The sequence below is a fragment of the Fringilla coelebs genome (assembly GCF_963513975.1).
Source record: "Fringilla coelebs genome assembly, chromosome: 20".
Classification (NCBI taxonomy): domain Eukaryota; kingdom Metazoa; phylum Chordata; class Aves; order Passeriformes; family Fringillidae; genus Fringilla; species Fringilla coelebs.
In genome coordinates this window covers 2616464-2727313 of record NC_140046.1, presented here as the reverse complement: position 1 = coordinate 2727313, position 110850 = coordinate 2616464, and the positions used below count along the sequence as shown (strand labels likewise).

Below are 110850 nucleotides of genomic sequence, written 5' to 3'. Positions count from 1 at the left end.
AGGAATCCGTGTTCATAGTCCGCTTGTTAATTAGTATTCTATCTTCTACCAGTTAATGATTTGCTTCTGATGCTAATTAGTGCCGGGCTGAGTCTTTCTCTTTGGGGTCAGTGGGTTTCTTGGGTCGGTGGTCACCAGAATTACCAGAATTATTACCTTTTACCCACTTGGAGTTGGGTTTATCAGTTTCTTTTTCTTCCACATCTTGGCAGTTCTGCCAGATGTCCCCTAAATTCTGCATTCTTTGTGCCCACTACCAAGGGTGTATCCTTTTCTTTCTCCATAGCTTTGTTAAGCTGCCCCTAGGATCACTGAAGTATGTCCAAGCCTAAACTTTTAAAATTCTAACAAGTAATTTGTTTTTTCTAACGCATCACTTAGAGCTTGTCGGCTGCTCTCTGTTTCAGAGATTGAATCTCATTTATTAGGCTTGAAAGTATAAAAAGATCAAACATAAACAACTTTTTTTTCTCTCAAGGAATAAGTTTTGGTGCAGCAGGTTTGTTTATCAATATTTTACTATTTTCTATATGTGTACAATTGTGTTTTGTCCAGTATTGTGAAACAGCTTAATATAACACAGTATGACATTTAGCTGACCTATGGAAAGAGAGTATTACTTTAATGCAACACAATATGACACTCAGCTGACCTATGGAAAGAGAGAATTACTCTGATTTATAACAGAATTCGCGATGGTTTCTTGTCCCTTAGATTTCAGAACGTGTTTTTCCTAATCAGGGTCGTTCCCTCAGGACATTTACGTGTGGACTCAAGGCTCAAGTTTTATCACGAAATAAATCCGAGCAGCCTGGTCAGGCGGGAGTTCTCCCCGCTCGTTGATTTCGAGGTCCTTCCAACCCTCCGCACTTTGTAATTTGCCGATTTTTGTCACTTTTTCGGGCAATCCCGCGACCCTGAGGCGCCCTGAGGGCCTGAGGGGAGAGCCCGGGGGGCGTGGCCTAAGGAAGAGGCGGGAAGCGGTGTGTGGGCGTGGCTTAACGAGGAAGCGGGGAGTTGTGGGGGCGTGGCGCGCATGCGCGAGGCGCGCGCCGCCGGCGGGGCGCGGGGGGCGCGCGCGGGGTTCCCGCCGGGTGCGCGCGTGGGCGGGGCCTCAGGTGAGGCAGGTGAGGCCCAGGTGAGGCCCGGGAGCCGCCATGGACGGCCCCGCCCTGCCCATCCGCCGCTCCCGCCGAGAGCTGGTGGAGGCCGTGCGGGAGCGGCCCTTCCTCATCGTCACCGGCGAGACGGGCAGCGGCAAAAGCACGCAGCTGCCCAAGTACCTCTACGAGGCAGGTAACGGAACCCCCCCCACACCCCGCCCCGCTCCGCGGGCTGCGGTAAACTCATCTGGTTGTCCCCCTGTCCCCTCGCGGGTGACGCAGCTTCGGGCTGGGATGTGGTGAGAGGAGGTAGCTTGGTTAAAGCTTTTAAATAAAATAAAACCCAAACTTTGGCCATGTGTACGTTATGTAGGTACGTGTTATAAAGTGACCTGGAGCAGCACAACCCCGTGTCCCACAATCACTGGGGGTGTTCAGGCTGGAGAAGGCTCCAGGAGTGGTCTCAGAGCCCCCTCCCAGTACCTGAAGGAGTCTGGAGTGACAGGGAATGGCTTCCCATTGCCAGAGAGCAGGGTCAGGTGGGATACTGGGGAGGAATTGCTCCCTGCGAGGATGGGAGGGCCTGGCACAGTATGCCCCATCCCTGAGAGCATCCAAGGCTGGAGACTTGCAGCAATCTGGGATAGTGGAAGGTGTCCCAAAACGGGGTGGACTGAGATGATCTTTAATGTCCCTTCTGTGAAAAATGTGTATTTTATGATTGGCTTTTTGCAAATATTAAAATAAATATTATATGTGTTGTGTTAGTAAGTAATGCTGTATTAATTCTCTTAAGTAGTATGCTAAGTATAGTTTTAGGTTATAACAAAACATTAAAATAGAAATTATGTAAGATACTTTTTTAAAGAAAGGACTCACAGCAAGATAGCAGCCACAGGACACCTGAATCTTTCAGAGAAAGAGAATTTATTGCCCCATCATCAGGAGAATCAAACTTCTTCCTGCCTTGCTCAGGCTTGAAGATGCCGTCAGGTTTCAGAGGAAGAAGCTGACACTGCTCAGACAGAATCCTGTGTTTGAATGGAATTTATGCATCATGGATGAGGTGTATGAATATGAAACAGGCTGTTGTGTTTAAGGGTTAATCCTCTGTTAACATGGGTCCTTTTTTGGGTTTATGCTGCCCAGAAAGAGGTTCCTGGACTGTCTGTAACTCTTCGTTTCTATTGTCTCATATTGTCCTAATCCAAATTGTCCAAATCATTAATACTCTAATTATATTACTATTTTTATAACCATTTTATTACCATTAAACTTTGAAAAATTTTAAAACCCAAGCGATTGGCGCTTTCCACCCTTCCAACTCGAGCCCTTCTGTGTCCCCCCAGGCCTGGCCAAGCACGGTGCCATCGGTGTCACCCAGCCCCGGCGTGTGGCCACCCTGTCGGTGGCACAGAGGGTGGCCGAGGAGATGGGCTGTGCCCTGGGGACTCTCGTGGGCTACCAGGTCCGCTTCGACGACTGCACCTGCGAGGTGGGAGCCTGGGGGCTGCCCTGGGGGTGTGCCAGGGTCACCCAGGGGGCTGGGGGCTGTCCCAGAGCTTTGGGAAGGGGCTGTCCCACCTGTCTGTGTCCCCTGGCTCATTTGAGGGAGGTTTTTGGCACTTTGCTGGTGAAACGTTGCCAAGCACCCCTGTGCTGCTGTGCATGAGCACAAAAAATGAGAATTATTTTGGCTGTAAAGTCCTGCATCAATGCATGGGTCAGGCCCTTAGGGATCTTTTAAGGAAAATCCTTGTGGTGCCCTGGGGGCTGTCCCACCTGTCTGTGTCCCCTGGCTCATTTGAGGGAGGTTTTTGGCACTTTGCAGGTGAAACATTGCCAAGCACCCCTGTGCTGCTGTGCATGAGCACAATGAGAATTATTTTGGCTGTAAAGTCCTGCATCAATGCATGGGTCAGGCCCTTAAATGTCTTTTAAGGAAAATCCTTGTGGTGCCCTGGGGGTGTTCCAGGGTCACCCAGGGGGCTGGGGGCTGTCCCACCTGTTTGTATCCTCTTGTGGGAATACATAAAATCAGAAAGCTGCAAAAGGCAGGCCTCAGAGACAGCATGACTATGATTAGAGCTAAGCCATGAGATAAGTCAGCAGAAAAATTATGTAAAATGTAGAAAAGCAAAGACAAACAGAACAATGGTCTGTGTATTAACACTTGTCTAGAATAATTCCCTAAGCTGCAGAAAAGTTTATCTAGCGAGATATTAGGAAGTTTTAAGCTTAATAATGGAGCTCTGTGAATTGTGTTTGAAGGCTCACAAGCAGGGATTGTATTTGAAATAAGCAAGCATTGACTCATTTGAGGGAGGTTTTTGGGCACCTTGCAGCTGAGATGTTGCCAAGCACCCCTGTGCTGCTGTGCATGAGCACAATGAGAATTGTTTTAGCTGTAAAATGCATGGGCCAGGCCCTTAGGGATCTTTTAAGGAAAATCCTTGTGGTGTCCTGGACAAATGTGTAGAAGTGTTTGCTTTGAAATGAAGAGCCAGGCTGGCAGGTGACTGTGTGGTTGATCCTTGCAGGACACTGCCATCAGGTACATGACTGATGGGTGCCTGCTGAGGCACATCCTGGCTGACCCCCTCCTCAGCAAGTACAGTGTCATCATTCTGGATGAAGCCCACGAGCGGAGCCTCAGCACTGTGAGTGTCACCTCAGAGCTGCTTTTTGGGTCACTGTTTCTCCTTTTCTGTGCTCTGTTTATCCCTTCCTTTCGCTTCAGCGTGATCCCCAGGGGTTTTGATTGACTTTCCATGGATGTGCTTTGTCCTTTTGCTGCTTTGTTCAATCCATGCAGCACAAATTGAAAATAAGATGTAACCTCTAATAGTGTTGAAGTTTTTGTAGCTGTCGCATTTAAATGCAATTAAAACTTTGCTGGCTGTTGAATAATCTCCCAAAATTTCCAGGAGTTTGAAGCCAGAGCACAGACTTTCTAGAATACTAATTTAAAAAATAGACCAACACAAAATACACAAATAAAAGCCAAAACACCTCTCTTGCCCTAAGGCCCAATGTTTTTTAGGGCGTGTATGTGACTGTTCAAAGAGATTATGGCTGTTGGATCCATGGAAACATCTAGACCTGAGTCTCAAAAACTTTCAGAGGTCACCCTGCCCCTTCTGTGGCCAGCAAAGGGACATTCAGGTCACTGAGACCTCAGGAGATTGTGCTGTGTGTCAGACAACCTCCTGCTCCAGCAAACAATCTCCTTGTCCAGCTGGAAAAAGGGAAAATGATCTCCTGAATCCCAGTTGGCCCTCAGGCTTCTGAGGGAATTGCAAATAACTGAGCTGAAGTGGTGGAAGGAGCAGATTTGTAATTCAGAGCAGCACAGAGTAAAATAAACTTGCTGAGGTCGTAGCAATAAATCAAACCAAGGAAGGGTGCGCACACAGTGAGGGGACACAGGCTGGAAAATGGGATGAAAAATGGGTCTGAGGTAGCTTCTCACAAATGACTTGACCAAGAGAGTATGAAAATGAAAAACAAAGAGGTTTTGAGTTACACTGGTGCTTTGAGGAGAGCTGGTAGAAAATTCATGAAACTCTAGAAACCAAAATGTCCAGGGCAAATGTGTGTTTTCTTCAGAGTGCTTAGGACTGTAATATGTGATTTTTACTGTATCAATGGGATAAAATCATCAGAATTCAAAATTTGTCAGGCTCTTCTAACAAAACCAGGGTATTAACATCAGCTGTTTCTGTTTTTCTGCTAGGATATTTTATTTGGTTTGCTGAAGAAGCTGTTCCTGCAGGAGAAGCCAGCAGGCAGGAGGACAGACATGAAGGTGGTGGTGATGTCAGCCACCCTGGAGGTGGAAAAGCTTTCAGAGTTCTTTGGGCACTGCTCAGTGCTGAACATTCCAGGGAGAAGTTACCCTGTCAAGGAGATATTCTGCAACCTGCTGAGCCCCAGGGATGTGGGCAGCTCTGCCTATGTCACAGAGGTTTGTTTTCTCTCTGGTTTTGGGGTGATTTTCACCTGGGGGAGACCACAGGAATGAGCTGCTGTGTTGTGTTCTCAGCATCTCTGCAGGAAATAGGGGAGGATTGCTTGGGATGGTGAGTCCTAGCAAGAATTAAATGGGATTTCAACTGATTTTGGCCTGTTTGTTGTTTGTTCCAGGCTGTGAAGGTCGCCCTGGATGTTCACTTAAATGAACCAGAAGGTGACATCCTGGTTTTCCTCACAGGTGAGAATTTTCCTGAATACTCCAGGTAAATCATGGCACTGCCAGCAATGCAGGAAAGCTTCCAGAGCCTGTCTGGTTTCTCCCAGAGCAATGGGAAGGGAAAGGTGCAGGTTGAGTCACAAAGTGCTGTGCAATGGTGGTTTTCAGAATGTTTTAGGAATAGCCAGATTGACTCTGTGTTGTCTGCATGGTTTAGTTTGTTGTTAATTCAGGGAGGAAGAATTATTTTAACTGTATAATCCTACATCAATGCATGGGCCAGGCCCATATCTAATATTAATATCTAATAAAAAGGTATCTAATCTTTTAAAGGAAATCCTTGGTGGGAGGCCCTGTGGAAAGGCTGGGTGTCACCTCCCAAACCTTCTCTCATAAATTCCTCGTTTTAATGATGTTGGCTTATTGCATATTGACAAAACAACCTTTTTTTGAAGGTATTGCAAACCAGGAAGGCTGAGTTGTAGCTAATGAGGTGACTGAAATGCTCTTGTGTGTCTTTTAGGGCAGAATGAGATAGAAAGAGCTTGTGATTTGCTTTTCAAGAGAGCAGAGTCCATCGATTACCGGTACGAGGTGCACGACCGCGCTGTGGAGGGGCTCCTCATCCTGCCCCTCTATGGCTCCATGTCCACAGGTCAGAGCCAAAATCTCACTTCAGCACAGCAGTCTGAGCTGCAGGGCTTGTTATAAACATCATCCTCATCAGCTTGTCTGTTTGGGTTGGGAAAAGGGTGTTAATGAACCCCTTTGGGGTGGGGTTTTATTATGGTGATCATAAACCGAATCAAACTTGAGCCTTCTCTGCTTGCACTGGAGCCTCCAGTCAAAATCCAAATCCAGGTCTGGGTATGACTTCAGGATCCTCAGTTAGGAAGGGGATATTGAGAAACTGAAAGTCCAGATGACTTCACATTCTACTTTACTTTATTCATTTTTTATTTTGCTTTATTTTGTGTTGCTTTGTTTTATATTTCTTTATTTTATTTTATTTTTGTCATTTTATTTTACCTCATTTTCTGTCATTTTAGATCAACAGAAAAGGATATTTTTGCCAGCTCCCAGAGGCATCAGAAAATGTGTGGTCTCCACGAACATTGCTGCAACATCTCTGACCATTGAAGGAGTCAGGTATTGATTTCTGTCCCTCATAAAAAGCTGTAACAGAGGGAATAATTCAGAAAAAACACATTTTTTTCCACTACTATTGCCTTTTTTTTCAAGTGTGTAGTAAGAAAACCATTGATATTATTATAGTCTTAGAGGTCACCAATATTTTTGAATCTATTTTGAAATCAAATCTTCTAAATAATCAGGATCTAGGTAGAATAAATGTGGTTTTTCAATTAAATCCATGTGTCAGTTCCCTGCTGAGCCTTCTGTTTTTTACCTCTCTGGATTGTTTTTCTCAGATATGTGGTGGACAGTGGCTTTGTGAAGCAGTTGAACCATAATCCCAGAGTTGGTTTGGACATCCTGGAGGTGGTTCCCATCTCAAAGTAAGCTAAAAATGTCACTTGCTGTTTCTGGGAGCTGCTCTGGCAATAATGCTCTCTGTTGGTTGTTCTTTTAAAAAAATAAATAAGAAGATAGGCAGCAACTTCAAAGCCCCATGATTTAAAGCCACTTAAAGTTTTAAAAACCGCTTTAAGATTTAAAAACCATTGTAAGGTTTAAAATCACTTAAGGGCATAAAAACCACTTTATGGTTTGAAACCACTTTAAGACTTAAAAACATTTTAAGGTTTAAAAACCATTTTAATGTTTAAAAACAACTTTAATTGGTTTTAATTAACCAATTTAAAACCAAGTAAAAAGCAGTTCAGGATATACAGCTTCCTAAAAGTCACAGATATTCAGGAGGAATTGGCATCGTTTGAGATCTGAGCAGTGCTGGCCAAATATGACAGTGTCCAAAAATTGCACCGAAATTCTTCTTTATTTCTTGCACAGCTGGATTTTTCAGCTGGATTTTTCAGTGCAGGAATTCCTCTTCCACCTGTAAAGAGAGACATTTTGTGATTGTTTGGGTGGTACCAGAAGGGATGAGAGGTTTGAATGTTGGTTTTTTTGGGGGCAGGAGTGAAGCCAAGCAGCGAGCCGGGCGCGCCGGCCGGACGTTGTTAGGGAAAAGCTTTGGATTGTACAGCAGGGAGTTCTGGGAGCAGTGCATGCCCCAGCACACCTAACCAATTTAAAACCAAGTGAAAAGTGGTTCAGGATATACAACTTGCTAAAAGTCACAGATATTCAGGAGGAATTGGCATTGACTGAGGTCTGAGCAGTGCTGGCCAAACATGACAGTGTCCAAAAATTGCACAGAAATTCTTCTTTATTTCTTGCCCAGCTGGATTTTTCAGTGCAGGAATTCCTCTTCCACCTGTAAAGAGAGACATTTTGTGATTGTTTGGGTGGTACCAGAAGGGATGAAGGGTTTGAATGTTGTTTTTTTGGGGGGCAGGAGTGAAGCCAAGCAGCGAGCCGGGCGCGCCGGCCGGACGTGTGCAGGGAAGAGTTTTGGACTGTACAGCAGGGAGTTCTGGGAGCAGTGCATGCCCCAGCACACCGTGCCAGAGATCAGGAGGACCAGCCTGACATCTGTGATCCTCACCTTGAAATGCCTTTCCGTGCATGATGTCATCAGGTGAGCTCCCTGCAGGGGGATTATCCTGGGCTGGAGGGACAGGGGCAGGATTAGGGCCCCAGCCAAGTGGGACACTTCAATCAGCTTTGCTGCTGCTCTCCTCTGCCATTCCAGCCTGGATCCCAAGCTCCAGGTTCAGGCTCTGCCAAAACTCCCATCTCTCCCAAATTAAATGTGTTTGTTTGTAGCATTCCTTTAAATACATAAAATCCTGTTTTTTATATCTTTAAATACTTACAATCCTTAAAATCCCATTTTTTTATATATTTAAATGCTTAACATCCTTAAAATAATTATTTAAAGTCTTTTAAATACTTAAAATCCTTAAGATACTGTTTTTTACACATTTAAATACTTAAAATACTGGTTTTTGCACCTTTGAATACTTAAAATCCTTAAAATACTGGGGTTTAGACCTTTAAATACTTAACATCCTTAAGATACTGGTTTTTAGTGTTCTTTTAAAGTCTTAAAGTCCTTAAGATTCTGCTTTTTATACCTTTAAATACTTAAAATTCTTAAAATACTGGTTTTTTCACCTTTGAATACTTAAAATCCTTAAAATACTGGTTTTTACACATTTAAATACTTTAAATCCTTAAAACACTGCATTTTATACCCAAAAAGTGTAATCTCTCTGGAATTTTTTAGTTCTAAGACCATACAAGAGTAGAAAATGCAGTTTAGTGGGTGCCATGCTGGGATTTGTCATCAGAAATTCCTCAGCTGGAGGTTGTACAGGAACACACAGAAGATGATTATTATGATTATCTAACCTTGGTTAGAAGACTTGCATTGGGGAGGTTTAAAAATGATTTTCATAAATATTTTTAAATTTCAAATAAAATAAATTTAAAATTTAAGAAATAATAAATAAATTAAAATAAAATTTTAAATATTGAAATATTTTAAAATTATTGTTATAAATATGAAAATAACAAATCTACTTCATTTTTAACCCTAGGTTTCCCTATTTGGATCCCCCTGAGGAAAGACACATTCTGGAAGCTCTGAAGGAACTTTACCAGTGCAGTGCTATTGACAGGTAAAAACCAAAGGCTTTCACTGCAAGAATTTCAAATCTAAGGCTTAAATTGGTGTTTTGTGTGGAATAAAGGACACTCCTCAGCAGCAGAATGTGTTTCCTTATTTAACCTCTAGGAAGTTTACTGGGGTTTAATAGACTGTCTACCAAACCAGGGATGGAGCAGAGTTTGGGTTTGGGAGATAAAAATCAGGTTGTCCTGGAGCTCCTCAGTGACCTCAGCTCTGATCCCAGGCTGTTGTGGCTCAGGAGCTCAGGCTCTGCCTGGGAGGTCCATCCAAGAGCTCAAGGCAGGAAGCGAGATCTTATCCTAAACTTCCAGGAATTCTTCTTGTAAATAATGAAAAAAAGCCCAGCCAAAGCTGCCATGGAGCAGACACAAGCAAATTGGAGAATTGGGGATTATTTTATAGCTGAGGACACTTCTCCATGTCCCCAGCACCTGTATGGGCACTCACAGTCCAGAGGGAAGTGCTTCTTACACAATTCACATTTACACAGCATTGCATTGGATCTGTAGATATAAAACAGAGATCATAGAAAGAGATATAGAAAGTATATTTAAATATATATAATATATAAAATAGATATTTTCCCCTGTAAATATATATAAATATATACATAATAATGCATAAATATATATGTCCTGTACATATAATAAGATATATAGTAAGATGCATAATAAAATATAGAAAATATATTAAAATATATATAATATATAAATATATATAACTTTTCCATGTAAATATATAAAATATCTAATATTATATATATATTTCCAGTAAATCTATATAAATATTATATAGATAATATATATAATATCTATATATTATTTTTAATATATACTATTATATATATACAATTTTAATTTTTATATATATGATTTTTATCTATATATATTATTTTAAGATAGGATTTTATATATATGATTTATATATGATATATCGGATATATATAATATATATATCTATATATCTATATCTATATCTATATATTTAAATTTTTTTTTTTCTCCTATCAGGAGAGGCCATGTGACAAGACTGGGAGAATTCCTGGTGCAGTTTCCCCTCCCTCCCAACCTGTCCTGTGCTGTGATAAAAGCTGCTTCCCTGGGCTGTGAGGATCTGCTGCTCCCCATTGCAGCCATGCTATCTGTGGAAAACGTCTTCATCCGACCAGGTGGGAGCTCCTTTCCTCTGCTTCCTGCCTCCCTCTCCCAAGGGGAATGGGTTATGCTGGAGGAGAAAAATCCTTTGGGAGTTTAAAACCTGAGAGAGCACTTTGGAAATGTTGCTTTTGCCCCATTTGATGAAGGTGAATTCCCACTAAACTCACAGATCCACTGGTTTTATCTTTATTTTAAGATCTCCATGACTGTGGCAAGAGGAAAAGCTGAGCTCAGTAGATTAGAGGGTGCTGTGGTGGGGTGGGTTCAACTGTCTTGTTTTTCCTCTCTTGATCCCTGTGAGCTGTTTGTTTATTCCTTTATCTTTCCATGTCAGCCTCTGGATGGATCGTGAGTGAGAAATACTTGCTTAGAGACTGGAATTCTTCATCCCTGGTGCTGACTAATGAGATTAATCATAGATGTAATAGCATCTATGTGCTCTTGTTCAGCAGTAGTGGAAGGAGGAACAACTGTAAATGCTGCTGTAGAAGGAGAGACAAACTAAAAATAAGGAATAGAGAGCCAAAGCTGCCAAAAACAAACAGAAAATTAGGTAGTGATAAATAAAAATGACTTTAAGTGAGATATAACTTATTCCTCAGGTGATCCTCAGAAGCAAAAGGAGGCTGAGCTTCAACACCAGGAACTTGCCTCTCAAGTGGGAGGATGCAATGACTTTGCAACCCTCTTAAATATTTTTGAACAGTGCAAAGCAAGGTATGAAATTCTCCCTTACACTAAGTGGTTTGGCATTGCTCATAACTCCCAGTTTTAGATGTGCTGCAGTTACACATCTTTGTGCTCGTTCCTAATTTCAGATTTATTCCTTGTGATCTGTAATTTCCATCCAGACACTTTTTATTTAACCCCACAAAATATCTGCCTGTGTAGGTTGCTGCCTTTGTTTGACCATAACAATAAAATAGAGGCAAGTTTCTTTGCAAGCAGCTGACAAAGGGCTTCTTTATAATTCAAATATTCCTGTTCTCAGCAAGTCTCCTTCAGCCTGGTGCCAGAAATACTGGATCCATTGGAGGGCTGTGAAATCTGCTTTTAGTGTGGAAAGGCAGCTGCGGGAAATAACCACTAAACTGAAACAGGTAAAAAAAAATAAAATCTGGGCATGTTTGAGCTGTATAAACTTATATTTAAGAGATGTAGTGGGTGCTGACCCTTTGCCAGGTGGCTGCTGCCTTCTTCCAGTAGAAAATAAACCACTTAAATATTATTTTATCTTGCTTGTGTGACTCAGGTACAATGTTGGTAATGGGCAAGGAGAGTTTTTCTCCTTTCCCCATGGTTTCTGTCCAGGGTTTAAAATCCATGGGATGGAGGGGGTTAAACTGCTTTTTCATGAAGGAAGATCCTAATTCATGTTGCTTTTTGTTTTCCCAGCTGCCAGACTTCCCTAAAGAGACATTTGAAGGCTCCAGAACTGAAATACTGAGAAGATGCCTGTGTGCAGGATACTTCGTTAACGTTGCTAGAAGGTAAGGAATGAAATTTGGAGAACTGAATGGAAAAGAAATTATGCAAATTACTTTAAAGTGTGGTTTTATGTTGGTAAAAGCAGCAAAGTAGAAACTGCAGGTGAAGGAGATGTTTCTGCAAGGGGCTGGAACTTCTGCTTTTGACTGTCTTCACCATTCCAAGGAGAACTTCCCAGGAATGTCATTTTTCTGTCTGAAATGAACTTTCCAGCTGAGAGTGGTTCCACATATTCAGCTGAAGGGCTTGGAAGTCTCCAGTTATCACAGCTTTCAAAGGCTTCACTGCCAAACCCTGTTGTTATTGTGGTGTTACACCTGCAGGGCTGCTGTGGTAAATGAGATCTATTGTATTTCAATCTTTAAATGGTTTTTTTACAGTTTAGCTCTGAAGCACCTTCCTCTAGGTAGATATTTGAGAACTTTTTTCTGTGCTGCTGCTGACTTGTTTAGTTCAGTGTTGCTGTATAATCACAGTAATGTGTGTTTTGTTTTGTTGTTGTTTTTTATTTCTTTTTTTCAGATCTGCAGCCAGGACATTCTGCACCATGGATGGGCACGGCAGCATAGTCTACATCCACCCTTCATCCACAGTGAGTTCCCAAAGCCTGCTGATAAACCAGAAAAGCATCTCCAGAAGGAATAAGGGGCAGGTCCTTAAACTCTCCCTGGTGCTTGCTTTGGGCTCTGCTGCAGTGTTCATTTAAGAGCCTCAGTTCCTCAGGCTTGGTCAGGGTTTGGGTTATGAGGTGGGAATGACACAGGCTGGACTTCCCCTCTGGCTCTTTGATCAATTCTGAAACCTGGAAACCTAAAACCTGATAACACCCCCTCACATCTCAACCACTGACATTCTGCTGCAGGTGAGGCTCTGAAAACCAAACCAGCTGTGAGCCAACCTTTGAATTTTTCAGCTCTACAACCAGGAGACCCTGCTGGAGTGGATCATCTTCCACGACGTGGCCGTCACCTCCAAGATCTACGTGCGCACCGTGTGCCCCGTGCGCTACGAGTGGCTCAGGGACCTGCTGCCCAGGCTGCACCAGGTGGATGCCTATGAGCTGAGCAGTGTGGCCAGGGAAGAGGTGACTGAGGAGGAAATAACCAAGTGGAAGCAGAGGGAGGAGCTGAAAAGGCAGTTTGGTAAGCACAGTGCTCATCCCTCTGTGTGTGTGTGGTTTTTTGTCGCCGCGTTTCTCTTCACAGAGAAAAGCAAGGCACGATTCTTCCCGAGAATATTCCTGGGTTTCACATTCTCTGAACCTCAGAGAAAGAAAATTCTTATCTCATTTACTGCTCCTGTGTTGTTCACAAGTGGAAGGCATTGTGGAAGGCTGTTTACCTGAAGAGAATTGATAATGATTCTGGTGTGAGTGTTTTGATTCACTGACCAGTTGAATCCAGGTGTGTGTGTCGGAACTGTGGGCTGACAGTCATGAGATTCTCTGCAGGGGTGTGCAGTAGAGTTTAGATGTAGAATCTTGGCAGATTCTACATTAGAATCTGGGCAGATTCAGTTTAGATGTAATGTAATATAGTATAGAATAATATAGTATAATCAAGTAATTAATTAGCCTTCTGATAAGATGGAGTCCTCCTCATCATTTCTCCCAGACATGGGGCAAAAATATCACTGAAGTTTTTGTCATTGCTTTGGACCCCTGTGTGTTTATTAGGGCATATTCTGGGCTAGAAAGTGGTAATTTGTTTGGTGTAGTTGTGGTTGGTTTATTCTCCTCACAGCTCTGCAATCCTTATTTTCTATCCCAGCAGTTGAGTTGTGGTGTTTGCTTGCTGCTTCTTGCCACGCTCCCCCCTTTTGGTTTCTTTGAGCAGAGTTGAATAAAAGCATTTTGAGGCTGATTGTTTAAGTTTGTGAAGGGTATTTAGCCACTGATGCCCAAATAATGATGCCTTGGGAGAGGTTCTGAGAGCTGTGGGGCAGAGGGAAGGGAAAAAAAATATCAAAAACTTCACCCAGCAATAGACAGAGAAGAAAAAGTCTCCCATTTTGTCGAGTGTCTCATTCTGACAATGAATTTAATGCCAGTGTGTAAGTAGTGTTAATTAAACCTGGTGCCTGCTAACTGATCTGGCTGCTTGACATTCCTGGGATTCTCCTGTCAGCAGGTTCCTAAAGCAGCCAAGTATTCAAAGGGCCCCTTTACTCCTGAGCTGACCCTTCCAAAACATCCATTTATTGTACAGTAAATACAGATTCTCTTCCATTTCCTCAACAAAGGAAAAAATGCAGACTTGTGCCCAGGCCAGCATCTCTTGCTGCCCTGCATTATTGTATAAACTCACCATTTTAAACATCAATTTCATTTGGTTATAAATAATGCAGAAGAGCCTCATCAGTTTATCTGAAGGAAATATGACTTCATCAGGCAATTCCCAATTAACTGGAGTTTAATTTTGACCTTACAGATGTTGTATTTCTGGCACCTTCATGAAAATAGGTGAGTGAATAGCTGACAAGACATAATAATTAGAAATATTTTAACAATGGATGCTGATTAAAGCTCCTTCTCTTACCAGGCTGCAGTAGGTGCCTCACTCACAGATCTCAGAGCCTTTGATTTTTTTGTTTTCATTGTTTTCTTTTAGACTGAAAATATTTTCTGCTTCTCTTCCCTTCTGTGAGAAGCAGTGCCAAGGTCTCAGTGCTGTGGAGGAATGTGCATTTCTGATGGTGGCTGATCTGCAATATTGACTTTTTTCACTCCCTTATCTGCATGTTTTCCTCTCCCTCCCTCCTGCCTCCGGAAATTTTTTAAAGATAGTTTATCCCAATGTTTTTTCCTGTCCTGTCCTACCCAAACCTGAGTTTGGGATGTGCAGTTCAGAGAAGAAATGGGTGTGCAGAACACAGGCTGCATATTCTCTGCTATAATAAAAAGCAAGATTTAGGGATGAGATGAGCCCAGCTGCAAATATTGACATGGGAGTTAAGGTGTGATTTTATTTTGAATTTTTTTCTCTCCCTCCTGTGGTGCAGTCTGTCCCCTCTGGAAGTCATTCAAATGGCTGCATGGGAGGAAAAAAAAAAGAGATTTTGTTGGGGTTTTTTTTTGTATTTAACAAATAGGAGAACTTGTAATGCTGGGGGGTGTTACATTCATATTTTCTGAAAAATCCCTTCGCCCAGGATTTTTCTCCTGGGGAACTGAGAAGCCTCAGAGAAAAAGGAAAACAATAATTTCCTGATTTGCTTCTCCTGTGCTCTGCTCCTTTGGGATGTGTTTGGGGATTGTTCCATTGGGTTTGATGTGAGTTGTTTTCACTCTTTGGCCAATCAGGGCCAAGCTGTGTTGGGACTCTGGAAAGAGTTTTCATTATTATCTTTTTAGCCTGCTGTAAGTATCCTTTCTGTATTCTTTAGGATAGCTTAGTATAGTTTTCTTTAATATAATATAGTATCATAAAATAATAAATCAGCCTTCTGAGCACATGGAGCCAGGTTCATCATTCCTTCCTTCACCTGGGGGAACACAAAGACAATGGAGGGGGGTGGGTTTGACACAGAGAGATTATTTTTATTTCTTTCTCTCCTCTCCCCCCAGAAGGAGGCACAGAGAGCTCTGCAGGGAAGATGGAGAGGAGGAATGATGAGCAATCCATCCAGGACGCCCGAGCTCGGTACCTGCAGAGGAAGCAGCAGAGAGCTCAGGCTCTGAGTGGCTCTGAGAAGGAAATGGGGTAACCCTGCTGGGGGAGGCAGCTTGTGCAGAATGCCCAAGGACTGACAGGAGAGCTGGGAAACTTGTGCTCAGTGCCAAAGAGGACAAACACAATTCCCTCTGCTGCATCCTGCAGGGAAAACTTCCCAAGCTTTGTGTTGCTGCAGGTCAGTGGCAACGATTTCATGGCCTCAGCTGTGGCTGAAGCCCTGATACCAAGTGTGGTGCCAATTCTCTGGCATTTATTGGACTTAAAGAGCTCTCAGTGCTCTTATAAATGAAATTTTTCTTCAAGGCCGGTTGGCGTTTATTTTTGTAAGGAGTGGAACTGTAATTTTTTTAGCCATTTTATTCTGTCTGATGGTCATACAGAATTCATGCTCAGGAAAGGCTTTTGTAGTGGTGGGAGCAGCAGGATGAAATCCAAATGGACATTTCCCACCTGCATTCCTTGCTGTGCTGTACCAGGTACACACAGGGAAATAAAAGTGTTTTTTCTTGAGCATCTGAAAGAGCAAGGAGCTGGGGTGCTTTGTCATCATGAAGTTTGTTTCCTTCTCAATAAAGAAATCCTGTTTTATCACCATAATAATCCTGAAACGCTCCAGGGCTCGAGTTTGTGTAAGAATTTCCAAATAATTGGAAGAACTTGCTGTGATTTTTCCTGCCTCAGCTGTGTGCTCTGTGCCACCCTGGGCACTGGTTCAAGTGCTGTATTGTGTTTTATTCCTTTAGCCTGAATAAAACATTCTCCATTCCACCTCTGCCTCACCTCCAGCATTCCAGCACTGCCCAGCATCCCAAAGCCTCCAAAACCATAGGATTTCTTTTTGGAATATTACAATATTATTGCTCATAAAGAAATTGCTGGGTCTGGTAATTGTTCCTCTTGCTGTGATTGATGGGAAAGGGTTTTGTTCTTCCAGGCTCTGCTTTGGAGCAGCAGCACTTGGGCTTGACTCATCCTCTGCTCTGAGTTTTGCTGTTTAATTTGATTTATATTTGCAGTGTCACAGCCCCTCATGAGTCAAATGCCATCTGCACCACCCAGTGGGCCTGAAATGAGTACACAGAATGCCCACTGTTCCTTGGGGCTATAAATCACTTGGCAAATCCTAATAAAGATTTTTTTTCTCTCTCTTTTTTTTTTTTTTTTTAAATTTTTTCATTTTCCTTCATAGCAAGAAGTGAGGGATTTTTTTTCCCTCACTGTGTTCTAGAGCTTCTCAGAGGTTTGGAGATGAGGAATTTTAAGACAAAGTAAAAATCATCTGGGGAAGTAACTGCGAGCTGTTAAATAAAATAAAATTTCAGCCATGCCAAGTGTGACAGCACACACAGCTCTGGATGCTGCAATCATCCAGGAAAAAGTTAAATTTTTACCTGTTTTACGTGCTGGAGTTCAAGCGTGAGTTAATAAAACACAGAGGGAAACGTGGAGCTTCATTACTGTGCTGGACTCATTAACAGGGGCCTGGGAAGAGTCTGGGAGAGCAGCCTGGGGGGTGAGGGACAGGGACAGAGGGGACAGAGGAATCCATGAGACCTTGGGGACAGGGACACCGCAGGGATGGGGGATCCTTTAGATCTCGGTGATAGGGACACCCCTGTCCCCTCGGTGTCACCTCCAGGGATGTGGCTCCATCACATCCCGATGACAAGGGGACACCCTGGCAGGCGGGAGTGGGATCCATCGCATCCTGGTGACGGGGACATCCCTGTCCCCTCAGTGTCCCCAAGGAGGGGACATCCCTTCCATGCCGGTGACAGGGACACCCCTTGGGGGAAGGGGGGTGTTCCAGGGGCTGCCCCGGTGTCCCCCCGGTGTCCCCCCGGTGTCACCTTGCCCGGCCGCGCCGCCTTGCCCCACGTGACCGCGCGCGCGCGGGCCGGAAGTGACGCCGCGGCCCCTCGGTCGCATGATGTGGCAAAAAAAAAAAAGGCCGGGGAAAGGGAGGGAGGGAGTGATGCGTCCCCAAATAGTCCCTTCCGGCGGCGCATCACACCCGCCGCTCCCATTGGCGCCGCTCGCCGGGATCCCTCCGCGCGTCCCGGCCGGCGGCGGCAGGTGCGGGTATCCTTCCGCGGCGGTATCCTTCCGCCGGCGGGGGCAGCTTCCGCACGGCCCCGCTCCGCCATCGCGGCCCCGCTCCGCCCGCACCGCTGAGCCCGGCCCGGCCCGGAGCGCCCCGCCGCCACCATGGCCCAGATCCTGCCCATCCGCTTCCAGGAGCATCTCCAGGTGGGCGCGGGGGCGGGCGGGCCGCTGCCTCGCTCCGCCGGGGGAGCCGCCCGGGGACCGTGCCGGGGGAGCCGCGCCGGGCCTGCCCGCGGTGCCTCCCTGAGGGCGGCCGGGCGCGCTCGGCGCGCTGCTCGCCATGCCGGTGTCCGGCTCGGGGAGCGCTGCCCGAAGGGCGCCTCCCGGGAGGGGCCGGGCCGGGCATCCCGCCCTTGCCGGTGCCCGCGGGCCGTGCCCCGGCGGGGTGGGCGAGGCTGGCGCGGTGCCCGGGCGGGCCGGGCGGTGCGGGCCGGGCGCTGCGCTTGCCGGAGCGCCGCCAAGGGGAAATCCCGGCCCGGCACGGGGGGGGTGAGCTGGGCAGGTGGCCGAGCTGTGTCCGTGTGCCGCTTAATGTTATTTATTTGAATGGTGTTAAAGCCTCTGTAGTTCTAAGGACAGGCTGAACCGTTCTGCCGGTGTTCCCGCTTGGAATGTCATTTTCTGGAAGAAAAGGCACGGATTGCAGCGAAATGTGGGAGCTGCTGCGGCTGCCTGCAGTGCAGCTGTGGCAGTGCAGGTGCCCAGGTGCCAGCTCCGCTGTCCGCTGGCCTCTCCCCAGCCCCAGCTCTGGCTCTCGTTGCACCAGAACCACACGTTAATAGTTCATTTCCGAGTGATGGCATTGAATTTCTCTAGGGTGACTTCCTGGAGGCGCCGGCGGCACGTCCCGGGTGGGCTGCGGTGCGGGAGTGCGGGGCTCCCTCCCGGAGCAGCGAGTGCCTCCCTGCCCGTGGGTGCAGCTGCGGCGCAGGGAGGGGTCTGTAAGCGCTCATCCAGTTGTGCAATGGGCACTTCCTATCTGACAGGTCTGAAGGGCGAAGTGCTCCCAGCCACGGTCTTACTGAGCTCGGTTTCACTGCTGAGGAGTGGGTTTTTTTAAGGAGAATTTGTCTAATAAAAGCTACGTTGGCACACCAGGTCAAGGTCTTCTGGTGGCATGGGGTGCCAGTGTCTGTGTTTGGTTTGTGTTCAGCTTACTGGAGTTGTGGTGGGCAAACACAGTGATGGATATGCATGATTTCCAGTGCCTTTTTTTCCTAACTCAAATGGAAAGCAGTTCATTTCTAGGCACCTCCTTAAAAGAACTACTGCAGAATACTTAGCTGAAGACTCTAGCTGTTCATAGTGTCCAAATAAATGCTGCTTTGGTGGTTGTTCAGGTGTGTAGCTGAGCACTGAATGATTTTACTCCAATATCAGTTTAAAGGCAGGCCAGAATTCATAGTTTAGGTGTCCCTGTAGTGAGCAGCAGTGACAGGAGAATCTCAGGAATTGGCCAGAGCTTCACCTCCCAGGCAGTGCCTTGTCCTGGTGGTGGCAAAGCCCAGCCCAAGGTGCTGAGGAGGTTCTGTGCACTCAGGTGAAAGCCATCCCTCTGGGCAGCCCAACTCTCAATCAAGCATTGTGGCAATGCACCTTTGTGCATTATTTAAGCCCCAAACCTTGCATGTGACCCACTGCCAGGTCTCTAATGACATGAGTACTGTTACATAATGAAACTCATCTGCTTCACGCCAGAAGTGCTGGGAGCTTTCAGGCCAGCACTACAGTGGAACAGGACTGCTCTGCCTCCAGTCTGATTTATCTGTTTATTTGGGGTTGGATTTGCATTTTTCTCTGCCTGTACCTATTCAGTGTGGAGCACTGGCTGAACCAGTATCTTTTACAGCTGCACACAGGAGCTGATCCTTTCTCAGATGGGTGTGCACCCCTCTGAGCCTGGGTGCACGTGGCTCTTGCCTTTGAACTTCCTCCTTTCATTTCATTGGAAAAAAATCAGAGGAATTTGAATTCTAGGAGTTGCTTTTCAGCTGAAATTCCTGATGTAATTTTGGGAGCAGAAACACTGATATTGCAATATTTTTTGCTATCCAAGCTCCTCATGGATTCAATAATACAATTTCTTGAACTGTACCTGACCCACATTGTCTAGGAAACTCGTTGTACAGGTGTTGTGCAACACCTGCAAGTTTGTAGTGATTCTAATGAAAGAGGAGATACCCAGCTGGAGCCTTAGCCATAAAAAGTAGGTGATGGATTTGAATGAAAAAGTTCTTGCAGGCTATTATTGAAATCAATCAATAAACACAGTGTGATCCTAGTTCTCCACAGAGTCATTAGTAGAGGTTAAAAAATGGTCAAGTACAAGGCTTGTCCTGGTGTTCAGCTTCAGGTCAGTCCATTAGCTGTTGCTGTTGGCAGCTTGGCTGTGTGATTTGGGAATAAAAAGATGAAAGCTCCAGAAACCTTGCTCCTGAATGCCTCATCTCTGGGGGGCACAGTGCTTTGTACCCCAAATTGGAGCTCAAGGTGGACTTTGGACAAGTAGGTAACTTGCTGGGGAGGAGGGAGCTCTCTGGGGAGTGTAAAACCAAAAAGTGTTGTCAGGTTCCAGGGTTTGTTTGTCAGAGTCACAAGCTCTGCAATCCCAGCAGCCCCAGGTGTGCAGGCTGTTATCTGTGTGCTGTCTGTTGTACACCCCTCCCTTGCCACCAAGGAGCATCAACAGGCTGGGCAGAAACTTTCCTTGGGAATTTTCAAGGAGGAACCTGATTCCTCTGCTATCAGAACTCATGTTGTAAAACTTTATATAGCTGCTGCCTTTTTTTTTTCCTCCCAAAGTGGCTATCAGGAAACAATCCACTGTGTATGTAGTGGGAGATCAGAGTTCAGTGTGTGGGATGATTGCAAATCTGGTTGCTCCTATCCAGGCTTCAGGGATTCCTGAAATGGGCCTCTGCGTGTTTTTGAGGGTGAAAATAAAACAGCTGCTTACTGTGGTGGGCCAGTGGAGCTTTTCTAAGATGACAAGCTCTTGATGAGTGAGAAGGAACCAGACTAATTAGCAGGTGATGAACTGTGATTGCCACTTAATTTAACCACACCATCCTGAAATATTGAACTTGGAGCAGGCCCACTGTTGTACTGAGTTAAGGCATTAATAAATACTCTTCTGAATCTAAATATTTTTGAAAGACAATGCAGAAAAAACTGCCAGCTCACGCTGTGCACTTGATACCAAGACAGAACTGCTTTTTTAACACTAGGAAAAGGGGGTTTGTATCTATTGTTCATTGATGGAGCAAACCTGAATGGCAACTGTGCTGTTCTGGTGTGGCAGTGCTTGGATGGGGCTTGGAATCACAGCTGTGCCAGAGAATAAAACAGAACAGCCAAGGAATCATAGAACAAAATTTATAAATTCAGTACTTTGTTCTAAATATGACAAACAGCAAAATTCTTCCATGTATTGTGCTGACAGGGAGTTTAATGCAGCCTAAACCACTAAATCTCTGCTGTAACAGCATTAGTTGGAAGCAGTTACATCCTCTGTTGATGATACAAGTCAGGAATTAGAGGATGTTGTGCCTAATGCTGTTTTGGTGGGATTCTTGCTCTCTGCTTCTTAGTGGATCCAAATTCCTAAAGCCAGTGATTTTAGAATATTCCTACAGAGGGAAAATATGTAACAGAGAATTGAAGTGAGAGAGATTGTGTGTGTGTCTCAACTAATTGGATAGGAGCAATTAGTTAAGCAGTTTATGAGCTGTTCTGGGCATGTCCCTCAGCAGGCACTGAGGTGCAGGGCCCTGCTGCCTTGGTGGCTGTGCTGATTTAGTGCTTCCTGCTGGGATTGGAGCCTCAGGCAAAGAGAAGGAGTGGGATTCAGTGGTTCTGAACTCCAGCTCCAGCAGGTACAGCCTCGGTGGTGGAGCTGGGGCAGTCCCACAGCACGTCCCTGGCTGCTGAGAGCGGGTGGTGCCTCAGCCTGCTGAGGGTGAGGCAGAAAATAGGAAGGATATAGAAACAGGAGAGCTCTTAAATGTTAGAGAGGTCCCTTATCTGTTGAAAACATGACTTCCTAGGCTGCCACAAGCTGTAACTCTTACCTTGCACTGGTAAATAAGAAGTACTTTGCCATGGACTGGCTGTGGGACTCTCAGAACTGCACGGAGTAACTAAGAGAGCATCACAAACACAAATGGTTTTGTATGACTTATGTTTGCTCTGCTGAACTTTCATCTGTGTAGTAAAAGAGCAACTCAAGTGTCTGCCTTGGTCAGTCAAAGCCTAGGAAAGCATGGCCTGGGATAGAGCTAATATGATTCATTGCATATTGAAGTGCTTCTCAAAAAAATGGGTATTTTCCAGTTTATTGGCATTTTCCAGCTTTGTGATTTCTAGCAGCATGCAGATAAGGAGTCTCTGGGCAGGGGCTGAGCAGCTGCTTGTGGCCACAAGAACAGTGGTTATATCCTGTTGAGTGTGAGAGCTGAGGTGAAATGTGTGCTCAGCACTTCCGTGCCCTTCCTCGTAGGCAAGGAGAAATTATCTGACAGCTAAGCAGACTGTCACAAGAAAGGGAACATTACAGGAAGGGGTCAACAAAGAGACTCCTGTCAGCAGTTTTACCATTCAGTTTGATGTCCCATACATGTGACAACTTCTCTGGCTAAGTTACCAAGAATGCACTTGAATTATCTTCCAGTGAAAAAATAATTCTGGTAATCAGACATTGCCTTACAACGTTACAATGACTCACATCTCAGGGCTGCTCAGATAAATGCCATCACTGAATTCCATGGTTCAGCAGAGCCTGCAAGTGACTGAAGTATCTGATCTTGGGTGAGATGAGTCCTTTGGGGCGACATCTCTGCTCAACACCAGAGTTGCTGCTGTCCCTGACAATCTGTTTCATGGTTCCACTCTACTGGAGCAGCTATTTCACAGAACACTGTATTCCTAGCAGGAGTCTGGTGTAACTGATCTTTCCAACAAATGGTGGTGTAAAATAACTCCCAACTGTAAATCAGTTGCCCAAGGACAGTTAGCAAGTTCTGCTTTCATATCTGCTTCAAAGCCAAGGAAGTGGGTTTTGTAGTAAAATATAGCAATGTCTGAAATTCCTTTTTTTTTTTTGTTTATGAATCAGTGAAATGTAGTGGACCTGGTGCAACATTAAATATTTGTGTGTATTTCCCTTTGTAATAAAGAGACGAGGTAGAAAATCTGCCATAAACCCCTGTACTCCTTAGTTGGAGTTCAACTCCTGAGTTTGTACATGGAGTAGTATTGAAATTTTCAGAATAAAAGCCTTCAAAGAAATACTTGCTGACATGTTTCCTAACAGTAATCTTCATCTCTGTTTGCTTTGCTTAGCTTTATAAACATGCCTGCCTCACTCACCTGAACTTCAGCCTGTTTGGGCAGGAAAACAACCACAACCTATATTCCAGGGAATGATCTCTGCTCAGGAGTTCTGTGCAGCCAAGAAATTCACTGTTGGCTTCACCAGCTGGGCAAGGAAGTGCCACTCCTGGCTGGTGACACTCTTGTGTAACCAAACACGGAGATTGTCTCCGTCAGAGTCAATTTCCTGAGCCTTGAAGCAGATGTGGTTCATACACTTGGTTTGTTGAGATGAAAGATGGAACGTTGGCAGAAGGAGTTTGTGGACTTAAAGACCTTGCAGATGGTTGCACCTCCATCAGAAAACTTCTTCAGGCTTTCTTCAGAGCTCCTGTGCCAATCTTCTAAATCTTTGCAAAGAAATACCTCACCTTTGATAACAGAAATTTTAAAAGTCTCCCATCTCCCACCTGGGTCAGTGCCTCAGACCTGGCACTAGCAGATGGCAGTTTGCTGGAGATTAAGGTAATTCTGTCTTGCAATATCCAAGCACCTTTGCTGTGGTGGTTTTGTCTAGACCTCCCTAAGAGGTCCTGCCATCTGCTTGGACTTGCTGCTCTGATTTGTTCTGTTGACACCCTTTGGGTGTAGTGCTGTGAGTTATTGCCTGCTTGGCTCTCTGCAGCCGCCCCCCTCTACCAAATTAACAAGGAAATTGAATGCTTGATAAATGATTTGGCACTTGCTAAGCCTGCAGCCCTAGCAAAAGGAAATGCCACATCCCAGTAAGTCACTCCAGCTCTACCAGATCAAACTCCCACATCTTCAAACCTTCCCTCCCTGCAGGGGTGTGATTGGGTTGTGTATAACCCTGCCTAGCTCATGTACAATTGCCAGGTCTAGAGGACACTGCTCAAAGTGTGAAAGGGACTTTTGAGCTTGAATCTAAAATCTTCTAAGTGGCTGGAGAAGGTGTGGTCAGGTTCTGGGATGCTGGACCTCAAACACTTGCTTAAATCTGAGTAAAAGAGTTCTGACCTGTCAAGGAGTTAGGGCTTGATTTTTATTTTTTTTTTAATAGCTGTCAAATGCTGTCACCTGAAAGTTTCCTGGCTTTATTGTCAAAATATTCTCTGCATAATCTAGATCATCCATCCAAGTGACTCCTGTGAAGCTTGCTCTGTTAACTTGCGGTTCCATGGCTGAGATGTTGCTTGTTCCTCACATGTGCTGTTGCAGAGCCTGGGCAAAGGGGAAGTGGAGTAAAACCCTCTTTATCAGGAGCTGCAAACAGTCAGGAGCGGGGCAGCTGGGGCATGGCCTCCTTGGAGCTGGTTCAGAGCACAGCTGATAAGGGCTGAGAGCTCCAAACCAGCACAATCAGCCTAAAATGGCTTTGGAGGTCTCGCCCTTCTTGGGACATCTTGGGCTTGAAGGTCTTCCAGAAAGAAAAATATCAGAATATTAGCGCTGATAGTTCTTCTAATAGAAGAAAACTGGAGTTCTTAAGGAGATCAAACTGAATATCTGTGTGATAGGACCATGACTGCATTTTCACTCTTAAAAATGCAATCAACTTTGTTTCCCTACTGACATCCTCCTCACAAAAGTGTTTTGTTGCAAGCTGTACAAGAAATGTGGGTGTTGAAAGGCTTAGGGGAGTGTGCTGTGGCTCAGAGAAGGAAGTGCTTTATTGATAACTTCTGTGTTAAGCAGGGCCATTGGTGATTTCAGTAGTGCCCAGCTCTGCCTCCTGCTGTGAGACAGGCCTGGGCTAATTGCTAGACAGGCAGCTTTTTTTAGCTGCACAGGGATAAAGATAAAGCTCAGACACCTCACGTGTGATGTTAAGCTTGAAATAGTGATAGCTGTCAAAGCCAGTGGATGAGTTCAGGGAGGAAAGCTGGTGAGAGTGAGGTCTGGAGCTGCAGGTCTGGTGTGGGGAGTTCAGTGTGCTTTTAGCCATGTGAGGGGGCTCAAAGATTGAGTTCTTCATGGTTAAGTTGTAAATGGACCTTGAAGACAAGATACCAAGTGCTTGAATGCTTCTCCAGGAAGCCTGCTGGGCTTAGTTGAAATTGTGCAATTGCGTGTTGTGCAGGTTTGGAGTAGCATTGCTGTTTTGTCACCAAAAAAAGGCAAAGTCTGATATTTCCTGTGACATTCACAAAAGCTGCTTGTGGCTATACCAAGGTAATAACTTAATGTTAAACCTTTTTCTTCTCTTCCAGCTCCAAAATCTGGGCATCAACCCAGCAAACATTGGGTTCAGCACTCTGACAATGGAGTCTGACAAATTCATCTGCATCAGAGAGAAAGTAGGAGAACAGGCTCAAGTGGTGATCATTGACATGAATGACCCCAGCAACCCAATCCGGAGACCAATTTCAGCTGACAGCGCTATCATGAACCCTGCCAGTAAAGTCATTGCCCTGAAAGGTATGAGGTCCTGATAAAGGGCTCTTTGAAGTGGATGGAGAGCTTTCTGTAGGACTAGTTTATGAGGGACTGAGGTCTCCCAGGTAATTTGTGTGGGAGGATCCTGTAGCAATTTTCCACAGCTTAATGGGAGCTTAAGTTGAGTGCATTTTCACTTCTTCTGGAGGTAGCTGGGCAGGGAGCTTCAGCTGAGGCTTCCTGCTATTTTGTTGATCATTAGGATGGGTTTTTTCCTTCAGTCCAAATGCTTGCAGCTTCTGAGCAGGGAGAGCTGGAAGGCAAGTGTGGGCTTTAAGGAATCATGTTAGAGGGAAGTAAGACCTGATCTGAGAGTATAACTCTTAGATCAACTAAACCTTTCCTTAGAGACAGGAAAACTAAGGCTGGGAAGGGGGGGAACAGATATTCCTGAAGGCCTTAGTTTGGCCTTGCTGAAAGAGACCAGTGCATATTTATTATATCAGCCAGTGATAAGAGGAGTAAAACTATTCAGGGAAGACTTGTGTGGTGAAGGAAGTACAAGGTCAGCCAGCTTGGTATCTCTGTTGTTACAGAGAACAAGCATTCCTCTGGAGTCTCCAGAAATGTCCATCTCTTCCCCTGAGAGGGCCAAAAAGCCTTAAGTGCAGTCACTGTAGAAATGCATGTATTGCTAATGGAAAGATCTGTATGTATCCAATGTTACCTAACTTTGACTTTAATACTGTGCTACTGTTTTGTCACAACTTTAATGCTTTCTTGTGTGTGCAGATGGTGAGTTACTTCAATTGACTGTACCTAGTACCTGTTGTGTCTTATGACAAGAAAAAGCAGAATAAAATGGCTCAGATTTATGGTGCACATGGCTGAACAGTGGTGTTTAAGCAACTGTAAGCCTAAAACTCAGAGGTTTTTCATGCCCTCCCAAACAAGGGAGGCCCTAAGACTCCCCAAATTAATCCACTCAAGAACCCAAAGTACTTAAATCACTGGGATCTTGATACTGAGCTTTTTATGAACAGGACTGACCCTTTTGACTCAAGTCTAGATTTTTGCCTTGTAATATACCTTGCCTAGCATGTAGGAATGTGTTACCTGAATGTCCTCTCCCCTGACCCTAAAGCTCCAGCTGCACTAGATGTGGAAACAAACTGCTGCCTGTAGCCTGAGTAACTGTAGTAGAGAGATTTCTCCAAGTTCTAGAGAAACTCCTCACTCAGCATCTTGCATCAATTGCTGAACTAATGGCTTTGAGCTAAATCAGTCCTTGGTGAGTGCAGGCACTTTCCTCTGTGGCACTGTGACTTCCTCAAGCTGAGCTACAGTTACTAACTGCAGCAGATATTTTGGCCTGCATCCAGTTTCATGGGATCTTCTCTATTCCTCCTGGGCTACACTTGTGTGCTTAAATAATTCTCTCCTATAATTAATAGAACTGGTCAGAACTTTTCTTACCTTCTCAACAGGAAGAAATAATTTCTTAGGCCACTGTGTTATAAAAACTGGTAGATTTGACTGCAGGTGGCTGTTCAGGATGTTTGTATGCACCATTCTATGTGATTTGGAGAACTTTTCCTCTTGCCTTCTAGAGCTTGTGTTGGTCCCTAGATTCCTTCCCCTGCACAGTTCCTGTCAGTCTGGTTTGCATCAGTAGCTGTGTATCCCATTAGTGCAACCCCAAGGTTTTGGTTAATTAGCCCGAATTACAAAAGCCCTCTGCCAACCTGACTGTTCCATGTTGTGCCCTTTTAATACTTAAAACAGATGTGGACATAGCTTTCAATGCCACTGACATAGCTTCCCTCAGAGCTCCAAGGAGCCTCAGCATGACTGTAACCTGGTTTTGATGTATGTGAAGCATCCTCCAACCCATTTGTGTGGCTGAAGCTTTTGTCTCCCTACCAACCCATTCTCTGCATCTGTCTGATTGCTCAGTAGTGGCAAATCAGTAAAATCAGCCCCAGGAGTGTGGTCTGGTTCCAAGTGGAACCCTGAAGGTCTGTCAGTGTAGAACAGCTTTTTCTTGAAGGAAGTCCCCAGGGTTTGATGTCCTAGTGCAGCTCTTCTGCTCTGTCCCGTGCCTAACAACGCTGTGTCTTCTAGCTGGGAAAACGCTGCAAATCTTTAACATTGAGATGAAGAGCAAGATGAAGGCTCACACCATGACAGATGATGTCACCTTCTGGAAGTGGATCTCTCTGAACACTGTTGCCCTCGTGACGGATAATGCAGTTTACCACTGGAGCATGGAGGGCGAGTCCCAGCCCGTGAAGATGTTTGATCGCCACTCCAGCCTTGCTGGCTGCCAGATCATCAACTACAGAACTGATGCCAAGCAAAAATGGCTCTTGCTGACTGGAATATCTGCACAGGTACTTTACCTCCAGGAAGGTGTGGAAACCCCAGAGTTTGTCTTGTTGTCTCCTTCTACAGGAACAGGACTGATCTGTTTGTTTTATTAAATGTAAATGCTTGTCTCAGTCAAATCAAATAACAAACTTAAGTGTAACTGAAAATCTCACATGACTATAATTGGATTTGTAATGATATAAACACTAGTGCAAGGTCGAGTCTGAAGGGATGCTGTTTTTAAATGGCAGCTTTAAATGGCAGCATATTGACCAATATTAAATGAGATTACTGTCACAGTGCTTGTTTGTCCTGACACTTGTTCTTTTTTGTGCAGCAAAACCGTGTAGTGGGGGCAATGCAGCTGTACTCTGTGGACAGAAAAGTGTCCCAGCCCATCGAGGGACATGCAGCCAGCTTTGCACAGTTCAAGATGGAAGGGAATGCTGAAGAATCCACTCTCTTCTGTTTTGCAGTAAGAGGGCAAGCTGGGGGTAAGGTAAGGTTCTAAATATACTGTCATCTTTAGTGACTCATCCTGGTTCTCTGCTTCCAGGAGAACAAGTGGTTTAATGCAAAAAGTTGCATTTAAGGAAGAAAGTGAAGGACTGTGTCAGTCTGGATATGACATGTGCATGCAGAGCTTGGACTACCTGGTGTAGCAAGAATCTGTGAGTGGAGAAGTTAAGTGGCATGTCATGACCAGCCCAATTAGCTGCTTGAAACATGTGACTCTCAGCTTCACAGGCCAAGCTTGAGGGAAAAGCTGTGGTAATCTTTCTTTGATGCTGATCCCTGATATCAGACTCAACTAATTTCCAAATTATTGAATGAAAATAAAAAAGAAAAAAAAAAGTGAAGCAGTAGTGTTGCAAGGCTAAATAGTAATCCCATGTGAATGCTGGAATTATGTGAGTTACAGCAAAACCAGAGCTAGATTCAGAGACATCTTCAGAACTGTCTCTGAATGTGAACCAAATTGAAAGAGTGCATCTAAAGAAACCTAACTGAATCCTGAAACTTCCGAGTAATTAGGGGCAACTAAAGATCATATGTAACTGTTTCCCCCACCTCTGGTACATGAACCAGGTGCCACACCTTTAGCCATTGAAAATATTTAGGAAGATTAACTTAGTTTGTCTTTGCATAAATTTGGGATTAAGGCTGAGCAGCAAGAGAATTGCTGTAATTTCATTGTTGAATCTATTGTTAAATAAATTAGATGCAAGAATTAATCTTATCTCTTGCACAGCTGCATATCATTGAGGTTGGCACACCACCCACTGGGAATCAGCCCTTTCCAAAGAAAGCTGTGGATGTCTTCTTTCCTCCTGAAGCACAAAGTGACTTTCCTGTTGCTATGCAGGTATGACAGCTGCAAACAGGTCTGCAGCTTCTCTTGGTGGATGTGACAGGAGCAGGGAGGGCACTGGGAGCCAGCTGCTTGATGTGGACCTGAGGGTTGGCCCTAAACTGGTGTGACTGGTGTGACTGCTGCTCCTGCTTCAGTAGTGGTAAAGTAAAGGTGGAGACAAGCAGCATTCAAGAGCAGCATGTTCTTATTTATAGAAGAAATATCCATGTTTTAACTGCCTTTCAAGCTCTTCAAACGTCATTCTGCTGTGATAGTACTCAAGTAAAAATAAAACAGCACTTCTGGCTGTCCTGAAATGGCCCAGCTGTTTGCTGAGTCTCAAAAGCACCAACTCATTTGTCCAGTGCCAAATTTGAGTGATCTATTTCTGTTTTGCAGATCAGTGACAAGCATGATGTGGTGTTCCTCATAACAAAGTATGGCTACATCCACTTGTATGACCTGGAAACTGGCACCTGTATCTACATGAACAGGATCAGTGGAGAGACCATTTTTGTTACTGCACAGCACGAAGCAACAGCTGGAATTATTGGAGTCAACAGAAAGGGACAGGTAAGGAAACTTGGCCTGGAAGCCACTTCTTTAGCTGATCCCAGTGGCTCTTCATGATGCACTGCAGGGTTCCTGTCTATGTCTAAAATATAGTTTCCAGAAATGTCAACTTTGAACTCTGCTCAGAACATGTGAGGTCTGACAGTGTTGTGAGCCCCAGAATAAATTTGCTGCTCTATCTCCATACTTGATTACTTTATGAACAAGTTACTAACATTGTACAGCCATGCCTTTAGCCCACATTGATTTTGGGTGGTGTTGCTTGTTGAGCATGGGGAATATAGAGCAGACTTGTTCCTGGTATCCTCTAGGATTGATTACTTAAGGCTTTGAGTTTTAGAGAGATCCCTGTATCCTTGAAAGATCCATTGTATTCCTGTGTTTCTACCTCTGCAGATACCTCAATTAAACTGTTAATTGCCTGCTTTGATGCAGACAATGGATGACACTGGTTCTTTTTAACCCGAGGTCTCTTTAATAAAATGACAAGTATGAGTTATCAAAGGATGAAGAACTTTCCATGAATATCCTAACTTTCCTCTCAGAAGTTAGCTTAGCCTTTGGCTTGCTTTTGATATTTGGGCTAACTGGAGGTTTCCCCTGGTGGTTTTTCCAGGTGCTCTCAGTGTGTGTGGAGGAGGAGAACATCATTCCCTACATCACAAACGTGCTGCAGAATCCTGACCTGGCTTTGCGGATGGCTGTCCGCAACAACCTGGCGGGGGCCGAGGAGCTCTTTGCCAGGAAGTTCAATGCACTCTTTGCACAAGGGAACTATTCAGAGGCAGCAAAAGTGGCAGCTAATGCCCCAAAGGTAAAGTGTTCAGAACAGCACTGAACTCTACTGGCTTCACCTTCTTGCTTCAGGAAAGCTCAGTGAATTTTTCTAGTGGCAAGGGCACTGTCTTGTTATTGCTCTTGTCCCAGGGTAGTTTGGTGCTTCACAGGTATTTTGGGTGCTGACTGCAAGATGGATGATCTTAGAGTTTGTAAAGCCCACAGAGGAGGGGAGGAATAGATGGTGAAGTAATGGATATGATTCATAATGTTTCTGGTACTCACCTTTACTTCTTCAGTGATGCAAAAAGGTGTCTGTAAAAAGACAACCCTTAGGTGAGGCTGAACCTGGAAACAGGATAAAAAACCCAGGCTAAGACTAAATTCAGATGAGAGGAACTTGCTTGCAAGGCCAAGCGTGTCCTAATTCTGAACTTAAATCTGCAATGCTACTGAAATAAATTTAATGGGTTATTATAGCACATTTTCTGTCAAAGCATCTCAGTTCAGCCATATTGCTCCTGACATTCTGGGCTGGCAAAACACAGAAATGCTTGTGACAGCTACAGTGACATTACCTCCAGCTTCCTGGAGAAACTCTTGCCAAGCCACAACAGCAGAAAACAAAATTGAAGTGGATCTCTCTCTCTCTCTCTGGCAGGGAATCCTGCGTACTCCAGACACCATACGCCGGTTCCAGAGTGTTCCAGCTCAGCCAGGGCAGACTTCCCCTCTCCTGCAGTATTTTGGCATTCTGCTGGACCAAGGGCAGCTGAACAAGTATGAGTCACTGGAGCTCTGCAGACCAGTGCTCCAGCAGGGCCGCAAGCAGCTCTTGGAAAAATGGTTAAAAGAAGATAAGGTAAGTTTGGGGTTGATACTTTCAGAGCTGTGGGGGGGAGGAGCAGCATTGCCTGACAGCCTCCCCCCTTCCCGAGAAAATTCAGCTGGGAGCTCAGCAGTGACAGCAAATAGCTGAGCAATAGGGGCTCACTCTACCTGTCACTATGACTCAAAGGAGTGCAAGAGAATTGATCAAATTCTCACTCATTCTGCATTTAAAATCACAGCCGGATGCACAGAGCATGGAAAGCTCTGAGCTGCTGCTGGGCTTTGCCGAGCAGTCCTTTGGATACTGACTGCAAGTGCTTTGAGCTGTGGTTACTGCAGTGTAATTAATTGTTGAAACATGCTGATACAATGTGTCACCCAGTTCTGGCTCTGAAAATTTCCTTCCACTGCTGTAGTATGGGAGAAGCTGAGCCCACTAGATCCCTGCTGGGAGAGTCAGCTCAGGCTGTCAAACTGGGCCTTAATTTTTTGAAGTCCAAAAGGAAGAGAGATGAGGGAGAGGGTGGTAGTGCATCTCAGCATGGCTCTGTCAGGGTGGGCTGACTGCATTTCTGTTTCTGAGCAGCTGGAGTGCTCGGAGGAGCTGGGAGACCTTGTGAAATCTGTGGATCCCACGCTAGCACTTAGTGTCTATCTGAGAGCCAACGTTCCAAACAAGGTCATCCAATGTTTTGCTGAAACAGGACAAGTCCAAAAGATTGTTTTGTACGCTAAGAAGGTGAGAGAAAATTTAATTGTTGTATCTATCCTGTGTTTAATAATAACTAGTGCATGTTCCAAAGTAGCTAGAAGTAACCGTGGGGGAATCTGAGAGCCTGTAAAATATTTATTTTTGCCTCAAGTTTTTTATGAATAGTTACTGTTCGGCTTCACACATGGGTCTTTCCCTACTTCCCCATGTAGCCTTTTCCAGAAGAGGAAATCCTGGCTGGGTTGTGTAATCTCCTGACAGTAGCTTTGACTGAGCTCTCTATTGAACGAGGTGTGTGCTCTTGCTGAGCTCTCACTTTCCATCATCTTCTCAGGTTGGATATACTCCAGACTGGATTTTTTTGCTGAGGAATGTAATGAGAATCAGCCCTGATCAAGGACAGCAGTTTGCACAAATGCTTGTTCAAGATGAAGAGCCTCTTGCAGATATAACACAGGTAAATTACTTTATTGCTGTGAAATGTTGACTTCAAAGCATTAAATTTGGAAGAGGAGCCCTGCTCAAACCATCAGAGCAATGAGTTTGGATTTAGCTTTAGAAGTTTCATTGATGCTTAAATATACTTCCAGTTCCTAATCAAAAACCTAAACTTCTTTCCTTTTTCTGTTTTGTAGATTGTGGATGTCTTTATGGAATATAATTTAATCCAGCAATGTACAGCCTTCCTGCTGGATGCACTGAAGAATAATCGTCCCTCAGAAGGTCCCCTGCAAACACGTTTACTTGAGATGAACCTCATGCACGCGCCTCAGGTACCTGCTCAGGCTCCCTGCAGCTGGACATAGCAGACCCTGCTGGGAGTGCTCAGGAACTGAGTGAAAATGTTCCCTGTTCCTTCTAGGTTGCAGATGCCATCCTGGGAAACCAAATGTTTACTCACTATGACCGGGCTCACATAGCTCAGCTGTGTGAGAAGGCTGGTTTGCTGCAGAGAGCACTCGAGCACTTCACAGACCTCTACGACATCAAGCGTGCGGTGGTTCACACTCACCTCCTCAACCCTGAGGTAAGGCATCAAACACCCTGCACCTACAAATCCAGCCTTTAATAACTGCTCTTCTGCTCAGGTCTGAAATGCCTTGTGTGTCTTTGCAGTGGTTAGTGAATTATTTTGGGTCCTTATCGGTAGAAGACTCTCTGGAGTGTCTGCGTGCGATGCTGTCCGCTAACATCCGTCAGAACCTGCAAATCTGTGTCCAGGTGGCTTCCAAATACCATGAACAGCTGTCAACACAGTCACTGATTGAGCTCTTTGAGTCCTTCAAGAGCTTTGAAGGTAAGTCTGTACATCTGCAGGAGGAGCTGGTGCTCACCTCATTACAGGTGTGTGTCTGTCTGCTGAAATCTAGAAAGCCATAATGGGCTTAAGTAGTTAGACCTCAAACCGTGTTGAAACAGATGTAAACCTTAAAGTTTCCCTGTTTAGGGTGGGTGCCACTATTCAGTTGCATAATTGGTTTTTCTGAAATCCTAGAAAATGTTTGGAGCTGTAGAAAATGGCCACCTAGAGTGCTGGCCTCTTGCCTTTGTCCAAAATGGGTGCCTTAAATTTCTGTAGCCTTTGGGATTTGTACTTTTAAATGAGAGCAGCAAATAATGTGTTGATTGTTTCTCTCCAGGTTTGTTTTATTTCCTGGGCTCCATTGTAAACTTCAGCCAGGATCCAGATGTGCACTTCAAGTACATTCAAGCTGCATGCAAGACAGGACAAATTAAAGAAGTGGAAAGAATCTGCAGGGAAAGTAACTGCTATGATCCAGAACGTGTTAAAAACTTCCTCAAGGTAATGTTTGGGTAACACTGGACTGTCTGGGGCTGTTGGGGGTTCTGATAAAACATGGTGTGTCACTAGTGAAATGAGGCAGCTCTGTGAAAATAGATGAGCTTTAACCTTTGCACTTAAGGATCCAAGTGTCCTCAAACCAGAGGGATCTGCCATGTTGACAGTACTTCCTAATGAAGTCTGAGCCTGGAATATTATCTAAAAAATAAGAATGTCAGGTCAGTTCCTCACTGTTCTTGCTAAGGTTAATCTGGCTTGAACTCTTAACCTGTAGTAAATGTACTAGCTTACCTAGACCTTGTTAAAAATGTATGCTATAAAATAGGAAACAGTTTGCTTAACTTGAGAAACACCCATAGTGCCAAATGAGTTGATAACTTAATGCTTATTTATAGTGTAACCAACTCCAACTGAGCAACTACAGAAACAAGAGATGAAAAGAGTTGGTTAATTCCATAAATGCTTTCAGGTTCAGGGCTGATCTGCCTTACTCCTACACACTGAAATTTCAGCCAGGTGAGCCATGGTGTAGCTCTGCTGGGAGATGCCAGTCAGTGGGAATATATCCTGACTGATCCAGAGCATTGCTGGAGGGTAGGGAAAGATGGAGTGCTCAAAGTTCAGATTCTGTAGTCTTAGTACTGAGCTTATGACAAACACAACACTCTGAGAACCTGAGGAACCATGTGGGAGGGGAAAACTTTATCTGGGAACATTTCCTGCCTTCATGTTTGTTGGTTACATAGCATAGTCTTAGATTTTGCTGATCATATCTGAAGATGGCAAAACTCTTCCCAAGAGAATTCTCTAAAACTAACCTGGTGTCACCGAGGTGTAAGGTATGTAGTTTGATCAAGCCACCTAAGATATGTTATCAAGCTGTCAAATTCCTGATGAAAGTTATTGTTTTTTGTGCTGTTCCATGTCTGGAATGTGCAGGACATGTACCAGGTAAATCTCCCAGTACAGGCCTCCCTGTGTAAAGTCCTTAAGTGTAATTTATATGTAGGATTATATTCTGGGATGTGCATGTTGGAATAAGTGATCTGAAATATGCATCCGGAATACTGTCTGCCACATAGACTAAGCTTCTGTACTGTAACCATTGTAACCTTATGCTGAAAGTTGGAATGCTTTTAGATGATTAATCTGGTAAGCAGTTTAAGTAGTACTGCTATAGAGCTTAATTCTTACTGTTCTCTAAATCCATAGTTAGGAGGCATCACATGACACATGGCACTCAGAGTTTATCCTGTATATATAAGTTTTACATTATGAACCACAACTTAATCTAGTCTTGGTTAAATTTCTTTTGAAATCCCAGAGTGCTAATCCTGCACACCAAACACCAGTGGCAACTAAAAGTATTCTCTATAGCCTAGGCTTGTAATAGTTGTATTGTGTTGTAAAACTCTGTAGAGTCTGCCATGCAAAGGAGCAGGGTTAACCTCCAAAAAGCTTCTTGCTCCTCACGCCCTGCAGTGGGACTGAGTGCTCCCACTTTACATATTGCAAACAATTAGCTGAACAACAAGCTGTCATTATTTGGTTGACTGTTGAGATTGGCTTTCCAAATTCAGCTGCTTTGACAGTTTAAGTGACTGTATTATTTGTCTGCTTAAGTCCAAGAGCAAAACCAAATTACTAAAGCTCTTCTCTTTCTAGGAAGCTAAACTCACTGACCAGCTGCCTCTCATCATTGTGTGCGACCGCTTTGACTTTGTCCACGACTTGGTGCTGTATTTGTATAGAAATAATCTCCAAAAGTATATTGAGATTTATGTACAGAAGGTAGGTGACAACTTGTCCCTTGGCTTCAAATTGATCAGATTTTACAGTATCATATACAACTACCGGCATCATGTTTAGGTATTCTGCAAACAGATTTGTACCTGAGACTGACATTTAAGTGATTATTAGTGGCCTCCAGTAAATTAGCCCTGATGTGAATCAGATCTCATTCTTCAGTCAGGTTAAGCAGTAACTCCCACTCATGTGCCACTTGAAGGAGGAAGACTTGGTAGAATAACTTTGGAGTTGTTGGGGTGATCTTAAGTCTCAGCATTTTGGAGGGGGGAGGAGGGGAAGTTTTCCTTTTAACTTCCTGCAGGGACAAAGTGGATTGTTCAGGAGCTCTTCCTATGGGAGCTAAGTGAGCCACTAGGCTGGGATGGCAACACCTGTTGGCTAAAGAATTGACTTTAAAGTTTGTTCAGAACCTCAGGAGGCTGGGAGTAAAGGTGGGAAGATGGGGACAGTCTTAACAAGTGGAGTTCTGGGGATAAGTATTGCCTGCCCTTGCTCCCTGACAGCATCCTGACCTCTTTAAATGCTTCTCTGTAGGTGAATCCCAGCCGTCTGCCAGTTGTTATTGGGGGACTGCTTGATGTGGATTGCTCTGAAGATGTGATCAAGAACCTCATCCTTGTAGTGAGAGGTCAATTTTCAACTGATGAACTTGTTGCAGAGGTTGAGAAAAGAAACAGGTATTAAACTTCTACAAGTCTCTTAGCAATTCCCAGTCTGCTGCTTATCCATCAGTGCATGTCACACAGTTAAAGCTGGTACTGACACAAGCAGAAGCTGCCACTGAGTGAGAACCAGCTCTAATTCTTGGCTGATGAGGGGATCTCTCCAGATAACTTTGGTGTGTTTTCTTCATAGTGTCAGAAGGTTACACCATTATAATAATGAATCAAAATGTAGGTTAAAACAGAGCACTGTAACTCTGGTTTAGTTCCTGACTATCTTACACCAAGACTGGCTTCCAGAGTGTAGAAATCATGCAACTGGATATTTACTTACTCAACCTCTAACTTGAAAATCAATTTCTTCTAGGCTGAAGCTGCTTCTGCCCTGGCTGGAAGCAAGAATTCACGAGGGCTGTGAGGAGCCTGCCACTCACAATGCACTGGCCAAGATATACATTGACAGCAACAACAACCCAGAGAGGTTCCTGCGTGAGAATCCCTACTATGACAGCCGTGTCGTGGGCAAGTACTGTGAGAAGAGGGACCCTCACCTGGCCTGTGTGGCTTACGAGCGTGGACAGTGCGACCTGGAGCTGATTAATGTATGTATGCCAGGCTGCTGCCTCGTGATTGACTTCTGACATCAGTGTCATGGGCTACATGGAAAGCTTTAGGACAAAAGCATGTATTTCTTAAAATGTATTAAGCTGGGAAGTGCAGGTTTCTAACACAGAAGAGGAGGTGGCTGTTTAACCGCCCTCTGCAGCTTAATGAGAAACGGAAAATTCTCCTGCCCATCATAAAATGGGAGGTTAATGGAGTGTCAAAGGCTGAGATTTCTAGTCTGCCCTCAGTTCAGAGTTGCAGTACAATTATCTGTAGGCTCCATAGCCTTGCTTTCTCTCTGAGCAAGCTGTGCCTTTCTCCAGGTGTGCAATGAGAACTCCCTCTTCAAGAGTCTCTCCCGCTACTTAGTTCGTCGCAAAGACCCTGAGCTCTGGGCCAGTGTGCTGCTGGAAAGCAACCCCTACAGGAGACCCCTGATTGACCAGGTACAACTGGCAGGACATTGACAGCCTTGCCTGTCCTAACTGGACTTGCAGAACCTGACAGCACTCATTTCTCCATGCCTTGCTCTGCCTGCAGGTTGTCCAGACTGCTCTGTCAGAGACCCAGGACCCCGAGGAAGTCTCTGTCACTGTGAAGGCCTTCATGACTGCAGATCTTCCCAATGAGCTCATTGAACTACTGGAGAAAATCGTTCTGGATAATTCAGTGTTCAGTGAGCACAGGTGTGTGAAATGAAAACTAAGCCACAGGAAACTTGGAGTTACTGCTGTAATGTGAAACAGCAAATAAACTAATACCTTCTCCAGAGGGGAGAGTGCATTTCTTGATCATTATTTGATAAGCACTATTTCTTTCCCTCTTCAGGAACCTGCAGAACCTTCTCATCCTTACAGCTATCAAGGCTGACCGCACCCGTGTCATGGAGTACATCAATCGCCTGGATAACTACGATGCCCCTGATATAGCCAATATTGCTATCAGCAACGAGCTTTTTGAGGAGGCATTTGCTATCTTCAGGAAGTTTGATGTCAACACATCAGCTGTACAGGTATCTTCAGTTCTCAGGCTGTAAAAACTCCCTGTGCATCCCCACACAAGGGCTTTGCTGCTGCTTAACACCAATTAGCAAAGTGCCCGAAGCTGCTCAGTGTCTTGTCTTACAAAACAGAGGAAATGTTGTTTATTGAAACTTTGTAAGCCTAAAATCACTCACACTGTGAAGGTTGTATGGAGTTAGTCCCTCTTTTAAAAGCTGTGGATCCATTGAGGAACTTAGATAAACCCCAGCTTAGTGTGTTGTAAAAGTGACCTTTCTGAGAGTGGCTGATGATGGTTAATCCTTTTCCCAGGTGTTGATAGAGCACATTGGGAACCTGGATCGTGCCTACGAGTTCGCCGAGCGCTGCAATGAACCTGCAGTGTGGAGCCAGCTGGCCAAAGCACAGCTCCAGAAGGGGATGGTGAAGGAAGCAATTGACTCCTATATTAAAGCAGATGATCCTTCCTCATACATGGAAGTTGTTCAAGCTGCTAATGCCAGTGGTATGATTAAGTTTTATTTACATCTTGGCTGTTGATGTTGCTCAGCTCTTTTGCCCGGTCTGCTCAAACTGCACTTCTGCCAGACCTGTATCTTGATACAAGTAGAGGAATCTGGCCCTTCAAGGATTGCCCTAAATAAGAATGGGAAAAGGTAGTGTATTCCATCTGCAGATAATCAGTGGCCTATAATTTCCTTCTTTAGCTAGCTGGAGACTTCTTTCAGAGTCTTTGTATGAAGTTAAATAAGATTTTAGATAGGCCCATTCTAAGATTTGATTAATGCATAATGAGCAGCGTGAAGGTTGTTGATTGTTGGGGAACAGCTGTAGAAATATGTCAAAATTAGGTTTAAGTCAAGCACAAGTGTCCCCAGTGGTGGGAAATAAACATTCTGAACTCCTTTCTATAGGAAACTGGGAAGAACTGGTGAAGTATCTGCAGATGGCACGCAAGAAGGCCCGGGAGTCCTATGTGGAAACAGAATTGATCTTTGCTCTTGCTAAAACAAACCGCCTGGCAGAGCTAGAGGAGTTCATCAATGGCCCCAACAATGCACATATCCAGCAGGTGAGTGGGACTGACTTTGTTTTGCTGACTCACAGAGGGTTGTTGGCAATTCTGTCTCTGGATATGCACATGGGTCTTGGCCTTTAAATTCATTTTGACAAGGGCTCGAATGCCACACATTTAATGTAAAGCACTGGCTGAAAACGTGCAGGAATAACCTGGCTGTGCTCTGCCCCAGGTTGGCGATCGCTGCTATGATGAGAAGATGTATGAAGCAGCCAAGCTCCTGTACAACAACGTGTCCAACTTCGGCCGCTTGGCCTCCACCTTGGTGCACCTCGGCGAGTACCAGGCAGCCGTGGATGGCGCTCGCAAAGCCAACAGCACTCGCACGTGGAAAGAGGTGAATTTACTGCCCCTAAGCTCAAGGAGCAGGGGCCTGCTCAGAAGCAGGGGCCTGCTCAGAAGCCTTGGTTCTAAGCAGTAACACAACTCTCAATTCCAGGTCTGCTTTGCGTGTGTGGATGGAAAAGAATTCCGCCTGGCTCAGCTGTGTGGGCTCCACATTGTAGTGCATGCAGATGAGCTGGAAGAGCTCATCAACTATTACCAGGTAATTAGGCTGACTCCTGTTGCACAGTCAGTTCTGTCATGGCAACCCTGTCAAAATCTGGGATTCTGGATGGTTTCTGATGTGAAATGTCTCTGTCTGTGTCTCTAAGGATCGTGGGTACTTTGAAGAGCTGATCACTATGTTGGAAGCAGCACTTGGGCTGGAGCGAGCACACATGGGGATGTTCACAGAGCTGGCAATTCTCTACTCCAAATTCAAGCCACAGAAGATGAGGGAGCACTTGGAGCTGTTCTGGTCCAGAGTCAACATTCCCAAGGTGAATGTCTGAGGCTTTAAATTTAGCTGAAAACAGACCTGCTTGGGCTGTCTCTGCCCAGCTTTTGCATGAGCAGCTCCTGAGGTTATTAATAGCACTAAAACCTGAGCACCGATGAAAATTCCAGTTAACAAATATTGCTAATTCTGCCTTTTGCTTAGGTTCTGAGAGCTGCAGAACAAGCCCATCTCTGGGCTGAACTGGTGTTCCTGTATGATAAGTATGAAGAATATGATAATGCCATAATCACAATGATGAATCACCCAACAGATGCTTGGAAAGAAGGCCAGTTCAAAGACATCATCACTAAGGTATTGCTTTCCTGGTGAAAGTTATGTCTGTTTTTCATTTGGATTTCCCCACAATCAAACTCCTGCTCTGAATATCTTACTCCTCCCTAGGTGGCCAATGTGGAGCTGTACTACAAGGCAGTTCAGTTCTATTTGGAATTTAAGCCTCTGCTGCTCAATGATCTGCTGATGGTGTTGTCCCCTCGGCTTGACCACACTCGTGCTGTCACGTTCTTCACAAAGGTAATTTTCCTGCTAGCCAGATGAAAACAAAAGCTGGGAAAGCATTGAGCTGTAGTAGCATTTAAAAATGCTTAGCTACTTCCCTGCCTGCCAGGGAGGATGCTAAGAGACTTCCACAAAAACTGACATAAGTGTATTTCTCTGATTCCTTGAAGGTTAAGCAGCTGCCCCTGGTTAAGCCTTACCTGCGCTCTGTTCAAAATCACAACAACAAATCAGTCAATGAGTCCCTCAACAACCTCTTCATTATTGAAGAAGATTATCAGGTATGTCTTGTCTTGAAGCACTTAATTCTGGATTTACCTCATATTCTCAGCCATTGTTTAATGTAGAAACACACAGTTTTCTTTCTCATTTTCAGTAGTTTTTACCTGCTTGCTGTTAACTTTAATTCCTTAAGTGTATGTTCTCCAGCTTTAAAGTGAATTAGTGGTGAGGAGCCAAGGATGAAGTGGAAAAGTGTTAGTGACTTTCTGAGAGCATTTTGTGTCATTCCTGTTGGGGATAGAGTGGCTACTTTATTATAAGTGTGACAGCTTTTATTTAAGGCAAACAAACACTGGGTGCTACCAAAAGGACTCTCAGAAGAGGCAAACAGTTGTGATGTCTCGCTGTTCTACTGTTTTCAGAGAACAGCTGCCTGGTGTTCAGAGACTCTTAACCTGCTGAAAAATACTGACTGAAACATCTGAACTCCATGTGTGTCAAACAGCAGCTTCTCAAATAAAACAGCTGATCTGGCTGGAATACTTTATCTTCCTACAAGCAGGAATATGGAAATAATGGAAAATATTTGCATTTTGTGGGTTCAGTTGTGCATCTGAGGCGTGACTTTTTTTTTTCTCTGCTTCACTCAGGCTCTTAGGACTTCTATAGATGCTTATGACAACTTTGACAACATTTCTCTTGCCCAACGTTTGGAGAAGCACGAGCTAATAGAGTTCCGGAGGATCGCTGCCTATCTCTTCAAGGGCAACAACCGCTGGAAACAGAGCGTGGAGCTCTGCAAGAAGGACAGGCTCTACAAGGTGAGGCAGCACCCAGGGCAGCTTTAGCAGCTCTGCCTTGTTGGCTCTAAGTTGGCTCTGGCTTGTTGGCTCTTGGTTAACAGCACCTTGTGGATTGTTGTGTCCCCCGAGGCTGAGGCTCTGTCCCGTTGCAGGATGCCATGCAGTACGCTTCTGAATCCAAAGATACTGAGCTGGCAGAAGAGCTGCTGCAGTGGTTCTTGCAGGAGAACAAGAGGGAATGCTTTGGTGCTTGTCTCTTCACCTGCTACGATCTCCTAAGGCCGGATGTTGTCTTGGAAACAGCGTGGAGGCACAACATTATGGACTTTGCCATGCCATACTTTATCCAGGTCATGAAGGAATACTTGACCAAGGTAAGAGCAGGTGCCCCTCCAACACCCAGAGCTTGTTAGTCACTGTGGTGAATGCCTTGAGACTGTCTGCTTGCTACTAACATTGGTTTGGGCTTTGTCCAATGTCTGTCTGTCCATGTCCACACTTACTTTTCAGTCCATCTGGGGAGAGACTTCGCCCTCTAAGAGGCTGAAACACTTGCAGGCTTCACCCTCTACCAATTACAGAACCTACATCAGTAGTATTTGCCTGACCCTGGGCAGTGTCTAAAGTAGTTCCAGGCTCCAGGCATTTCCTGTGTTGTATCAGTCAGGAATCCCAGCTGGGATCAAGCTTTAACTAAATTCTAGACTGTGTACTAAAACAGCTTTATAGCTAGACCTAGAGATAACTTATTCTGCTATGCATTTAACTCTAAAATGTGGCTCTGACACTTAATGGCACTAATTATGATTCAACTCTTATTTGAAGTGACTCAGGATGGGGGAACTACTTGGTAATGCTCTGACAGACTTGAACAGACTTCAGTTAAATCCAGCTGCCACTAGCAAGATTTTCCTAGATGAAGCTTTTGTAGTATCTTCCAGTGAAATGGTGTAAATTGCTTAATGATTAAGACCTTTCCAAGCTTGAGTTCAGTTTTTACTTTCATGCAGTCAGTGAAGACTAAGGTGCCTGTTTGTCCAGAAATTTGCCTGGCAGGGCTACCTGTAGTTCTGTAGCCAGCCTGAAATGCTGTTTTGGGGGAGGTGGGCCGAGCAATACAACTGTTTGTCAGAGATGCCTGCACCAGGCAACACCATGCCTTTGGTGGGAGTAGTAGATTCTTAAAGATAAACATTTCCTGATCTGATAAAGGATTAGGATGTAGCTTTGTAGTAGCTAATGGAGTAAGAGCCAGCAAGAAGCAGAGCTGCCTTTCTAAAGCAGATACTTGCGGTGTACTTTTGTTTTTACTCCCCTGTACCTTAATTATTTCTTCCCTGACGCTTTTGTTTCTACCTTTTTATATGCTAAATATGGAATTTGATTTTTCTAAGCTGCACCTTCTGAATTCCTTTGCAGGTTGATGCAATAAAGGAAAAGGTGAAAGTTGATTCTTGTTTTCCATCTTTAAGTCTGGAGGACTAAGTCTAAGGATTCTGCATGAGTTTTTTTCTTTCCTATGTTTACTACACTGCTGCTACTGCTTTTTCCCCAAACAAAATATCACTAAAGCATTTGCAAATTGTTTAACTCTCACTAGCTAGTGCTGTAGGAGAAAAGTAGATTCATCTGCTACTAATAAGCTAATAGATCCTCAGGAAGGGCATACAGGTGATCAGTTGGATCACAGTCAGCCTGCAATTCAAACAACACACAAATACTTACACAAGTGCTATTATTTGACAGCCAATCTGACTGGAACAACCTCCTACAATAAGAAATAAGTCTGTGAATCCCTAAATCAGTCTGGCATTTGCTAGTTGAAGGGCTGTGATCCAGTTCCTGATCTCTGGACCGTGACTAATGCGCGCTGACCGTAGGCAGAGTAGATACTGGCTGCTCCAGAGGGACTCTTCCTCACTCAGGTGTCAGTTCTCATGGTGCTGATCTAATCCACACAGTGCTCTAGTTCATGTAGCAACTTAAAACTTCAGCTGTTACAACAAGTCTGTGGTTCTCCTCCCCATAGTAAATTTCTAGTAGTTGTCCAAAAAAAGACTGCCTTCCAAGCTCTTCAGCTTCACTAAACCTCTTTTGCTACCTCATTAAAAAAAAATATAAAAATGGTAATGCTTATTGCTCTTCTGAGGCTACTCCAGGGCTTGCCTTTTGCTATGTAACTTTGACCTTCAGAAGGGCAATCCAAGGTTTCTGTCCATCTGCTTCCCTACAAATGCCACTGTGATCCTCCTGAGCCCAGGGGTCAGCCCTTGCAGGAGTTTTCCATTAATGTGGTTCAACAAAGGGCAAACCAAAGTGACAGCTTTGAAGATGGACTAAATGCAAAAACTGCTGGTTGTAAAGACACCACTGGAACTCAAGGCTAACCTAAGACACGTAGTGTAAGGTCCTTCAGCAGCTAGTAAGGAAAGTAGGAGAGCGTGTGTGTGAAAAAAGGTAATTGAACTGCAGTGTTTGCATAAACTACGCATGTGTAGCAGTCATTGCAATTACATCCCACTACTCCTGAAGCTCCAAGGCATTGCTGTGGGCTGCGTGTGGTTTTTTGGGGGGAGCCTGTATGGCAGTCATCTTCAGACCTCACTCGTGCTTCAGTACTTTTGCCTCTTTTTCATGCACACATAACACGATAACATTGAATGCATGTTACTTTTCCTCTGCAGCTTATTGCAGTCCCTGTGGAAAAGCCTTTCAGTCAATCTTGCTCCAAGTGTAGGGCCCTGAAGCTGGTGATGCTCGAGCAAGTGGTGTAAGAACCATCCTGAGGGCTGGTTTCAAACTTGCGCTTGTTCTTGTCAGTATTTGTTCAGCTCTGAGGGGAGGCATCAAAACTGGGTCCAAAATGCATTGAATGTCCTGGGCTGGAGGCTTTCCAAGTGTGAGTAAGCCAAATGCCTCTGCTTAGTAGCAAACTCTGCACATTCTCCTTGGATTTGCTTCTCTAAACTTGTGCTTGTGTGTTCAGTGTGTTGCTGTTTTGAGTTAAAACCAGTGCAGTTCCCAGCACGGTGTCTGGAAATGAGTCTTGGAGCATTGGATATGATCCCGTGCACTTTGGCAGCTGCAAGCCAGATACTGTGGGAGGCAACCACCAGGCTGGCCATGGAAGCCCAGTCAGTGGGGGAACTCGAGCTCAGGACTTCTGCCACTCCCTGGAGTTGTGCCTCAGCTTGAGGTTACAGAGGAACAGGTTTATGGAACGCACATTGTAACTCACAGCTGAAAGGAGGAGCTCACAGCTCCTGGAGCTGCCAGCAGATGTTTGCTCATGAGGCACAGATCAGCTCAAAACTCACTTGTGGATGTTGTAGTTGAATAAAAACACTGACCCTGTGTAAGTGCAGGAAACCTTCAAACTCCTTTATTAAGGACACAAATGAAACGTTAATGTTAATGTTGTGAGTTGTATTATTATCTTTCAAAGTAATTGGCATGATTATCTCTGACTTCGTTCTAAATCTTATCTCCCAGGTAAAATACCAATACCTCATTCTGTGGTTTTAGTTTCAGGGCCTTCCTTAGACAGTAGAAATGCTGAGTTCCCTTGGATCTGTCCTAGAAATGAGCAATAATTCACTACAGAAGTTCTTTCTCTTGCCTTTCTGTAGGGGTGGGCAAACAGCACCATTGCACTCGCAGTGCAGCAGTGAAGCTGGCCAGGCTTGTCTGTTACTGTGTGTAAAGCTGGAAGAATTGGAGTATCTGTGGGTTTAGGCTGACTGCCACACAGTTCTGGAGTGGAAAAAGCAAGTCTTATACACATGCATTCTCTGCATTTGAACTTAAATTGCATGAGTGAATGGGTTTGGAAAGTGAAATCTTGAGGCTCAAGTGACATGTCGGATGCTATTGCAGTCTGCTCTATCCAAATGCAAACCAGATTACTTTGCCTCAATGTCACCTCCAGGGAAACTTCTCCAGGTCTGGGCATTATCTTGGCAATTGCTCCAAGGCCAGAGGTCTCCAATTGAGACTTGAGCTCAAATCTGAGTCCAAAGACTGTCCAGCTCCAGTCCAGTCCAGAACCTTTTGTACAAAGCTTCAGCCTGGAGTGAGCTTTCAAAGTAGATGAAAATCCCTCAGTGAGGGATGTTTTTCAGGAAACAGACAATCTTGACTGCACCAGTACCAACATTGCTACTTGAATTGATCTTAACTTGTAAATGGTCTCCTTTTCTTGATGGGTGTTGACATACCACTAAGGCTTTTCCACTTCTCTGCCACGAATAAGTACCTCTTTTAGAGGAGATTCTTTAATTGTTGGTCTCAATTCCAGGTGGATAAACTGGATGCATCAGAGTCTTTGAGAAAGGAAGAGGAGCAAGCTACAGAAACACAACCTATTGTTTATGGTAATGCTTTCGTTTGTGTGTTATCAATATTGTATTTCACTTTTTAAACAAGCCTTCCCTAATCTTGTTTTTTTCCTGAGAAAGTCCTGGGAAATAGGAACATTCTCCATGTGAAATCAAGTCTTAAGGAATGTTTACCAAAATACTAGATAAGTGCTGTGGCTGCTGAGGTGGGCTGTGGACTGCAGGACCGAAGGTTGTCCTGGCTCCTTAAGGAAAGGTATACAGGAGCTGTGCTATTCCAGACTTCCAGCAAGGGGTTATTTGCATCTTGTGCAATGTGCTTTATATCTAAAGCTTATTTATACCTACTTTATATTGGGTATTTGCTTCATGTCCAGGTTATTCTAGTAAGAGTTTCCTAATATTCTTTACACTGTAGTATTTTTAGCCATGTGTTGTGTCCTGAGGTTTTTACCCGTTGTGGCCCTGAAGAAGCCCAGTCCAGGTCAGCAGGGTGAAACATAGAAAATACCTCCTGAAAACTTTCAGGCATTTAGCAGGGTGAATTCTCAGTTGAGAAAGAGGAGTAAGATCCCGTTGTGTGTTGCAGGCCAGCCCCAGCTGATGCTGACAGCAGGACCCAGCGTGGCAGTTCCTCCGCAGGCACCTTTCGGCTACGGCTACACGGCCCCTCCGTACGGGCAGCCGCAGCCCGGCTTCGGCTACAGCATGTGAGACGCAGCACAAGCCAGCCTGGAGCAGCAACTTTTCTTACTGAAACTCCACCGTCCCTCCCCGCTTTAACTCATAACAGGGAAAAGCAAAGAGTTCTGCCTCGTGTTCTTGTAACCTTTATTTCATGAAGGACTGTTTTTTCTAGCGCGAACGATTTGAATCACTTCTGTTAAATCTTTTTCACATTCCATGTCATTTAGACTTTTACTTTCAGAAGGGGAATAGTTTAAACGACTTTGTTCAAGTGGGCTTTTGCAGGACTGCTTATTACCATTAAGTCTATTGTGAAGATTCTGATTTGCACTCTATAGTGTTACACTCTAATATTGAATCTTAAGTTCATTGTATGTGAGCAGCTTACGGTATGTACTGTCTATTCTAAATGCATTTAAGTCTCACTGTATATTTGGAGAAAGCTAAAGCCAAGATACTTGTATTTGACCTTGCAAGACTGCTGACAAGAGACAACACTAATCAGCATATCCTCCCTGGGTTGGATTGCATAGCTCTAAAAGAATTTAAAATGCGTACAGACAACCTTGCCTGACTTAAAATGAGTAAAAGTTTTGGGTTTTGTTTTTTTGGTTTATTTTTTTCCCTTAACCTATGCAGGTTTTTCCAGTTATGCATATAGAAAATGCTAGTGTCTTTTTGCTCACTCCATATGTAACAGATGACCTTATGTTGTGCTGTATCCTGTGCTTTTGTGGGACATTCCATTCAGGAACAGAGCACCATGATTCCAATCTGTGTATTTACTAACCCTGCCCTGAGGTTTGTGTATGTTGGATATTGTGGTGTTTTAGATCACTGTTTTGAGTGTACAGAAGAGAGAATTCAAGCATATTGCTGTTCAGTTTTGTTTGTGCAATTTGAAATTACGCAATTTAAAAATAAATTACTGGACTGTGGACATGCTGCATAGTGGTAGCTTCACTTTACTGTCTTCAAAAAAAGGACCTTTGGACTCAAACCAAGTATTCCAGTGCTGGTAGTGGGGGGCAATGCAGGTGTGTGCAGCCAGGGGTCTGAGGGCCAGCAGCAGAGCAGCAATGGGGACCAGTAGCGGGGTCTTGCACTGAGGGGGCAATACAGGAAAATATGTAATGCTTTTTCTAGAGAGAGATTATGACAGAGAGAAGAAAATAGCACTTTGCACCAGTTGGCTGCACTGTGGCCAACTCCAGCATATTCGACCAGATGATACATTAGGATTGTAGTAGGGTGTGCCAGTTCAATTGAGATCATGTTCTAGGTATGTAAATTGCCTTAAACATATTTAGCTTCAAATAAAATTGACTTAAATGTTTCTTTATGAATACTGTCATATTTGAGTGTAACGAGTCTGACAGCACTGGCCAGATTTCCAACAGCTCTAGAAGCTCCTGTCTCTCAACCAGGAGCCACTCTGGGCATCAGGATCCAGATCCCACTCCCTGTTCCTCCTGTGAGCTCCAGGGTTGTGTGCGGTGATCCTGGTGCACTGCAGCACTTCCATGGAATGGGGCTGGCAGGGCTCACCTGCCCCAGGCTCTCCGTGGTCAGCAGGCATGGAGCAAAGTCTGCAGTGAGTCTCTGAAAAGGATTCTGCCTCTAAGAGGTGCACTATAAAAACATTTCCATCCTGTTTATTGGCATTTCAGCCCCACTGCCATTCCCTCTGGGTCTGTGGATGGCTGGAGATGGAGATAAATCCTGTTCCCTGTCCTCCAAACAGGTTCACAGCACTCAGCTGGAGCACATGGCTGAGAGGCTGGCAAAGGTGCTTAACAGCAGAACTCTCACAAACTGTACAAGTAGAATTTACTGGGACCCCCAAGGTGCTCTGAACTGTGCACTAACAGTGCTTCCTTAAATCCAGGAGTGCCTGTTAATCCCAAGAAAACCAGGATTTAAATCCCTGAGTGCCCCATTGTTTATATGAAGGTAACTCCCCACACCTTGGCTTAACTGCACATTTTTGCACCTGTAGGAGCTACACAGGCCCCTCCAGAGGAAAGCTCAGCTTACAGCTGCTCCCCACAACTGTTTACTGGTCTGGGCTGCAAATCCCGTTGAACTGGTCGGCCCAGTACCAGTTACAAGTTGTTGCAGCAGTTGTTTGGGCAGGAAGTTGGCTACAGTTACCCCCAGCTCCAGTCCTTAACTGCTTCAGCAGCTGAGCCTTTCTCAATTAAAGAATGCATTCACTACAGAAAACAGGCAGAAAGAGGAAACTGAAAGTCATCAACCAATGTGCAAAATCCTCAAACAATTGCACAAATTGTAAATTTAGCGGGTTCCTTCTTGTGCCAGCTCTGCTTTCCTCAACTGGCCTGAGCCTAGAATATTCTTTCCCACTTTTGGAACAGAAGCTAGAGAAACTCATTATTTACAAATTAAATCTTACAAAACTTGCTTATTTTATTAACACTGAGGGAAGATACGGAAAAAACCCAACTTAGATTTTTATCCCTTCAGTACTGACATACATGAACACATCCAGGTCTTTTTGGTACCAGTTTAGAAGAGTTTAAGGTGACCAGAAACTTTATCTATGACATCAGCTGGTCCTGGTCCAATCCCAAGGACTGTCCTGGAGCCCGGAGCTATCTGAGTGCGCCCAGCATCCTGTATCAAGCTCACAGTCAGCCCCAGGCGCTTCGCCTCAGCCAGCAGCTGCACCAGAGTCTCTTCATCGGGAGCCTTGAGCACCACTTTGGGTTGTCCACAATATTCCCACTGCTTCAGGAGCTCGGGATTCCTTTTGTGAACCTGCTTGTAGGCAGAGACAGCAGCGTGGGAGCACTGGGCTGCTACTTTGCCCTTGCCCATCTTCAGGTCGTTGCGGACGATCAGCACCAGCTTGAGCTCCCCAGACTCCCCCATGATGTCAGCCTCGCCCCCCAGGCTGCTGGAAGGTTCTGGCACTGTTCCAGCTCCAGGCTTCCTGCGGAGCCTCCCCCGGATGCCCCAGCCCAGGCACACGCCGCACACCACTCCGATGATGACATTCAGGAACCCGGGCTCAAAGAGCGAAATCATGGTGGATTTTGTTGACTGCCTCTGGAAGGGGGGAAAAACAGGATTTACTTGAGGGTTTCTCAGCTTCTGAGAGCATTTCGTGTTCTCTCACCCGGTTTTCACTTGGTTACTTGAAGACAAAGAACATGTGTTAGAAACAAAAAGGAACAGCTCCCCAGACACAGCTTTCTGACTGCAAACATCTCACTGGGGATGGGCTTTGACTCAGAGCTAAGATAAAATGCGAAATTATCATAGACTCATAGAATGGTTTGTGTTGGAAAGGGCCTTAAAGTTCATCTGTTCCACCCTCTGCCATGGCCAGGGACACCTGGGACACTATCCCACATTTCTCCAAGCTCTGTCCAGCCTGGCCTTGGACATTTCCAGGGATGGGGCAACCACAACTTCTCTGGTGCCAGGGTCTCACCACCCTCACAGGGAAAAGTTTTCCTAATATCCAATCAACCCTCCTGTCTGTCAGTGTGAGCCATTCCCCCTTGTCCTATCACCCCAGGCCTCTGTAATTAGCCTTGCCCCACCTCTCCCGTAAGTTCCCTTCACCTACTGGAAGGCCACAATTAGGTCACCCCAGAGCTTCTCTTCTCCAGGCTGAACGCTCCCAATTCTCTCAGCCTTTCCTCATGTCAAAATTACACCTAAAAACGGGGAGAGACACTGTGAAATGTCGGAGGTTCTAAGTCAACACTCCAAATTCAGCTGAGGAGCGGGGCCGCCTCCATCTCCACCGCGGGCTGCGGCACCTCAGCCCCGCCAGGCCCGAGCGGACACGGAGGGCAGAGACCGAGCGGGGACGGAACCGTGCGGGACCCCGCGGCCCTCAGAGGGAAAACGAGGGGGCCATGGAGGAGCATCCCCTCAGCGCTCACCTGCCGCTCCCGCCTGGCCGCTCCGCCGCGCCCGCCCGGAGGTGACGGGGCCGCGGCGCTCGGGAAGTGACGGAACCCGGGGCGGGACGGGGCGTGTTGTGCCGGGCCCAGTTCCGCGTTGTGCCGGGCCGAGCGGAGCCGCCGGAGCGTGGTGAGTGCGGGGCCGGGCCCGGGGCTCTCCCGGCGGGCGGGGGTCTCCTCACCGGCCCCTCAGCGGGACCCCTCAGCGCTGCCCACCGCGCCCCTGCGCCGCCGCCCCGCTCCCCTCACGGCCCCTCCGGCTCTGAGGCGACGGCGGCAAGAGGGGACCCCCGGGCCCGGCGGCCCCGGTGCTGTGCGAGCCGAGGGACCCGTGTGGGAGCCGGGAATGCTGTAGGAGCAGGGTGGAAGGGGAAGCTGCTGCTCGCCGGCCTTGAGGGCGAGAAATGAAAGAAATGAGCCGCTGCCCCCTCACCGCGCTGGAGAGCGGCTCTGCTCCTCCAAAGCCCCGGGAAGGTGGGATAGACTCGCCCTGCTCCGGCCCAAGGGACGGTGCCTGATGACACGGGGAGAAATCTGTCCTGCTCCCTTGAGGAGAGGCAGGTAGCGATGGCATTTGTGTGCTTTTCCCCTGGAAGTGTGCTGTGCTTTCCCAGCTGGGTGCTCCCGCCATCCCCCTGGGCTGCCCGGGGCTCGTGGCTGTGAGGCCCAAATCCATGGGAACATTTCTGCTGAGCGGGGTTAAACACCTCGTCTGGTTTTATTTCTCTAGCCAATGTCATGTGGTGTTCACACCAGATACTAAAGCAGCAAGATTCCGGTTTTACTCCAGGTTTGCCCCTCAGATGCCTGGCAGGTCATGAAGGTGACCTGAGAGAAGGGGTGATGTTTGATAGCAGCTATTTATCTATAAAGTGCTGTGAATCCAGGTTATCCCCTACCAACTGCATCTACAACATTTCTTCAGGATTTTCTCCTGCCCTTGTTTTCTCTGCTCTGTGCTTACCAACAAGTGGGTATCCTGGTATAGTTAATGGTGACAAATGTGGGTTGAGGTGGAGAAAATGTGGTATTTTTCTTTCATGCCTTGGACCACGTGTGTTGTGTTTGGGCAGTGGATTTTGGTGCTGTTTTGCTGTTAGGAATTCTGCTCTTTTAGAGATAGTTTCACCTCAGTTTGATGGGGGATTCTCATGCTTCCTAACACCTTATGATAACATACATCAGCTCTTCTTAACACATTGATTTTCCCATTGAAACAATCTTTGTTATGTCAGTCCTTCTTCTTCCAATCCATCATTTCTGCAGCATGAAATAGACTTTCCTTTATTCCTTATGGGATAAGTGACAGTTGTAATGATGGCTTCATCCCCTGTTTTCTGATGAGGGTTTCAAAAGCCAGTTTCCAGTTGTGCAGTGGGAGGTGAGCTCTCTTTATTAGTCTGAGCTTTGTTTCGTGTCCTGCTGAGCTGCTGAAGTCACTGGTGTTTGTAATTGCTGTGGGGAAGGGTAGGAGGAGGCTCAGTAGCTTTCAAGTGGGTGGTAGCAATGAGGAAGGTGAGTAGGCTGGAACAACGCACTCTTTCGCCTTAAATCTTTATTTTCTAAGTTGTTGTCTTGGAATTCCTTCTGAATGTCATAACTGCCTCTGACTGCACCTCGTGAGCAGCTCTCCTTCGGGTGATCTGTGCCATTAGTGCATGCTTGGAGATTCCTTATTTCTTAGAAACCTGTATGTTTAAAACAAAACAAAAAAAAACCCCTGCAATTCCTGATGTACTGTGATGGGAGACAGAGTTATGTGCAGGTTGGAACTTTAACTCCTCTTCCTTGTGGACAAATCTGAGCTGGGTGGACTTTGCTATTCCCTGAGGACAAAGGGCACAACCTTGAAGCTGTTGCAACACTGAGCTTTTTGTACCAGCTTCAGACACAATCATGGGACAGCACCAAAGCCACTAAACCTTGCTGGTTTTGGTGCTGCTTGGACCAGAGGGAGCCAGAGGCAGTTGTTCAGGGTATTTCAAGCTTATTAAAAGAATATTTTTCTTTCTCCCAGGGCTCAGAATTGGCCTCTGTGAGCCTTGTCTGGGCAGTGTGTCCTCACTGGATGGCCATGTGTGAAATCTGAATTGGCTGCACGTAGAGAGTGTTCCTGTGAAAAGCAGAATTTGTTATCTCAGGAGCTGCTTTCAGCCACTCTGGGCTTTGTCAGGTCCTTGTGTTCATCCCTTTTCATCTGTGCTGTGCCTCCTCTGCATATCCTCTTATCCTGGGTCTCACCTTTTCATCTATTTATCTCTACTGCTGGATATAATTAAAATTCGTGTTTCACCAGAACAAAATACACCAAAAAGATCAGTTTAATGTATGTGGCTTTAATGGCAAGGACAGAACTTTCCATTAACTCAAAAGAAATTGCATGGCATCCCTGAAGCTCATGTTACAACAGTCTTTCCTAAAAGGCGTCCCAAAGTCCCATTAAAAAAAAAAAAAAAAGGGAATTTTAACTCTAAATTCTAAGATGATTTATTTGGGCAGGAATTGGAAAATAGGTCTGGTGTACAGAGGCATAACCCACAAAATGGAAACCTGTGGTCTTTAACTGAATTACTTCTCCTTTGAGGAATTAAACTATTTTAGTTAGAAAAACATTTTTAGTATGGGAATAAATGCACTCCTATCAAAATACCCCATTATGGCTAAATCTGTGGAGATTTGGAACATCTTTCAGATGTGGCCTCATTTATTTTAATTGAATACTTCCCAGGAGTGCTGAAGGACTGGGAAAAAAAAATCGAGCAGTTTCTTCTTCTATTTTCTGTCATCTTCAGGAAAGTCATTAACCCCCAGGTGAGGGGCAGTGTCACTCCAGTGGCACTCCAGTGGCACAGGCACGGTGCTCTCGTGCTCTGTAGGGGCAGCAGCTTTGCAAGAGGAGTCTTTGGGCTGCAGAGCTGAGGACGTCGTTGGCTGGGAGGAGCTGGAAGGGGTAGGTAATGTTTCACTTCCAAACTGATCCCATCCTTCACCTGAACGTGTTCCTGTGCCAGGCAGTCTTTGGCTTTCGAGGGAAAGTGCTCTCCAAGTTTCTTTGCCAGGGAATTGTTAACTTATTCTCTTTGTAGAGCATTTGATGACTGAAGAAAAGCCCCTCTCACAGATGTGCAATTCTTTACCCACCTGGAAAGGCTGGATTTTAATCCTTTTTTCTCCTTATTGTAACTGAAGAACAGGGGTGTTGAAAAAGAAGAAGGAATATCAGAAAAGTTGAGGAGAAGGAAGCAGCAGGATTGGAACATTTGGCTTTGAATGAAAGAACTAACTGAAAATTATGTGTTGCTGAGGTGGCTGGGGGGAATAACAAAAAGCTTCAAGCTCTAACTCTGGTTCTGGGAGCTGTGTGAGCAGGAACTGATGGAGGTGAAAGTCAGGGTTCTTTCATTAAGGACTGGTAAGAATTAGTGATTCAAAAAACAATGTCTGGGAGAGCAGTGAGATCATGAAAACAGCTTCCTTGTTGTTCAGCACACTGGAAAGGAGTCCTCCAAAAATCCTTAGTACAGCATGAGTCCACATTCTGCTCCTGCAAGTGAGAGTGCAGACACCCAGCTGTTTGTCCAAAACTGGTTCCTTTTGCATAAGTGCACCCAACACTTGGGTGCTTCCACAGCCTCCCCAGAGCTCCAGAGAAGAGACTTTTGTCCTTTCCTCTGACTACAGAGAGCAGATACTGCAGTGCCCAATTTTGTTGTGTTCTCATGCTCTGATAGCTTGTTTTGCTTTGTCTCACTTATGCTGTGACGTGCCAGTCACAGTTACCATAAACCCTTTTTGTTGACCAATTTGCATTTTTGACTAGCAATAATTGTCTTTTTATACTTCATGTTTTGGGTTGCACTAAAGCTCAATGGTGTATTGTCAGCTCTTTGTTCAGCCCTACAAAGCAGTTCTTGTGTGAGCAGAGATCTAACAAATGATCTCAGCCACCCTGATACAAAAACTGGCCACAGTTGTTTTCCTCGCTCTTTTAAATAGTTTATTTTTATGTTTGCTGCTAAGTACTCCATGCAGTAGGCAAATTTATTTTTAGAGATGGGCTCTGTGTCTTTCCCAGCATCTGTCAGAAGTGAAGTTCTGTTTAGCAGATGGAATTTAATTTCCTGTGGTGAGCTCTCATGGATTGGGTGTCGACTTGAGAATATGGAGTGAGTTAATGAAGGATAACTCCATTTTGGGTCACCTCCCACTCCAGTTCATCCCTGTGGGGAGGCACTAGCACAGGACTAGTGGTTCTGATGGGCACCAAGCAGCACAGCAGATCAAGGGTGCTGAGCTGAGGGGATGTGCATCCTCCAGTCCCTTTGCTAAGATGCTTTGAGTATAATTAGACTGAGGTGAACCAGGGAGGTTCTTTTCTGGAGCCAGGAAGGGTTTGCAGCCCTTTCAGCCCTGCCATGTGATAGGTATCCCATCTCCAAGTCAGCTGTGGTTTTAAATAGGAATTTTTAGAGCTTTCCTGCAGAATGGTTGAACTTGAAGATCTTCTTGACAAGTATTTGTCCTACAGAAGTGTGGAAGGGGTTTATTTATCTGCTTCAGTGCAAACGTTGACTTGTGTACTTGAGGTGGCATTATGCAAAGTTAATCCTGGATTAGTGCCTTTCCAAGCAGGCAGGGTAAAAGTGGCTCTGGCTGTTGAGCTCCTGAAAAAAAGCTGTCATGCCTTGGGAACAAGGAACAACACACCTGAGCCCCCCAGAGAGGCAGGAGTTTCATGGATTGCACTGGAATTCAGTGTTGTGCACAGCCTGGGCTGTGGCATCAAACATGGAGAGCAGTTGGCATTGCACTAAATGAACTTCCTTGGAGTGTAATTAAGCTGAGAGCAGAGACCAAACCAATCAAGACTTTAATTTTGAAGGCTAAATTTGCTCTCATGAAAAAAAAAGATAGATTTCAAAATGAGGAACGTGTGGCATTTTTTTTTTCTAATCTTTGCTATATTTAAGTCAACAAAATGTGACTGAAGTTCCCTAAGCCAGAACACTTTTTTTAATGTTGCTGTGTGTGCTCAATAGCTCTGGATGGCTTTTGCTGCCTAAGCAGCTTTCTGTGAACACCAGGCTTGCTGGGTGTGGGTGTGTAATTTAAATATTGCCCTCTGCAGTTTGAGCTCTGTGTGTGTGTAAATACCTGTGTTATATCCATGGGTATGTGTGGATGCAAACCTCCATTGTAGATGTTCATAAATGTTTATTTAAATATATATAAAAATAAGCACAGCTGAGGGAAGTCACAAACAAAACAGGATCCACTTGTCCTGGTGGAACTAAGGGGTGGCTGAACATTTGATCCTGCTGTTGCCATAGCAACTGGACTGTTATCCTCAGCTGAGGACTGGGGTAGCTCCAGAGGGTCAGGCTGCTCTGAACTCACCTGGCAGAGGGAGAGCTTCACATTTCCCTGCGGTTTGAGCAGTGTCTGGGCTGCAGGTGATGCAGAGTGATGCTCTAGAGCTCCCACTGCAGCAGCTCAGGCCTCTTGTCCTTGGCTGACTCAGAAGCCCTTGGCATTTTTCAGTTTTTGCAAAGGTGTTTTGTTCATTTTTTTAGGTGCTTTGGGTATTCTGGGGTTCACATTGCAGTGAATAAAAGCTGTAACATGCATGAGATGAGTTTTTGCTGCCTTGTTTAACCAGGCAGATTTCTGTTTCTGCACATTTTGTGTCAGGGGGAGGTGTTGAAGAAAGGACTCCTTCCTGGGACCTCAGTGCTTTTGACTACTGGATTTTAACTAAAACCTTTAATAATTAAATTCTAGCTAACAATTTTATCTGCATTACAAGTAATGCATATGGCTTGTACTTGGTTAGAAAAACACCTGTCTAAAACTGACTTGTGGGCACCCTGGAAATGTCAAATACAGCATCTGAAATCTTTGAACATTTTATTTAAAAATTTGACAAAATTATTGCAGTCTGAATCCAAGGGGTGACCTCACTCACTGTTTACCAAAGCTGAGTTGCTGCTTGGCTCTTAAGCCTAACATAAATCAACGGGGAAGTATTTTTTCTGTAGAACTTCAATTTCTTCCCCTGGACAGTTTTATATAACCTGTCATTTTAATACTGCACCACTTTTCTTTCCAACAAAAGCAATGTATCAAAAACTGTAAATCAGGTATGCTTACAGGGAGAAATACAATGCAAATGAAATGCTTTAGCTTTGTAGGACTCTCTTTTTCAAATAAAACTCTAGAAACTTTTAAGATTCAAGAGAGGGTTTTTAAAACAAGGAGTCTGACTGGTTACTCTCTTTGTGTTTGATTGCATAAGAATTGTCAGCTGTTCAGGTTTTTTCAAAGAAAAAAAAGGCAACTCTTGCAACACTCTGGTTTGTGCTGGCTCCCACTTCTTGCATTATTTACTCTCCTGGATAAGGAAAACCACATCTGTTCTTGTGGGGTTTTGTTTTAGGGCTGATCTCTCTAGAGGGAGGCCAAACCAGCAGAGTATGGACAGTGCCAGCAAAGCTCCCATCAGAAAGCTCTTGTCCTCTGAAGAGTTTGCCTTTTGTGCTTCAGAGACAGCAGGCTGTGCAAAGCAGGAGATGCAGCTCTGTATCTTGGTAACCACACTGAGGGCTAATCTTTCAGCCAGGGAGGTTTCTGACAGAGTGACAACCTGCAAAGCTGTAGTGCCAGCATGAGGAGCACACCTGAAGCACCAGTCTCAGGATGGGAGTGAGGTTTGTACAAAGCTCTGCTGCTCCTGGAGCCCAAACAGTGGGTTGGGTCAAGGAAGGGAGTTTGTTTAATGAGCTTTTGTTCAGCTGTTAGAAGTGAGGGAGTTTTGTCATTTGAGTGAAAAATTTAGAATTATGTAGGTGGAAATGTTTTAATCTTTGTCACTGTGGGGATTGAATCACTTTCTGCTGTTTGATGGTGGGATGCAGGATGAGTGTGAGCTGGGTTTGGAGAGCTGCTGGGTGTTTGTCTGCATCCTTTGACTGTGGAGTGCTCCTAACCAGAACCACACCTTGTCCTTTTTGGGTTTCTTCTGCTCTCAGGTCCCCACAGGTGACTGATCTATGAAATGGCAGAGAATGGCACAGACTGTGACCAGAGACGCATAAGAATGAGCAAAGAGCAGCACAATGGCAACTTCACAGGTAGGTGGGAAATCACTTGGTGCTCTCAGCTGCCCTGTGTGGGCTGTAAAACAGCACAAGATGGAAAAGGAATTGATTTTGGTTTTCTGTTGAGGCCAGGCTGGATGGAGCCACCTGACCCAGGGAGTGCCAGGGGGTGGAATGGGGTGGCTTTAGGGCCCCTTCCAACCCAAACCATTCTGGCATTCTGTGACTTTATGCCCACATATTGCAGAGGGCCTCCATGCCTGAATCAATCTTAGAAACCTCAGTCAGCTTCAAACCTGAGGGATTTAGGATTTCAAAGCCATGGAGTAGGTTCATGCTGTGTATTTCCATTCACATTTCTCTTACACTCCTTTCTTCTCCCAGAGTTCTTGATCACATACATTTCAACTCCACAAAGCTGACCTGGGTACCAACAGAGGCTACAACAACAACAACAAAAACCTAAAAAAGTTCAACTCTGTTGGCAAATATGTGGCTGTGGGAGTCAGGCTGTTCAACCCCACCCTTTGGCACTGAAAAGTCAGTTCTTGGTAATAAAAATCTGATTTACTCTGGGACAGATCCAGTTATTAGTCTCCCAATTTCTAGCTGTTCTGTTGAAATTCAATGTCACTATAATTTATTGCTTTCAGTGATAAATTGCCCACAAAACAGTTTTAACTGCTTCACCTCGTGCCTCTCCTCTGTTTTTCCTGCTGGTATGTCTGAAGTAGCCTGGGATTAATGTTTAGAACTCATGAAAAATAATCTGAAAACAGTTAATGAAGATTTTTGTGTCACTGGATTATCCATGCTGTGTAGTAAAGCATGGAAATTATAATCATCTTTGTTTGTTTCCTGTCAGCTTTGAATGTGCCAGTTCCATATTTAATTAAGTTTTGTAATCAAGTGATTTCTCAAGTTCTGTGCAGTCTTACACCATTGTCTTTTACGACCTTTTACTAAAAACAAGGTCATAAAAACAAGGTTGAAACATTTTTATTACACATATTAAATGAAAAGGATTAACTGCATGTTTGTATGTATGGAGCAAATTAAAGCCTTTTACTTAAAGCCTTAAATCATTCAGTACCTCTGAGGGAATGTGAATGTTCTTCAGTATTTGCCAGGATTTCTGTTAGTTCATCTTAAGCAACTGATTTTCCAGCTAAGGAATACAGAATTAAGTGGGCTGGGTGACTAATGAGAGCTCCAGTTTCTAGGTAAATATCAGCATCTGATAAGGCAAAATGGTTCAGTTACTGGAGTAAGACTGAAACAGTGCATCTTGGGTTCCAATATGCTGGAGATCAAATTAGATTAATATTTTAAATGCAACAGCTTTTTAAAAATCTTAAATTTATTAATATTATTACAATGTAAAATAGAATGCATGTGTTGTGACTGTGTAGTAAGTGGTGTTTAAACAAGTTTGGTGTCTGTTTGGATACAAGTGTATTTTTTCATTGTTGACTGGTATTAATTTTTAAATCTTTTTCCAGAATTCCTTTTCTTTGAAAGTTTAAAAATTATTACTGCTCATTAGCTTGACAGCCTTTGAACAAGCCATTCTCCTCCAAAAAACCAGCTCAGGTTTGGGGATTTATTCATCTTATTGTGAGCACAAATAACACCTTGATTAGAAAAGCCTTTTTGTGAGCAGGGCCTGGGCTGGGTGTGAGCTCAGTGCCAGGCAGGGCTGTGCTCCAAAAGCAGAGGAAGGAGTTTGGGAGAGGCTGGCCGGGCTCTGCCTGGGAGGGCAGGTGCTCCTCTCCAGTTACACCAGGTAATTCCATCCTCTGGAAGTGGCAGCTGGGAATAGCTCTGCTGGAAAAGAGCCAGCTCAGAAGTTCAGAGGGAAATGTCCCTGCAGCAGGTGCTGAGGTCACTTTTGACCTGGGCTCTGGCTGCTTTCAGCTCCTCGGGCAGTGCCCTGCAGAACGGCTGCTGGGCTGCCAGGCCTGGGCACTCTGAGTGCCAGGGGGAGCAAACCCTGCACTCCCTGCATGTCACCTCATTCCTGAGGCATGGCAGCAAATGCTTTGGCATCAGGAGAAAAGATGACTGAGAGCTCATGTTGCTTTGATTTTTTTAAGATTTTTTTAAGCCTTCTGATGTTTACATTTTTGTAACAAACTTTTTAACACGCTTTTTGTAAATAACTTATTATTTTGCATTCTTTTATAAAAAAAGAGAAATTTAATAGACTGTTAGTTTGTCCAGTGTCGCTGGAGAGGTGGCACTTCCCCCTTCCAATCCACTGTCACTTTTAAAAAACTAGAAATGTTAAGTCAGAAATTAAACTTCCCTTTTCTTCACCTTAAGAGCAGCAGTGTGTACGCTCGTGTTATTTCGTGTCCTATAGTGACAGCTCACGTTAACTTCCTGACAAATTTTTAAAAATCAGTATATTTTTGGGTGGGACAGCAGCTGACCTGCCAGCCTGTGCTTTTACAGATTTTTTTTTTTCTTTTTTCTTTTCATTTGCAGATTCCTCGATGTTGAGTGAGCGGAAGCGAAGGGAGCGAGAGGAGAGGTTGAATATTGTGCTGTGGAAAAAACCGCTTGTTACCTTGCAGTATTTTTGCCTGGAAACTCTAATAAACTTGAAGGAATGGACCATAAAGTAAAGATCATTTCTTTAACTTCTACTAAGCGTTCTGGGCAAACCCATGCTCTGATTCAGTAGGTCATTCTGACATCTCACTTTCCCTGATGATTCACACTTGAAAACTTTTTTTTTTTTTTGGAGACCATGTGTATTTTTATCCCTTAAAGGTGGCTGCTGGGGCATCCCACACTTGTAGCTGTGCTCTCAGATCTTCTGCCTAAATTACCTAAGTGCAGCAAGGTGCTTGGGAGAGAAAATGGCAAACTGCCTTTCTGAAGAGTTTAATATTCCAGTTTGAAAGAGTGGGACAGTGTTTAGGGATCCTCAGGGCAAAGGGATGTTGTGCTTATGGCTGCAGTGCTAGCGCTGACCTACTAATGCAGGTGTTGGTGTCACTGAGTAATCTTCAAACAGCTCAGCCAGGGCAGAGATCAGGGCTCGAGGACTTTGCTTCTCTGTGGCCCTTTTACAGCAGGAAATGATTTATTAAAGCCCTTTCCTTGAGTGTTATTTTCACACGGGATAAAAGCAGCTTTTATTCCAGAGAGAGAATTTGTGAGGAGCAGTCCTGCCATTCCCTGCTAGTGCTGGAAATGCAGAGCCAGTTCTTAAGGCACAAGGCCCAGGGGTTTAGGCTGCCAAAACATGAGTGTAATCTGCAGTGAAAATGCCAAGAGTAGCAGCCATCCAGTGCTTGTGTTGGTAACTGGGCTCTGTTGTGCTTGGGACTGAGTTTACAAAGCCTTTCCCAGTCAGGAGGCAGGATCTAATGTCACCTTGGGTGACTCCAGCTGTGTGGCTGCTCCTCTGCAAGCTGGGCTGAGCCTGGTACTCAGGGCTCTGCTCACTCCCTCTGGGCTAGGCTGGAGGTGCTGGCAGTCCAGATTTACTGACAGTTTCCATTTGCTTTTGAAATTATTTGTATGAAAAATACCAGGTTTGTGTAGTGTAGTCTTAATTCCCTTTTACACCCCACACCCCCCAAAAAATTGAATCCTCCAAGCCTATATATTTTATTGTGTGCATTTTTTCAACTACCATTAGGAATTGTCTCTGAGAACTGTTTTACTGGGTCTGACATCTGTAATTTCTGACAATAGCCAAGCATTTATTTAAACTAAGCAGAAATAACATTTGAGGATTTATTTTAAGACCTCAAATCTTATTTGGCTTCCTAGACATCCAATTTTGTTACAGATAGCACTTGCCTCCTCTGCTGAGCAGCACATTCAGTTGTCTGGCACTCCCCTGACAGAATCTTTACAGAAAATAACCCTGACTATTACAATTAAGCTGAGACCTCAGATTGACTCTTAATGATCTCCTGTGTTCCATTGCATAAATTGTGTTTTGAATGACAATCATTTGAAAATTCAATTGTCATACTAATGTAAGCAGTGCTAACTTTAATTTTAAAATGTTTTGAGTGCTCTTTTCAGTTTGCTTAATATGAAATATTTGTGACTGTTTTCCTGTATTATTTCTCACATTTCTAGCTTTCTGTCTAATTAGATAAGTTATTTTTATAGTTTGCTCAAAAATTATTTGGTAGCAAATTACTTTGGCAATCACTTTTCTCCATTTATTCACCTAATGCTTCACAGTTACCTAAAACATATTTATTAAATTTGGAGCTGTTACAAGACACTAATTTTAATAGATAAGGGAAAACAAAATAATGTAAAGATTTGTTCCTGTGACTGTCACTGTGGTTCTGCCCAGCAGCACAGTTGGAAATCAGCACTTCTGAATTCCACCCAGCTCGTCCTTGCCCAGGGCCAGTGCAGGGCCTGCTTTGCTCTGTGTTTGGCCACAGCTGCTGCTCAGGGCCTGGGTCTGACTCTTGGCTCCAGAAGCTGAATTGTTTTCAGCTTCTGTTTGTTTTCAGTCAGTTACTTTGTTTTTCTTTATTAAAAAAAGTAAAATATGAGTGGCTGAACTTTGATCTCGCTTGCCAGTGATGCGGAGATTTTTTCCCTAAAGGGTAAAGGCTCCCCAGATATTTTTTGGGAGGTTTACACTGCTGCCATTGTCCCTGCTGAGCACATCCCCAGTCCCCAGGGGTAACTGAGTTACTCTGAACTGCATGTTTAATGATGAAAAACCCTAATTTGCCATTTGTCTTTAAGATTGTGGCGGCGGCGAGGGATCCTGGTGTTCGTGTTGCTGGCACTGGCAGTGCTCACAGCCCTGTACTACATCGAGGGAGCACATCAACAGGTACCACCTCTGCTTCCCTGGCTCCCACTCCCTCCCTGTGCTGGGAATTGAATGAATCCTGCTGGCATCTCCATGAATTTATAATGCATCTTTTGAGCTGCTCACTAAGGTTTTGTTTCTCAAGTCGTGACTGCTCTGTTGGTGTGCAGGAGTCGTGTTCCAGAGGTGGGGAGGGATGAGCTGTGGCATTCGATCTGTTCTGGTGAATCTGGAGGTGTCTATGGGCTCCTGAGTGAAGCACACCTCGGGTGCTGCAGCACTCCTTCACAGCTGCTGTCAGCAAGATTTCAATGGTGGTGGGAGCTCTTGAGGAGAAGTGTTACCCTGAGTCATGGCAGAGCTTCATGCTACCCAAGAAATGATTCTTGTGTTGCTCAGGAAGGTCTCCTGCCCAGCTAGGACAGGCACATACAGAGATGTAAAATGGTTTTGTGTTTCAAATCTGTTCCTGTGATGTGAACACAAAGCCTGGTGCTCTTGCAGCACTGGAAGTGTCAGACATGGCTTAAGCTTAGTGATGGTGCTGTCTGCCCCTTTCCCTTCCCCATTTCTCTTGGAGTTTCAGATTTTCCTGGAGGACAGGGAGCCCTTCTAAAAACCAATTCCAGCTGCTGTCATGGCTGTGAAATGAGCAGGTTCCCAATTCCAGAGAACTTGCTTCCATCCCTCCTGCTGAGGTGTGGCACTGCCTGCCTGAGGAATCTGCACTTCTGGAAGCCAAGTCCTGACTGCCCAGGTTTCCACAAGCCTGCAGGGAAGAAACCTGATCCTCTGGGCCTGCTGAGGGCAGTGTCACCCTCAGGTGACAGCCAGTGCAAGAGCTCCCTGTTAAGGAGCTGTCAGCCATGTGCACTTGGCACTTTCAAGATGTTTTTGTGCCCTGGCAGGTTGGAGCCTGGATAAGAATGGTACAAACTTCACCTTGGTGCTGTTGGTCCATGGATGGTGTAAAATAGTGTCCAGAACTTGCTGTGGCTTTCCCACATCCCCTCATGGGTACAGCACACAACCAGCATTTTCATGTTTCCTTAGAAGTGACCAACCTGCTCCAAGATGCAACATCCAGCAGGCTCACTGGGAGTGCAGCTGAGTTTATTCCTTTATTTAAACTGTTCAGACAATTCTCTGAGCTGCCTGGGCTCTACTTGACACTGTCTGGGGCTTGCTCCTCGTGGGCCTGTTCTGGATTTCAGCCTCCTACTATTGAACCTGAATTTCCATCTATCTCCTTGGAAACTTGCTGATTCCAAAATGTGGGGTTTTTTTTTCTTTTGAAAGTGCAGTTTCCTCTATATGTCTGTGCTGTTACTGAAATCAATTGCAAATAGAAGTATTTAGGAGTCTATTTCAGTTGTTATAATCCAGATAAATGTCTGTGTTAGCTTGTAGCTTAATTTTCTCCCTTGGAGATTTTATTATGTAATATTTTTTTCTTTTTTTTGTCCCTTTCCTTGCTCAGTATGTGAGGTACATGGAGAAGAAGTTCTTCTGGTGTGCCTACTGGGTAGGATTGGGCATTCTGTCCTCTGTTGGGCTTGGAACAGGTCTCCACACCTTTCTGCTCTACTTGGTAAGGATATTTCCACACCATGTCCTTTTTCAATTGAGTACTTTAATTGTTGCATATTTTAAAATAATCTTCTGCAAGTTCTCAGCATTAAATACATCTAAAGTTGGTGCTCTGGTGAACACTGTTCATGTTCTACACTGCATCACCTTGTTCTGGAGTTTGTAAGCTCTGTGTTTGTTGAACTGTGGATATTGGCCTGCTGTTGGTTAATCCTCACTTTGAAACAATGAGCCAAATCTACCAACTCTATTCTCTAATCTCATTTAAATGAAGCCTGTCCTACTGTGTGCAGCTCAAGTGTTTTTATTTAAAATTTTTCAGAGTATTTTTTAGTAGCTTAAAATGATCAATTTTTTAACTGAAACCACCAAAACAGGCAGCTGGTTTAAAGTTCAGTCTCTATTAATTTTGCTTTGAAAGTAATAGCAAGAACAGTGTTTTTCTATGGAGATAAAATATGAAAATTTGCATGATGTTGTTTATCTCAGTGTAGCTATGAAAATCAGGGAAATGTTTGGGTGTGTTTTGCTTTTGGCCATTGGATTAGTTCCTGGGTTATGAAACCACTGTCCTGGATTCAAGAAAAGGATTCATGGCCACAAAATAATTAAAACCAGTTCATGCAACAAATGTCATCTTGTATTTGGAACCATTACAGATGTTTACTTTCAGAGCTGCTTTAATCATTAACAATAACACAGAAAACACTACAGGAAACTCCTGCCTCTCCCCCAGCAGGGCAGTGCCTGGCACATGGGATGGCAGGGGATGAGCAGCCTCAGATTTGCTCTGAGTGTAGCTTCTGTCCTAAAGGTTGTGGAAGGAATTCCTGCTAAATAAAACCAAGCTTGTGCATTGAGCTCTGTCAGACCCCAGGCCACTCCAAAATGATTTTGGCAGGTGAAATCCTCCTAAGACAGCACCACTTCTTTTCTTAAAGAAAAAGAACCTTTCTTTTACTCTATATTTAAAAATCAAAGTTCTGAATTCCTTCAGTGTAGAAAAAATAAATTCCATAATACATCACTTTGAATATCCTGTAGGATATGTGAACCTCATGGAGGTACTTAGGCCTTGACCTGAGCTGACACTGAAATAATTTACAGGAAATTCAACTTCTCAGTTGGTTTATCAGTATAACTTGTGGTGGGTGTTTGGGAGGTTTACAGCCTTCCAAAGATTACAGGAATATGTCACCCAGGAAAAGAAATTGAGTTTAATGTTGGTAGGGAAGGTTTTTATTTGGAGCATGAAAGGGAAGGCTTCACGTAACTGTTGGGGGGAGGAAACAGACTGAATAGATTACACTGAGTAATTAGAAGGTGATTATAGAGTAAAATGTAATAAAAATGTACCATCAACATCTAAAGTGTAAATACTACAGGAGAAATACTGGTTTGCTTTAAATATATGAGGCAGATAAGCATGTTCCTGTTTCACTGAGGGGATTCCGTGAAGGCAGTGAGTGCAGGAAAACGAGAAGCCAGGATTTGTTTCCTTATTTTTTCCTGAGCAAGATTTAGTGATTAGCATGGTTTGTTCAGGTCAATTAACACCTTCTGGGCACTGCCAGAGCACTCATGGTTTACACCTCGGTGGAAGCCACGCGGTTGTTGCCACTAGATGGCAGAGGGGGTGTAAAAACAGCAGCTCCTGACCCGAACAAACCGTGTTTGAACTGTTACTACTCTTATCACCGCAGCTGTACCTGCAAGGTGTACATGGAATATGTTATCACTGTAGTAAAACCGTGCTTGGGATCTGCTCGGTGTGAGCGGGAACAAGGAGTGCCAACCTGAGGCTGCTGCTGCAGCTTTTAGGGGAGAACTCCTTCATTCAAAGTGGTGTTCTGGATTTAACCCATCTGGAAACAATGCACTTAGAAGCTGCAGCTCTCAAAGGGAGGAGTTGTAACTATTTTGCTTTGTTAATTGTACAGCAGTTCCCTCTCAAAGAAGAAATATGACACATTAAGTGGGGCTCTCAATATTAACTTCTGCATTACCATTGATCTACTTTTCATGTTCCACACACTTTAATTATATTTCTTCATAATGGTAAAACTTATTCTTCTGTTGACTCAAAGAAATGAGAAGTTACAAAACAAATCCTCCCCTGCTTTAGTGCCTGGATTTGCTGGCAATAGAGAATAGACCCAGTAAGTGCTTTCAAATTGCTTTTAATTAATTGCTCATTTTAAAGCTGTATGTACAGGGAGATTGTTGGGAATGCAATTACATGCTGGGAGAACAATGCCCTTGGGCCCACCCATGTGGTGCTGAGCTCTGCTGGGACTTGCAGCACTGTCTGTGCCACTGAGGGCACGTGGAGGAATTGATGGCATGTAGGCACCTGCTCAGGCTCCTTCAGCTGTCACACAGGTGCATCTGAATTAAATACTCTGGATTAGCCATTTACTGCATGTGGCCATTCCCAAGCGCTGGGCAGGCTCTGGAAGTGGTTATGCAATGGCTGCAGGATATGAATGACTCTGATGTTTGCTTTCCCTGGCCTGCTTAGCTGTTTTTGCAGTGTTGAAAACTGTCATTTGTCTGGATCCTTCAGAGCATCTCTCACCAGCTGCCTTTTGGAGCTGCATGCCGGTGCCAGGAGAGATCCCAGGGTTAGCTGAGAAGAGAGTACTTGGAAATTGCTAAAAGTAGAATTTCAAGCAGCCTCAGTGTGGGAGGGGTGTTGCTGCCTCAGGATCATTTCAGTTCACATCTGATTTGGGATTTTTTTTTGGTCACCAATCTTTGGTGCAAGAGAGACAAGTCAAGCGTGTCAGTTTGATACCAGGCTTTTAATTGCTGTTCCTGTGACTGGAGAGCTTTCTGTATGTTAGAGAGGACCTGAACATTGTCTGAAGTATCAATTCCTAGTTTAATACTGCTTCCTTGTTTGCTGCCAGCTCTGGATGTAAAATCTGACATGGCTTTTTGGAAAACAATTCTCGTGCTGCACTTGGCACTGAGCTAAGGGCTGGCACAGAGCAGATCTTCAACGCAGGAACAGGGAAGCAGGCCACTCTTCCAAGAATCCTTTCCATTCTGACACTTTCAAAACAAGCCTGCTGGCTTATTTTCCTGAAGCCCATTAAAGGTTTTTCACAGTTCTTTAAAAACAACCCTTAAAAATAGGAATCATGATGTGGCTCTGTAGGAAATAAAACTATTATGATTAATGACTCCAAATACTGGTTTTAGCAGTACATGGCTTTTTCCTCGGTCCTGAGATGTTTTTGGTGGTAGATTAAAATATGAACAGCATGAATCACCTCATTACCAGCAGAGGATGGCTGAGGGTAACCCGTGAGGAATTTTTGGTGTTTGTACATCTCTGAGAGATCTTTGCTGCTGCAAATGAATGAATGAGGCGGCGGTGCCGGAGGGCTCCGAGCAGGGCACGGGAGGTGCAGTGCTGGGTTGGGATCATGGCTGAGGCCATCCCCACCCAACGCTGGCCTCGTGCTTTGGTTTCACTTCAGCTCCGAAAAACGGATTTTTGTCAAAGATGTGGCCAAAAAAAACGTGCTTCAAACGAGTGGTTGAGGGTGGGGTAAGTCCCCTCTCCTTGGGGAAGTGAAATCCCTGAGGGGATGAATAGCACAGAATTCCTCGCCCCTCAAAGCTCTGAGCCCTGGCTGTTTGCATTGTTGGTGTTTTTGGTGCTTAAATGTGGATTTTGTTTGCTGCTGCTGGAGCCAGGGGCCAACTGCTGAGGGGATTCATTTCTATTTAACTGCTGAGGGGATTCATTTCTATTTAACTGCTGAGGGGATTCATTTCTATTTAACTGTGGAAGGGGTACATTTTTATTTAGCTGTGAGGGGGTACATTTCTATTTAAGTGCTGAGGGGGTTCATTTTTATTTAAGTGCTGAGGGGGTTTGTGCTGGTGGCCGGGCCCTGGGCGAGCACAAACAGGAAATGTGAGGTACAATAGCAATGGTTGTGCCGAGGTCCAGCCCGGATATTTCAGCTCTGGAATATGTGGGTTTGTCAGGAATTCTTACAGTGCTGCTCGGCAGCAGAGTGGAAGAGGGCACAGCAAAAAATAAAGAGCAGAAATATAGAAAAAAAAGAAAAAAATAAAGAGCAGGAATGTGCCTTTAAAGAGAAAAGCGAGTCAGAAAGGCAGTGCCCTTATTGCCCTGAGAGAGCAGGCTGGGTTTGTCTGGTTTAAGGGCTCAGCATCTCGCTTTCATTCTGAATTGGTTCCCCTCACCCAGGGGTCACACTCTGGCCTCCCCAAACAGTCAGTTTGTAGCTGAAATGAGCCCTGTGTTGGCCCTACCCAAACTGGTTTAGGTTAGAATTTGAAGATTTAAAAGCCAGACACTTGTGCAATAATGAGTCCATTATCTTGGGAAATAAAGATGTTGGTGGTGTAAATAATTTAAAAAAAAAACAAACCCACACAAATAAACGGTTTCCTGTCAGGACTACTAAAAGCTTTTTAAAGTCAAACCTAATTCCTTTTAGTTCTCTCATTCCAAGAGCTGAGCTTGTAAGAGGACTCATGATAAAAATTACTTAAGTCCCTTGTAAAAGAGAAGCTCACAAAACAGAACTTACTCCACTTTTATGAAGTAGACAGAATAATTTAGAAACCCACACAACTTATTCTCTTTTTTTTTTTTTTCCTCCATTTACTTCCTTGTGACTAACACAGGAGTATTTTCTTAGTAATTATCAGCTTCAGGAGAGGTTTTGCTCTTTCTACACAGATCATTCAAAACTATTGTGAGTAACCCAGAAAATGATGGTTCTGTGTGTAAAGGAAAAAGTGAGAAACAAAAGCTGAGCTGCCTCAGCCAGGTGGGAGGTGCAGCAGTGCTCCCCTTCCCAGCGCTGAATTCTTCCTGTGAAGTGAGGTGTTCATTTCCAGCCCTCTCTGTTCTCCAATTCACACGTCAGCTTGCAAGCCTAAAACAAAGGAAATAGAAAAGGCTTCTGTCTAATACCTGTGCTCACGTTACTGCTATTGAATCACTGAGGTGGTTGAAAGAAAAATACATGGAGGGTGCAGAAGGCAGAAATTAATTCTAAAATAAGTTGAAATGGAGCCTGTTTGTGTGAGGGTCGTTTTTGTCTCTTACTCTGTCGTTTGTTTCTTTCCTGTCTTTAAACTACTTCCTCCAGCTGCCCTAAGCTTTCTACAACGAACTGAAATATCCTGGAATACGTGAATCAACGTAAAACTTTTTTAAAAATCACTTTTGCAATTATCTCTCCAGAAATTCCTGCCTGAAGCAGACCTGGGCTCTGTTCTGCTTGAAACTGCAGCATTGATCTCAATAACACACTGATGAACTGGGAGGGTGTGCTGAATTAACTGGACACTGCTGCACTAAATCAGTTGTGCAATCTGGGTGTTCCTGAAATCTTCTGGTGGCTCGCTTGCATTTTAAAAATCTGAGGTGAAAAGTGGTGTTTTCAAGGAGAAAAACGTTCATTTGAAGTCTCCTCCCTCTGAGTGCTCCTGTTGTTGTGTCAGATGCCTGTAGATACCTACAGAGAGTAAAGCCAGAACAGTCCCGGGGTGGTGGAGGAGTTAATGGGGTGGTGGAGGAGTTAATGGGACTGTGGCTGCACCCTTTTCTTCCTGCTGAAGGTTGATGGACTTTACCTTTTAGAAGCTGACGCCCTGCTTTCATTATCTGCTCTCCACTTCCTCCAGGTTTGTTCTGTCAGGTCTCTGCTGGGAGGGCACATTGTGCTTTCTCCTCATTTGTTCCCTTGGAGTTTCTAAGTTTTTTAGTTGTTTTTTTTATGCACAGCCTGAACTTTATACCTTTATATATGCTTCCTGGAGCAGGTTGAAAATAACGATAATTGTGCAGAACGATCTCTAATTGGAGATTCTAAAGCAAATCACCACTGCTGGTGGCAGTTTGAATAAATGCTGAGCTTTACTCTTTAGAAATGAGGGGATGGCTAGGGAAGGGCAAGGAGAGAACACTGACAGAGTATTTGATGATTTTATTAATGATTTTCTGTCAGCAGCAGAAGATAAACTTGAATTCTTGCAATTGTGCCTCCCCCTGACATGAGTCCATCTATTTCTATAGAAAGTAATGTAGCTGCAGCCTTAAAAAAATCTGTTTTTCATGTTACTCCTTAGAGCAGCACCATGGCCCTTTACACAGCCAGTGGTGCCATGTGCTGCTCCCTCAGTGGCTCTTGCTTAGTCAAATTCAGAGGTTGTGGTGATCATTTGGAATTTCCATCAGCTCTGCACTGTGTGGCAAGGCTTGGCTGAAGTGGGAATAGAAACTTCACCACAGCCACGTGAGTGTAAAATTAATGCACAGCTTGAAACGCTGTGAAGGTCTTCTAAACCCAGCCCTGACCACTGGATGGGTGTTGGTGTCACTTGAGGATGCTGTAGGTACAGGATCCTCTGTCCCCAGCCCTGATTTCCAGCCAGCACCACATACCAGACGTTATAAAACCATGAGACATTTTAATCTCGTAGCACAGACAGACAGACAAACTGCACATATTTACCAGCCACCTCCAGACCGAGCTTCTCCCTCTTAATCACAGAGCAGTTCTCTCTGTGGGTAGTTGTCCCCTGCTCTCAGAGATAAAAAAGATGCTGTAAGTGTGGTGTGACTTTCTGGAGAGGTGTAATGACTTCATGGATAAGTATGGGATGAGTCGTGGCCTGGGGCACCACTCAGAGGATGTTTCCCATGAGAAGCAAGCTTTTATTTTTCCAATTTATCTCCATCAAATGCATCATGACTTGTTCCCCCCCTGTGCAAAGGCTGAGTCTTGAGCCCAGTGTGAAGAGCAGTGTATCCATGGAGGAAAACAGATTTTTAGTGCATTAAGTTCAGCAAGGAGTTCAGGGTAATATTTTGCTTGCTGGCAGACATATTACTTTTCTTTGAGAAATGTTTCTAAATTAAAGCCAGTCTAAAATTATATCTTCCCCAAAAATAAAAGGTTAAAATTAGATGTGGTTGTTCTTGTATCACTTGAGCAGCCTGGCTGTTCTGTGAAGGGGCATGTGAGAAACCAGGATTTGTTTGGAGCTTTAATTGATTTCCCAGTCCAGGTGCTCAGAATGATTAATAATGTGAAAATATGATTCATTTTTAATTGGATATTGGGTCACTTTTCCTTATGGCAAAGACTTTCTGCTGTAAGAATTATACAGATCAGCATGTTTTTAAGGATTTTAACTCGTGATTTTTTTTACATGTGGCTGCTGTCTCTTTCTACTTCCACAGATGAATTTCCAAGATAAAAAGATTTTTACTTTCCAGAAATTTCATAATACATCACTTTAATTAACTTATTTTTGTGCCATTCCAACTTGGGTGCCTTCAACCACTGGAATAAAACTCCTTTGAAGGCCTGTGAGTTCAAGAGTTCAAAGTTACCTTCTCTGAGACATCAGGGTTGTGCAGACAGGGATTTCTAAACTCCCCTGAACTGCTGTTGCTAAGAAATAGATTTATGTTGAGTTCATCTCGATGAGCAAATCCTGTCTTGTTTGATTTGCAAATTGTACAGATATTTCTAACACATCACATTCCGGCCTGACCACAGGCTCCTTCTGCTCCTCAGCAGTGGCAAGCAAATGTTTCTCACCCCAGTCAGCAGAATGCTTCTCAGTTTCTCCTCTTTAATCCTTTTTTAGTGCCTCCTGCAGCTTAAAAGGAAAAAAAAAAATAATTGGAAGAGGGTGAGGGAAAGACAGTTGGTGTTCAGGATCTTACATGCCTTGAGTTGTCCCGGTTTGGCCAGGAGCACATGTGAATTGCCTGGGATTTAGTGTTGGGTGTGATGGGGTTTGAAGCAGTTTTGTCCTGTTCAAAGGTAGAGCTACAGTCCCAGCCTAGGGGGGACATCTGAGAGGACTTCCCCAAGTGTTGAAACAAACTGAACTATTGCAGGGAGGCAAAACACATTTCCTGCAGCCCCACGCAAAGGAGGAGGAGGAGGACAGGGTGGAGGAGGTGTTATTTGTGAAGAGGATTAAAAATCTGGATGAGAAGGAATCCTCCTGGCTGTAGAGTCAGGGCTTTCCAAAGGTGGCACCTCGAGCCTGTTTGAAGCTGGTCCCTGCTCCACTGAGAGTTAAACCATCACTAAACAGAAATGAACCCCCCCCAATCCTCCTGCTCTCCTCCCAGCCCTGGGCCTGTTTAGCCAAGCTTTGTTTGGAGATTTGGGGAGCTCCCAGATCAGATGCTGGGGTGTTGCTCTGAGCCTGGCCTGGGACAGGGTCCCTGTGACCCCCAGGACACCCAGACACAGGAGGAGGACTCAGGACTGCTCTGCCTCCCTTCCGTGCCACACTTCATCCCTCTGATCAAACCATTTGCACTTTATTCCTCGTTCCAGTTCAAATGTGGCTTCTGTGGCTTCCACCACTCCAACTTTTTTCCATTATAGAATTGTTTACATTGCTCTGGGAGAGTTCTGTTCCCTTGGCCTGGCCTTCAGGTGGCCGTTTGCAGCTGTTTGGTGAATTTCTTTTTTTTTTTTTTCCATTGGCTACTCCCTGTGAAATTTTTCCTTTTGCAGACATTTGTTGAGACTGGGAGGGCTCTCAACAGGAAGGTTTGGAGGTTGTTCAGCCTCTTCCAGGGTGGCAGCTCAGCTGGAAGAGGCAGCACCTCCACTTGGGCATTTTGTCCTTGTGTGCTCTCCTGGGATTTTAGGACCTGCTTTATCCACCTTGGGGGCACTTTGGGAGGAATTCTGGGTGATGCTGAAGCCTTGCAAGGGCTGGGGGCTGCTGGTTGCTATTGACAGTAGTGATAAAATTTGTCTCATGCTATTCCAGATTAGCTGGCTGTAGTTCCTCTGTGCTGTGGTGTGTATTCCAAATTTTATGGAAGTGAGAGCCCCACCTCTGGATTCCCTATCTCACTGTCTTGGCCATGGCCTCAGGGGATGAGGGAATGGTCATTTACAGCTCAAACACGGGGGAATTTCCTCCATGCAAACCTGCCTTTCAGGGGAGTTACACTGCAAATTTCTGCAGGTGAAAACCATTAATGTTAGGATGATGGCTTGAGATCTTTTTTTTGTCTCAAAGTAGCTGTCAGGCCTAGGGAGGGGCAAGCAGGGGATGGGATTAAATCCTCCAAGTTTCAGACTGAGCAAGATTTCTCAGGTTTGCCATAAATGTACTTTACAATTTTAGGGAGGTTTCAAATCTCTTTGCATCTGCCCTTGATGAGTGAAGTAGAGAGATGTTATTTATTTAGTTCTGAAGCTGCTGTGGAGATGATCTTGCTACAGCTACCAAGAAGTTTATTGCCATTAGGGCCTACAGAAATATTAATAATATAAATTATTACTCCTTGGTTCATTCTTCCAGTCTTTTTTCTCCCTTCCATATCAAAATCTCTCTTGTGTATCAATTTCTGGATCCCTTCTTTTTCAGTTTTATTTCATTGAACCTTTTTCTTCTCCTCGAGAGAGGCTGTGCCTCATTTATCATCTCACAGGTTTTTTATTTCTGCAATCCAAAATATACCCAAGCACTTGGAATGAGCCTCCTGTAAAGCAGCAAGGAACAAATAAAAGCATTTTCTTGCTCTCAGAGCAGCTTGTCCTCCACCAGTTGCATGCCAGAAGAATGGGTTTATTTGGAATTGTTTGCATATGACAACAGTAGTTGCAGCTGCCATACAGAAAATATAACTGCTATTTTATTTCAACATTCTTAATTCAGTGCCACTGAAAAATGGCAGTGTGGATGTCATTGCTGTGAAATGTTGGTGAGTGAACCTCATCTCCCCAGCAAAGCCAGGAGTGCTGGAGCTTCCCCTGTTGTGTGGAATTTCTCCCTTTAATGTGCAAATGAAGCTTTTGGGGCTGGATGTGTCCCTGGCATTTCAAAGGGAGCTCTGGGAGCCTAAGCAGGGCTCAGCTCTCTCACACTTTCCCTCTGCTCTGTCGTAAATTCAGCTTTGATTTTTGGGGGTATATCAAACTCCCTTATTGCTCTAATAAAATGAAAATAAATTAAGATTGCAGATAAAAACATAGATGAAAATTGCTGGCAATATTTCCCAGCACGATGTCAAAACCCATCAAATAATGAATAGCAGAAGTTAAGGTTTGTGTAATTTGTTCTGCACTTCATGAAACTTTTAGATTTATTTAAATGTGTGGGTTTACATAAAGACCTCGCTTTACTGCAGTAATTTTATTTTTTTTTCTGCTCCCTCTTCCCTGGACAGTGTTTCCATGACCTTTGTTCAGTGATTGTTTTTTAGCTACAATGTCTGGTGCTCAGATTGTTTGAATTGCTTCTCAATCCTTTTGTATTAAAAATAATGGCAATTCTTTCAGGTTTTTAAACTATGGAGCAGTTCATTTCTTGAATAGATTTCAATGCTCCTTTTATTTGGAGGTCTGTCCAAAAAAATCTTTCAGTGTAAGATAGAAACTAAAATTAATTCAGTTAAATGGCATTTAAATAATGTTTAAGTTTTGAATTACATTTCAAACCATTTTTTAGCAAAAAACACTGAGGTCCCTTTCTTGTTTACTCAGAAAAAACAGACACAAATTAAACAACTGGCTGTTGGAGAAAAATACAGAAGTTAAGAAAGTCTGCTGCAAGATGTCATTAAACCCAGTCATTAAAAAAATCAATATATAATTTAAATGCCTAATCCTCTAAAAGCAGCAGTAGGGAAAACACCTCCTCTAATAAAGCTGTAGGTCATAAATACCTTAAAGAGAACATTGTAAAATAGTTGAAAATTCCTGTTTTTTTAAAAAGGATTCTTATTTTTCTTTGACAGCCTTCTAAGTGGCAGGGCAAAAGCTGAAAGGCTCCCTAACATTTCAGTGGGTCAAAAGAAAGATGTAATTTCTTTAAAAGTACATTAGTAGCTCAACATTGTGATTCAGATGGTCTTAAAAAAAACTCCAACAAACAAGAATTTCACCTAAATAACATTATTTAAAGAGAGAAGCACTAAGTTTTAGCCTAGGGACAAATGTTGGTGGGGGGGGTGGCAAATTTTAATTTTTATTCTAACTCACATAAAATACAATTGAATTTTTAATTTTATTTTATTTTTCAGGGTCCACACATAGCCTCAGTCACTCTTGCTGCCTATGAATGTAACTCTGTGAATTTCCCTGAGCCTCCTTACCCGGATCAAATTATCTGCCCCGATGAGGAGACAGCTGAAGGCTCCATCTCCTTGTGGGCAATCATCTCAAAAGTCAGGCTGGAGGCCTGCATGTGGGTAAGGCTTCTTTAAAAACCTGCAATTGCCACGGGTGGGTTTCATTTCTGTGGCCAGCAATTGACAAAAATTCCTCAATTAGCAGAATAATGAAAGCCAAGGTAATGTGAGATGTGAATCTTTTAGCCCTGATCGTTTTAAAGCTTTTTAATAGGATATTCCTGGGATGTTTCTACCAGCAGAGAATTTGAAGGCTGTTGATGTAAAAAATAAATTTTAGGAAGGGTGTCTGCACCCCAGATGATCTGGCAGCTCTCAGGTCTAAGGAAGAAATAATTCCAATAATTTTGGGGCTGTAACATGAGTGAAGCTGCAGTTCCTCATCTGCAGGACCTCATCTCACAGCTTGTTCTGGGCTGCAGCAGTAAATTACATTTAATTTAAAAGTATTCTTTTCCACATTTTTACATATTTTAATAAAATATTTAAATTTTTAATTAAATTAGATTTCATTTAACAGTATTCTTTTCCACATTTTTACATATTTTATTTCTGTTTCTCTGCCTGCTTCCACTTTTCACTTAAAAGCTGAGCAGCTTTTCCTGTTTAAGTGAATCAGGGTCTTAGGAAACTCTGTCATTAGAACTTCCTTTCAGTTTTCCTCTATTTTTTCTCTGCAGCTTCTTGGAGAAGTTGAATTTTTGGAGAATTTTGGTCACCCAGGCTGTTTTTTTCATTACATGTAGATCATTTTGAATTGCAGTTTACACAGATGCATCTGCTGTGAACTACATGCCAAATTAACTTTATTTTGCTGCTGACTTCCTGTCCTAGCTGGTGATTTAATTACTAAATTCTTGAGTTGTCCAACTCAAATGCAGGGAAAGGAAATTCTAAAAACAGTATCTGATGCCTGCCCTGGTATTTTTTAATATATAAGGCAACTGGTCACTACAATTTCTTAAATAGCAGCTGTTGTGTTAGTTACAAAAATTCCAGTCAGGTTGTGTGAGTTTAGTGACTAAAATCAAAATAGTAACAGAGAAAGTGGACTCACAGCCCTGTCAAAAAGCAAAGTACAGCTTAAATTTGACTCTTAATGAAAGGCCAGAATTGTCTGAATGCTCAGTGAGTAGCTAATCACACAAACACAAGACTATAAATATATCGAAGATTTCTTTTTATTTTCTTCTACATCCCCCTCTGCTGAAACCTGTTTAATAGAGACAAGCAATAAAAATGGCATTTACAGCTACGTTTCTAGGGTTGCAAAATAAAAATGCAGCTGAGGGTAAACATCTCTTGCTTCATCTGCAGCATGTAAAAACTGAGCTATGAGGAGAATTAAGTTCAGAAACGAGAGAGCCGAGTTGCAGCCTCTGGAATCTCGTGTCCTCCAGAGCAGCCATGGGGGAGAACAAGCAGTGCCTTCATGGTCTGAGCTCCTTGGATTAGATTAGGGAAAGGACAAGGGAACAGGAACATTTGTATCCCACTTTTTCACCCTTTCCTCCCCTTTTTTCAAGATCCCTGTCAGCTACCTTTGCTCTGAACTCTGTCTCCTCTGGCTTTTCCCTGGGGAGCATCCTCTGTCCTGCCCTGGTGTCTCGTGTAATGTTATGCTTTCTTGGAATGTTTCTGAGTACATAAACATTGCTTGCTAATTTCCTGTAAGCCAGATCAAGTTGGCAATTGCTCCTGCTCTGCTTCCAGAGTGTTTCTTTTGTCCTAATTCCAGCTCACTTCTTATGGAAGCTGTGGAAGAGAGTTATTTTGGATCCTGTCACTCCTAAGCTAAATGTCCACTTAGCAAAGAGAAAGGTGACTTCCAGCAGAGGCTGATTTTTGCAGCTCACCCCAGGATGACTCTGCAGAGCTGTGGCTGTAAAGCTGCCCAGGCTGTGTGTCCTGTGGGGTGAAATGTGAGGATTTTTCTGCACAAGGGTCACCAAACCATCAGCAGCCAACTTCAACTAGAGATTAAAATCACTGCTAGTCCCCAGCATGGCAGTGCTGGCCATTCCTGCTGATAATGATTGTTACAAGGATTAAATCTCCCTGAGTTATTAGGTGGGATGAAAATGATGCTTTTTGCAATCCCTGTAAAAGTTGGCTCCAGCAGCCCTGGCCTGCAGAAGGGCTCAGAAACAATCTCTTAGGTGAATGCCAGTTTTCACAGCCTCCCATCCCACAGGGACAAGGAATTCAATAGTGCCCTATATTTTTAATGTGTTGCAGCCTTTTTGGTTTTTTACAAGAAATAAGGGGAAAGAATAAAAATGTTTAATTGCTTGGGATTAGCAGAACAGGCTGTGCCTGTGTCCTGAGCAGGATCAAATCTGTTTAAAAGACTCTTTCTAGTGGAGTCATTTCCCAGTTTCTTTTTCCGAATGTAAAAGAATTTTGATTAGCATGTGCCTTTCCAGTTTGTTGTGAGTCCAAGGAATCTCCCTGTAAAACTGGCATTCAGAGTTAAATGGTGAAAATATCTAATGTTACAAAAAGCAGTTAAATAGTTACTGGTTTGGAGCCCTTAATTGCTGCTTTTGCTCTTTTTTTCTTTTTTTTTTTTTTGCTTTTATGCACTTAGGGAACCTATCTCCAGCAGACATGAAATCATATGATTTTTGTTGCACTTCTGAAATGTTTTGTAATAATGAGCATGTGACTTATCCAATTTAAAGAAAGTTCATGTCCAGAACACACATGCAAACCTCTTCCTCAGTTCACAGAACGAAGCCAAAGCAAATTGGCAGAGCCTGGAGGAGCAATGTGACTTTTTCTTCTTGCATCACCCTGAGAACATAACCTCAAGTTAATTTTTCTGAAGTGTTGTTGCTACTGTTTTCAGGCTTATCTTCCCCTTGTGCCAGAAATATGCAGATTAATGAAGTTCAGCTTGTTGCAGTCATTTAAATTTTTTCTTCTGTGGAAAACAAGGGCATAAACATTTGAGGCCTGTGTGCACTTTGGGTGCTTAAACTGAGGATTTAACTGCGGTGGTATTTAAAACCACAACCTGTTGATTTGGAATATCCACAGCAGCTGGAATTCTTGCTTGCAGCTGTGTATAGAGCAGGAACAAAGGAAATTGAAAAGCTTTCACGTTGCTTCAAAGGAGGAGAAAAGCATTTGTTACTCACTGCTGACCCTGGGAGAGAAAAGCCATCTGCAGGGAGCACATTCCCGTGCAGTGCCCAACTATTGTCTCTTACCTGCCCTAAATTTAAACCATCCTGAGTTAATTCCAAGTTCCTGTTCCATTAGCCTCTGTTTATCCATATGTTCAATCTTAGCTTGTCTCTCCTTTTTTCCCTTGGTTAAGCTAAAGCTGCCTTTACCCACAAGACTGAAATGAGTCATTTGATGTTCTGAGAAAACAAATACAATTTTCCTGCGGTGAGAAAGCAGCCGTCCTTTCATCTGGGGTTGGCTCCAGCTATCCCAGCTGAAGGAGAAGGAAAACTCGAGCTCAGGCTTTGCTTAACCTTTTTTTTCCTTGCTGTAGTAAAACCTGAGTCTGTTTTCTAACAAACACTTGCCCAGAGTCTCATGACTGAACAAGCAAACTCCGGGACAGCACCGGGGAGGAGCTCCCGGATTATTCTGGAGGCCCCTGGGGATCAAGGGTTGTCACATGCTGGGGAATGTGTCTGGCATCATGTGGTGGGGTGAGACACAGCAGTGCTGACTCAGGATGTGTGGGACAGCAGGGACCAGGGGGACAGCAGGGACCTGGGGGACAGCAGGGCCACCAGCTCCAGCCTCCCACGGCTCCGGCCACGCGCCGCTCCACGGGGCCCCAGGGATGCACAGGTCGTGTCTGCTTGACCCTGCAACCCCCAGGCTTTCCCCTGCCCAGGGAAAAGAAAGGGAAAGAGGGATTCAAAGGAGCAGCATTCTGTTGGAAATGATGGGAATTCTGACCTGGTGGGTGAAAGCAAACTGCTCCAAACAGCTGGTCTTGTCGGCTCGGAGAATGGCCACGGGATTTGTGCGTGTCACATGTTTTGTGTTTGGGAATAAACAGGAAAATAAATCAGGATTGTTCTTTTCCCAGGGTGCTGGTACAGCCATTGGAGAGCTGCCCCCCTATTTTATGGCGAGGGCAGCCCGGCTGTCGGGTGCTGAACCTGATGATGAGGAGTACCAGGAATTCGAGGAGATGCTGGAACACGCAGAGACTGCACAAGTAAGGACAGTGTGTAAAACAACAGAGTTAATGAAACACAGAGCAGCTTACAGGGGGTAAATAACCATTCCAGTTAAATGAGAGGGGGCCAAAGATTCAGCTGGTGTGAGTTCACAACAGACTTCCCAGGGATGGAAAAAGATCCTGCACTGAGTGATACCTGTGGTGGTGGGAGGAGAAGAATGCAGCTTGTTGGAGCAGATAAAATAATGTAGCCGAGTATTTGCTACAGGTACTGCAATTATATAGAGTTCCAAGAGCAGCACAATAAAGGTAGGAGACACTGGGCTGGGAAAACAGGGGTAGAGGAGCTGCTGTTCCATAATCCTGGTTGTTCTGGCTGCATTGAAATCCTCCCTGGGCCAGAGATGATTTTCAGCCTCAGCTCATCCCTTTCAGATGACATTTGCCTGCCTTGCCACTGACACCCTCAGGGACCAGTGTGTGACCCATTCATCAGCCTGAAGAAATATTTTTCCTGATGTAGAAATGCAGCAAAACTGCTCCAAGTCCCTTTTTGTTACTCTTGTCATTTATTTTCTCCGGGGCTTGAATAGTGCACAGCTTGCAATTGATGATGCACATCAGTCAGGTACTGCTGTGGATAATTTTTCCTTCAGGTCAGGAGTTTGCATCCTGGTCACGAGTTCCTGATAGTGTTTTAGACGAAATCAAACATTTTTTCCTCATGCTGTTTGCCACCGAATTTTTCCCTCTGTATTTTTCCTTCTTATCCTGTTTTGTCTGCCACTAAGTTGAAACAGGTCATGAGACTGCTGTTAAAAACCAGCAGATGCTATTTACCATGCACTGATGTCTTTAAACTCCTCTGCCAGGGTAGTTTCTGGAGATAAATATACACTTTTCTTTTCCCTCCTTCAAAAAAATGGATGAAGCTTTTCCATGAAAGTGGTTTGTCTGGAAATACTGAGTGCAATCTAGTAATTCTAACAGTAAACCCTGTGTTTCCCAAAAGCCTCCCCCTACTAGAAGGTTCCAAAGGGTTTTTCTGCTATTATAAATAGTAAATTCTTCTATTTTTTTTTTAAGATGCAGCAGGGGGAAAAAAGAATCTGCTTTGTTCTTTTGTCTCCCATCAATCTTTGCTTTGCAAAGTAATCCCTTAACTGTACGAAAATCAAGTTGTGGTAAAAAAACCAACAAGGAAACTGGTTCAATACATGACTTCAGTATCTGTGTTTACTGAAACTCTCCCAGCAAATTATATGTGTGTACAGTTGTGGGAGCAGCCAGAGATGGTTTCCAGAACGCACAGTGAGATTCTTGGGAAGAAAATTTTTGCTAGAGAGCATTTTGTCAGGCCAGGCCAAACTATAGCTGTATTGACTGCCTGGAGTAAACAAATGGCCTTGTGGAATTAATGAAGGAAAATGAGGCTGTTATTTACCAGTACTTTTGATTTTATTTTCTTGGCAATTGAGTTTGGATTGAAGCGTGTTGTTTTGTGGATGGATGGCCAGGAAAAAAAAAAAAAACATCTTTCAAACTCCACTTGTGGTTTGGTTTCTATAAACTCTTTTAGCATGAGGCTTTGACAATCTGATTAAATTGTATTGTGCTCATAAAACTGACAGTTCAGTTTTTTCCATTTGCTAATGTGACTTCCTTTTTGCTTTTGGCTTCAGTCATGTTTTCTCTGGATGTCTATGGGAGACAGGCCTGCCTTTCCTATGACCTCTGTAAATCCCAATCTCCAGCATAGCTTATCACTCTTTGCCTTGTAATTTGTATTCATGAGCAGTGGTGATGTCTATTTTTAAATTGCTCATTAACAATTGTTATTACCTCCATCAGCTTTCTCCCACTCTGAGAGTCTGAAGCCTCACACGGGGGCTGTGACAAGTGTCCTGTGCCTTGGGGATGCTGCAAATGCTTGATGTCAAGTGACAGGAGTATTTTTTCAGTAGAAAAGTCTCCTTGCACCCAGCTTTTTGAAAGGTTTGGGGATGGGAGTTGGATTTTGAAGAATAGCTGAGCTGCTCTTTGCCCATGAGGCAGAGCCAGCTGCTTTGACGTTTTTGCTGCGTGTGAGTTGTTCAGAGAGCTCACTGCTGCTGTTTCTCAAAAACAATGGTAATTTGGAGAAACAGATGAGCATCTTCTCTGGTGAGAATAGATCATGGCTACAGCATCCAGCCTGAAGGATCTGGGAGGGGGAATATGCTCCTGGCTGGGCCACAAAAAAAAACAGCCAAAAAGGGACCTAAGAGGATTAAACAGAGTGAAGGTTTAGTGCTCCATTCCGAGCTACACAGAGTAAAATGCCATTTACTTTAAAGAGTCTATTGATGGATTTTCTGTCCTGAATGTCAGATCTGGGTGACCTGTCCCCTTGTGCTGGCTTTGGAGAGAGCTCATTAACCTGCAGTCTGTCCTGTACTTCCCATTAGCACACTCGAGAAAAAGCCCCTCATTTTAGAGGAACACTCACTTCTCCTTCCTCGCTGGCCCTTTGTGTGCTCACCAGTGAGTCCCAGTTCCGTGCAGGGAGTGTCACAGCTGCCTCGTGGCCCTGCAGATGGGGGTGGCTTTTCTTTGTCCCCAGAGCTGCCACAAGGCAGAGCCCAGCACGCCCCAGCTGGGATTTGTTCATACTTAGGGCAGCGTTTAAAACCCACCAGCGCTTCAAACAGCATCTCAGCTGCTGTCAGCTCTCTTCCAGTCGGATTCCAGAGTGAAGGAGGATTTGATCAGAGCTCCCTTTTGGCCACAGGGAGCATTTCCAGTGCAGCCACTCAAAGCAGCCTCAGTTAGGGGAAGTGAATGCTCAGTGCTGGGGCAGCACTTGGGGAATGACAGAGTCACAGACACTGGGTGCAGTTTTCTGTCCCGCACACATGAGCAGGGACTCTCTTTTGCCAGTTTAATAGTTGCTGGTTGGTAATTTTTCTCGGTTCTCTGTCATGCTGAAACACTTCAAGCTGAGAGTGAAAAAGCAACTTTTGGTGCCAGCTTCCCTCAGGGTACTCGGTGACAGTGCGTGGGCCGTGCTGTATCCTGGTGCTCCTTGCTAGGAGGGGAAAGTACTGATATCTTTGAATATCTAATCCTTAATGGCTCTGAGTGTTTGGCTTCATTAAGTGGCATTTCTTTAAGAACTAATGATTTACACATCGGGGGTTTGCTTCTGTGCAGCCTCGCCCGCAGCCAAATTTCCATGTAAAAATATTTTCTAGTTGCCTATGTTACTATCAGCCACTGCTGTTTGTTTACTCTCCAAGCTGTGTCCTGCCTGGGGAAGAATACAGCCTTGGAGAAGGGTTAAATCCATAGAAATGCCGGGGTGCAGCAGGGCTGGTTTGGAAATGACTGAGTGCCATCTGCACACTGGCTGTCAGTTGTTGCTGGGACCTGTTTTTGCCTCCACTGAACCTTTACTGGTTGTGGTTTGTCTGGCCATCACATGACTTCTCTGAAAATTCCCCCTCCCCTCCATTTCCAGTAAACTGTTTGAACAGGAGTGACTCAGACTGAAACCAGCTTCCCTGTAACCACAGGGCTTGTTAAAGAATTTGTCAACGTGGACTCGAGAGGGTTTGTATTCAACCGAGCTGCAACCGCCTGCCTTGGAGCTCCACCGAGCCCCCGCTGCTCCCCGAGGGCAGCAAGGGGTTAAACCCCGCTTCCCCGGTGGGGACAGGCACACGCATCATCCCAGCTTTTCTGAAAAGCCTGCGCTGCTCCTCCACATCTTCTGTGCCGGGGCTGAACAAAGTCCGTGCCACACCCGGGAGAAGGCAGCGCTGTGTTCTGACACGACACTGACTTCACTCCCCGGGAATGATTAGGCACGGCTAATGAGCGAAATCTCGCTTAATTAGCAGCGTTTTAGATGGCCAAATTCGGAAGGGATCTCTGCCGCGATTAAATTAACAACTCCTAGCTGATAAGTTCCTGCTTGAAAAGGCTGCTGGCTTGTTTAATCAACAGCGTTTAAGGGTACTTGGTACAAGAAAAAAGAAGTTCAAGCAGACCACAAGCAGGTTTTTATAAAGCATTTATCATAAAAATGGAAGTGGAAGGGTCATGTACAATAACTGGGAAACCTTGACTTCTTTTTTATTTCTTTTTTTTTTTTTTTTTGCTTTCCCAGAAATCACTTGTTGAAAAGGAACATCGAATTCCACTCATCCTTTCTTTTGCTCACTCTTCCCTTTCCTCATCAGCTTCCTCTCTTTATTAATTGTTATTTATTAACTGCTGTGGGTGGTCACCAGGAGCCTGCTCCTCACACCCTGCATTCCTCAGGTTTGATGCCAGTATTTGTTAATAGCTCTAGGGGAGCTTTCTTCCCTTTTTTTATGGTGGTCTGTAATTAAACAGAAATTCACAACTGATCGAACCTTGAGCTGCACTTCGGACTGAAGTCCCCAGGAGTGCTGGGGAGTGAGGTGACAAAGCGACAATGTGTTTTCACAGACAACATAACAGGCAGTGGGTACACTGAGTAACAACTCCGTTTTGAACTGTTCTCCAAAATTACCTCGGCTGAAATCAGTTTTGGAATGAGTCAATGGCAGCTTAAAATAAGGGAACTTGAGCACTTCCTGAGAGAAGAGATAGCAAAGAGTTAAAACAGGCAGAGGGAAGACAATGAGAGCTGTGAGTAAGGAATGTGTAAAGCACCTCCTGGTTGGATTTCTTTGGGCACTGGCAGGAGAACCGTGCCCACATTGTTCTATTCATTTGCACACCTGCTCACAGATAAGGAAAGAACAGCACAGGGCATTGCACTAATTATTAATGCTGGCTGCAGATGACTTTTTGAGTTCTGTCTTGAAGGGCTCTTTGTGTCTGTTCCCTAAAAAATGATTTAGATGTTCGGTGTGGAAGTACATAAATCAGAAATCACCCAGGCAGTGAGGAAACCTGGGTTACTTTGCAACATTTTCACTCGGTATTAGGTCAGGAGGATTTTCTCAGTGACAAATTTCTCACTTTCCAACAGAAATTAGAAATAATGTCACCAAGTGCACTGGAAATGCTGGAAGCTGCATTTGCACAGGAGTTGTGGAGAAGCAGGTGGTTGAATTCTGTCATTGGATTTTCTTGCCCTGTTCTATGTGTGTTGGGAATGCTCAACACGAGTGTCTAAGGGGAAAATTTATCCCTAAATACTTGATATTTCACTCCTCAGGATTCTGAGAAAGACCAATGAATGATCAAAAGCTGGGTCAGAAAAGCTGTTTTAAATATTTTTTTAAGTACAACCTTCAATAACCGATAGAAATTCATCCTGGTATCATAATCAGGAAAATGGCTGCTTTGTTCCCCCCTGCTCCAGACACTGTTTAAATATCTGTGTTGTACAAGAGTCTGGTATGCAGCCCACTTCTCTGAGCTGTCTGGGAACCTCTGTCCCTTCCAGGGAGAACAGAGGTTGCACATCTGGGCTCAGAGGGAAGGCTTGTGTGTGCTAAAGGCTTTGTCAGCTGTGTCAGAAGTTCCTCACTTCCATTCTATTTTAATCCTTAACTTATCTCTGAGTCCTGTGTGGAGAAACAATTTATTTTTTTGTGCTGATGGCTTTGAGTTCTCAGGTTTATCAGAGATTGAAAATGTCAATTTTTGAGACTGGTTATCAAAAATTCCTTCCTTAAAATGTCTGGATTTGAAACCACCTCAAAATAAGACTTGATTTTTTAGAATGGATTTTTAAAAATTAACAATATTCTGGAACTGGCAGAGCTGTGCTCACAATAACTGATTGCAGAGGTAGCTTTGAGATAAATGAGCAGCTGCAGGGGGTTTTGGCAGTGCTGGGATGTTCCTTTACTCCACTCATCCCCTGCCTGTGGCTGTAGTATCTTGTCATGCAATCACAGAAAAATTCACCTCCAGAGGGACCTGAGGCAGTTTCTATTTCAACTTCTTTTTTTTCTTTTTCCCTAGTCCAGCTCAGGTTCCTCAGGGCATTGTCTGGGCCGGTCCTGGAGCCCTCCAGGGCTGGAGGCTCCCTGGGAAATCTCCTCCAGTGCTGCTGACATTGCCACTGACAGCTGCCCTCCCTGCAAACGGGCTGCAGCATCTGCTCTGCCAGCTCTCCTGCCAGATGTCAATAGAAAGTGGTTGTTCAGCAAGGAAAGCAATCGGTTTATTTCGAGTTTCTGTGCAGGGCTGGAAAGCTGCAGAGTGTCAAAGTGGACACGTTGCTGCTCTGAGGAGCAGAGGTGGCAGGGGATGTGGTTAAAGGGGCTACAGCTCTGCAGGACAGATCTGATAAGGCTGAAAGGACATGCTCCTTCCTCTTCCTTTAGGCTGTTTCCTTTAATTGTGTCTCATTCTTTACAAAATTTCTTTATTCTTACAGTGTGTGAAGCAAAAGGACTCTTTATGGAGAAGTTTGAGGGTTTCAGTTCTAGCTGTGGGAAAAGCTGGCTTTAAATTGGAGTTAGAGAGCTCCCAGAGCCCTATAATCTGTGTTCCTTTTGGGATTTCCCTTCTGAACCTGAGTGTGGATTGCAACAGGCTGAAATCTTGAAATGGAAGCTCCTGAGATGGAGTTTGTTGTAAAAAAACATTTTTGCTGGTTCTTCCCTCGAGCAGGGGGAGGGAGAAAGGAGGGAAATAAAAAGTTCCTACCTTGGTTCAGATGATTAATTCAGTGAAGAAAATACCTGGAAGTTCCTGGTGGAACTAATGGGCTGATCCAGAGCTGGTTGATTTCATTCCTGCTCCTGTTCATGGGGAGATCTTATTCACCATAAAATGGATCCATACTTTGGAAATTTCACACTTTTACTCCGAGACAGGCTAAAATTAAATGCCCAGGAACGCCAAGCCTGCTGTTGGAATGGACACTTAACTCTGTTGTCTCTGCTCCCACAGGGCTTGCAAAAAATTCAGCTCCTCACACAACTCTGTGGCTTCTTTTGTCTCTCTTTTCTAACATCTAACAGCACTTTTAAAATCTGATAAGAGGACAATGGGTTTAAATTTATTTTCTATAGAAAAACTTAAGGTTTTCTGACCCAATAACTAATTGGAGCTAATCATGTCTGAATTTACAAAGTCCCAGAGATCAGCATCCTCCTGATTACCTCTGGATTGCAGCATCACCCCTTAACCTTAACATGCAGCCAACCTGAAGAATTTGAAGAAAACAGATGTGGAAATAAATCCCTCACAATCTGTGTCCTGCATTCTCCTCCTCACAATGGAAGAATCCACCTGTAGATAGAATTTCTTGTTGACTTGGGATTTGTCTGTAATATCCACTGTATGTTCATCCTTCCCTACAAATATTGTGAATATTGAGCTCTTACCAGTTTCAAGCCCTCAGATCTCCAGCACAATCTGTTTAATGAGGCTTTGTGGGTGCTGCTCTCTTCTTTCCACAGTTCTTTGGAGAAATCAAGGCTGTTTTATTGCTGCTTGGTTGCCTTCATCTTGTACTTCTTAAAACTGTTTTCATGTTCAGCATCTATGTCCTTTTCTCTTGCAACTTTTCCATGATTACCCAACTCCTTTTCCAGAATTGAATGCCTCAGAAAACCCAGACTTCTCATGAAGTGAAACTTCCTTAGAGTCTGGAGTATCTGCCCTGTGCCTGTGGCATGTAAATCCCTTTCTTTCATCAAACTTAGTGCTTGCTTGGTTCTGCCATCCCATCACTGCTTTCAGTAATCCTTGAAAATTATTTTTTCCAGCTCCCTCTTTTGGGGGTCTGATTTCCCAGACAGGACATTTCTCTCCCAGATTTTTGGGTGATGAGGAAGTTTAAACCTTACCCCTCACACCCCTGCTCTCCAGGCATTGAATGCAAATCTGCCCTTTGCATTCACCTGGAAGGATTTTGGAGAAAGCTGGAACAAAGATCCATGAGCTGCTATCACAACATTCCTGTTTGTAATTTATTCATATTTTTGATATTTTGGGGGGTGGTTGAGCAGTGGTTTTTGGCCAGTGAGTGCTGAACCATTGTGACCTCCCAGCCTTGGGTACCTCTGTGGCTCCTCTGCAGCTGCTCCCCTGCAGTCAGTGCTTTATTCCAAGGAGTTAATAATTCCTCCCAGTCTGAAATCCTGGAATCCATTGCCTGACCACAAATGGTCATTCTCCCATAAGTTGTGTTTGATTCCATTGTGTTGTAACAGAAAGCCAGAAGAAACAAAATACTGTGCAGCTCATTTTTAACATAACTGGGATTTTTACATAAAGAGGGGCACTGTCTTTGTAGGCAGATCTTTAAATGTTAAGGACTCTCTAATTTTGGTGATCTAAGTGGTAGCTTCATACCCAGTCTTCAATTTTTTGGGGAAAAAAAAATGTTCTTTACTTCAGATGATAATCTGGATAATTAAAACTTTTTTATTGTAACAATAATAGAAATAATGCTCAAATCTTGAGGGGTTGTCCACACAAAAGAGACACATTTGGCCTGGGCAATCTGCAGGAGGAGGAACTTCCCTCTCTGCAGCTGCTCCAGAGTTCTGGAGGGCCACTGAGGTGTAACACATTCAGATCTCTCTCTGTGCCCTTTCATTTTTTTCCTCTCATTCTCCTGTTTTCTGTCAGAGTCACAAATCCTTTGTACCCCCTTCCAGGCCTTCTAGAAAAATCTTTGAACTCCTCCAGGCCAGCACCCAGCAGGTGAGGAATGTCCATGGCATGGATGAGACCTCCTGAGCAGGGAATGTGCACCAAGAGCTTGGGATGGAATTGTGTTAAATTCAGTGTCCATCTTTGTGTTAATTCTGCCAATTTTACCAGTTTTACCAATTTATTGTAAAGTGCTCGACGTATTTACAGCAGGAAAGAAAAAAGAGAGAAGTTTTGCCAGGCCTCAAATCCCTGGGATGTGGATCTGGATGGTTTTTTCAGAGGTTGAGCTGGGATGTGGTGGGAGCTGTTGGTTCTCAGTGCTCCTAAAATCAGATTGCAGCTGTTTGAAAATGAACTCTCACATTGCATAATCTGTGCAGGCTTCAGAGAACAGAGCTGGGGAAGTGGTACAGGTTTTTTCTGGAGGATTCAGTCCAACTCTGATTATTCAGAGCTCCTTGGATACCTCCAACTACTCCTGTGGATCAATCAACCAGCTCTGCACTTGCAGAGGAAGAAAAAAGAGGCTCCACAATTTCAGTGGGAACAATTAATTGTGACTGTTCTGTTACAGAGGGAAAAGAGGAAAAAAATATTTATTTAAATTATTTTTTCCTCGAGCTTGTTAGTTAAATCTGGTGAGGTTTTATTTATTAAAGCAATTTTATTTATTAAAACAATTTTTTCCTTGAGCTTGTTAGTTAAATCTGGTGAGGTGCTTGTTCTTCCCTCACATTGAGGAGCTCACCAACTTCACAGTGAGAGGAGAAAGAAGAGAGAGATTAAATCATAAATGGAAACCAAATAAAACAGAGGGATGGGGCAGCAATTTGTAACTCAGACAAGGCTGTCCATTCTCTCTCAGGAGGGATAAAAGGTCCATATTTACACAGGGAGGAACACTGAGGCAGAATAAGTAAATTCTCCATACCATCCCTTTAGGTTTGGAAATCTGGGAGGGATTTTTATCCTCTGGAGCCAGTGGGGTGAATGAAATGATGAAAATTCCCTTTTGCTGAGGCTGAGCTGGTGCAGGACAATTCCCCCAGCCCGAGCTGCCAGCTGGGCCTGGGGAATCATCCCTGACCTTTCCCTGCTCTGCTCCAGCCCAGTTTTGGGATGTGATGATTAACCCAATGAAGTCATCTTTAATCATTTAACCTTCCTCTGCCTGCTCTGGGGCACTCACAGGAAATCTATTTCCAAACCCCAAAAAATAAATCATCTTTGAAAGGGACACAGTGAGCTAAAGCATCCTGAAATGTTCTAAAGAATGAATCACAATTAGCTGGGAGGCCAGTCCAGTCTAGAAACTTTAATTTGGGGGGAAAATGGTTTGCCTGTAAGTAGCTCAACTTTTGTCTCTTTTCATAAATATATATATTTTAAAATTACTATTTTTTAAAGCAGTAATTTATAAAAGTTATTTTATTTCAAATGCTTAAAAAAACAGAGAAAAGATTGTTCCCTGTGCAGGCTTTAGAAAAGAAAAAAAAAATTCTGTTGTGAAAGAGGTAAAAGTTGTAAAAGTGGGGATTGTATTCTCAGAGAAATGAAACTTTGAAGGCTTTTTTATTGTTGCAGATGTTGCAAAGATTTGTCAAACAAAATTTAAGGAAGGAACCAAAGAGAAATAGTTCTGAACTTGTTTTCACAGAGTAAATGTTGAGGCAGGAATTCATAGTTTTGTTGCAGCCCTGGTAGGTTTATTAGCCTGCAAATTATTCATAGCTTTGATTATATTAAATCACAGAAAATAGGTACCAAAAAAATCTTTAATTTGTCTTTTGGCTTATTTAGAAAATTTGGAAAAAAGGAAGACCAATGACAAGTTCTTGAGGGAAATTTTTAGAATTTAAAAATTTTGCTTTCCATGAAGTACTTTGTGATAAATAATGTAAAACCAAAACTTAGCAAAGAAACAAGCTGAGTAATAAGTTTAAAAAATAAAGTCATGAATTAACAAGGTGAGAAACTTCCTCCAACATTGGTTTTGGTTTGGGGTTTTTTTTGAGACAAACTTGTTAAACTTATTTTAAAGACCTTCATTATTAGCTTTTTAATGTTTTATATGTTTTTAGCTGGAGGAGAAATATTAGTTTGAGGGCAGCCTTGAATTTTGTAGTTGAGAAATGTGGGTGGGGGAAGCTGGTTCTTTTTTAGAAATTTGGTTAAAAATGGTGCTTTACCCCAATTTTATACAGTCAATTTATATCTAATTATAATAATATATTTTATTAAAGCAGCTGTGCTGCAACTATTACTTTATAGGTCATTTTCTAGAGAGTTTATTTCCAATTCCAGCTTGTGAAAATGAATACAACAGTGCATTAGCAACACAGTAAAAGGTAATGGGGGAATAAATTAAAATCAGAATAGGAACAACTTCCATGCAAATAAATCATGGAGCCATTTGAATAATTGTCTTGGGGTGGTTTATTTTCAAGATACTTTGCCATCAGATTTATGGAACTGTGAGGAAAAAATATTTATTGGCTTTTAAAAGTGAAATTATTGCTCCAAGCCCGTGAGCTTTGGGAAGTGGGGGAGAAAATAGGAGCTGAAAATGGCCCCAGTGAGCTCTGCTCCAGAAATCCCTGAGCAGGGAACAATTCCAGGGAAAATTCCAATTTCCCAAGGACAAAATCTGCTTTAGGACTTTTGGTGTTTAAATTAATTTGTAAAGAATCCTAAAGATTTTTCACTGTGTGTTTGCCTGGGGAATTGGAGAGGTGTTTTCCTTGGGGAAAATTCTAGAAATAAATAAAAGAAAGGGGTATTTTTATAAAATAGAAATTGTTCCTATAAAAAGAACAATTCCAGGACACCTTTCCCAAGGACAAAATCTTCTTTAGGACTTTTGGTGTTTAAATTATTTTGTAAAGAATCCTAAAGATTTTTCACTGTGTGTTTGCCTGGGGAATTGGAGAGGTGTTGTTTTCCTTGGGGAAAATCCTAGAAATAAACAAAATAAAGGGGTATTTTTATAAAATAGAAATAAAAGAGTATTTTATTCTCTCCATCCCAAATCCTGAGGGTCCCACTGGAGCTGGGATCCCCTTTTTGGGTTCTGTTTCCTTGGAAATAACCACGAGGGAATTTGGGGCTGCAGCAGGAACTGCCCTGGATGTCGCAAGAATTTTGGGCTTGGTCGTCAGGAAATTGTTGTGTTTTGTTGTTTAGAACAATTCCTGTCAAAATTCACTCTTTAAAAAAGAAATAAAGAAAAGAAAATTTTAGTTTTACTTTTCAGATTGTTTCCTGTCAGAATAAGCTCAAGGGTTTGGTGTCAGCCTCACTGGGAGCAGGTTGAATCCTCATGTTCTGGGGGGATCCTACAAATGTCAGGGAAAATTGTCATTAAAATGGGAATTTTATCTCCTGCATTTTGTAATCATAAGCTCAAGGTGTAATCCTGATGAAAGTGTGGAAATTCACCTTTATAGGATATTCCAGAGGGGTTTTATACTCCCCTGTGGTTAAAAATGTCCCACTGAAAGATTTAGGAAATCTCATTTCTTTGGCATTTTTCTTACAGTTTTAATTTGAGTTATTTTTCCAGGCATTAAATAAAATAAATAGAATTATTCTGACTTAAGAAATAATTGTTTTTTTGTTTTTTTTTTTTTTTAATTTTCAAATAGAGAATTTAAGGGGTTTTGGGTTTTTTAGGCATTAAATAAAATGAATAGAATTATTCTGACTTAAGAAATAATTTCTTTTTTGGTTTTTTATGGTTTTTTTTAAATTTTCAAATAGGGAATTTAACTGTTTGAAAGCACAGTCATGAAGAAAAGTTACTACTTGAATAAAGGGTGTAAAAAGAAGCAAGTGGTCTCATCACAGATCTTTTATTTTTTAATCTGCCCCAGAAAATGTCAGTTCTTCAGCTTAAAATTTAAATAATATGCAAGAACATTGTAAAGTAATTGTAGTTTTCCTTCCTTGGTGTGTAGTATTTAAGGTTTCAACAGAACTGTAACCAAGTTAAAATTGCATAAATGTAATTTTTCTGGATTACCCTGCAGTTGCTTTAATCAATAATTAATGATGTTATAAATTCTACAATTCAGTGGTAAAGGGTGGAATTTAGAATATCATTAATTATTGATTCAAGTCATTTCCTTGGGTAATTTATTGCATTGCTCCTGGAAAAATCAGAATTTTATTGCTTATTTGTAGGTTTTTAAAAAGGAATGGGTAATTATTTTTTAATGTTTGCTATTCCCAAGGATTCACAGTGTTCTGGAACTGTTGTGGCCAAGCCTGAGCAGGGAGCACTGACCTTGCTTTTATTTTTCTGGACAGTTTTGCTTCAAAATAATTTTATCTCCTCTAAATTCCCTTCTCACATGCAATTAAACTCCTCGTGAGAATCTTTATTTTTGTTTTTTAAGGTGTTTCCAGGGTGTTTGACAAATTTTGAGCCTCATGAGTAAGGACTGATCACAAAATAAAAGGAGGCAGCTTTGTACAGAACAGCTCCAGTCACAGGGGCTGCACCTTCCCTGCTTTAAAGTAATTTAAGCTCAGTAATTAAATTCATTAATTTAATGAATTTTACAAGTCTGTTGTAGGCAGTGCCTGGAATTGGCAATTTTGATTGAGATCCTGGGGTTGGGAGAGCAGATCTGAGGATGTAATGGGATTATTGTGCTCTTTCTGTCCTCAGAAAGTTCCTTTTTACCACTGGAAATGGCACTGCAGGAATTCATTCCCTCTGCTTGTGTAAGGAATAGGTGTAAGCAGCCCTGGCACTCCAAAGGTGGGGGAAATAAACCGTGGAAAATCTGTTTCCACAGCAGTGGGAGCTCAGTGCCACTCACAGGGTGTGAAAACAAAACTCAGTGCATGGGGTGCTCACATTCCACCACCAGTGTCCCTCTACACTCAGGGTTCAGACTGGTTTCAAACTCCTCCCAATTCCCAGGTGGGAGATCCTGGAGGTCACACACTTTCTGAGCTCTGTTCAGGGGGCTTTCCTCAGGAATAATTGGATTTTCTCTTTGCAGGACTTTGCTACCCGGGCCAAAGTGGCCGTGCAGAACCTGGTGCAGAAGGTTGGGTTCTTTGGGATCCTGGCCTGTGCCTCGGTGAGTTTCCCCAGGAACTGGGCATTTATGGGATAAAATGCAGCTCTTGCATATCCTGTATGCAATTCATTTCTCTTTGCACCCTCTGCCATCTCTCAGGGAGACAAAACCTGCTGGAATTGTGTTATTATTTCCTTAGATGTAGATGTATTGTGCTTGACGTTCTTGACATCCTCAAATCCAGAGGTGTGCATGGATTGGAGAGGGGAAAGCCCCTGCAGAAATCCTGGTTAGGGTGTCCATCCATCCATCCCTCCATCCCTCCATCCCTCCCTCCCTCCATCCATCCCAGCTCTCCCAAATCTGCTTTTTGGGTCATTAGGAACCAGAAAAGGCAGAAAAAGGAAGCAAATTTCAGTTGTGGCTGTGGAGCTACAAAATGTTCATGGCTTTTTTAATCAAGAGGTGAAAAGAGCATCTCCAGACATGCTATTTCAGTTTTTTATGCTCTTCTTTCAGAATAAAAAAATAATATTGGAGGTTTAACTCTCTCTCTGGAGCTGGCAGGAGTGGTGTGCCTTGTTTTTCATCCCCCACACAAGCTGTGGGATGTGATTGCAGAGTGTGGGACCCCCAATCCCATTTTTCTGGGATAACCACAACGTTACCCAGCTCTGAGGCTTTCACTGCACACTTGTCCAGCCTCTCTTGGTTCCCTAAACTGTAAAGATGACAGAGCCAACTGCTTGCTCAGGTGTGGGTAACCTGTGTTAGAATTAATCTGATTAGAGCTGCTGACATAAAGCTCCTGCTCACTAATCCTTACAAATGTCTTCATGTTTGCAGTGGAGTTTAGCCAAAAGCTGCTCCTTAAATCCTCCCAGGAGCTGCTCCCTGCTCTGACACATCCCTGCCCCAGCCATTGCCTGTCCTTGTCACCAGCACAGCTTGGAGCTGCCAGGGATGAGGGACTGGGTAAGGTGGAGGGATGGGGAGCAGGAGGAAGGGGCTGGCAAGCACCAGAGGAGGCTGCAAACACCCCAGAGCTCCTGCTCAGTGACATTTAAACATTTGTTTAACTTCTTCCCCACTTTGCTGCCCAGGCCCTGCTCAGCCCTGGGCTGGGGGAGGGATGAGGATCCACCAGGGCACACCTGGGCTTTGTCAATGTGAGTTTGTAAATGTGCTCACACAACAGCTCTGGAAGGTTCCAGAGGCCTTGGAAAAGCAGCAATGCAGAGCTGTCCTTCTGTGTGGCACCTCTGGGTGAGCCCCCAAGTGTGCTCCTTGCATTTGGCTGTGCCCCCACCAGCCCAGGGCCTTCTCAGGATCTCTCTGTGCTCTACCAGGTGTCTCCTCTGCTTGCCTCCCCTGTAATTGGGATCTTCCTTCTGGATTTTAGGCAGTTTTATTTGTATTTTATTTGTATTTTATGAGTGGAGAATTTGCTGGTGAAGTGGTAATGGCTGTCCCAGCTGTGGGTCCTTGTCTCTCAAGTGGTGGCTCCTAAATGCTGCATAAAACCACCAGCAAATGGAAATGAAAATTCTGCAGGCTTATCCAGTGAAGTCAACTGACTGTCATGTTGTTTAGTGGCAGTAAGGAAGTCAGGATTGTCTGGAGTTTATTTCTATATAAAGGCAGCTCTGGGCAAGGAACAAAGCAGGAATCAGCCCCCAGGTTCCTCTGTGACTTGTGAGAATTTGCCCTCTGGTTTTTGTGGCCTTTTTTTGGGCAACTTTGTGTAACAAGCGCAGAGAAAACCTTGCTGGGGATGTGCTGAGTAACTTCTGCCCCTGGTGTGCTGTACCCACAGCACCCCTGCCCCAAACTGGATTGAAATATTCTGTGAACCAACAAAAATCCCTCAGAGCAACCAGCCCAGAAGAGCCTGGAGCAGCCTTGGCTCCAGGGGCAGGAGGCTCTGGGGCAATCCCTGCCAGCTCCAGAGGCTCTGGGGCAATCCCTGCCGGCTCCAGAGGCTCTGGGGCAATCCCTGCCAGCTCCAGGGGGCTCTGGGGCAATCCCTGCCAGCTCCAGGAGGCTCTGGGGCAATCCCTGCCAGCTCCAGGGGGCTCTGGGGCAATCCCTGCCGGCTCCAGAGGCTCTGGGGCAATCCCTGCCGGCTCCAGGGGGCTCTGGGGCAATCCCTGCCGGCTCCAGAGGCTCTGGAGCAATCCCTGCCGGCTCCAGGAGGCTCTGGGGCAATCCCTGCCGGCTCCAGAGGCTCTGGGGCAATCCCAGCCAGCTCCAGAGGCTCTGGGGCAATCCCTGCCGGCTCCAGAGGCTCTGGAGCAATCCCTGCCGGCTCCAGGAGGCTCTGCGGCAATCCCTGCTGGCTCCAGGAGGTTCTGGGGCAATCCCTGCCGGCTCCAGGGGACTCTGGGGCAATCCCTGCTGGCTCCAGGAGGTTCTGGGGCAATCCCTGCCAGCTCCTGTGGCCACAGCAGCTGCCCCAGGTGGGCAGGGGAGGTGGAGCCTGCTCAGGGAGCCGTGGTTAGAACCCAGTTCAGATTTCTTCCTCTGCAGGTGCTGCTGTGGCTGCTCATAAATCTGAATTGCTGCTCCCCAGCAGTCCAGTGCAACCCTTTGTCACAGGTTGCAGGCTTGGTGGCAGAATGTCCTTTATTCTTTCCCAATCTGCACTCTTTATTTCTTTATTTAAATCACAAAACACCACACTGCTCCTGGGGGTGACCCTGCTCAGACGCTGCCCCTGTGCTCCAGGCTGAGAGGGAAAGGTTGGAATTCAGACACTTTCTTGATTTCATTTCAAAAATATTTTACAGATAGTATCACAATACCAAAAGTCAGGCCAGCAGTTTAATAATAATAAAAATTCTTTTAATTTTAAATGAAATGCATATGCTTAATAAAATCTAATCAGTGTTTTTAAACTGGATACATATGACTATAAATGCCAGTTTTTAATGTAGTTTCTCAGCTGGAAATCACTGGGGATCAGTTGAAACTCTGGCTTCCAAGAGTGATGTGCTTGTCAGAGAGAAAATTTGATAAATCACTCAAAATGGCTTTGCTGTGGTTTCTGTGCATTTCACATGGAAAACTTTTCATTAGCTTTTTTCAGGATCCAGGGGTAAGGAGGGACCTTGAGAATGGAATTGTCTGGGACACTGTCTAGCTGAATCCCAGAGACTGAAGTTATGTGGTGGGACATCAACATTTTTGTAATTATTAGGACACAAGAGTTTTGGATCAAGCTGGAGAAGGAGAAACTGTTCATTTTTCACAATTTCAGCCTCTGTGGTGTTCCTGTCCATCCAATGTGTGCTGCAATTCCTGAACCTCTTTCCCTTGCGCTCCACAGATCCCAAACCCCCTGTTTGACCTGGCTGGGATAACCTGTGGCCACTTCCTGGTTCCCTTCTGGACCTTCTTCGGTGCAACCTTGATTGGAAAAGCTGTGATTAAAATGCACATCCAGGCAAGTGCTGTCCCTGCCTCGGGGCTGGAGGGGGTGAAACCTTTGAAACCTTTGATTCTTTCCCTGCCTGTTCCACTGTGTCACTTGGGAATGAATCCTGCAGTCTCCTTGCCCGGCTTGAAGTAATGGAAATTAATTTGGTGCAAGGGATTTACAATAAAGGAGCTGCTGGGCTGCTCCAAACTGAGGCAAGTGAGTAATTTATAGCTGCTGACCCGCTCAGGAAATTGGTGGTTAGCCAAAGTATTTACCTACAGCCTTTACCAGACTGCCGGGGCTCCAGCAGTGAACTCCTTTTTGGTAACAAACACTCATTTGCACTTTGAAATGCCCTTTTTAGCTCGCTGAGAAAACCCCGGTGAGCCCTGGGCTGGGCCAGCCCAGTTTGGGTGGATTTGCTGCAGTTTTGGGGCAGTTCTGGTGTCCCAGATCAGATGTGCTCAGTTTGACAGTGCAGTTGTTTGCACAAAATGTGGGATTCTCTTGGAACTGCATCACCCTGCTCCGAGGAGAGCTGGAGTTTGGATTCCCTGGGGGATTTGCTGGTGTGGTCAGGGCTGGAGCTCAGTCTCTGTTTGGGATGTTTTCAGCTGAGTTTGGGTTTCTGCAGTACCTCTGCCTCTGTTGTTTGGAAATCTCTGCTGTGACTCCCATCAAAATAGCAGAAGCTTTCAGTAAAAAAATATTTTGTGTTACTGCTCATCAAGCTGCTTTAAAATCTTCATTTTGCCCTAAACACAAACTCTTTTCTTCCCATCATTTTTTAAATGGTTGTTTTATTTTGCCCAGTGCTTAAGCAGAAAACAATAAATAGATTTGGAAATTCTTCCATTTCTTGGGATAAAACAGCTTTTTCTCCACACTTATTTTGATTATTAGCTGAATTTTCTTCTGCTTTTAAATCCGTGTCTTGCTAAAATGTGTCCTGGCAGCACAGAAAAGTGAAATAATATTAGATCAATATTCCTTTTATTATTTTAATTGCCTTGTTCAGCTACCACAGTGTTTGCTGTGTAATTTATAGTGCTCCACACTCTGATCCCATGTAAGTGAAAAAACATTTCCCAATGCCTTGTTCAGTTGATAAATCATGATTTTGTAATAGGCTCAGCTTTTAGAATTCTCTTTTTCAAGCACACCCTTGTGCAATAGCCTTGATTTTTTGGAGTGATCTGGCTGGACTTGGAATTTAGGAAATGTGAGAGTCATGGAAAAGGCTTTTAATGCAGTGTTCAGACAGGAAGTGAGTGACTGCTGCAGTGGCCATCCTGGGACTCCTGTTCTATTACCTTACTCAAATGATGTCAGTTCCATTTCATTTTTGCATTCTGATTTGCATAAGTATTAATGATTTTGTGGTTGGTAGGAAATTAAGAGCTACTCTGTTTTGTAAAGTTTTATTAGATAAATCATGGACTTTTTTCTTCTAAGGTTGAAATTGTATTTGAAGTTTGTCTTTTAATATGTTTAATAGTTTTTAATATGATTAAATATTATATTTATAATTGCAGCTTCATGGGTACAGGTTTGATTTTTCTTAGGGGTAAAACTTGCTAGGTTAGATTTTCATATATAATATTACTCTGCTAAGTTGGTTTTGAAGAGTTTTAGGATACATTCTGGATTAGGGTTAGGACTGGGATTATCAGGGACTGTGATTATTCTGTTTTATCACAGATGCCCAAAGGCTCTTTCTTTTTTTGCTGTTTTTGTCTGATTCAGGGTTATTTTCCCCTCTGTGATGGTGTTTGTGTGAGGGGCTGTGAATTTCTCTGGCTGTTTTTCCACTCAGACATTGTTGATGGAGTAAAGTGACCTTGAGCTTCTGGGAATGGGAGTTTGGGGAGGATGAGAATGGGCAGCAAAAACACGGCAAGAAATACAAACTGTGAGCAAACAGGGACAGAAAGTGGAGAGCTTTTTTTTCTCTCCTGCTTCTTTTCTGAGGAGAAAAGTAAAAAATATTGAAAATATTAAAAATACTGAAATATTGAAAATATTGAAAATAATGAAAAATAAAGAGGAGAGGAGGGGAAAGGTGGGCAGGAGCTGCTGGGGAAGGAGCACAAAGTGGCTCCAGGCTTTGTGTGACTGCTCTTGTCCTTCCACAGAAACTCTTTGTCATCATCACCTTCAGCAAACACATCGTGGAGCAGATGGTGGCCCTCATCGGGTGAGTAATTCCCAGCTCAGTAATTAATGAATAATTGCACCCATCGAGGGGAAAGCGCTGCAGGAGGCAGCTCAGGCTGCTCAGGGGCTGCTCTGGTCCAGGCTCTGCCCCAGCAGGGTTCAGCTCTCACTTGCAGCTCCTTCCCCCAGTCCCTGCAGGGTTTTGCTGGCCCTGAGGCTCAGGGTTGTGGGATCAGCACAGAACTTTCACCCCCAACCAAAATTCAGCCCCTCCACTCCCAGATCCTTGCATTTTTGGGGTGTCTGACCTGGATTTTCTGCAGTGTTGTAGCGGGATCCTATGGCAAAAAATGAGAATGTTTATAGGAAATTGTATTTATAGAAAAAAATCAGAGAATTCTGTGGTTCCACATTAAAAACCTGAGATTTTATGCAGTGCTCAAGGTTGACAATAAACATCCTCCTTAACTGGAAGTACCTCATACATTTACAACATCAAATCACTCATAAAACACCAGAATGAGAAATTTGGTGTGTGGAGCTTGGTCCCCATTCTGTTAAATTCTGTAGAAATGGATAGAGTGTCCTGGTTTTGAGAAGGTTTGCTTTGGGTTTTTCAAAACTAAAATGAATCCAGCCTAGTATAAATCCATAAAATAAATTTTGAGGTGTTCCTGCTTTTCCAAGGTTTCTTCTCTGGGGTAAATGGATATTTTGCTGCCCAAAGTGTAATAACTATTTTCACATAAAAAACCACACTCCTCAAGAAAAGTTTCAGGGGAGGAATGTCTGGAAATAATTCCTTTTAAAACAAAACTCCAGGCAGTGATGCTGAAAAAGAAAAGGAGTGTCAGAAGAACCTTGCAGGGCATTTCACTGATGAAACAAATCCTGGCTTTATTATTCCTGATCTTCTGCTCTCCACCAACACTCAAAATTAATTTGTTGCTGTGAACATTATTTTAAAAAAGGGAGGGAGAGAGAGAAATGTGGTTTCTTTTAAGCATCCTGAGTTTTTCTCAGCATCAATCACTCCAGACAGTTTGATCTGCCCCTAGCTCAGGTACATTTCCAAGGATTTACTCTCCTGTGGATGCTTTGAGCCAAACCCAGTAGATTTTTCCTACTTCATCTGTCTTGGAGATAATTTTGCATTGAATTACTTCGAGTGCATTCACAGGAGCTCTGCTGGACTCGGGTTTTATTGGAGGGTTGATGTCAGAGGTAAAAAATGTTCCTGGGAGACAGTGAGATTTTTGGAATGTCCTGGTACCCTTGACTTTTCTCAAGCTGTCTCCAGCATTACCTCATCAATTTCTGTTAGAGGGGAGCCTCAAACATGTTAAACAATACCTTGCTCTAAAAGCCCTATTATTGAATTAAACCAGAGCTCTGTTTAATGGTCACTAACTTCATTTTAATCAAATTCTATCCACCACAACGACTTTTAGACTTTCTTTGTCAGGGCTGTTGCTCTTAAACAATAGGAAATATCTGAGCCCAATACCTGCAGATAATGTACATACTGATAGCCAGGATAAATGGAACCTAGACAGAAGATTAAGTTGTGAGATAAAGTCTGAGAAAATCTGATTTTTTAAGCCAGGGAGAATTTCTTGACAATTTTGTGATTTTTTAGTCAAAAAAGCAAAACTGATTCAGAGTGCAGACATTGTTCTTTATTGTCACTGGGTGCTGCTGGGTCCCTCACTGAGCCTGCCATAACCAGGCATTTATTATCCTTTAATTTGATTTTGCAGTTTTGTCTAGGTCTCCATTACAAACAGATCATAAAATACTTTTTCTATTCATTAAATAAAAAAGGAAACTGAAAAGAAAACGTGGCAGGAAATTACGAAGCTGTTTACAGAAAATTTTAAATTTTTGTAGAATTATTTGGCAACAAACCTTGTTGGGAATGAGGGAGATGAGTGGGTTTGAGAAGTGAGGTTGGGATGAGGTGGAAATCCAAGTTGAGGAGGATTTCCAGATGTGCTGGAGCTCCCTGGGGCTGGGAATTCCCAGCCTGTCCCAGCAGCTCCTGTTTTTTGGTGGTTTTTGGTGCCTCAGAGCTGGGAGAGGATCCTGCCGCCCCCAGGGACCTCCCTGGGCTCTGGTGGGGGGAGATGCTCTGGAGGAGTTCTGTGTTCTGTCACTTCAGCAAGGGTTTATTGCTGATTTTATTCAACTCTATAATTACCTGGTGTGTTGTGGGGGTTTTGGCTCCTCCATCTTTCTGTTCCTGTTTTTTACCTCCAGCTGTTGGTGAATTCCCACTGTGCAGAGTGCTCCAGAGCAGGGTGATGTTCTCTGGGAAGGGGCAGCTTTAAATGTGGGTTAAGAATTACCAGAAAACTGAAGAAAACTACTGAAGAAGTAGTTCTGAAAGCACACAGCATCCACTAAACTGTGGTCATCCATTCTGGTGGGAAATGGTCAGGAAGAAAAAAAAAATCTACATTTTTTAGGGAGAAATCCTACCCTGCCCACACAGATTCCCTCTGGCTGTGGTTAATGATGAACTCCTGGGCTGCAGTGTCTGGGATTGTTCCTGCAAGAGGTGCTCAGGCCCAGGGCTGGATCCTACAGCAAAAGCAGTGAATTCCTACTTAAATCAGAATCCCAGAATGGTTTGAGTTGGGAGGGATCCTAAAGCTCATCCAGTCCCTTCCACTGCTCCAAGCCCAGTGCAGCCTGGCCTGGGACACTGCAGAGATGGGGCAGCCACAGCCTCTCTGATGCCTTGTTAGTTCTAGGAGACTCATCAACTGATCTGCAGTTAAAACAGGACCCAGTGAGATTTTGTTACTTTGATTTTTAAGTCCCTTCTCGTGGGTGTTACCTCTGAGGATCCAACAAACTCTGGGAAATCCACCCAGACATATCAGTGCTCCTGAAGTGTCCCTAACCCAGGGGCTTTTGTGGAAGAGCTTTCCCCCCTTCCCAGCTCTGCAGGGCTCTGTGAGTGATTGCACAGTGAAGGAAAAGCAGGTTTTTGGTCCCAGGTCCTGGAAGCTTTGCCTGGACAAACCAGTTTGCTGCTATTTCTTGTGCCATAATTCTTTGCTTACAGCTTAATCTCAGTTGATGCTGGTAAAGGGAGCATGGTGTTCCTTTCACCAAAAAAGCACAGATGAGATCATGGTGACTGAGGTAACTGGAAAGTTTGCTTAAAGATTGTTGGGGTTTTTTAAGTCAAAAATAATTTACAGTACAGGTTGAGGTGATTTCTTTAGAACACAAGGCAAGAAGTGATAAAGGGACAACCAGAAATCTTGTCCTGGTGTGGGAAGAGCTGGGCAGTGGCTTCACAACCTCCTGGGAGGAATTTTGGAAGGTTAAACCAATCCCCTTGACATTGCTGGTTGAAAACTCAACAACCTCCCTGCCACAGGTACATCAGAAAATGGGGGATGTGTCCTGAGCACAGCAGAGCAGCTCCACACAAAAATGGCTTTATTGCCCTGAAAGGGACACAGATGTGGCTGAAATTTGAGGAGCTTTGGTGTTGAAAGGCTGCCAGTGGATCACAACAGAATTAGAAGAGTTTATTTGCAAAAGGCTTGAAGGATTAAACTGAATAAGCAAAGGTTTTTTCCCCTAAATTGAGTTTTAGAAAAAGAATCTTTAAAAAGCAAGCAGAAGTTTGATTCCAAAGAGCAGCAGTGAGCAGAGCTGAGGACAGGCAGGTCAGAGATGTTGCAATTTCTAATTTTGAAAGCACTGATGGAACATAACAGAATGTCCCAAGGAAGAAAGCCCTGGAGCCTCCTGGGCTGGCCTGGCCACTGGAGCGTGGCTCAGGTGAACCACGTCAAACCTGAGCCCGTTTGAGCCTTGGAACCTCCACCAGGATCTTTCCTTCCCTCATCTCAGAAAGCAGATGAAGCTTTTAACCCCAAAACCTCCCTGTTAAACCTGACCATAACCCAGATTTATTTTCTGCAACTTCAGAGCTCTGGGCACAGGGAACAGCTCAGCCCCAGAGCTGAGCTGAGGCTGGGGGCTCTCCTTGCTCCTCGGGTTTGGCTGGCAAGGGAGCTGGGTCCAGCTTTGGGGAGCCCAGACCCCAGGAGTCAGGGTTTGGGCAGTCTCAGCTCCCAGGAGTCAGGTTTTGAGCAGCCCCAGGTTTCCCTAAACCTAATCCAGGTTTTGGGCAGCCCTGGTTTCCCTAAACCTAACCCAGGTTTTGGGCAGTCTCAGCTCCCAGGATTCAGGTTTTGGGTAGCCCCAGGTCTCCCTAAGCCTAAGCCAGGTTTTGGGCAGGCCCAGCTCGCAGGGCTGAGTCAGGCTCAGGCTGAGCCCCTGTGAGTCACTGCAGGGTCCTGCTGGTGGTGCAGCCTCGGGGAAGTGGATGGTTTAAATACTGTGAGAATCTTTATCAGCACAGGAAATGACAGCTCATTAAAATACTAACCGTTGAGCCAGTTTAGATCACTGTCTGGAAAAAAATTAACCATTGAGGGCTCAGAGGGCTCACACAAGAAAGGTGCCCTGTTGAGACAAGGGACACGTTATGCAAATGAATCAGCTTTGCTAATTGGCCAGTGGCATAAAAATATTTCCACTGGAATCCGTTTTTCAATGATTTTAAAAATATCTGACTTCCAAAGAAGTTGATAGCACCGTGCTGGAGTGAAATTTTTGAGGGAGGGGTGGCTAAAATACCCTAAATATTAAAATTCCCAAATCCAGTGCCTGTTCCTAAATGTTTTATTGCTTTGGAGCTGCAGGATGGATTTTTCTTGTGTTCCCACAGGGGAGTGGAGAATGGGAATCTCATACAGTTGGTGTTGGTGGGATTGTTCAGTGATGTTTTCCATCAGTCCCGGGAAGGTGGAAGCCTTTGCCTTCCCCTCTGGCCTGGCTGTCAATAATCCAGTGAAATAAACTATTTGTAAAGAGCTGAAGGTCCGGGCAGGGAGGAGCCCATCCCAGCACGTTCCCTTTCTTTGTGGGATCCCTCAGTGCCTCTTCCCTCCCTTCTCTGCAGCGGGAGATAATCCCTGGCCTTGGGCACTGCCAACCCCCAGGGATTTGCTGCTCCTGGGTCAGAGCTCTGCCCCGTGCTCTTCCTTTGGAACTGTGCTGCCCTTTCCCAAAGGATGATTTTCTCTGGCTCTTTCAGCCCAAAAAGCTGAATCTGGGCAAAACCTGCTGGTGTTTGCCCCAGTGTGTGGAGTCAGAGGGATTTTCCAAGCTGAGGGCTGTGAATATTGGAGGGATTATCCATAAAGTGGAGCCTGACTCAATATTGCATCACCTTCCCCAGGTGTGTCCAGCCTTGTTTGCACCTTCTGCTCCCCCACGGAGCTCTGGTTTCCCTCCAGAGTTAGAATTTCTGTGATTAAATTAAATGAAAATTAAATATTTACTCCCACGTTTGTGACCCCCCCCAGTGCTCTCAGTTTCCTGACATCCCACTGGGATGGATCCCAGTTGCTCTCAGGGCTCAGACTCAGGGCTGGCTGCTCTGAGGTTCTCATTTCCATTTTAATTCCATCAGGATCAGTTTGAGAACAGCTCAGGATTATTAATCAGAAACTTCCATAAACTTTCAAATTTTCACTCATGAAAAATCCCATGGTTTTGTTCCTAAAATTTGAGTGTACAGTGGCAGCTTCTTCTTTCTTTTTTTTTTTTTTTAACACTTGGGAATTCTAATATTTCTCCCTGGAAAAGTGAACAAATATCCACATATGCTTTGATAAAATGGGAATTTTATATCCTAATTTATGGTGGGACAGATTTTTTGTGACATATTGGTGCAGTGACACTGACACAGCATTTGATAGAGACTGTACTTGAGGATTTAGCAGAGTTGGAATAAATTCCCTGAGTGTTCCCAACCTCTCAAAGTTCAGGTTGAGAGATTTCAGTCACTCAGGAGCAACCCATGCTCCTAAAGACCTTGTAGGATGAAAATTATGTCTTTCAGAAATAAAAATATCATGATTAAATCACTATAAATACGTATTTTTAATATTAGTAAAAATGTAGATGACTGGAATATCAAACAACTTCCTACTTTTTGTAAGCTGGCCCAGGGAAAATACAATTTTTTCTCCTCTGGGGTTGGTGCTTCATCCTGGTGCCTTGCAGAGAAACCTTTCTGTAGTTCCAAAGGTTCTGTTAAAAAGATTTAAAGTTACCCAAAAAATCATTTAATGACCAATGAAAGGCATTTGAGGTGCAACTGCTGACAGTTGTTCTTGGAAAAGCAAATTAATAAATTTAAACTCAAATTTGCTGTAGCTGGACTGGAAGTTTTTGGAGTCAGACTCTGCAGGTTCTTGGTGTAATTTTTAAAATAGTCCTCGAGCAGCTTTGCTGAATCTCTGTCATGTGCTGCTTCAAACAGATGGGGAGTTTTGTTTTATTTATTGGTAAAAGAGCTTTAGAATTTGTCTTTTGGCTAGAAATTGTAGCTCAGAGTTTAAAAAAATGAAAAAGTGCATCTGTTTAATTACAAATACCCGGTAATTGTTCTGAAAACAGGCACCAAGAGTGCTTTTTCAGTGAATCCTAATTTTTTATGGGTGTTTCTGTTGTAGTATCAGAACTGAAATAATGGTTTTGACTAAAATGTTATAATTTTAGTGAATTTAGGATTACCAAAGGCTGCTGCAATTTTGGGGAGCCTGTTCTCAGTTTCAACTCCTTGTGAAACATTAAAATTTAGCAAAGAATCAGGATTAATCCCAACAAAAATTTAATATTTAACATTAAGAGTTTCTAAAACAACTTCTGGATGAAAACAACTTCTGAATCTGATTTTCTCCTTCCACATTCTGGGTTTGAAAGCCGATGGGTTTGATTCTCGAAGGAGCACAGGGAATTGGGTTTGGATTATTCCGAGTTTATCTTGCAGCATCTTCCTGCTGCAGTGCCGGGAAATTTGCGGGTTTTTGGAGGTGCTGAGTGCAGGAATTGTGATGCAAATCAGGCCCTGCCTGGTCCCACCCGGATCCCACAAAATTCATCCCCAATTCCCCCTCCCCTCCTCGGGGCAGCACCGAGGGGTCTCTGGGCTGGATTTGTGAGCTTTGCAGGGACACAGAACTCACTTAAATCAAATTAAATTATTTTTAAGATTTTTAGATTTATGCCTTTGGATATCAGGTGGCACATTAGTGAATGATTAAATGGTTTGATTTTTTAATTAAATTATTTAATTTTTTTCTAAAAAAGCACCAGTAGCCAACACTGTGCTGCTGAGATGAGATTTCAAGAATTTCATGCGGATCCCTGATTTTCTAGGCTTTCCTCTCCTTTTTTTACTCCTTATTTAAATCTGGGCACATTTTTTTCAGAATTAAAATCTTTACAAATGTACCAAAAATTGGACCTGAGGTCCTTGCATTTAGGATCTTGCAGTTCTTCAAAATTGCTTTGATAAAATTACTTTTATGTACTTAACAAATAGTTAACAAACAGAAAAAGAAATTAAAAGTGAATTATTTAGTGAGAAAATTTTTGAAATATTGTTTTGATGCACCAGGAGCTCCTCAAGGCTCTGCTCTGGGGTTTCAGGTCTTTGTTCTGGGCTTGATTCGATTTGGGGACTGACCCAGTTCAGTTTTCGGTGAGGAACGGAGTCATTCGAACACCGCCCTGTTAATCATTGATCCCTCACCATTTAAATATTCCTCATTTCATAATCATGCAGGAGGTCAAAAGTAAACCATTACCTTGCAGTTGCTCCTCAGGCCTCCCAAGAATTGGGTGAGAAAGAAAAGAAACCTCAAAATGTGGCTGATGTTCCAGGCGTGACTCGTCCCGCGGGCCCTGGGAGAGCTTTCCCCAGGAACGGGCAGTGCTGAGACACCTCAGGATCATTGGAACCTTCTGGAACGTTGACACATCTTGAGTAAAATGGATCAGGGATGTGCTTTGGGCACCGCAGGTTTTTTTTTTTTTTTCCCAGAATTTTTACCAGTCCAGGCACAGAATTTCCTCACCCGGCGGTGAATCATGAGGGAAGCGACCTTTTGCTGGGAAATGGGTTCAAAAAACCTCCTTTGCCCCCGGCCATGAAGGAAATAAATAGATTTACTGGAGGAGAATGAGACACTTTGTTTCGTGCTTTTCATAAATTCCTAAAATTAGAAAGCTGTTATTTTTTAATTGGGCTTCGGCCTGGAAAAGAGAATATGGTGTCAGATCAGGAGGCTGAGGGGAAGGGTTTGAGATGGGCAATTCTGCAACTCCTTGGGTGTACACCTGGTGTACCTCAGCTCTGAAGGGTTTTACTAAACCCTCCCTGGAGGAGCAGCAGGAGGAGTGGATAAAATAAAACCAAATAATCAAAATTCAGGTGAGTTTTTTTAATGTAGAAGACCACGTGTATGATAATGTATAATGTAGGTTTCTTTAAAATGAAAGAAAAATCAAAATCTCTCTTCTCTTGGCAATTGGAGTGGTCAGTACTGAGAACTGCCCCGTGCTGGGATTAGGATGGGGTGGATCCAGCTTTGGGAATGTTTTCCCCACACAGCTCAGGCCGCGGGGCTGCTGCTGATCATTTACAATTTATATTTGAATTTGGGGAGCTGAATAATGTAGAAGAGCACAGCGATTTCTTTAAAATTAAGCAAAAGTCAGAATCTCCCTTCTCTTTACAACTGAGGTGGTCAATATTGAGAACTGCCCCGTGCTGGGGTTAGGATGGGGTGGATCCAACTTTGGGACTGTTCTCCCCACACAGCTCAGGCCGCGGGGCGGCTGCTGATCATTTTCAATTTATATTTGAATTTGGGGACATTTTGAAGGCTTCTGACCATCCTTACACGGTTTTGGCTCTCCTGCTAAGCAGGATTTCAGGAAAAGCTGCTGGGAAGGCTGGAGGCTGCCGAGAGCCGAGCGCTGCCGTTCTCAGGCCGGGCTGTCCCGGCTTTAGGAGCGGGACCGGGCCGGGGCAGCGCTGAGGGCTCGGGGCTCGGGGCTCAGGGCTGAGGGCTCGGGGCTCAGGGCTCGGGGCTCAGGGCTCGGGGCTCAGGGCTGAGGCTCGGAGCCTCTCCTTTGTTCCTTTGTTAATCCCGGCTCGGGGGAGGCGCTCCAGGATGGCTCCCGCATTCTTTCGGGGCCGGGATGACGCACGGCTTGTCCTAAAAAGGACTTGGCCGGGCAGAGGGGCCGGCTCCGTGAGGGAGAGGGGCGAGGCCTGGGCGAGCAGTTTCTTTTTTAACCGAGGGATGACACAAGCCCCAGTCATTTCCTCATTAATCGGTTCAAACCAGTTCTTACAGGAACTGCCGCTGATAAATGTGGGACTTCTCCGAAGTCATTCATTGGGTTCTCGGCGCTGCTGCCTCCCAGGAAATGCTCCGGCTCTCGGCTTCCTCCTCTCACAGCGCTGCCTCGCTCAGAACGATTTTTCTTTTTAAGCACTTTTTGAGGATCTGGGGAAATACATCCCTCCCGAAGTATCAGATCAAAAGATGAAATGTGATTTATTTCGTGGGTTTCTGTTTTCTAGAGTAGCTTCGAGTTGTCTGCTGAGCTGTGGCTCAGCCTGAACTTTGTTCTGATTAGGTAAAGTGGTAAGTTTAAAAAAAAAAATGTTTTTTCTTTTTTTTTTTTCCTCCTCTATTTTGTCTTGTTCTCTGGGATGAACTTTCCATCAGTGCTATTCCGAGTATAGGTCCTTCTCTTCAGAAGCCATTTCAAGAATATTTGGAAGCTCAGAGGATAAAACTTCACCACAAATCCGACAGTGCTGTGCCACAGGTAAGACTCTCTTTGCCTCCCTCCCTCCCCGGCTCACTTTCCCCTTCCCTGCCTGCCTGAGACTTGTAGTTTTTACAATCATAACTCCCCATTCTGTTTCTCAAAGATCTGCACTCACCCAGGGAATAGATAAAAATCTAATTTTAAAAGCAGCCTGGGAATTAAAAATATTAATTGTGTGCTACTGGATTTAAATTCCTTAGAGAAAAAATGAAGGTATAAATCAAAACCGGTGGCTTGTCTTGCCTCTGCATTAGCTGCCTCTTTGGAAAGTTAAATTTAAGGAGAAAAAAGTTGCCTTTCCACGTGAAATGGTAACAAATTGGGCAGCACCGATGCTTCAGAAGCCAGTGGGATCTGTGGCTCAGTGGGCAGTAAGAGAAATAAAATCCCCAAGCCTTCAGTGTTTGAAAGGAAAAGAAATTACAGTGTTCGGGGCAGGTATAAGGGGCTGAGGTGTCCTTTGATATAAAAAAAAGTATTAAAAATTATTCAAAACTTGCCCTGAATTTTCAGTGGGACAGAGCAGCTTTGACATGAAATTCTTTAGGCTGCTGAGGCATTTTGAGATCAAATCCACGGATCCAGCTGACATTTCACGTGCAGAACTTGCAGCTGTTGGAAGTTTGTTACCACAAAAGAGCCGGAGCTGGGAAGGCTCTGCCTGGACCAGGAAATGTGCGGAGATTGCTGAGCTGGGCTTTGCTGCCCTCCTTTGGCAAACAGCACAACTTAAAATCCCCGTGAATAAAACGCTGCGAGTGGCCGGGAACTTCAGGGACACCAAAGAGTGGGATCCTAACAGGGAAATAACCCAGAAAAGGCAATTTAGGGAAAAACCCCATCGTTAACCAAGGACCTGATTTCTTTGCGAGGAACAGGGAGTGACAGGCAGGGGCTGCTAATTCTGAGCTCCACGAATTGTTAAGGAAGCCCAGCCAATACTGGGAATAATAAATCACTTTGGGAGCACTGGGAATGATCAGGGACTCGTCATCTGCCTGCCAGTGGGTTTGGCAGCCCCTCCTGCATTGTCTTTCAAGGGACTGAAGTCGGACCTGCAGGAATCCTGTCAGCTCACACTTGGTTCCTGCTTTTAATTTGATTAATTGCAGAATAAAGACACGGTCAGGCTTTCGCCTTTCACCCAGAACTCTCCGTGTTCCTAATCTTCATTATCCTCCTCCTTCTGTTTTGTCTCTTCAGGGGGAAAACTGGCTATCCTGGATATTTGAAAAACTGGTGATTGTCATGGTTTGTTATTTTATCTTATCTATAATCAACTCCATGGCCCAGAGCTATGCCAAGCGACTGCAACAGAAGATGTACTCAGAAGAAAAAACCAAATGAGCTTGGAAAAAATGGGAAAAACCCCTCAGGATGGGTTTTGGCAGACACGAGAAATGACACAACTTTTCATATGTTTAAAAAACAGCATTATTCAAAAGGGAGAAAAAATTTTTAACATCAATTTTCAAGTCTTAACAAGTTGGGTTTTTTTCTTTTGGTTTGATTTTGAAAGTAATTTGGATATTAGAGCAACGGTTTCATTGACAAACTTGTAAATGTTACGGTAAGGGTGAATGCTTCACCAGTCTGGGCTGTGTTTTACAGGACGGGCAGTGGGATGTCAAATGGAGTTTAACACAAATGTTGTCCATCCAAATTACTTCCAAAACTGATGATTTAATACTCCCCATCTCCTGATTTAGCTTCAGACTCACCTGAGGGTAACATTTTCTTTTGAAGGGTGGCTGGTTTGCTTTTTCCATAAGTTTCAAGACCATGAAAAATGTAAATAACTGAGTACAGGTCGGGTACAAACTGTTGCATGTCCCTCATGGTAAGGCTGTTCTGTCTGAATTCCCAGTGTCCCATTGCATTGCACGCTGGAAAAGCCACCCTCTCCAACTTCATGATGTTAGCAGAGATGGTTGATGTCAAAATGCTGAAGCCAACATTTTTTATTCTGTATATTTAGAATGAAGTTAAGATAAAAACTTTATAAAGTCATCTTATGATCATTCCAGAATTTCTTGTGTCAGTCTTTTTAAGCTGTTTCTTTTCCTCTCTCACTTTTGGATGCTCTGTGCATGTTTGCTCATCCTTCCTGCACTAATGGTGCTCAGACACTTTGTTCTTTTTTTGTTTTGTTCTTTTTTTTGTTCTTTTTTCTTCAGAACGTTTTGCTTAGCCAAGGGAGGAGGAAGGCTGTGCCTTGCTTGAAGCACAGTCAGTGCTTAAGTAGGTGAAATAGAGAACAACATTGGTTTTCTTAAATTCTGCTCAGGTGTTTGCCCCTGAGCCCTGAACTGTGGGCAGTGGAGAAGAGAAGGGGAAGAGTTGAGATTCCAGTGAAAGCAGATTTTGTGTCTACCCAGTAATGGTGCAGAGAACTTCAGAGGACCTTTCCCCTCATGCTTTCAAAGTCAGATTTGTTATGATCAGCGTGTGCCAGTTCAGATTTCCAGGAGCAGAATTGATACTAAAATGGCTCTTTTCCCTCTTCAGTGCCTCAGTCCTCACTGCTGCCGTACCTGCATTGCTCTCACCACTTGTGAACAATTGTTTTTCATTTTTATCCTAGGGGGGTAAGCACCAGGAATTAATTTGCCTTTCTAATGAGCATTCTCAGGAGGTGGCCCAGAGCCCAGAGCTCAGCTTAGCTGAGGCTGCTCCTTGGCCAGGTGAGGCAGGCTGGAGCAGCTGTGCCGAGTTGGAGCCCGTGGTGGCAGCCATGGCTGTACCATCCTGTCGGATAGCTTATCAGACTGATGTTGACTGTTGGATCTCATGGCAACAACAGTCGGTAGGCTGTCTGACATTTTGGTATCTCTCATCTGACCCTTCCTCATCCATCCCCAGCTGTTTCCATTCAGCAGCAGCAGCAGCAGCACATCCTGTCTGTGCTTGGGCTGGCAATGACTCCAGTCCTGCAGAGCAGAGCCCTGGTGAAGGTGAAGCTCCCCTGGGTGGGGCTGAGGTTTGTACCTTTCTCTTGGCTGGGCTGGGAACTCCAGGCA

At 44.1% G+C, this 110850-nt stretch overlaps 4 protein-coding genes across 7 annotated transcripts; 3 read left to right on the top strand and 1 right to left on the bottom strand.

Annotated features, from left to right (window-relative positions):
* Positions 1-1068: 1068 nt before the first annotated feature.
* On the top strand, positions 1069-16669 carry DHX40 (DEAH-box helicase 40). Its single transcript, XM_084218951.1, has 17 exons — positions 1069-1296; positions 2453-2598; positions 3644-3763; positions 4840-5070; positions 5250-5316; positions 5819-5950; positions 6345-6444; positions 6726-6812; positions 7775-7957; positions 8922-9002; positions 10024-10181; positions 10773-10887; positions 11162-11270; positions 11566-11660; positions 12181-12250; positions 12572-12800; positions 15224-16669. Exons 1-17 carry the CDS (start codon positions 1158-1160, stop codon positions 15361-15363), a joined length of 2202 nt encoding a protein of 733 aa, XP_084075077.1. The 5' UTR covers positions 1069-1157; the 3' UTR covers positions 15364-16669.
* A 721-nt stretch (positions 16670-17390) lies between these two features.
* Positions 17391-47053, top strand: CLTC (clathrin heavy chain). Of its 2 annotated transcripts, XM_084219317.1 has the most exons (33): positions 17391-17582; positions 24980-25187; positions 27270-27538; positions 27853-28014; positions 28768-28881; positions 29269-29442; positions 30059-30256; positions 30881-31081; positions 31637-31789; positions 32097-32219; positions 32398-32535; positions 32625-32789; positions 32879-33059; positions 33403-33566; positions 35232-35357; positions 35910-36052; positions 36405-36639; positions 36967-37089; positions 37184-37329; positions 37472-37655; positions 37957-38149; positions 38559-38716; positions 38895-39059; positions 39162-39269; positions 39379-39546; positions 39708-39857; positions 39948-40079; positions 40235-40345; positions 40937-41107; positions 41242-41463; positions 42509-42529; positions 45387-45462; positions 46016-47053. In XM_084219317.1, the coding sequence occupies exons 1-33, from the start codon at positions 17541-17543 to the stop codon at positions 46138-46140; spliced, it is 5049 nt and encodes a 1682-aa protein (XP_084075443.1). In that variant the 5' UTR covers positions 17391-17540; the 3' UTR covers positions 46141-47053. The 2 variants fall into 2 exon arrangements, with proteins under 2 accessions (XP_084075443.1, XP_084075444.1); XM_084219318.1 differs by lacking the exon at positions 42509-42529 and having other exon boundaries at positions 17392-17582.
* A 1509-nt stretch (positions 47054-48562) lies between these two features.
* On the bottom strand, positions 48563-50081 carry PTRH2 (peptidyl-tRNA hydrolase 2). 2 transcript variants are annotated; one of them, XM_084219101.1, is made up of 3 exons: positions 50034-50081; positions 49712-49802; positions 48563-49185 (listed from the first exon to the last, which is right to left on the bottom strand). In XM_084219101.1, exon 3 carries the CDS (start codon positions 49162-49164, stop codon positions 48643-48645), a length of 522 nt encoding a protein of 173 aa, XP_084075227.1. In that variant the 5' UTR covers positions 49165-49185; positions 49712-49802; positions 50034-50081; the 3' UTR covers positions 48563-48642. The 2 variants fall into 2 exon arrangements, with proteins under 2 accessions (XP_084075227.1, XP_084075228.1); XM_084219102.1 differs by lacking the exon at positions 49712-49802 and having other exon boundaries at positions 50034-50077.
* Positions 50082-50109: 28 nt separating this feature from the next.
* Positions 50110-109859, top strand: VMP1 (vacuole membrane protein 1). 2 transcript variants are annotated; one of them, XM_084218844.1, is made up of 12 exons: positions 50110-50184; positions 57083-57184; positions 59642-59777; positions 61892-61982; positions 63442-63552; positions 74623-74790; positions 78791-78922; positions 92500-92580; positions 95849-95965; positions 98077-98138; positions 107725-107827; positions 109034-109859. In XM_084218844.1, the coding sequence occupies exons 2-12, from the start codon at positions 57109-57111 to the stop codon at positions 109175-109177; spliced, it is 1221 nt and encodes a 406-aa protein (XP_084074970.1). In that variant the 5' UTR covers positions 50110-50184; positions 57083-57108; the 3' UTR covers positions 109178-109859. The 2 variants fall into 2 exon arrangements, with proteins under 2 accessions (XP_084074970.1, XP_084074971.1); XM_084218845.1 differs by lacking the exon at positions 50110-50184 and adding an exon at positions 52942-53004.
* Positions 109860-110850: the final 991 nt, after the last annotated feature.

Excerpts from the sequence above, each read along its gene's own strand:
- DHX40 (XM_084218951.1), top strand. The coding sequence starts at position 1,158 with ATGGACGGCCCCGCCCTGCCCATCCGCCGCTCCCGCCGAGAGCTGGTG. Across the intron at positions 3,764-4,839 it reads ACGAGCGGAGCCTCAGCACT|GATATTTTATTTGGTTTGCT; the intron begins GTGAGTGTCACC and ends TTTTTCTGCTAG. Across the intron at positions 9,003-10,023 it reads CAGTGCAGTGCTATTGACAG|GAGAGGCCATGTGACAAGAC; the intron begins GTAAAAACCAAA and ends TTCTCCTATCAG.
- CLTC (XM_084219317.1), top strand. The coding sequence starts at position 17,541 with ATGGCCCAGATCCTGCCCATCCGCTTCCAGGAGCATCTCCAG. Across the intron at positions 27,539-27,852 it reads TGACTGGAATATCTGCACAG|CAAAACCGTGTAGTGGGGGC; the intron begins GTACTTTACCTC and ends TTTTTTGTGCAG. Across the intron at positions 32,790-32,878 it reads CTCACCTCCTCAACCCTGAG|TGGTTAGTGAATTATTTTGG; the intron begins GTAAGGCATCAA and ends GTGTCTTTGCAG.
- PTRH2 (XM_084219101.1), bottom strand. The coding sequence starts at position 49,164 with ATGATTTCGCTCTTTGAGCCCGGGTTCCTGAATGTCATCATCGGAGTG.
- VMP1 (XM_084218844.1), top strand. The coding sequence starts at position 57,109 with ATGGCAGAGAATGGCACAGACTGTGACCAGAGACGCATAAGAATGAGC. Across the intron at positions 61,983-63,441 it reads TCGAGGGAGCACATCAACAG|TATGTGAGGTACATGGAGAA; the intron begins GTACCACCTCTG and ends TTCCTTGCTCAG. Across the intron at positions 95,966-98,076 it reads TGATTAAAATGCACATCCAG|AAACTCTTTGTCATCATCAC; the intron begins GCAAGTGCTGTC and ends GTCCTTCCACAG.